Raw genomic sequence first — 144,179 nt, 5'->3', positions numbered from 1 at the left:
GCTCCCCAGCTCCCATCTAGTCCCTGGAGCATGCCAAGAGTGATCCTTGAGCTCAGAGCCAGGAGCAAGCCCTGAGCACCGTCGGGTGTGCCTTCCCCTCGACAAAAAAGAAGGGAATTGGTCCAATCAATAAATTTATTGATGAAACCAGGTTTAGTTCCCTTGGATTGTTCCAGCACCCCAGGCTACAGAGACCCAAAATATGCACTTTGAGAAATATGCAAGCACCGGCTGGGATATGAAGCAAAGTAAGTCAGAAGCAGAAAGACAAATCCCAAGGTTGGAGCAATAACATAGCAGGTAGGGTGTTTGCCTTGCACCTGGCCAACCTGGGTTCGATTCCCAGCATCCCATATGGTCCCCGGAGCACTGCCAGGAGTAATTGCTGATTGCAAAGCCAGGAGTAGTCCCTGTGCATTGCCAGATGTGACCCAAAAGGAAAAAAAAAAAAGACAAATCCCACTGACCTTGCTCAGATGAGGCATATAAAGAAGCAAAGGACTCGCAAGTCTTACCCCTGGCCTAGATCCAGCGCTCAAAGGAGCCACAAGTCCAGGAGGGGATAAGAGGAAAACTCGCAGAAGGGACAGTCTGAGCTATCCTGAGAATCCCAGGCCTGCAGGAGGGCGAGTGAACAGTTTACCATGACATGAGTTGCCTATTTCCCAGGTCTGAAGAAGAACAAGGGACCAAACATAAAATCCGCCCCTTGGAGCACACCAAGAGGGATGTCGAAGCTCCCACCTCACCGCTTAGATGGGCCAATCATCATCTCTCCGTGTTCTGGATGAAACTTTCTTAACCTTCAGAGGGCCAGGGAGATAATAATGGGGACAGGGCTGGGGGACGCACAAGGCTTGCAAACGTCTGGTCCGATTCAGTCTCGGCAGCACCCTCTAGCATTGCTCGGGGCAGCCTGGAGCCTGCCTCTAGGCCCTGGACCCCGCTTTGAACCAGTGTGCTGGTTGGCTAAAATCAGCTGGAGTGGTGGGGGAAAACATAAGCAAAAGGACTGGACTCTCACAACTGAAATGAGTCTTTTCCAAGTGGGGGTGAGGAGAGAGAAAGGAGGTTGGGGAAGGATGGGAGCAGATATAGCACCTCAGTGGGGGTGTGGTATAATGACGTCATCTACCTTGCACATGCGTATTCCTGAGCGCCTACTGTGGACCACGTGACCTCAAACAGCAACAAAAAGCCCAGGGTTCTGCGCCTTTCGTTGCTCGTGGACTTCAGTGGGGGAAGTTTTTACTGCAAAGTGCTAGTGGACGAAGAGTTCCACCCTCCACACTCACACAACGTCCCACCTCCCACGGTCACATCCCCCCAGAGCCTCATGGTGCTCCAGCCACTGACCCTACAATGATGCGTCATCATCAGCCCACGTCCACGTCTACTCACAGTGTTTGCTCTAGTGTGGCATGTTCTGTGGCTTTGGACAAAAGTATGATGACACGGTGGAGAGAGCTTAGCAGGCCGGCTCAGGCTCCTGCATGCAGGAGGCCCAGGTTTGATGCCCAGCCCTGCGTGGGCCCCTGGTAACCCCTGGTCACTAAGCCTAGAGCATCACCGGAGCACCTCCAGGTATGCCCAGGAGCACCCCCCAAAAGTATCCTGGCATCTCTCATGGCAGTATCACAAGAAGGCGTCACTGTCTCTGGTGTCCCCTCCCAGAATGCCGTCCCCGGGGCTTGGAGCCTCAGCCCAGCTCCCCTGCCACCCTGCAGAGAGCCTTAACCACATGCAGCACTCACATTAGTCTTCCTAACGCCCATTAGAAGGCTGTAATATAGCCCCTAAGCACCACGGGGTGTGGCACCGCTCCCCACACTACCCCCCCCCCACCTCAGGAAAATACAGATTCTCAGTTTGCATGCCTGGCCCTCCAGGGAACTGTGTTTTCCTCCAGTGTTGGCGCGCACGACTCCTGGCAGGGACGGATAGCGGGGCCACATGGACGCCTGGTTTGACCGTTTGGACTCTTGCTTCCTCCTCTCTGGGAAATCTTCTGAAACCGCGGCTCGTTCGGCCGGGTTCCGCCTTGAGTGAAGCGAAGGGCTGGCTCTGGCAGACCCACATTTTCTTCCAGAAGAAAGAGCACCACAGGGTCGGAGCAAATGTGCTCTTGCCTTGCATGCGGGAGACCCGGGTTCCATCCCCTGTTCCCATATGCCAGGAGTAACCCCTGAGCGTCGCCGATCGTGGCTCCCCAATAAAGATAGAGCACCAGCAGAGGATCACAAGGAAAAAAGACCCTCGAATATCAGAGATTAATATATGTATATTAGACTCTTAAATCTGAGTTTTATTTTAAACTCCCCAATTTTGAAGCCCTTCTCTTGCATTGATCTTATCTTACGTGTAACTTAGGGCAATCTGCCTTTTATTTCTCATCCTCTGCTGATGAGGATTTACAGCACCAACATAACAGATACTGAAGAGGCGAGCAGACTGAAAAAAATAATCATGCACATATTCCCACGCTTTTTTTGGGGGGGTCACACCCGGCGATGCACAGGGGTTACTCCTGGCTTTGCACTCAGGAATTACTCCTGGCGGTGCTCAGGGGACCATATGGGATGCTGGGAATTGAACACGTGCAAGGCAAACGCCCTACCCGCTATGCTATCGCTCCAGCCCCTCCCACGCTTTTAAAAATTTCAAAATACTTTAATTTTAAAGCAGATGAGTTCTCTAAGCTTTAGTCCTCCAATCTGCCAATGCCCAAGCTACAAATGCTAATGCCCAGCAGCTGAGGGGGCACACCCTTGAGTTGTATGTACATAAAAGTGAATACCAATTTGTATAAAACAAGTATTCAAATAGTTTCCACAGGAACACAGGTAAGTATGACCCATCTCAAAGTCTTCATAGTGTGTCTTACAATCTTTTTAACGGCACTAATCATTTGTGCCCCTAGATGGCAGACTTTTGGCCTAAAATGACTCAAATTCTGAAGTCTTAACCATTTCTTGGACTCTCTCCGTGGCCTCTTATGTGCGAAAAGTAATACTAACATATTTGCCTATTATTCAAGTGATGACAAAGGCGAATAGGTATGCGGCTGAGAGCTCTAAGGCAGGACGTGTCAAAGCCAGCCTCGGGGAGTGCTCAGCTCATGTGCTTAAGAGCAGAGGTGCAGGCAGCTGGGGTATTGAGCCATTAAGTTGCTATTTATCTTATTCTGTTCTCATCATTAACTGGGCAATGTTGATTTTGTGTTTGAGAGCTAGACGCACGTGCAGCGATATATTCTTCAAAATTATTTTGCTGTAGAATTTGCTTGCGGGTCATAGATCACTCACAGATCTTTCTCAAGAATCCCAAACCATGTTGGGTCAGAGTGATAGTAGGGTAGGGAGGGCACTTGCCTGGCATGCGGCCAGCCTCGGTTCGGTCCCCGGCACCCCATTTGGTTCTCCATGCACTTTGAGGAAGTAGTTTCTGAGCACAGAGGCAGGAGTGACCTCCGAGGATCAAAGGGTGGGGGCAAACAACAAACAATAATAATAATAATAATTCCAAACTATATCAAACTTTTGCAGGAAAATTAAGATGCACATTTAGGCCATTTTTCTAAATTCTAAACAATAGCTGAATATATCAATAAGCCACTTACTATGTATCCATTATATAATTGTGCTGAAGTTCTTTAAAATAATTTAATGATAAGTTGGTGGCATTACTTTTTTCAAGTTCATTTTATTCCAAACTTGCAAAGCTGGTCCAACATCTAAAACACTAGTGTGATTTTCTAAGATAACCCAGAGTGCAAAGAATTTCTATTATTTTTTTTATAATCTTGCCAGTGTGTGTGTGTGTGTGTGTGTGTGTGTGTGTGTGTGTGTGTGTGTGTGTGTAACTGAAAATTGCTCTGGCACTAGAGCTCACAGCCAGTCTCTCAGGATCAGCCTCAGCTCATGAGGGCACCGGGGTTTGAACTCAGGACCCTTGCTGCAATGTCCATGTTCTAAACCTGCAGTATTCCTCTGGGCCCTACTTCATTCTTCTGTATGTGCGCAGCCACTGCCTGGAACAATATATTGAAAAGCCCATTCTTTTTCTGCTGGTTTTGGTATTCTCATTAGAAGTCATGAAATGAAACACGGGGGGGCTCATTTCTGAACTCGGTATTCTGTGTCCATGCTCCATGTGTAAGTAAGTGCCATGCTGGGTTTCCTTTTTTTTTTTTTTCATTTTTTTGTATTGAGTCCCTGTGAGAATGATCCCTAGAAAGCTGTTTATGATTAGGTTTCCATCGTACAGTGTTCCAACACCCATCCCTCCACCAGTGTACATTTCCCAGCAGTCATGCTGTTTTGGATACTGTGACTCTGCATTAAATTTGAAATCAGAGAGTGTGAGAGTTACAACTTTTTCTCTGGGCAAAAAAGTCCTTAGGGGTGGAAATTGTCTCACTTTTCTTTACCAGAAGTCTCGTCTGAAAGCCAGTGCAATGCGATTTCATCACTTATTACTGTTTGGTTAGTGCATCAGGAAGAATTTTAAATTTGACAGTGGTCTCTTATGCAAAAGTGGCTTTTAGCAGCAGTGGACAGTATGTGGGCACCGTGCTGATGAGGATTTTTTGACTCACTAACAAGAAACTATTTCTGCTCATCTGTGACCAGCTTCTTTCCATCAAACCAAGGGGATGAAGTGCAGACGTTTATTAGTTTGTTATTAAAAGTTTAGAGTTTGTTGTTAGTCTTTCTTTTTTCTATCTAATGGACCAGAACAGAATTTAAATCAATGAATTATTTTCACTAGAACTCTAGGAGGTAGATGTTATCTTCATTTTACAGCTAAGGAAATTCTTTTTTTTTTCTGCTTCAAAATTGTCTTCATCTTTGCAGAGTGTTCAACATATATACAAAGAATGCTTGTTGTTTTATTTAGTTTTGGTTTGGGGGTGTGCCCAGCTGTGCTGAGGGCTTCACCTGGCTCTGTGTTCTGGGATCTCTCCTGACAATTGCTCATGGCATCCTATTTTGTGCCAGAGATCAAACTTGGATCAAGGCAAGCTTTAACCCCTGTGCTGTTTCTCCAGCCCCAACCTCGCAGTTTGAGTATAATGCATTTTACTCAAGAGTTTTTCTTTTTGGCTTGTTCTTATGCCACACCCAAACCATTCTTTTGAATTAATTGCCAGAAAACTGATAAATCACAACTTTTTTTTTTCAATAGGGGCTATGCCCATCAGGATTGAAGGACTCGGCCTGTGGGGATAGTGGTTCAGGTGTGGGCTGGTGGGGTGGATCCTGGTTTCTTTGAAGTTGGTTATGGGGAAATTAGTGTTCTTCGGGTGGCACTTTATTTCCCTGATATTCACGATCCTTGACACTTTGTGTTACCAGCTTTGTCTTCGGAGAGGCGGGTGCTGCCTTCAGCCTTTCTCTATTGACTCTGGTTCTGAGACTTCCTAGGCTGTTACTGAAGGATATCACAGCCGGGCGCCACATGTCCGTTCCCTCCTGGACAGGGATTCTTCAGCCCACAGGCACTCTCTCAACCTTACCATCAGGTGGCAATTAAGAGTCTAGTTCGTTGTTTTCCCTCGGGTGTGCCCCCAAACACTCAGGTTTGTACCTCTGCCCCACCATGAGGGCATGAGAGACTTCTGCTCCTGAAACCGACTGAATGGTGGGATGTCTCTAGGGGGGCCCAGCAATTTCCAGTCCTCCCAGAGCACCGGCAAGTTTGAGAATTGTTGCTTTTTTTTTCCCAGTAGTTTTTTTTTTTTTTTTTCCCAGCATGGCTCGGATCTAAGGTTCTAGGTGCCGCTGGGAAAGCTGCTTCTACCCCTCTCCCCGCTCTCCCTGTGTAAGGGCAAGACAAGGCTTTGTCATTGTTGAGAGCAGAAAACTCAGAGTTGTGAGTCCGTAGCATCCCATCAGCACAAAAGGCAGAAAAAGGAACCAAGAGGTGGGTCACTGGGGCTGGAGGACAGCGGGTAGGGCATTTGCCTGCGACCAACCCAGGTTGATCCTTGGCATCCCATATGGTTCTCCCCCCCCCCCCCCCCCAAGCAACGCCAGGAGTAATTCCTGAGTGCAGAGCCAGGAGGAAACCCTGAGCATGACTGGACGTGACCCAAAAACAAACTAATTAATTAATTAAAAATAAAAAAGAGGTGGGTCATTGCCTGAAACCTCCCAATGCCCGGTCCAAAGAGAGGCTCGTTTGCACGGGGCCACACCAGTGCGCACAGGGATGCACCGGCCACCACAGGTCCTGTCCATCCAGATCCAGTCTGGCCGCATCCAGGCACTCACTGACTTCATCTTTCCCTTCCCTCCCGCAGCGAGGATGCTTATAACGTTTGCCTCTCTGGACTGACGAGTATCAGGAGCTAAATTTTCCTTCGAAACGTGACCTCGGTGGCACGCGCACCGTCCAGGACGCAGCTGTCCTCTATTTATGTCCCAGCGAGGAGAAAGCGCGTCTTATCTTCCTCGTCCCGCAGAAACGCAAAGGCGCTGGAACAGCTGCCACGCGTTGGCTTTGAATAGTGGAAGGAGCGGAACAGCTGTGGGCTCTCAAACCCAACCCACTCGTGTCCCGCTTCTCCATCCACGGGATGAGAGTGGAGACAGAAAGGCTGCACGAGGAGGTGCAGGAAGGAAGAGGGGCTGAGGAAAAGGTTGGAAACTTTGCAAAGAAAACCCATGTCAAACCTTTATTTACCAATAGGTCAGAACTGTGTACCCAGACAGCACTTCTTCAACTTTAATGTGCACTGCGGAGCTTGTTTGTTCAAATTCAGATTCTGGTTCTGTGGGTTTCAGGGCAACCCCAGAGTCCGCATTTCTAATAAGTGCCCTGATGCGATTGATGGAAGTAGTTGATTCCAGTCTCCGCTTGGAGCGCCGGGACTGGAGCAATGTCAGATGGCTGGGATTAGATCGCCCTCTAGTGGTGACTTTGCGGAAGTTTAAGGCGTTTCTACTTCAACAGAAACTAATTATAATTGACAAAAAGGAAAATCAACATCACTAATACCAGATTTCGTTTTAAATGTTTATGACTCTTAGAATAAGACTTAATATTTATCAATATTAAAATTAATAGAATATAAACTTTCTATGTTAATTCAAAATCTTCCTTGCCATATATAATTGGAGAATCTTTTATCCTGATGGATGCTTTCCAAAGACCTTATTCAATTCATTGATTCACAAGGGAGTCAAGAAGTGTTCATGCTGTCTCAGAGGTGTTTCCCCTGCAAAGTAGAGAGCTTATGGGCATTGTAACAAACAATTGTTAATATCAGTTTTCTAGGTTAAATGAAAACTTTTGTAGTGCCCGGACTGGAGTTGCAAATAAACCGCAACTTTTAGGGTCATCTTCTCCAGCAGTTTGCTTGCACGTCCACCAGACCGGTTTAGGTTAACCTGTAAAGAGTTATAAACTAGTTAAATCAATAGCAAATAAGTTAAAGGGGACACAAAGACTCAAGAATCTCTCTGGCCTATTCCCAGGTTTGTATAATTACTCTGTTGCCCTCACCTGTGATCAAAAATAATCTCCAAAGATTATTTTCAATCTAAAAAGTCCTGTCAAATAAGATTTGCTTAGCTTTATTGTATTGGCATAGTAAGAGTGCTAATTATTAAATCAATTTGAGTTTGCCCTGCAAACCTACAGCCATATAATATGGTGCAACTACTGATTTCAGAGCCTCCAATTCAACAGACCTCCCCTGCAGTATTTATTTGACTTGACTAAACAAGAATTATTCTCAAATACACTTCCAGTATGGTCTTGATTGTGCAGTTCATTTCCCATTATTTTCTGGTCAAAAGCAGGACAGATTAGGGGCCAAGAGATCATACAGCGGGTTGGGCATTTGTCTTACACATGCTGACCCGGTTTGATCCCTGGCATTCCATGTGGTCCTCCGAGCACCACAGGAGTAATTCGTGATCAAAGTCAGGAGTAATCAATGGAACGTGGCCAGTTGTGTTCCACCCCCAACACCACCACCTCATGGAAAAAAATCAGCAGGACAGATTATTTTTATGCTTACCAAATAACTATGTTATTGTGCAAAGCAAGGAGATTCAATAAAAGTGTTTTCTGACTTTCCGGCCCCGCGCGAGATCGACCCCGGAGGCAACTGAACCACTTTGGACACGAGCGGCGCCCCCAAAATGCCTCCAAACTGTGTGCTCGGAGCTTCTGGCCCAGGCGCTGCCAGCGAATGATGCAATTACCAAAAGAATTTTCCCTGGACTTCATATAGAAATCCAAAACCGATAGCAGCCGCGCAACCTAATATCTCTTGATTGTCAGCAACGTGTAAATGTTCCTTTTTGGCAGGGCTTACCGTGGGGGGAAACTCCAAACAATAGTACTGAGTTTTTTGTTGAAGGGTAAAAGATTGTAGCGATAGAATTTTAGGCAGAATTTTCCCTGGACTTTATATAGAAACCCAAAACCACGCGGCCGTGGCAGCCTAATGTCATCTAATCATCAGCAATATGAAATGGTTCCTTTGTAATGGGTTGGACTTTGGGGGGACCATAATAGGGTTAAAGTTTGTAGCGACGTGTAATTTCTGGCTGTACTTTCCCTGGACTTTATACAGAAATTCAAAGCCGCGAGGTCGCTGCCATGGCCGCGCAACCTATTGTCATTTAATCATCACCAATATGAAATGGTTCCTTTTTAACGGGTCGGACTTTGGTGGGAAATCTTAACAAGAATAGTACATCTTTTGCTGAAATATTGAAGGCTACCAAAGTGGTAGCCATCTCTATAGACTGAACTAAGCCATATCCCCACGCCGGCTGAGAAGAAATATCCTTCTTTCTCAGGAAGAAACGCGGCGTGGCGTTAACCATAGTATGATGTCCATTAAGCTGACATGGACCTGGTGGCGTGGGAATGGGATACAAGGGAATAAATTATGATGTACTTGGAACAGCGGGACACTGGTGGAATCTCGAGCCGGGGCCGATACCAGCGTATTACTTTTGGTTCCAGAAACTGCTTGCAGGCATTCTACAAGAGTATCAACTAAGCCAGAGCCCCACGCCGGCTGATGATGGGAAATAACCATCTTTTTTGGTTTGTTTTCCCTTTGTCAGGCAGCGTGGTGATTACTAAACAGGCGTGATCTCGGTGGCGCGGGACGAGGGGGGAAAAAAATAGAAAAGTTATGTAACAAACAGCGGGACTTAATATCTCTACATTCTCAGCAATGGAGAGCCATCAAATGCTTCCTTGACAGTGGGACTGTCTTCTCTTTTTTGGGGGGAAACCCTAGCAACAATAGTGAGTTATGTGTTGAAACATGGACTGTAACCAAGATAAAGCGTAAACGAAGTGAAACTTATCACTTACAAGGGCGAGGACTGGGGGGGCGGGAGGGGGTGGGAGGTATAATGGGGTGGTTGGTGATGGAATATAGGCACGGGTGAAGGGAAGGGTGTTTGAGTATTGTATAACTGACATAATCCTGAGAACTATGTAACCCTCCACATGGTGATACAATAAAATTTAAATTAAAAAAAAGTGTTTTCTGAATTTGAAGCTGTTAGTGAGAATCAGGTATCACTAAAAAATGTTTTCTTGCAGTTTAGAAAAACATAGATTACTAAATTCAGAGCTTTAAGAGATGAGAAATTCCTTCCATTTCTATAAAAAATGAGAATACCAACAGTATTGCAAAAAAATGGAATTTCTCTAGGTTTAATCCTAAAGAATTGGTTCTCTTTTTTGAATTTTAATCTTTGGACCACACTTGGCTGTGCTTAGGGCTTCCTGCTGGCTCTATGCTGAGTACCACCAGCTATAGCCCCACTTCACCCCCAAAAAAATACGGACAGAAAAGAAAAGGAAGAAAACAATAGTATCTGAAGGGTGGAAGTGAAAACTACTGGGATCATCACATAACTATATCATAAAGAGTTCATTTATATTCCCCTGAACGTGTGACGGTATTAGAGGCAGTAAGCGTGTGTAACTCTCTAGTACATTCCCATAAAGCCAACACATTTGAAAAATTGATCTGAACCACATTTTACCAATATAAACTTAACCTAGATGAGGCTGAGTGTTACTTCTAATTTAACTGGTTTTTCTCCCCCAGGCAACTTTTATAGAACTGTTGAGCTAATAGAGAAATGGAACAAAACTGGAACATACCGAATAAAGTAAATAATTCCTTGCCTTTCTCCTGTTATGATGTGAAAGAAATAGAACTTTGTGGCTTCCTAAGGTCCCTTTGGGAAAATTTCAAAAGTATTTTAGGGGTGAAAGACAGGCCCATTTAAACAACAATTTTAAGATTTGATTTGAGGAAGACTAAAATGGGAAGAGTAATAGTTGGATATTTGGATTCTTGATTTAAAAATATGCTGATGGGAGCCCCCAAATCACTAGTTGGTTACTTAATTCATGTGAAAATAGTTTTATATAAATGAAGAAGAAAATGGAAGTACTACAGGGAAATTTAGCTCTTTCACAAACAAAGTATACTTTGTTTTGAATAATCAGAGGCACTAGTCTGGTAACCTATGGGAGCTCTGCTCTGTAGGTACAGAACAACGTTTTAGCTCCCTTTTATAGAAACTCTAGACTGAGCTGTCATATAATAATAGGGTGACAAGTGTGTTCTGACTTTGCACTAACGCAGTACATGGAGGTAAATATTCTGATAATTCCTTAGTAAGTCATCAAAACTGGAGGATTTTGTAAAAATTTAGCTGTGTCTTCCTTTCAGACTCAGGTCACACAAACTAAGGCAAATCAAACCTCCCTTCCTCCACTCTCAACAGCTTGCTATTCACTTAGTTTATCCTTTATTATAATCTTGCATATTCTGAGTAACTATAATATTTAATGATAAAAGTGCTTTTGGATGGGGGTGGGGGCACACCTGGTTGTGCTCAAGGCTTACTCCTGGCTCTCCCCTCTGAGATTACTACTCACAGGGCTCAGGGAATAATATGGGGTACAGAATGTTGAACCAGGGTCAGCCTTGTGCAGGGCAAGAAACCTACCCACTGTCCTTTCTCTCCTGACCCAAGAGTACTCTTTTTTTTCTTGAAAACAGAAATTTATCCCATCTTTTTGCATAGAGAGTTGTACTTTTTGTTCACTGTTGCTACTAGTATAATCTTTTTTTTTTATTTTTTGGTCACACCCGACGATGCACAAGAGTTACTCCTGGGTCTACACTCAGGAATTACTCCTGGCAGTGCTCAGGGGACCATATGGGATGCTGGGAATCGAACCCAGGTCGGCTGTGTGCAAGGCAAACGCCCTACCCGCTGTGCTATCGCTCCAGCCCCACTACTAGTATAGTCTTAATCATGCATATTAGTAAAAAACTGTGAGGTAGTTATTAAGAACTGTTTAGTTCATATAAGCATTTCATCAGACTTACAAAATCCAGGGACACACATAATATTACCTTTTTACTCGCTCTCCCTCCCTCCCTGCTTTGCTCTCTCTTGCTCTCTCTCTCAACACAAACACAAAACACACACACACACACACACACACACACCATATATTTCTTCTGCAAGTGGTAAAATGAACGCTTTCCTTAATATTACCTAAAGATACTCAACCTAGAAAAACATGATAGAGCTAATATAAATTAATAAATGTTTGCATGACTTTTTTTATTTGTAAGTTAGGGAGTGTGAACAAAGCTGTCAGATGAAATTGTGTTGAAGAAGCTTTCAGTTATCATAATTAGTTTGGCTTTTGGGATCACACCGGGTGATGCTCAGGGGATCACATGGGATGCTAGGGATTGAACCTTGATCGGCCAAATGCAAGGCAAACACCATACCCACCGTACTCTGTCTCTAGAAACTTTTAAAGGACAAAAGTAAATGAAAAGGATTGGTTTAGGACACAAGATGGAGTCAGATAAGTCTACCCAACAATCTTTTCATAGAGATGATCACTATTGTGATTAAATATAAGATATATAAGCAGCCCCCCTAACCTGTTATCATGCTTAGTAATTAGTGTTCAGGCTTACTTAGAAATTATTCATATATTAAAAGATAATTTTAAAATTAAATTGAGCTTACCATCAGCCTTAGTTACTTAAGGATTTTTGAAATTATACTTAAGCATAAAAACATTAATTGAGCATGTGATTGAACTTAGTTGCCTACACATACATATGTGAATATTCATAAGTGCTGTACAGGAGTCATGTTAGATAAGTAACCAGTATAAATAAAACAAAGAAGTGATCTAATTTCCTGTGAAAAGTCCAGCAATAGATGAAGGAAAGCAGTAATCAGTCAAACTATTGTGCACCCATGACAGTTTGTGAACCGGAAGTGCTCAAACCAAAACATGGAATGAGGCTGAAGGGTGTTTATTATGAAGCAGCTATTAGGGAGGGAAGTAGGGGCTGCTTGTTCTTCAGGGTGACTGACTCTACCATTAGACTTTTCTTATGCAGCCGGGAATTTGTCAGTAAACAGGGAAACAGCTTAAAAGTTGTGCTTATGATTTCCAGAGGCATAAAGAAGTGAGCTGGGTAAGATTTATTTGGTGAAAAAAGTTCATTAAGCTTTGTTTGTATAAATAAGACAGTTGTGTCTGCCCAGGAATTCTAAAGCATGGTCTTTGCTTTTTATTATAAAATTTATAGTGAAAAAATAGACCTAAATCTTAAGAAAAAATATATGTTTATAGCACTGTCGTCCCATTGTTCATCGATTTGCTTGAGTGGGCACCAGTACTGTCTCCATTGTGAGACTTGTAGCTACTGTTTTTGGCATATGGAATACGACACGGGTAACTTGCTAGGTTCTGCATGTGGGCAGGATACTCTTGGTAGCTTACTGGGCTCTCCGAGAGGGACGGAGGAATCTAACCCAGGTCGGCCTCATGCAAGGTAAACGCCCTACCCGCTGTGCTATGCTCTATGCTTATAGTTTGCTAAATATTGATAAACAGAAGGAAAAACACAAAGCTCTTTCTTTCTTAAAGATTGTCAAGCCATGAGTTGAAGAGAGAGTATAGTGGATAGGGGCCTTGCCTTACACACAACCAACCTGAGTTTTATTCCTGGCACCCTAGATGGTCCCCAAAGCACCGCAAGGAGTAATTCCTGAATGCTGAACTGGGAGTAACCCTTGAGCATCGCTGGGAGTAGCCCAGTTTGTTTGTTTGTCCATTTATTTATTTATTTATTTACTTTGCTTTTTGGGTCACACCTGGTGATGCTCAAGGGTTACTCCTGGCTCTGCATTCAAGAATCACTCCTGGCAGTGCTCGGGAGACACTATCGGGTGCCGGGTATCAAACTTGGGTCGGCCATGTGCAAGGCAAATGTCTACCCACTGTAATATCGCTCCGGCCCCTATTTTCCTTAACTCTTGAGAATATTTTATTTGTTTTGCTACTTATTTCTCTCTGTAGACAATGGAATGTGTGGCCTTACACAGCTAGGCATGCGCTGTGGTCCTTGGAACTATTACCCTGGACCTATTTGTACATTCTTCATGAACAGCTTTTGACATGTTGCATCACTATTGTTATTTCTTTAGTAATTGCTTAACATTTTTTAAAGTAATGATTGCATATCCTTGACTTGTGGTTTTATTTTTGACCTGTACAAAATATATTCCATTCTGCAGTCTTAACTGTTTTTTTAAAAATCCCAACATCTTAGAATGGATACAATCTTTAGTGTCTCCACTCACATGTTAACTTCTTTTTCCCAGCTGGGTGTGCAACTGCTTTACAGACTTCTCTGTTGTAATTTCTCAACCCACTGGCAAGTGTGCAGTCAGTGAAATAAGTGTTTTCCAATTGATATCTTGGTGCCTTGTTAATTGATCATTAAGATCAGATCATTCTTTATATTCCCCTTTGTTTTATAGGGGCCTCCCTGGCCAGGAGGGGTAGGGGACAGGCCCAGGAACCTTCAGCCCAGTTTCATGAGTTAGAGCTTGGACTGGGAAATGCAGTGCCTCTTGGACCATATGGTACTGGGGACTGAACTCAGGCCTCCCCCACGCAGGTATGTGTGTTCGATCCCTTGATTTATCTCTGCGACCCAAGAGTCAAATTTGTATTCTGATCTTAAAGAAACTTTTATTTATGTCACACTCATTTCCATTTAAATTCTCAAAATGTACTTTTTTGAATTCAAAAATTTGTGAATAGATGATTGTTTTAAGACCACACCGTAATAACCCCCCACCACACACACAGACACACACAGACACAGACACACACGCATGCACGCCCGCATGCACACACACGGGTGCGCATGCGCGTCCAAGAAACATCTGTGGTGCTGGAATTCGAACCTGAACCAATGGGAACTGAGCAAGCATCTTAACCTCTTGTGCTGTATCATTGCCCCTGTGATGAGATTTGCCTAAAATGTTTCTCTTCTTTTATTTTTATTTTTTAGGGCCACGACTGGCAGTGCTCAGGGTTTACTACCAGCTATGTACCCAACCATCACTCCTGGTAATACTCGGGAGGAGGGGGCACCATTTGGGGTCTCGGGGATTGAATATAAGTAGACTGCATGCAAGGCAACTTCCTACCCACTGTGGTCTCCCTCCAGCCGTTTCTACATATTTTAATCATGACGACCTTGAACAAGACCCAAAGGAATTAAGCACCGCACTCAACATTAAGACCAACAAACTCCAGAGGCTGGAGCGATAATACAGCAGGGAGGATGATTGCCTTGTGTACGGCAAACCCAGGTTCCATCTCTGACATCCCATATGGTCCCCCGAGCACCACCAGGAGTAGTTCCTGAGTTCAGAGCTAGGAGTAATCCCTGAGCAATGCCAAGTGTGATCCCAGAAGTCAAAAAATTAAGGTCAACAAACTCCTCTGGGCCTGGGTCATTGAGACTATATAGAATGTTTCCCTAGTGTGTTCCTTCACAGGCTGATACAAGGAAGACAGCATGGAAGCTAAACTCTTTTGCAACTCAGCAAAACATCAGCCCACAGGAAATGGCGTGATTCTGGTGCCCAGCAGTTTGCAACCTGCCTTTTCTAAAACTATAAGCTTTCCAGTCCTTTTTCTATACAAACTGCTTATAAGCATGCAGGCAAGATGGGTCGGTAGGACAGAGCCTCTTTTTCCCAGCTACCCAGGATGAGGCTAATACAGTTCTCTCTTCCTCTCCCTACTCTCTCTCTCTTCCCTTCTTGCTTGCTTGCTTTCTCTGGCTGTGCTCAGGGCTCAGAGCTTACTCCTGGTTGTGTGCTCAGGGATCACATATGCTCAAGATACCATATGTGGTGCTGGCGATTGAACCCAGGTAGACTGCATGCAAGATAAGTGCTTTAACCATTATACTATCTCTTTGGCCCCTAAGCTCTTTCTTGAGGAACCAGAACATCAATAGTACAGTTATTAAGAGGATAACAAATGGATTCTATAAATATCTTGTGCTCAGTAGTTTAAAACATACTCATGTATCGAGATAGTTTTCAAAAACACATAGAAATGAGATCATCTAAAAGTGTCTGAAACTCCATAGAAAATCACCAATACTTTATTATTTTAATGTTTTCTTTTTCTTGAGATTCTGTAGTTTACTATACTATTAATAATGGTTTTTCATGCACATAATTCCAACACCACACCCATCAACTTCCCTCTCCCAAGGACCCCTAACAATCCTCCCTTCCAGCCCCCAGACCCCAACTCAATTGTGTGGAACAGTTCTTCCATTATATTGCCTCTGGCCCTTTATTGCTACCTTGCTGTGTATTGTTAAGTCCTACACATGAGCGAGATCATTCTGTATCTATCCTTTCCCTTCTGGCTGACTTGACTCCATGTGGGAGACTATCCTTAAGATAAAACTAAGGTCTGACTCTAGACCCAGGGTTCTCCACATGCCTTCTCCTGAGCAGAGGTGTAGAGTGAAGGATTTCAGATTCCCATCTGTAAACCCGAACCCTGCGCCTTCCTAGCTGTCTCATTTTAATTGGATTAGTGAATGTCTCTGTGCCCTAGCTTTCTTGTCTAAAGCATTGAATAACATTAGCTTTTGCACCTTAAGATTTTCAAGAGTATTGAGTGAACTGGAGAGATAGCACAGCGGGTAGGGCGTTTGCCTTGCACGCAGCCGGCCCAGGTTCGATTCCTCCATTCCTCTTAGAGAGCCCGGGAAGCTACCAAGAGTATCCCACCCACACAGCAGAGCCTGGAAGCTACCCGTGGCATATTCAAGATGCCAAAAACAGTAAAAACAAGTCTCATGACGGAGACGTTACTGGTGCCCGCTCAAGCAAATCGATGAACAATGGGATGGCAGTGCTATAGTACTAATTGAATGAATCTATGTGAAGTTCTTAGACCACGGAGTTCTTGGTAATTGCTCAAAAATGTTATCAACACGATTATCACTGTTATTATTAAAGGATTATCGAAACTTGAGGGAGGATAGAGAAAATGGAGAAAAACTATAGCGATGAGAAGACTGTACAACTTGACTGACGTAAGTAGATTTGTGTTGAGTATTTGATGCTGTAAATCTACAGACACTGCAACCAAGTTGTTGAAAACCATTTCTAGAAAGCTTGAGTAGGATCTTTGTGTGGGGTGTGTGTGTGTGTGTGTGTGTGTGTGTGTGGTCTTTATTGCTGTTGCCACAAGCAGTGAATTTTCAGTTTACAATGTGAATTAAATAAACATTTCTTACTTTATTTTGTGCAATCAACTTAAAACAAAAAAGATTTGGCCACGTGTTCCAAGAAGAAAACCTGATTTTGCACTGCATGTGCAGAAGCGCTGTCGCAGTCTCTGGTTCCGCCAATGTTTATTGTGCATTATGCTTTGCTTCAATTGGCATAATTTCATGCTGCATTAGCCATACAAGGAGCATTTATGGCAAATGACATCTAGCAGTTTCACTTAGCAAAGATGCCAGGTGTGTGGTGTTGGAAAATTGTAATGGGAAGATTCTAACCTTGTTCACAGAGCATCCTAGTTACCCAAAACATTATTTTAACATCTGTTGGAGTCACATTCATTAGCAGGCATTTGCAGCATTGTGAATGGAATACTGATTTCCAAAGACAAGGCAATCAACAGTTGCTTGATTTGGAAACCAAATGGTTCCTGTTATTTTGCATGACAGTCTCCGAATGTGGTTGCAGAGAATGCTGTTCTGGTTTGACTAAGAGACAGTGGAACTAACTGCAGGACTGTCTAGAAATCTGGGCGATAGTGGGCAAGAGCAAGCTGGAAGATCTACCTCTCCCATCCCGCTCCTCTTCATCACCAAGCCCGGCCTCCACTAGAACCTGCCGGTCCTCTCTCTAGAATCAGCGCCAGGCTCTAGGTACTGGTGCCACACTTGGGCATCTCGCCTCTCTGCGCCAGTGATTTCTTCACATTGCATCTGCTTGAATGATTTTCATGCTACTCTTCCCAGAGCAAAGTGGATTGGGTCCTGTGAGCCTCATGCACTGAAGTTGGCACTTGGCACATAGAGTAAGATCCTCGGGCTGCTTCCAGTTACCATCAGCCTTGTCACCCCTCTTCCCTGCTTTAAGATTCAACTTCATTTTTCTAATTAATTGTTTTCTTTCTTTTTGGGGGTTGGGGGGGTGGGGAACACATCTGGCGCTCGGGGCTTACTCCGGGCTCTGAGCTCTGGCATCACATCTGGCAGAACTCGGGGAACCACATGGAGAGCCGGGAATCAAACCTGGGTCTGCCACATGCAAGGCAAACACCTCACTATCTGTACTAGCTCTCTGTATCTCCAGTTTTCTTCTGTAAAAAATTCCCTGATTGTTATGAAGCCCTGGATTCTATCCCTGAGAGTACCCCCCGCCGAGAGAGAGAGAGAGAGAGAGAGAGAGAGAGAGAGAGAGAGAGACAGAGAGAGAGAGAGAGAGAGGGAGGGGGGAAGGGAAGGAGGGAGGGAGGGAGGGAGGGAGGAAGGGAGGGAGGAAAGAGAGAGAAAATTCCCTGACTTAAGATATAGGTCTATGCCCACACACCTGAACACCATCAGAATTCACACACAACTCCATAATAAGAAACAAAAAAATTTATTTTTGTTCAAGCTGTTTAATTTATTTTCTGCCATTAAAACGATAAATCCTTGGAACTGGAGCGATAGTACAGCAAGTAGGGCGTTTGCCTTGCACATGGCTGACCCGAGTTCGATTCCCAGCATCCCATATGGTCCCCAAGCACTGCCAGGAGTAATTATTCCTGAGTGCAAAGCCAGGAGTAACCCCTGAGCATCACCCTGTGTGACTCAAAAATAAGCAAAATAAATAAAATAATAAGTCCTTGAAAGCAGGGGTTATATCCTTCTCATCTTTGAATTTCCAAGACCTTCCTTGGTATGGGTAAGATATATCTTTTTGTTGAATAAAGTATAAGTGAAATAATTAAATATAGATAATCATATCACTGAAAAATTTTTTCTGAGTAGTAGCTAGCTTTGGGGTAGTTACTAATAGCTAAATACTTGGCAATTTTTTATTGATTATGTTCGAACGAACCTCACACATAAAGAAACTGTCAGAGGAACCCAGGTTTGCGGGACCCAGGGCTGAGATATCCAAGCCTGCTCAGATTGGGACTGGGCCTCCTCCACCCAGATCCCACATTTTCCAGTAGCTAGGCAGTCACACCCACAAACTGGCCCCCACCCCCTCCCCTTACACCATGTAATCCCATCAACGGCCAAGATCCAGAGAGTATAAAACAACACTCCCAGAAGAGAGCTACGCAGTCTCTTGCCCCTGCGCCTGGCTGTCTTCACCAGGACCCCTCAAAGCGGGGCGTGTTGAGTTTCTCTCCCTGCCCTGAGCAGAGCCCCAGCAGCCGAAGACCTCCAGAACCCAGCCACAGCCATGCTCAAGGTCCCTCTCCACATGAGCCTCATGCAAGAGGGAACCGGCAGAGGAACCCAGGTGTGTGGGACCCTGGGCTGAGATCACCAAGCCTGTTTGGATGGGGACTGGACCTCCTCCACCCAGACCCCCATTTTCCAGTAGCTTTCCAGCCACACCCACAAACTGCCCCGGCGCCATGTTATCCCATCAACGGCCAAGATCCAGAGACTATAAAACAATGCTCCCGGAAGCACAGTACTGAGAGCATCCTGCCCGCACAGCAGAACCTGACAAGCTCTCCATGGCGTATTCGATATGCCAAATACAGTAACAATGATGGGTCTCATTCCCCTGACCCTTTTAGAGACTCCAATGCAGCACCACTGGGAAGAATGAGTAAAGAGAGGCTGCTAAAATCTCAGGGGTAGGACGAATGGAGACGTTACTGGTGCCTGCTCGAGAAAATCGATGATGAAGGGGATGACAGTGATACAGTGATACAGTGATTATCCTGTGAATATCTAGATGTTTGTGATTCTCCAATTGCAAATTATTATGCACTCTTCACTCTTAATTTGATTTCTTCCACTACTTTCCAACTTCTTATAGTTTGACCTCTTATAACCTAGTTTTCCCCCTCAGAGAAGCTGGCAAGGTACCGAGAGCATCCTGCCTGCATGGCAGAGCCTGGCAAGCTCTCTGTGGCGTATTCGATATGCCAAATACAGTAACAATGATGGGTCTCATTCCCCTGATCCTGAAAGAGGCTCCAATGCAGCACCAAGGACGAGTAAAGAGAGGGTGCTAAAATCTCAGGGCTAGGACGAATGGAGATGTGCCCGCTTGAGCAAATCAACGGATCAACGGGATGACAGTGATACAGTGATATGTTGGCACTTCCCAAATCAGTGTATACCAGTGTATACTATCATGTAATGTCAGCAATAGCACTGTAGCACTGTATTCTGGTTGTTCATTGATTTGCTTGAGTGGGCACCAGTAACGTCTCCATTGTGAGACTTGTTGTTACTGTTTTTGGCATATCGAATTTGCTATAGGTAGCTTGCCAGGCTTTGCCATGCAGACGGGATACTCTCTGTAGCTTGCTGAGATCTCCAAGAGGGACGGAGTAATCGAACCCAGGTCGGCCGCATGCAAGGCAAATGCCCTACCCTCTGTGCTATCGCGCCAGCCCAGTGTCAGCAGTAGAGTATTTAATCAAATTTAATCAAATTTCTAACAAAATATTCTCTAATGAGAAGAAAATAAGTGTTTAAGATCAGTCAAGACATATATTCAGCTAAATTTCACATAGCTTTAAAAAATGAGGATTCAGCTGCATTAATGAGAATATTTTAGTTTTCATGTAAACTTGCACCAAAAATTCTAATTCACGTGAATTTGTAGTTTGAGAGTGATTATGCATAATTTACTTTTTTGACAGGTCCTAACAAAAATTATGTAAACGATTTTTGTTCAGCACATTTTAGTTAAAAGAAGCCATCTGAATAAATTACTAGAATTTTTACTCATGTCAAGTTATTTGATAATGACACCTAAATGATGGGGGAAACAAGCATTTCTTATTCACAGGAGACTGCCAAACGGGACTGGAAAAGCACTTAAAAGCCTTTTTTTTTGGCCCATACCATCAATGCTTAGGAATTACTCCTGAATCTTCACTCAGGAATTACCTCTGATGGTGCTCAGGGGACCATATGGGATGCCAGAGATAGATCCAGATTAGCTGCATGCAAGGCAAGATCCCTACCTACTGTACTATCGCTCCAGCCCACAAGCATTTTTTTAAAATTAGGTTGTTGGAATCTGTTTTCAGTTTGGCATTGCCCTCACAGTATCTTTGACTGAGTTCAAAATCAAGTTGATCAACCAGCATAAGGAATCACACACACAGTGACCAAAGAGTGTCACCTCTGCAACATCACTTGATGGCATCTGGTACCCTTTGTAGCACCTGCTATTCAGAGGAACAAGTGTATCTGCAAGTTATGTGAATCGGAAGTCATCAGGAAGAGAGCTAAGATGATGAAAGACTGGGCAATAAAAGATGGGATTTTTGTCTTGACCAAAGAATTTTTGATTCCCAATTATTACTCATTATTATTATTAAGCTTTGCAAAATTTAAGGTCCTGGTTTGTGAAATGAGGATCTTTGCACTGGAAACATTGACCCAAGGATGTAGCTCATTAACAGAACACAGAATGCAGGCATTAGGCCCTGGGTCCAGTTCCTAGAAGTTAAAAAAGAAAAGAGAAGGAAGGAGGAAAGGAAGGAAGGAAGAAATTAATTCAACCCTGGGTCTAGGAAGGAAGGAAGGAAGGAAGGAAGGAAGGAAGGAAGGAAGGAAGGAAGGAAGGAAGGAAGGAAGGAAGGAAGGAAGGAAGGAAGGAAGGAAGGGAGGAAGGGAGGAAGGGAGGGAGGAAGGGAGGAAGGGAGGAAGGGAGGAAGGAAGGGAGGGAGGAAGGGAGGAAGGGAGGAAGGGAGGAAGGGAGGAAGGAAGGAAGGAAGGAAGGAAGGAAGGAAGGAAGGAAGGAAGGAAGGAAGGAAGGAAGGAAGGAAGGAAGGAAGGAAGGGAGGGAGGGAGGGAGGGAGGGAGGGAGGAAGGGAGGAAGGGAGGAAGGGAGGGAGGGAGGGAGGAATGAAGGAAGGGAAAAGGGAGGGTGGAAGGAAGGAAGGAAGGAAGGAAGGAAGGAAGGGAGGGAGGGAGGGAGGGAGGGAGGGAGGGAGGGAGGGAGGAAGGAAGGGAGAAAGGGAGGGAGGAAGGGAGGGAGGAAGGGAGAAAGGAAGGAAGGGAGGGAGGGAAGAAGGAAGGGAGGAAGGGAGGAAGGGAGGGAGGGAGGGAGGAATGAAGGAAGGGAAAAGGGAGGGTGGAAGGAAGGAAGGAAGGAAGGAAGGAAGGAAGGAAGGAAGGAAGGAAGGAAGGAAGGAAGGAAGGAAGGAAGGAAGGGAGGGAGGGAGGGAGGGAGGAAGGGAGGAAGGGAGGAAGGGAGGGAGGGAGGGAGGAATGAAGGAAGGGAAAAGGGAGGGTGGAAGGAAGGAAGGAAGGAAGGAAGGAAGGAAGGAAGGAAGGAAGGAAGGAAGGAAGGAAGGAAGGAAGGAAGGATGGAAGGAAGGGAGGGAGGGAGGGAGGAAGGGAGAAAGGGAGGGAGGAAGGGAGGGAGGAAGGGAGAAAGGGAGGGAGGAAGGAAAGAAAGAAGGAAGGAAGGAAGGAAGGAAGGAAGGAAGGAAGGAAGGAAGGAAGGAAGGAAGGAAGGAAGGAAGGAAGGAAGGAAGGAAGGAAGGAAGGAAGGAAGGAAGGAAGGAAGGAGCAAGTTTAGAATGTCTTCAGTGTTCAGGCCAGCAGAAGTTAGCTTATGTGCCCAAAGAGAGCAGACTCCCGCTGCCCAGAGACTTTGTGAAGGTCTCACTCAAACAATGATGCAAGTCCTAGAAATCTGCCTTGTTTATCCTCATTGCATCAAGATCAAGAACTAGATTTCATCTCAAGACAGCCTAAGCAGGGAAGTGCTGGCCCTCCAGAGAAAGGAAATGCGTTATTTCTTCCTTTTCCCCAAACCTGTAGAACTTGGGGAATATCTACCAGCAGGAACCAGAAGAGCAAGTATGGAAATGAATATGCAATGTATTGTTTGAAGTGCCTAAGAACGTGAACATATATCTTGATAGGGATGTTTTATTATTTGTGTTGGTTGGTTGGTGGTTTGGATCACATCCGACAATACTCAGGAGCTATTCCTGGCTCTAAGCACATGCATAACCCTGGATGATGCTTAGGTACCACATGTGGCACTTAGGATCAAAGTGGGTTTGACCGGATGCAAGACAAGTGCTTTAATCCCTGTACTATCTCTCTGGCCCAAAGGGCCAGTTTTGTTTTGTTTTTTTTAATTTATAACATCTGAGTCAATTTTATTTTCTGTAACTTTCAGGGGCTGGAGGAAAGTTGCTATTTAGAGATAAAACTTGCATTAGCATCATATCTCTACTAGAAATCGAATATATGAATAACAGTTCTGATACATCAAACCAGGGTCAGAAGAATTTTCTTAGTGTTAAGTACTTCTGTACTGTTCTTTTTTTTTAATTCTTTTTTTTTTTTTGGTTTTTGGGTCACACCTGGCGATGCACAGGGGTTACTCCTGGTTCTGCACTCAGGAATTACTCCTGGCGGTGCTCAGGGGACCATATGGGATGCTGGGATTTGAACCCGGGTCGGCCGCGTGCAAGGCAAACGCCTTACCCGCTGTGCTATTACTCCAATCCCATTTTAATTCTTTTTTTTAAATTGAATCACCATGTGGAAAGTTACAAAGCTTTCAGGCTTAAGTCTCAGTTACACAATGCTTGAACACCCATCCCTTCACCAGTGCACATATTCCACCATCAAGAACCACAGTAAACCTCCCTCCCCACCCCCCAATCCCCTCAGCCCCCCACCCCGCCTGTGTAGCTGATCAATTTCACTTTACTTTCTCTTTACTTTGATTACATTCAATATTTCAACAAAAAACTCACTATTATTATTTGGAGATTCCCCCTTCCCCCAAAGTTGGACCTGCTGGAAAGGAAGCATTTGATAATTTGTTTTCCATTTCTGAGAGTGAAGAGATATGAGGTCGTGTGGCCACAATAGCGGCCACGAGGTTTTGGATTTCTGTATTTTAGTATTTTAGTAACTAAGTCCAGAGAAATTTCTGCAGAAGTTGCATCATTGCTAGTTCGTATCTCTCTGCTACTTTATATTCCACATATGAGTGCAATCTTTCTATGTCTGTCTCTTTCTTTCTGACTCATTTCACTTAACATGATACTTTCTATGTTGATCCACTTATATGCAAATTTCATGACTTCATCTTTTCTAACAGCTACATAGTATTCCATTGTGTAGATGTACCAAAGTTTCTTTAACCAGTCATCTGTTTTTGGGCACTCCGGTTTTTTCCAGATTGTGGCTATTGTAAACAGTGCTGCAATGAACATAGAAATGCAAATGTCATTTCTACTATACCTTTTTGTCTCTCCGGGATATATTCCTAGGAGTGGTATTGCTGGGTCAAATGGGAGCTCAACTTCTAATTTGAGAATCGTCCATATTGTTTTCCAAAAGGGCTGAACCAGTTGGCATTCCCACCAGCAGTGAAGAAGAGTCCCTTTCTCCCCACATCCGCGCCAACACCGCTTGCTTTTGTTTTTTTGGATGTGGGCCAGTCTCTGTGGTGTGAGATGGTATCTCATTGTTGTTTTGATCTGCATCTCCCTGATGATTAGTGATGTCAAGCATTTTCTCATGTACCTCTCAGCCATTCGGATTTCTTCTTTGGGGAAGTTTCTGTTCATTTCATCATCCTATTTTTTTGATCGGGCTGGCAGTTTTCTTCTTGTGGAGTTCAACCAGTGCCTTGTATATCCTTGATATCAACCCCCAAAGGGCCAGTTTATTGATGAGGAATTTACATCAGCATGAGGTTTCCCGTGATTCAGGAGTTAACTGAATTTTGGATTCCCGTGATTCAGGACTTAACATTTTGGCAAAGATGCCCCTGGTCAGTCCTAAGGCACTACTTGAATGGCCCTTTGAAACTTGGAGATAATAATGACCCCAATAAATGAAATAAAGTTGCTCAAAGAGAACATCAGAAAGAGTTCAAAGAGTTCAGAGAACAGGTCATTCCAGAATGTTTCATCCTGTAGAACCAGAAAACCCACCAGCATTATGTTCCCTGGGACTAATAAAAAGGATTAAGTGTTTTGCACACACTGACCACTCCTATTATCAGTAAGAGGATGGAGATTAAAGCTTCAATAAGACATAGGTTTGCATTCATAAAAAGTTTACCCCTTCCATCCCACAGGTGACTTCTTGTCAACTTTCCTGAGAACTTCACAAAGGATCGTAGAGCCGCTCTTGTGATTGGACCACTTTTGCAGAACATCCTTTCTCACTTAAAAATGTTTTGTCAGATGGAGTAATGCTTCTACTCTCCAACCCAGCAAGTCCAAGCTCTTCTAGATTACTCTGCTTTTGAACACAATTTAACTCATTTCGTACATTATTGTTCATGTAGAAGAAACTATTGCCAGGCTCTGAGCTGCCACAGAATGTGGCTCATTTTTTTTCTTGCTATTCTATAGCTGTTTTCTTGTTGCTTCTTCATCTTCTATTAATAGTTTGCTTGCCATTTTAAGGTGCATTAAGAGTTTCCTTGATGTATTTTTAGCTTTTGCTCACTGCCCTGCCCCAATGCCAACACCACATGCTTTTGTTAGAAAAACAGATACCTCTGGTACCAGTTTCTCCATCTGTCATTCACACTCCATAGAAAACACTCTCAGACCTAGAGCCTTTAAATAGCAACCTTTATTCAGCTCACAGTTCTGCGGGTCAACACTGGAACTGAGTGGTCTTTCTAGTCTGGGACAGACCCTAAGCTGGTCTTACTCGTTTGTCTGGGTCTTAACTGTGATGCCTGAAATGACTTGGTTATCTGGATCGGATCGCTCTAAGGCTTTTGTTCACACAATCTTTCATCTTCCAACAGGCTAGTCCACACTTGCAGTAGAAATATAACCAAGAGCAAGAAAGCAAGAGAGCAACTGCCAAATACACCAACTTACCTCTACTTCAATGACATGCTGTTACCATTAAGCAAAAGCAAGTCACAAGGTCATAGGAATTGAATACAAAAAAAGGGGGGTTATAGCAGTCTTGTCTAGAAAACTAAAAGAAATGTTTTTCTTTTTCTATTTAGGTATTATCTTCCTGGTGATTCTTTGAAAGGTTGTGAGTCCTGTTTTTCAACTTTTTTGCCTGCTGGTAATCCTGCACTATGCTGAGCGATAAAGTGATAAGTTTTAAATTAAATTTAATTTTTTTTACATTTGTTATCTGGCATACAAGAAAGAGGGACTTTTCTTTTTTTCTTCTTTTCTATTAAACTTTTTTTTGCGTGTGTGACTATAGATTCATAGATTTTTAAAGTTCAATGAACTATCACCTGTAACATTTTATGTTTTCTTAAATTATCTCATTTTGGATATCTTTCAAACTGAGGTTTATGTCCTTTGCTCTTTACTTCCTTCATTCTGGGCTCTTTGTGAAACAGACATGGTCTGTTTCATGCTTGACTTGTACTTTCTCTGCCAGAACTAAAAAACATCACATCACACACACACACACACACACACACACACATACACACACACACACATACACACACACATACACACACACACATACACACACACGTATTTATTCCATCCATTAACTCTGAGAGACAGATTTCTCCTTCACTTTCCTCTATTTGCTTAGGGAAGAATTTAGTTTTGGATTTAAAGCATACTTTTAATCAGTTAAGGAAAATATAGTTGATTCAATACATTGCTTTTGGTCACATGAGATCCAGTGCATTTAAGGTGGTGTGGCCTTAGCCGATATGTTGTTTTTGGAGGACTATTTAGTTATCAATTTTAAAACAAACTCCTGCTTTATACTTCACAAAAATTCCAGAAGAGTTGGAAAAACCAGTTTGAAAGTATTTTAAAAATTTATTACGTAGATTGGGCTGGAGCAGTAGCACAGCGGTAGGGCATTTGCCTTGCACGCGGCCGACCTGTGTTCGATTTCTGTGCCCCTCTCGGAGAGCCCGGCAAGCTACTGAGAGTATCGAGCCCACACGGCAGAGTCTGGCAAGCTACCTGTGGTGTATTCAATATGCCCAAAACAGTAACAAGTCTCAAAAAAAAAAAATGGAGATGTTACTGGTATCTGCTCGAGCAAATTGATGAGCAATGGGATGACAGTGACAGTGACAGATTATATAGATTTAAAAATGCATTTTGTGGGGAGGGATAGCCTGCTTAAAAAAAATAAATAAAGCCCAGAGATCATATAGGAAAGTACGACCAGTTTAAGGATAAATAAATAATCTGCATAATATTCTTACAAGTACAAGAAGAGATTTTTCTGGGCCACACACTGCTTTTGAGCTTCCAATTTTGAGAGACATTGGAAGTTCATCTAAGTAGAAAGTGCCTGTTTAAATGGAAAATAACCCCAGATCAATAGCTGCTCTGCGGGGGCCATACGGAAATGTCAGCCGCCACAGGCTAGAGTCCAAATAAGTACTTTGAACGGCAGCAGAGCCAGATCCTCAGACCTGCAGGAGGACAACGTCCCACAGAAACCAGTGACTGCCCTGTGGCACATCTGGAACCACACAGCTCTTTCATCCCCCTACTCTGGCCTCAGCAATAGGATTTTTCCTCGCTGAACCTGCATTAGGGGGACTTTGGGGGAGATAAGAAACTACTTAGTGAAGGGACCAGGAAGGACTGAGATGCAGAAAACATTGCCGAGATCCCTCTGTACCAGATCAGCCTCAGCGGGAAGTGACACAAAGGAGCTGTGGAACCTTGTCTAAGTGTGTCGATAGCTCCAGAGTCTAAGAGATGTGTGGTGATTCCTTGGAAGATGAAATGCAAAGTTGCCACTGGAATCAGCAATTCTTTGTCTTCGTAGAGAACTATACGCAGAGATTCGGACCAACATCCGAACACCAGCATTCACGGCAGCTTAATCGTGACAGCCAAAAGGTGGAGAAAGCGGGGGTGTGGCTCAGCAATTAAACACCTGCCCTGCTTCTGTGAGGTCCTGGGTTAGTTCCCCAACACCTCAACCACAAGAGAAGAAGAGGAAGAAGAGAAGAAAACAGAAAAATACCAGCTTTCTTCAATGGATGAATGTATGTGCAAAATGTGGTATATATCTACAATGAAATGTTATTTGGAGTGAAGTGGAATAAAATTCTGACAATATAAATAAACCTTGAAGATAGTATAGAGCATGATATAAGCCAGAAACAAAGGTCCTATAGTGTCTGGTTCATTTTATTTCTTCTTCTTCTTCTTCTTCTTCTTTATTTTTTTAATAATGTAGGAGTACTGGTATTTGTTTAGCCATTGATTAAGCTGATTGAATTGGACATGAACTCCACATTACTTTTTTATCTTTTTGTATCACTGTGAGATAGTTACAAAGTTTTCATGTCTGAGATTCAGCCATGAAATAGTGGCTCCACCAGTGCACATTTTCCACGACCCACATCCCAGTCCTCACCCTGCCTCTATGGCAGACAATTTCCCCAATATTCTTTCTCTAATTTTGGGCATTATGTTTTGCTCAAAATTTCCCACCACCATTCAAGCTTACCTGCCGGGGTAGATGCTAGATAATTTATTTTCCATTGCTCATTTTGAATATCTCGAGAGCTCGCACGGCCACAATTATAAATGTAAATTTCTAGATTGTAAATCGTTGGGTTCCAGAAATATCTCTGTATGGCACTAATTCACTTTGGGATTCAATTGGGAGTCTCTGGGCCAGGGCTGTTGGTGCGCTAAGATAGTGCCCAGAGGCAAATTGTGGTCATGACAGCCAGTCTGCTGGGTGGGCAGGGATCTGGGAGGAGGGACAGCCCGAGTCCTCTGCAGCCATGCGGCCAGGAGATTCAGTCCTGTAACCCGCATACCTGGGCCTTGCTTGTGGAAGCTCTTGGTCACCGGGATTCCATCTGGAGTAGGTAGGGAGAGCACACCTGCTCCATCTGGGGTGCCTGGTGAAATTGGCTCGGTATGGGGTCCAGAGAGATCTCCAATGTTGTAGTGTCTTTCAGGTGTCTTTTGCTGCTGTGTCTGTCTCTGGGTCAGGGATGTTGGTGTGCTAAGATACTCATTACAAAATTTTCAGCAGATTATATCTTGGTAAGGTGCATCCTGAGACGGTGGAGTCAGGCTAGGGGTATGCGGCGATTTTGGATTGTGGAAGCAAGTGGCTGTCGGGGGCTTTGCTTGGGCAGACACAGGTCAACCCACCCCCCTCCAATTTACCCCTGTCTGTTCAGCCATCCATGGGTCCAGCTTTTCTGTGGCTTTTGATCTCTTTCAAGATTTATTTAGGGGTCTCTGAAGCAAGGCCAGCAATAGAGCTTACAGGGTGGTGCTGGAGTTGGTTCGTGGGGGTGACTGCCAGTGCTTCCATGTGTATTGGAAAGTGGGGAGAGGTAGCCTACCCCAACTCTGAGAAAGCCTGGAGATTTCAGTCACAAAACCCGCATACCAGAATTTTCAGCAGATTATATCTTGGTGAGGTCCATCCCGAGGCGGTGGAGTCAGGTCAGGGATATGACGACAGTTTTGGATTGTGGAAGCAAGTGGCTGCCGGGGGCTCTGCTTGGGCACGCACAGTCCAACCTGCTCCCCCTCAAATATACCCCAGTTTGTTCAGTCATGTGAGGGTCCGAGATTAACTGTGGTTTTTGATCTCTTGCGAGATTTATCTATGGGTCTCTGAAATAAGGCCAATAAATGAGCTTGTGTAGCTGAGCTGGAGGTGGTTTGTAGGTGTGGCTCCCACATACCTAAATTATGGCCATTTAATTTATTGGAAAGCTTGGTTCCAAGTTGTTGGGGTCTGGCCATAGGCACAGCAGCAATTTTGGAGTGTCAGGAAACCTGAAAACACCATCAGGCTTCTGATGCACTCGCCCCACAGGTACAGGTTGACCTGCTGGCAGCCGCATACCCCTCTTGTTCATTTTCTTTTTGTTTTCGGACCATTTCAGACAAGGCTTGAAGAATCATATGGGGTATCGGGGACCAAAACGGTGCTGGCCATGTGCAAGATGGGCACTTTACCCCTGGACTAACTCTCCGAGTTCTGGTTCCTCTTTCATGATGCTGTGAGGCTGAATTTGAAGTCACAATTTGAAGTTCCCCTCTAACTTCCAATGTGATCATAAGTGAAGACAGGACTGCAGGAATATAATTAAACAACCATCAGGGTGGGGCACTGATCCAATAAAGATGAGTATCCTTATAAAATAAGACCCCCCAAAGAGTTCTCCTTTCCTCTCTACCCACCCACCCCCACATGAGGACACAGTGAGAAGGTGGCATCTGTCTGTACCCCCTGCCCCCAGAAAGGGAGGGGGGTTCTTAATGAATCTGGACCTCCCCTGTGCAATGTTCAGCCTTCAATCTTTTCTGCCTAGGAAACAAAATTTTTGAAGTTTGAATCAGGGTCCGAGAAACAGTACCGCAGGAAGGGCACTTGCCTTGCACACAGCTGGAGCAAAGTTGATCCCCAGCACCACATACAATCCCTTGAGCACTGCCAGAAGTGATCCCTGAGCACAGAGCTAGGAGTCACCCCTGAGTGTGCCCACAAACAAACAAAAAGTTTGAATCAGATGAAAATGCTGGCTTCCTCTCCCAGCCCGTGTTCTCTCTTGAATATGTCTACTTGCTTGCCTCTATTTCTTGGCTCGCCTACTTCTACTCTGGAGAAGCCTGTGATCTCTCTTGAACACATGCTTCTCCCCCTGTCTCCCCTCACATCTTTCTAAATAGGTTTCAATAAAAGCCTCTTGCTTCACCAGAAAAAGAAAAAGAGAGAAAGAGGGTCTCACTCAGCCATGCCGACACCCTTTCCTCCAATTTCCAGGCTCCAGGCTGTGAGAAAGCAAATGTCTGTTGCAAACCACCAAGCATGTGGGGCTCGGTGATACAGCCAGAGCAAATAAAGATGTCGAGGTAGCTGGAGGCATGGGATTCAGAAAGCCGGAGGGTAGAGCTGTGACTCCCAGGGCTGGGGCATGAAGAAGCTCTTGTTGGCTTGGTGCAGTTTCATTTTCAGAGGATGAAAAAGTTCTGGAGTTGGAAAGTGGTGTTGGTGCAGAACTAAGTGAATGTCCCTGGCACTGCCTGGTCCCCTGTACACGGCTGGGAATGGACCCCCGAGGAGCCAAGAGGAACCCTACCCCACCCCATGCTGGAAGCAACCCAAACACAATCTAAATGTGCTGGTGCCACTGAACTGTACACTTGGAAATGACTGAAATGGAGTTTAAAGGGCTAGTAGAGGAGATAAGTCACTTTCCCTGCTTAGAGATGCCCCAGCACCCCACACGTTGGTCCGAGCACTGCCAGGCGTCGCTCCTGAGGACAGAGCCAGGAATAACCCCGGAACACCACTGGGTATGATTGAAAACAAAACAAAGAAAAAAAAAAGGACTAAAATGGTACATTTTGAGGTTATATTTACTTGACCCAATCTTTATAGCCACTCAATAGAATGCCTCCCTCTGGCAAACAGGAAGCCACCAGGAGATAATGCAGCCTTCCTGAAGCTCTGGCTTCTGAAGACTACCAGAGGCCATGCCCTCCCTAGGACACGCTCTTCGGCAATGCTGTCAGTGCCTTTAAATGTCTTTCTCTTCCCCCCTTCCCCAAGAAGGAAAGAAAAATTAAGAAGAAAATATGTTTGCAGCTGGAGCCTGAATTAGCAGTTTTGTCTCCAAAGACCGGAAAACACCTGGTCCCCACAGCCTTCCCTTTGAATTTGATGTGGCTTTCAAAAATAGATGAATTCTTAGCTGACTGGCAAGACTTAGTTCTGTTTGGTTGTCTCACATGATTTTATCTAAGCCGAAGCAATCACGCAGCATTTTATTTATTTTTACCCCTCCCACAGGGAAAAGAATATACAAGATGACTGTCACGTCTTTCCTACAGGGAGCACTGGCCTGGCCCACTTGGAAGCTTCTAATGGAGCCAAGCACGTGTTACGAGAGACCAGAATGCATGAATGAGGGGGACTTGGGTCTGGGAAGCCCTATGGCCTTTAGCACATCCTCGGGAATTTTTAGAAATGGGGTGTCTTCAGCCTCGCCCCAGCCCCACTGAAACAGAACCTGTATTTTACCAAAACCCCTCGGAATGCACACTCAAGTTTAATAAGCACTCCGGATCCGGCATTGTGTCCCGAAGGAGGCCCTTATACTCCTTGCGCAGGATTGCCCGGAAATGCTTTAAGATGTATAATCCTGAGGGGCCAAAGAGATAGTCCAGCAAGTCAGGTGCTTGCCTTGCATTCAGCCAACCCTGCCTCTAACCCAGGCACTGCAGAGGATCCCCCAAGTCCTGCCAGGAGGGGTCCCTGAGCACAGAGCCAGGCGTAAGCCCTGAGCACTGTCAGGTGTGACTCGCAAACCAAACAAAATGATAAAGAAAATAAATGCAGATTCCAGGGCCTGCTCAAGACCTAGTAAGTTTACTTCATGGGACTCAGATGAACGAGGTTGAGAATTATTTCTGTCTTATGTAAAGAAAGAAAGGACAATGAAAGAAAAGGAGAGAATAGAAAAGAAAAGGGGTTAAAAAGCTACCACCCACGGGGCCGGAGCGATAGCACAGCGGGTAGGGCGTTAGGGCGTTTGCCTTGCACGCGGCCGACCCGGGTTTGATCCCCGGCATCCCATATGGTCCCCCAAGCACTGCCAGGAGTAATTCCTGAGTGCAAAGCCAGGAGTAACCCCTGAGCATCGCTGGGTGTGATCCAAAAAAGCAAAAAAAAAAAAAAAAAAGCTACCACCCAGGGCTGGAAGAATAGTACAATGGGTAGGGCCTTGCATGCAGCCGACTCGGATTTGATCCCTGGCATCCCATGGTACCCCAAGCCCACCAGGCATGATTCCTGAGTGCAGAGCCAGGAGTAAGCCCTGAGCACCGTTGGGTTTGGCCCCCCAACAAAAACAAACAAAAGGCTACTCCTGGGGACCAGGGAGCTACAGCAGCTGCCTTGCACACAGGTGGGTTCTCCACACACTTCGGGGAGTAACCCTTAGACCAACAAAACAAAAATCGAAATCCAACACAAGGACCTAGATCTCTGGGGGCTGGAGAGTTAGTGTAGCACGTAGGGCCCTGGCTTGGTCATGACTGACCTAGGTTGATGCCCAGCACCCCATAAGGTCCCTGAAGTCCTCCAGGAGTGATCCCTGACAGCAGAGTCCAGAGAAAGCCCTGAGTTAGGCCAGATATGTCCCTAACCAATAGACAAGCTGCTCTGGTGGCCATTACTCTCCCACACACCACAGGCCTTTCCTGGGGACAGCGCTGAGACGGAGACGGAGAGTGGGGGAAGCAGAGCTCTGGAGGTGAGTGCCTCGGACTCTGGAAGTGTCCTGAAAATTAGAACTCTGGCGGGGTTACCAGGAAGTGAGCACCGTGCTCTCCTACCCAGTTCGAATGGATTTGTAATGACATTCCAATCATTCTCATTTCTCTCTCTCTCTTCTCTCTCGCTCTCTCTCGCTCTGTCTCTCTCTCTCTCTGTCTCTCTCTCTGTCTCTGTCTCTCTGTCTCACACACACACACACACACACACGCACACACACACGCAGGTAGAGAGGAGAGACAAGGGAGAGTGTTCAGGGGAAGGTAGCCTTTGCACACCAGTGTTTTGCCTCTCAGAGGTATCAGTTTACCTCTGATTTCTCAGAGCAGCCGCCCGATGTGTCAAGCGTCCGAGGCTATAACCGCTTTACTGCTTGCCCTTATGCAATAGTGCCGGCTACTGCCCCAAGGGCTGCCTTTGGGTGAAGAGATGCGCCTATTAGGGACCTGGTAGATTCTCTCAGCCTCTATCTGTCACCTGGAGCCACTGGGGTCCCTGTCCATCACTGGCCCCTTCTCTAAGCCTTAAGTTGTGTCTTCCCAGATCTTCCTGCCCCAGGTCCCTTGTGGAGAAAAATTATCTTCCCGTACGGGGGCTGGGAGGTAAAGACCACTGGCCTGGGGGTGTCCTTCCCCCCACTTTGGGAAGGACACGGATGAGTGAGGCCACTTGCTTCATGGGTTTGAAGACCACCAACTGTGGCTGGCTTAGGTGGAAGTACAGGCAGAAGAACCGCTTCTCACCCCTTCCTCCCCTGCCAGCCGGGGGGGCGTGGGTGGCGTTTAGCTGTCTGCTCGGTGGGCAGGAGCAGATGGCAGAGGGCTGCCTGCTCTTTCAGTCTGCAAGTGAGGCTCCTGGCACCCGGAGAGGCCCAGGGAACCCCAGTGAACAGCCGGATGCTGCAATCAGGGGAAGCTTGTGAGCAGGTGTGACATAAAGTGCTTCCTTGAGCACATCTTTCTGCTGACACATGAGAAGACAGAAAAAACAGGGCCTCTAAGAGCAGGGCCCCGCCTTGTGTGCCATCATAGGTTCCAGATCAGATGCTGGTCGGCATAAGAACTAAGAATGGGCTTAGTTTTTGAGCCCATGTCACATGGCCTTGGGCTTAAATTAGGCCTTAACGTCTCCCTCCGGCCATAAGATAGGGAGAGCTGAGTTGTGGATTCAGCCCCCTCATCAGTAGTGGCCATAATACCCTCTGGATTGAATGATGCCGTGAGCAAAGTTTGGTGTTTCTCAATGTTGAATGAGCTGCTGTGAGTTACCTAGAATCCTATTCAACTGCAGATTCTGGCTCAAAATCTTCTTCATTTTTTTTTTCTTTTTGGGTCACACCCAGCGATGCACAGGGGTTACTCCTGGCTTTGCACTCATGAATTACTTCTGGCGGTGCTCAGGGGACCATATGGGATGCTGGGATTCGAACCCGGGTTGGCCACGTGCAAGGCAAATGCCCTACCCACTATGCTATCGCTCCAGCCCCTATTTTTTGGCTATTTTTTCTTTTTGCTGGCTCAAAATCTTCTTAGGGGTTGCTGAGACTCTGCATTTTTAAGATCCTCAGGTGCTAACGGTGACCTTGATTCACAGACTACACTTCCAAGAGCAAGAAGGCAAAGTTGTTACCTAATCAGAGACTTAAAGTTCTTTTTGAAATTTGTAACTGAAATGTTAGCAGTCCCAGGTATTGAACGTGTCTCCCGCCTGCAAAGAATGTGCTTTGCCACTTAACACATCTCTGCTGTAACTTCAAATTTTGAAATGATATTGTGTACACACACACGCACACACACATACACACAGGGACACTGGTAGAGAGAAGGTGACATTGGTAATGGGAGTGGTGTTGGAATATTGTAGGACTGAAACACAACTATGAACAGCTTTATAAATTGTGGAAATTAATTTCTTTTAAAAAAACATTGCATTCACATGCCGACATTTCTAGGAATGGTGAGAACTGCTTCCCTCTCCCTGCCGGCTTTCAAAACACAAGGCATGTCCTGGCTTTCATAACACATGCTATGTCCCGTTTTGCATCCTGCCATATTATTCCACATGCCCTTCCATTTCTCACATTTTTCATAGTTTGGGGTTCACTCCTCAAAGTCTGCCACAAGGGGGCACCCGTGACTTCCAGGCCAGTTAGTGCCAACAACTGGCCTGAAGAGCAAGTCCTTAGCAAGAGTTTGAGCAGTGGTAGGACCACTATCAGGCCGACTCAACCACTGATGGCCTCAAAAACCTTCACATCATTTCGCCCTTTTGTCAAATTTCGATGATTCAGAAAACTGCTGACTTTGGGTCGTGTCGTCATTGCCTGACCGAGAGATTTATGCGCCTGGAGATGCAGGGAACACAGGTTTTAATGGGGCTTAGGGACTTGTGCCTATAAGGACAGAAGTTGTCCAAGGAAGAAAGAACACTTAAATACCTCAGCGGTTGTGCTGAGGTTCAAACTTCCCCACATCAGGCTCAGAGTTCTACATTCCTTTCCTCTGGAGTCAATGAAGAGAAACGACACTTCATGTGAACCTCAATTCCCAGCCTCCTTATCCTTTCGCACCCTCAGAGGAGCTTAGAGAGGGTCCCTCTGTCTCTGATAGTTCCTTGGTCAGTGGCCTCATCAAACTTTACATTTGTGCTAGGCCTTGTGGCATATTAGTGAATGTTCAAGAACAACCAGCTCTCCAAAAAGCAACCAGTTAATTTTCGGTATTTGCTAATTTCCACGGACATCATCATGGTTAATTTCAAGCTATGGACACCGTGTCATTGAGTGTGAATCTGGGAAGAAGGCCAGTCGGTCTGTGAAAGAAATACAGTGGATGTGATCTTAAGATGCTCGTTATACTAGTAAAATAATCAAGGAGAGCTATTTTGCCGCCGGACTTCTGGGTGTGTGTGGTGCTATGGATTGACCTCAAGGCCTCTTCACTCAAGGTATGACCTGATACCACTGATCCACACCCTCAGAGTAAGTGATGAGTTAAGCAACCATTATCTTATTATCTTTGTTGCTTTAAAGTATGGTAAAATATAACATAAAATTTTACCATTTTAGCCTACTGTAAATGTATACTCCAATAGTATTAAGTATATTCACATTGTTGTGCAAGTTCCAGAACTCTTTTTTTTTTTTTTGCGGGGGGTTAGGGGGAGGTTGGGGGCACACACCAGGCTATGCTCACGGCTTACTCAGGCTCTGAACTCAGGGTCATCACTCCACAAGGGACTTGGGAGTCCAATTGGGCATCAGGGATTGAATCCAGGTCAGCCACATGCAAGGCAAGTGCCCTACCCACTGTATTATCTCTCTGGCCCCCAAAACCTTTTTATCATATACCGCTCATTTCAATATTCATTAAACAATTCCCCACCCCCACCCCGACCCTGGGAAACTTCATTCTATTTTTCTTTCCTATGATTTTGACTACTTGAAGTACTTTGTCTGAGGAGCATTGTATATTCTGTCTTTTTGTGAAGAGTTTATTGCATTTATCATAATGTCCTCATACATGTGACAAAATTTCATTTTTTTTTGCATTTAAAAAAAATTTTTATTAGTGAATCACCGTGAGGTACAGTTGCAAACTTATGAACTTTCATGTTTGCATTTCATTTACATCCCTCCACCAGTGCCCATTCCCCTCCACCAATGTTCCCAGTATTCCTCCCACCACCCCCACCCCAACCCCCACCACCCCACCCCTGCCTCTGCAGCAGGGCATTCCCTTTTGTTCTCTCTCCTGTTGTATGTTGTAATTTGCAATAGAGGTATTGAGTGGCCATCATGTTCGGTCTATAGTCTACTTTTGGTACACAGCTTTCAACCTGAGTGGGTCCTCCCAACGTTCTCTACTAGGTGTTCCCTTCTCTATCTCAGCTGCCTTTTCCCCCAGCATGTGAGGCCAGTTTCCAAGCTGTGGGGCAGACCTCCTGGTTCTTATCTTTACTACTCTTAGGTGTTAGTGTCCCATTCTGCTACTTTATATCCCACAGATAAGTGCAATCATTACATAAAGAATTTCATTTTTAAAGACCATCTCTTTTTTTTTAGCTTGACATCTGTTCATGGAGTATAATTGCTTTTACCGCTCACTAGTCTGTTTTAGTTTTTGATTCGTGGTTTTGGGGACACACCTGGCTGTGCTCAGGGATCACTCCTGGTGAGACCTGGGCGGCCATATGTAGTGCCAGGGATTGAACTGGTGTTACTCACACGCAAGGTAAATACCCCCTGTACTATCTCTCTGCTCCACCCTCACTATTGTGAATAATGCTGATATGAAACTTTGCTTTCAGTTTTGCTTTTTAACATATATGCACCCAGTTATTGAATTGCAGGGTTATAAGGAAATTCTATTTTGAATTTTTGAAAAATTGCTGTACTATTTGCTCTAGTGGATGTACCATGTTACCATCAACAGCTGCAAAGGGCTGTAGTTTCCTGAGCTGTTGACAATCCTGTCAGTATGTTTCTTTCTCTGTGCATGTGTTTTGTTTCATTTTATTTTTTTTTTATTGAATCACCACGAGGTAGTTACAAAGCTTTCATGTTTTAGTTTCAGTCATACAATGATTGAATACCCATCCCTCCACCAGTGTACATTTTCCACCACCAATGTCCCCGGTATCCCTCCATCCCCATCTCAACCCTCCCCCTGCCTCTATAGCAGACAATTTATTCCATACTCTATTTTGGGCATTATGGTTTGCAATATAGATATTGAGATGCTATCATGTTTGGTCCTTAATCTACTTTCAGCATACATCTCCCATCCCAAATGATCCCTCCAACCATCATTGACAGTGATCCCTTCTCTATTCCAGCTGCCTTTCCCCCCAGCTCATGAGACAGGCTTCCAACTATGGAGAAGTATTCCTGACCTTTGTGTCTACTGTCCTTGGGTATCAGTCTCATATTACGTATTTTATATTCCAAAAATGAGTGCACTCATTCTGTCTGTCCCTCTGTTTCTGACTCATTTCACTTAGCATGGTACCTTCCATGACCATCCACTTAGAAGCAAATTTCATGACTTCATCTCCTAACAGTTGCATAGTATCCCATTGTGTAAATGTACCAAGTTTCTTTAACCAGTCGTCTTGTTCTTGGGCACTCGGGTTGTTTCAAGATTCTGCCTATTGTGAACGGTGCTTGGGCATGCATTTTAAAAAGTAATGGGTATGAGGTGGAACAGACCCTTCACCCTGTTTCTTGTGGGTCACAGTATTTCAGAGGCAGCTGACCCTTCCTTTCCCTGCTCCTCGGGATCTCTCGAGAAGCAGAAATCAGCCCTGACCACCCCTCGATGTGCACAGGAGATAGTGCCTCAGCTCCGCAGGACTTCTGGGCAGGCACCCGCAGCCGGAGACCCTTGTTGCTGTAGGGGAGGGCGCTGTCCCCCTGGTGCCAGTGTCCCCCTGGTGCCAGGTCCACAGGCAGGTTAACCCAAGTGGGCTCTGTGAAAGGCTGGTCAGCCTTCCGGTCACTACCACCGAGTCTTAACTCTCAGGATGTCTGGATCTGATTAAGTGAAGGTCCCAGGAGGGAAGTGACCAGCCATACAAGTGGTTCTTATGGCCGCCTCAGACCTCATGGATGCCAGTTGGGTTGTCAGGGGCAACAGTGAGGGGAGCTGTTGGCAGAAGCTTTTAGCGAGTTTTCAAATCTCATGTGAAAATGATCCCCTGCACTGAGAGATGGAATAAGGCTTTAGGCACTTGCCTAGCACCTGGCGGATGCCAGTTCTATCTCCAGCACCACTCAGGGTCCTGTACATCTTACCCGGAGTGATCCCTGAGCACAGAGCAAGGAGTGAGTCATGAGCACAGTCCAATGTGGTACAAACAAAAGACAGCAGCAACAAAAGCCCACAAAACCCAACGTGGGGATGTACACACATGCCATCTTCTTCCCTTGTCTGGTACTGCTCCAACTTGGAAGTCAAGGTCGGTTCCTCCTAGAGGGCCCCTGGTGCAGAAATCTGAGTCCGCCCTTGTCCTTCACTGGCAGGACGTTTCCCTTCCAGCTAGTAACACTGGCTAAAGCAGAGAAGGTCCTCCTATGTTTTCACACAATCAACTTTCGGCAACTGATCTTTTAACAGTCTAGTAGCCGGTTCATACCATTTCCTGGTGCTCATGTGTCAGTGGGAGCTGATTCCCGCCTATCACTGGGTAGATTTCTTCTTTTCCCTTTTTCAGTTTGGGTCACAGTGAATTGAGTCACCGAGTGTTGATAACAAGAGCAGGAAATAATGCAGGGGCACCTGAGAGTGTCACATTATTTGGCAAACACCACACTGGCGCAGAGTTAGCTATGAATGGTTTCCCTGTCCCCACCTGTGTCTTTTTACCATGAAAGCTCTTCCTTGTAAGCAGTGGCCTGCAGATAAACTTGCATGTTTTCACTTGATTCTCAAAATGTAGGTACTATTATCTCCCTTGCTTTAGAAATAGATACTGAAATTTTTCATCTTTGTGGGAGCTATACCTGGCTCAGGGTAATTCCTATTTCTGTCCTCAGGGGTCTCTCCTGGATTTGCTCAGGGGACCTCATATGTAGCGCTGGGGATTGAAGTGGGGTTGACTTTGCAAGCAAGGCAAGAGCCATAATCTCTGACTTTATCTCCACCCCCTAGTTCACCTATTTTAACCTCTTAGCTTTAGACTTACAGGGGTTTCTTGTAGGCAGGGTACAAATGGGGCTTTTTCCTTTTTTCCCAATGACAATTTATGCATTGTAGTTGACTTGTTGAGACCACCAGCTTTTAAAATTTATTACTACTATTTTAAGACAATATTTTGGTTTACAAAAGCATGAACGTTTAAGGGCACAAAGCTGCCGCAGCTGTCCCCACAGTACTGTTACTCTCCAGTCTCAGTTCATTTCCTCTCCCCTCCACCCGGTCACCCCCTGGTCACCTCAGTTCTGTGGGCAGAGTCCCAGGGTTTGTTTTCATTGGACATGCTCTATTTCCTTGTTTTGTTTCTTTATATAACACAACTGAATGAGATCATCTGGTATTTGAAACGACCAGCAGTTAATAGTGTGTGGGTTTAACTCTGCCGTCTTCATATTTGTTTCCTATATACTCTAAGGTTTTATTTTTCTTGTTTTGGGATAAGACAATATTGGGTATAATTTTGCTTTATCTTTTTAATAGCTGTACTCATTACTGAAATCATTATTATAGGACTTACAGTACACAGCTTTGACTTATTGGAGCCTACCTTCAAGGGACATTATACCTGCTTTTTGTTTTGGGGCCACACCTGATTCTGTCAGGGATCTCTCCTAACAGGGGTCAAAGGATCATGTGGTGCTGGGGACTGAAGTCATCAGTCACGTGAAAGACAAGCACCCTACCCACTGTACTGTCCCTCTGACCCTATTGTACAATTTTTTGGGCCCAGTGAAGCTCAGGGGTCACTCCTGGCGCTGCACTCAGGAATCATTTTTTTCTTTTTTGGGCCACTCCTGGCTCTGCACTCAGGAATTTCCCCTGGTGGTGCTCAGGGGACCATATGGGATGCTGGGAATTGAACCTGGGTCGGTCACGTGCAAGGCAAAAGCCCTACCCGCTGTGCTATTGCTCCAGCCCCTCAGGAATCATTCTTGGCAGGTTTGGGGGACCATATGGAGTGCCTGTGCTCAAACTCAGGTCAGCTGTGTCATACTCAAGGTCAAATTCAAGGCTAGAGCCCTAACTATTGTACCATTTTAAAGATAAATTTAAAAAGCTTACAAAAGCCTTCTTTCCTTTCACAACAGACTGGAGTGAATGCTATGCATGCAGAAGGCTCAGGTTTGATGCCCAGCATCATCCAGTGTTCTGAGCACTGTGAGCACCTGAGCACGGCAACTCGCCCCAGAGCACCACGGGTGCAGCCTCCAAACAGTACAGTGTTAATTCCTTGAACCTGCATTGCCAGTAGGGAAAGCACATCATTGAAGACTTACAAAAAGATTTACCCTGGACTATTTGTGTGGACCTAAGATACATTCATGTGTCTTTATACAAGAAAGGCAGAAGGAAATTCACTCAGAAAAGGTCATGTCAAGGCCAAGAGTTTGGAGTGATTTGTCTTATGTCATGCATAAAATTGAAGCTAAAGAGGCAAGAAAGATTCTCCCCTCAAGTCAAGTCTCTTTAAAGCACAACCTTGATTTCTGCTTAGTGAAGCCAATTTGGGGCTCCTGACCTTCAAAAAAAGAATACAAATTCTGTTGTTCAAAGCCACCATTTATGGGAATTTATTATTGCACTCACAGAAAACGAGCACTCGTGGCCAGGAAGGTATCTGTAAAGACAAACTACACCTCTACTTACAGCTACAAACTCCACAAACTCGCCTTTTCTCATTTCATATACTACAGGAGCACAGTAGTTTCTAAGACTGGGTTCTCTCTCAAAATGTACCTTTTACATTTGGCTTTCACCTGATTTGCTCGGCATGTGTTGATGAGAAAATACTGGAATTAACTGGTTCTTTCAGTAATATAGTCCCGTAGAAAGTTTCCAAAGCAAGTTGTATTTTAAAAACCAGAAACAACAAAACTCTTCAGTGGGGCTGGCGTCGAGGGAATGTGGCCAACAATGACCCAACCCCTGGCGGTCTGGAGGCCCCGAGCACTGCTGGGGTGGCCTGGGTACAGGGTGCCAGGAGCACTGAATCTTGGGCAGTCAAGGGGGTGTGGTGGGGGGTCCTGAGCACTTGGGAGACATATTCCCCACCCTCGCCCCAAATCTCCAGTTGACTTCATTGGACTGTCACTATCATCGATCTGCTCGAGCGGGCACCAATAACGTCTCCATTGTGAGACTTGTTGTTACTGTTTTTGGCATATCGAATACACCACGGGTAGCTTGCCAGGCTGTCGTGTGGGCGAGATACTCTCAGTACCTTGCTGGACTCTCCAATAGGGGTGGAGAAATCGAACCCCGGTCAGCCACGAGTAAGACAAACGCCCTGCCGCTGTGCTATCACTCCAGCCCAACTTCATTGGACATGTTAGTTTTAATGTAAATGTTTAATTTTGCTTAACCTATCGTTCAATGCGTATCTAACTAGAGTAACAGCTACATGAAAGGAAAACAATGGAATGTGGCCCCAACTTCTACACCAAAGCGTGTTATAGTTTAAATGTTTGAATTAATACTGTTAAAAAAAAGAACCTTTCTACAGCTCAATATACAAATGTGTGAAATGCTAACATATTATACAATAAGATTGTAGCATATTGTAGTTAGGAAAATTGTTTAAATATTTTCATAAATTTTCTATTCGTAAAAATGTTTGGAGCTCAAATACTTCTTGAAAAACACATTTGTATCTAGTGCAGAAAGCCATTTGGTTATGCTTCTAAGGTAAAATGCATAGCAACTAGAATAAGCGAATCATGGTAGCGATTTCTTTAGAAACAACAGGAATAAAGCTTACTAAGAAAACTGATCAAATCAAGGCGTTTCCAGGCTATTTTTCAGTCGTGGGGGCAAACAGCAACTGTTTTGAGTGGAGCAGATGAATTCAAATCCTGGTTTGTCAATCACTGTCTAACCTTAAGCAATCTACTATCTACCTGAACGGTTTTATTGTAAGGACTGAATGATAATTACTAGCTGTAAGATGTAAATATTCAGTAAGTTATTAACCAGATGTCAAGGTTCTCTTGATGGTTTTTCTTTCCCCAAGATCCTTGTGATTCAGTTGCTTTTGTGTTAAATAGTCACAAACATGGAGCAGTGGGATCTGGAGAGATTGCGTGAAATCCAGAGGCTGACTCTTTTTTTTTTTTTAAAGTGAATGTCCTTATTTAAAAATGTGAACACTTAATTTGAACTTTTGCTCTCTAAATCCTAGATTTGGTGTGGCCAAGTAAGAGAGCTACATGGGTATGGACTGCTGCCCACCAGTGATTCAACTCCAGTACAAGGTTCCACCTGGAATCCTGACTGGGAGTGCGTGGCGAGGCTCTGTTCATATTTCTCAGCCTACTTCTAGCCCTGCTTGTGGGCAGCGGGCGTAACAGATGCCGCAAGCTGAAGGCCTCATTTTGTCTTTCTAGTCAGCTGTGTGCAAGAAAGCATGCTACCCGATGGACCACCTCTTCAACCCAAATCGTGGCTTTTGTCTAGAAAAATGACTCAAAAATTTCTCGGGCGGGGGGGGTGTGGAAAGAAATGCCTGCCACAGAGGCAGGCAGGGGGTGGGGGGCTATGGGAAGGAACCTGGGGACACTGGTGCTGGGGAATGTGCACTGGTGGAGGGGTGGGTGTTGGAACACTATGACTGAAATCCAATCACAAACAACTCTGTAATGGTCTAACAGTGATTCAATAAAAAAGTTTAAAAAAATTTGCTCTCCAGTCCAGTGTTTTCTTTCCTTTTTATTTTGGCGGGGGGTGGTGGTGGTAGTGGTGTTGGGGGCCGGGACACTCACACTCAGCAGTGCTCGGGGTTAATCAGGGATCATTACTGGGGTTCAGGAGACCATATGTGGTGCCAGGGATATAACTGGGCTGGCTATGTGCAAAACAACGCCCTACCGTCTTACGGTTGTGGCCCCTAGACATTCTAATTTTAGTTTTGAGTACATTTCAACTAATAGCTTAAATGATCAATCATCGTTGAAACTAAGAGGACTGCCTCTTTGTCATTTTTTTCTTAAAGAAATTTAAAACAGAATCAACAAAAATAGCTATCCGAATGGTTTTTGAAAGAGAATTCCCCCAAAAGGAAAAAGTGGCATGAAACACTAAATCCAATGTTATCTGTTATACCAAGACTTGATCTCATGCTTGGGCTGGAGTGATAGCACACCGTTGGGCTTTCGCCTTTCACGCGGCCGACCCGAGTTCCATTCCTCCACCCCTCTCAGAGAGCCCGGAAAGCTAGAGTATCGAGCCTGCGTGGCAGAGCCTGGCAAGCTACCCGTGTGTATTGGATATGCCCAAAACAGTAACAAGTCTCTCAATGAGAGACGTTACTGGTGCCCGCTTGAACAAATTGATGAGCAACGGGATGACAGTGACAGTGATCTCATGCTTGGTGATTTCACACAAAATTCAAAGCTTTGTTTGGGTCAGTTGTGGCTTTTGGGCCACACCTGTATTCATGGATTACTCCTGGGGGGTTGGGGCCATTCGAGTGCTGGGGATCGAAACCGGGTCAGCTGTGTGCAAGAAAAGCATGCTACCCAATGTACGATCTCTTCAACCCCAACTTCATGATTTTTGTCTAGAAATAAGACTCAAAATTTTTTTGCTCTCCAGCCCAGTCTTTTCCAAATTCCTGTCTTATATACAACCCACTACTTGATAATTTGGAGGATGAACACAGCCCCAAATCCAACTTCCTCCTAGATCCACTCCTCCCACAGTAATCAACTACTAATATTACTGTGGGGTCAGGCCACCAAATAACTTGGGAATTCATCTTAATTTCTCCTTTCCTATTATTTACCTAACATCTAGTGAGCAAAGTTTACTAGGCTGGACTCCAATAAAGCAGAGAATTCAACTTCTCACTATCCTCCTGGTTGTTACCTTTCCTGAATTAGGAGATTTGCCCCTTAATGTCACTTTTGGGGTGGAGGAAGGAGCTCCTTAGACAGTGCTCTAGGGACAGTGAGGTGCATGGCAGCAAAACCTGGACCAAGTCAGCCAGCTGGTTCAAGACCCTCCAATGTGGTGCTGCTCAGGCCTGGTAGTGCTGGGGGTCTCCAGGACACCGAGTGGGGCCTGGAGCTGCAGAGATCCAACTCAGATCCAGGCCCACGCCAGGTCATTACCACCCCTCCTTACTCCGGCTGCTCTCCACCCCTCTCTGCCTCAGACGTAATGCAGTTCTGTGAGCAAACCAGACACCCCCCACCTCTAGATCTTTGAACTCACTCTACCTGACACACTTTCTTTCCAGGTAGAGTCAGACTGAAATGTAGCCACCTTGACAAGCCCACTAAACCTACAACAAGCCTCACCTATCCAGGCAATGTTTCTTGTGCCTTCTCCCCCACTTCCCACATACTTACCATGACACAAATTTGACTATTTTTTTTCAATCATCCATGAGGTGACTATAAACTCCTTGAGAACAGCTATTTTTTCCAAGGATGCAGTAACACAGCCTCAGAGTTATCCCTTCACCACATAACGGTCGGACAGAAGCACCTCTATCATCCCACATGCCCCCTGTACTGGAAGATTCTGATTAAAGTCACACAAAAGTTCTTGGGTTGAAAATAAAAGCAAAAGACCACTACACATTAGTTTGTCAACATGTAATGCCCTGGGTTTATTTTGTGAGAATTCTATCACAATTTTTCCAGGTGGGATTAAAAACCTTAAGGATAATGTATGCCATTGGACTGGGCATTCAGACTTCGGTACTGACAAAGCACTAGTAGTAGTCTGTTAAGTACCATTCTCTTCACAGAAGAGAAGTCAAATATTTCCAAAGGAAGGCACCCGATATTTGTGGTTCTGGCCTTGCAGCCTTCTGGAGAATCTTAAAAGGAAAAAAGCTGGCTGGCTGTTTTTAGAAACTGGAATGATGATACACGTACAGCAATTACTGCATTCTTCTCCCTTATATCCTTTTTGTAAGAACAAGTAAAGAATGAAGTCTTTTAAACAATTCGACAATAAAAAAGTACATTTTTTTTTGTGCTAAAAAAAGGGCAAGACAACATAAACTCCAGTTGTAAGGACTCCATTTGCATACTTGATTTAACACTTTTTGGTGTGGAAGGGAATGGGACTACCGGCTGTTTGTAGAGCAGCAACATAACATTAGTGCTTTAAGTACCAGAAATGACCCACAGTTTTGTGGGCAAGTGGGGATGGGAAGATTCAAGAGACTTCATTTTTAGCTTGTTACTTGTCCTAATGATAGTAGACCAGGAAGATCCCCATTTAACAGTACATTCCCCATTTAAAAAAAACTGATGCCTTTTTTTTTTTTTTGTAAAATTCTGTATGTATGTCACCATTTTTTTTTTCACATGATACACAGAAAACTCAGGGACCCAGAGGGGAACCAAGTTATGTTATACCATTTACAAAATACCAAGGAGTCCACAGCTACCTAACACATTTACTACAGCACAGGAACCAATGAAGGTACAGTGTACAAAAAACTGTAAACACGGCACAATAAATAGATAAAACAGCAGGTTCCGCACCATGCACATGATGTGATGACACTTCATCTCTATACAATCTCACATCTCACACTCTTTGTTGCAATTTATTTCCCTCCCACCCCCCGCCCCCAAGTGCAAAGCATCACAAATGAACATTTCTGTATTCAAGTAACATATATACAAGGGTATTACAAATATGCAGTACTGTACAGATAATTGCTGTATTCTTAATTTACAGATGTTGATTTTTTTCCTATTAACAGTAAGAAAAGAAAAATTGAAGCATGAGAGATGAGCATTGCTGTCAAGTCCCCACAGCTGCCACAGAAACGCATGTGTTGCATTCCACCATCCCTTGCATTCAAAATGCTACTGATGCATAGCACCTAATCAAAGTCCCCAGGCTGCAGATCCACTCCCGAGGAAGCTACGTCACCTCCATCGCTACTGTATTGTCTGCTATGTTGTTTAGTGCTGGCTTTTCTGACTCATGATTTTCCCTGTGGGGGAAAAATAAAGTTTAATATATTACTCACATAAAACATACTTTTTTTCCTTAATACTAGAAAAAAATGGACTCTGGGGAGAAAACAGCAAGCAGAGGAACACGAACTTTTATGGCCACTATGAATTCCACAGTCACTCTATTACCAACAAAATAGGGGCAGCACTGAAGCAGCCTGAGTCCCAAGGTCTGGTTTATATTTTGCATTTTTTTTTTTAACTCTCATAACAGTTTTTAAAAAGAAGCACAAGTGACTGAATTTCACTTAGGACTTCAATTTAGGGTTCTATCAATAAAAGTGAGTAGGAGGGGCTCTGAAGTAATGATCAGAAGACAAAGATTTCTCTCTCTTTTAACAGGTGGTAAGTACCAAACCGAGGGATTACACTAGAAACCTATGGGTGTGATTTCTGGGTGTTTTTAGTCCTTTTGAAGGGCCGGAGGAAGGGGAGGGGAACCCTAACTGGACCATATGGTACCAGGACTAAACCTGCATAGGTGTCTGTAGAGAAAACATGAGACCGGCCCATTGAATTATCTCTCTGGACCCCCAAAGAAAAAAATTCCAATTTTCTGGCATCTACACTGCTGAGTGTGTTTGTAGCTCTGATCTTAGTTCCCATACCTTTAGAAAAACTGGATAAAGGGACACAAAACGTTTCACATAGGGGTTGGAGAGACAGTGCAGTGGGTAAGGCGCTTGCCTTGTATGCAGGCGGCCAGGTGAGATTCCCGGCATTACATATAGTACCCAGAGCACTGTCAGGAGTAATTAGTGAGTGCAGAGCCAGGAGAAACCCCTGAGCATGGTGGCTGTGGCCCCCAAACCAAGTTCCATATATTGTTAAGTGTTTTGGGCTTAATATAATTTCAGTTATGAAAATCACGCATCATATATTTAAATATATATTAATGGTGTCTGAGTCACACCCAGTGGTCCCAAGGGCTAACTTTTGGTTCTGTGCTCAGGGAATCACTCCTGGCGAGACTTGGGGGAACCAGAGGGGTGTTGGGGAGCAAACCTTGGTGTGACTGCATGCAAAGTAAGCACCCTACTCAATGTATTATCTCTCTTGACTTAAGTTACATTTAAGGCTAGAGCAAAAGCACAGGGGGTAGGGCATTTGCACCCGGCCAACCTGGGTTTGATTTCCAGCATCCTATATGGTCCCCCGAGCACTGCCAGGAGTAACTCCTGAGTGCAGGAGCCAGGAGTAACCCCTGCGCATTGCTGGGTGTGACCCAAAAAGAAAAAAAAAGTTACATTTAAGTTGAGGAATCTTCTGATCACCCAGAGGCCATCAAAGGTGTTCCAAAGCCCGCTTTCTTCCTACCATTCTTACTTCAACTACTAACCTTCCCAAACCTCGAGCCAACTAGTTTAGTTGATAGGGTTTTCTTCTGTAACTCTATCTCCCTCTCGTCTGCAAAACCAAATACAACCCTGGATCAAATATGATCTCATTTTTTAGATTATAGAATACATCAGATGTGAAGGCTTTTTCTTATATTGAAATTAGAGCTGCAATATATACAATTTTACAAACCTATAAATCTTTGTAATCTTTTAGAATGATTTTCAATGAATCTTACACAATGAAACATTAACTTTTCTTAATTATGTACCCAATATTCACAACACTTAGACTAAAATTTCAATACCACTAATTACATTCATCTGTTTACTGCTTAGTGGAAATCAATCTCAAAAAAGTATAGTGTAATTTCCAAGAAGTCAAGATAAATCTCGTATCTCCAAACACTTTCGGCTTAAACATTTAACTAGTCATATACTACTAACCTTGGAACTGAATCTACAGAGGATGAAGATGGAACCTTGGAAACTTGACAGTTTGCTGCAGCAGCCAGCTTTAAGGCAGACGATGGAACAGCACTTAAAGTCCTAGGTATATGTCGTGCATTTATGGGGGTTATAGAGTTTACAGTGGCAACTGATGAAGGTACAGTTAATCGAATGTTGTTCCCAATCAGAACCTGAGTTGTTGCAGAATTGGCAGCAGTTACTTGATGACTCAGAGCACTGTGGGAAGTTGAAGTCTGTGTCATGTTAGAAGGTTGTAACAAAGTTGAACCTGCCGTTGATGGACTTGTATGTACAAGTGCTGTTGGTGTAGTACTACTGAGGTGTAAGCCCTTGTATACTCCTAGAGGAAAAGAAAGAAGCATTTAAATAATATGTAAATTGTCAATTTGTATGGCAGATACACATTACAAATATTGTAAAATTTCTTTTTTGGGGGGTGGGGGTGGGGTGGTGTGCCACCCCACCTGGAGATACTCAGGGGACCGTATGAGACCATATGGGATGCCGGAGATCAAACCTGGGTTGGCTACATGCAAGGCAAGTGCCCTACTTACTGAATGTGCCCCTCCCTCCGACCAAAGAAATTTCTTTATCCTTACCTGAGGCCGGAAGGACACCATTCACCCCAATTCCAAGCACCACATCATCCTTCATCTTGAATCCCATCAGTTGTTCTGATGTCACCAAAGCAGAAGCAGCAAATTGAGCACTAGCAGAATCCAAAGTCTTGGAAACAAAACCCTAAAAAGCAAATACAAATCTAATCAGTGTCACCGAGTCTTAGATTAATATTAATACCAAAATCTTGAGAAGACAAGTGGCAAAGCACTGAAATATTTTTTAATAGTCACGAACACGAGAAAGTTATACTCAAGGGTAATGAACTGAGGAGCCTCATACCTCAAGATTTTCATGTGAAAATATTTAACAAGCCAATTAACAAATCTTCTATAATGCTCTAATAGGAAACCTCCAATACAAAGTCTTAGACAATAAGTATACTAGTTAAACTATTTCAGTGATTTGCAAATATGTAACTTATTTTCCCATAACTCACAAATATATATGTATATACAAAACCAAAGGCACCTTCAGGACAGAAGAGAAATATTCCATTTGGGATTAGCAAAATATCACATCATAACGTAGCCTAGAAATTACGAAGCCCCTTTAATTTTTTTCCTTGAAGCTGCTTAGGCTCAAATTTCATCCTTCAAGCACAAAATAGGTTTAAACGGCAAACATTTATCATGCTTTTGTTTTAAAAGCAAGTTCTGCTTAATGGTAAAAGAGGTCACTCAATTTAAATTTTAATAGCTTTTCAAACACTTTAAATTTTAAAATATTTTAATAGCAATTAAACCCTAACATCTAGCAGGGTTGTTATTTTAAAGAGACATCTTTATAGCCTCTAGTCAGAGCTGAACATAGGGTCTTCATGCTATTTGGTTTTTAGTTTTTTACTTTTTAAAGTAGGGAGCAGAGTCAACAGCTTCCATACTCACCTGTAAGGTTCTTTCTAAACCCTGTATAGAATGGCTATGATGGAGATTCAGGCGAAAGCCACTTTTCTGCTGGTTAGATGCAAGGTTCTATGACAACAGTTGGTAATTAGAGATGAACTCTGGTGGGAAACAATGAGGGATAATCATAAGACAGACAAATCCCTCACCTGTGCAGTGTTGGTGGAGGAATTACTATTTGCTTGCTGTTGCTGAATTTGTGCAAGCTGCTGTTTCTGCATTAGTGCCAGTTGCTGTTGATGTTGCTGGTATTGTTCGGCTGTAAATGCTGAACATAAAATAAAGAAACACTTTACAAAAACGCACAGGTATCACATGCATCTTCTACCAAATTTCAGCATGAGAAATGGTACAACGGTGTGTGATCCTGCTAACGATCACCTCCAAATGAAAATTTCACATTTTCACAACCACATTTTCACAAGAGTGGTTTGAGTTTCAAGTAAGACAAAATTAAAGATCCTGAGTTAAAGAAAAAAAAGAGAACAGCTGAGTTCCCAATTTTCAAACCACGTTTTTTACAATTTTTGTAAAGCTGTGACAACTTATGTTGAACAGTGTAAAAAGGTAAGACCAGCTTTTTAAATCCACATTATTTGGAATTCAGCTTTGCAGTGAGTTTGAGAAGAAATCTGACAATTATCCCCTTAGCTTCTAATTTACTTATATTATTTTCACAATGCATTTGATGATCCCTAGTAGTTCTGTGCATAAATAGGAACTGTTTTACAATAGACTTTCTAATTTTGGTCAATTCAAATACTTCCTCTGTATGAAATACAAGGTTGTTAATTTTTTTGAACCTTTAATAATTTTATTTTATTTTATTTTTTTTAAAACCCATCCTTTAAAGTTTAACAGGAAGAAAAGAGGTGCCAAATATTAAGGTTAATTAATTTTCCCCACCCAATTAACCCACCTGGAAAAAATCCAGTCAATAAGAACGGAGATGTTTATGTTGATTTACTGTACAGAATGATGTCTGAGGTAAGACACTGTGTTATGCTACTTATGTTTGTCTATGGAGAGCTCAGTTCTAAAAAAAACAAACAAAAAAATGTTCATTTATTACTTCCAAAGTGTGTGCAGTTTAAAAAAAGGAAATCTTTTTCTTTTCAGCCAATTAAAAAAAAAGGGGGGTGGGAAGCACATATAGTTATATCATCTGACTTTAAAGGCATCTTTAAGAAGCCAGTGATTTTTTGGTAATAATTATTTCAAAGGGCAGAAAAGGGTTACCATGCATCCCTGGGTGACAGGGAATCTGTAAATCATGCACATTTTCTCAATCTGAATATTAAAAATTTTAATATTTAAAAAATACTGTCATCTAATTTACAACTTGCTGTCTTTAACTGCATTCTTGATAATTTAGTTAGAATATTACTTCAGAATATAATTTCACTTAAAATTCAAGAGGAACTTTTATTTCCAACGATATAGTATCTGCCTAGTACAGCTACTAAAGGATTAAGGAGAGCTTCTATACAGTCTTGAAAGGATCAGAAAATCATGAAATCATGTTTGAGGAAACCTAAGTTATCAGCGTCAATATGGCCTCTTACACTGGAGTTAAGCTCTTGGGCTACAAGGGTTAAAAAAAAAAAAGCAATCTGTTGGAAAAATTCTACTGCTGACTTTCTTACTTTGTGTTGCTATGAATCTGTTGACACCTAGCTTTTGATGAGTTCTCTTCCCCTGCTATATTTATCCTCCTCAGATTTGAATTTTAAAGGGAAGTCTTTTAAAAACAGGGTAATCCCTAAGAATCAAAGCAAAAGTAACTGTCAACATAATCATTTCCATGTAAGTATTGTTTCAGAACTTGAAGAAATTCTACAAAAATTAATGTTCAATGTAATATTCACCTTTGGTTATGAAAAAAATCAAGCAGTTGTTTAAAATGGAAAAATTCTAAATTTAACAAGATACACTGCTAACATTTTTTACGATTTTATTTTCTAAATTTGAGTAACCTAAATCAATTTTTCTAGTAGGAAATTTTACTAATTTACTAAGAAATTTTTCTTAGTAAAATTTTTAAGGATCATTTCTAGATCAGGTCACTATGTATCAATAAAAGCAATACTTAACATGTACTGAAGATTCTACCTACAAAACTTCACTTATCTAAATGAAAAAAATTCTTTTGCACTTAGTTTTCAGGAGTGTGTTTTAATCAAAACCCTAGCTGGAGCGATATCACAGCGATATCACAGCAGGACGTTTGCTTTGCACAAGGCTAACTTGGGTTCAATTCCCAGCATCCATATGGCTCCCCGAGCACTGCCAGGAGTAATTCCTGAGTGCAAAGCCAGGCTTACCAAAGACATTTTGCTAATATATCTGTGCATCACTGGGTGTGACCCAAAAAGCAAAGACAAAAAAAAAACCCTCGCAACAAATTTAAATAGTCTTGTCCTATTTAAATAAACATTTTATTCCTTGCCCGCTCAGGGTCTTGTAACTTTGCTTTTAACTACTTCTTCCTAATATAGATTTAGAAATAAAAATGCAATATAAAACTTTATATGACCAGTTTTCATTTGGAGCCATTTTTATTAGTCCAAATCTTAAGACACCTCTTATACTCAAGAGCCTAGTTATAAAATTATCCCTGGAAAATTTTGGCAAGTGACTTGAAATGAATAAGCCACATATAAATCAAAAGTCTAGGAGCCAAGAGAGCTGGGTTTTTCTTTTCATTTTCACCTGTTTTAATAAGCTGAATCTACCTGGAACAAGTTACTTACCCTTTTGAGATCACTATGCTCATATAAAATATGAAAGTGATTAATTTAGATCCTTTTCAGCTATGAGGCACTAAAATTTTATATAAAATCCCAATACGTAAGTTTATATGATTGGGTAGGAAGCTCTGAATAAAGGTACGGTAGTAGAAGGACAAATATAAGTCTGATCTGGGTTTTATACTATGTGGAGAGGACCTCAGAAGCTATTATTATTTAAGCCAGATGTTAGAAACAAAACTGACTACAATTTTCTAAATCTCTGCCAAGGTAGAATATTTTTTCAGATTGTATCTGCCTCCAGATAGGGTAGGGTGAGGAAGTTTGCAATTCAAAGAAAAATTGGAAGTTTTGTGACCAAATCTAGGATCCGAATAATTTCTGAGAAGAAAAAAACTTTTAGATCAGGAAGTATCCTAAGTCACTTCTTCCTATAACCTTGTAACTCAGAAATCTTTCACCTGGGGTCATAAAGGTATGTAGCAGTAGGAAGTGTGGGAAAATAATACAACTATATACCACATATATACCAACTCACATATATACCAACAATGTGAGCCATGTTTTTAAAGTATCTTGAGAGTATTTGACCAAAAAAGGAGCAAGGCAGGGGAAAGAGTCATATGAGGGCATGAACAAAAACCTGAGAAAGCAGCATGGCAGTACTTTAAATATATGAGTGATGCTGATGATACTGGAAAGCATCAAGTTCAATAACTCCCAAGGACAAAAAGGCACTATGGAGATTAAAATGGAAGGGGGCAGCATTTGGGCTCAATATACGGGCATATTTTCCAAACAAGTCTCAAATGTTGAATGCCTTGATGTAAAAAGTTGTTGAATTTGTCCTCAAAGCAAGTACTTAGGCAGAGACAGAAGCTGGTGGCAGCTGCTGTGGGGTAAGAATTTAAGTAAAATAAGATTTTATAAATCTACTTTTACATCTGAGCTTATAATAGACATTTTGCTCCAAAGAGCCCAAATCGGAAGTCAAAATATCCATGAACAGATGAATTTATACCTACTACATGGTTTAACACTTGGCAGAGAGTCTGAGGCCACTAAGGTAAAGGAATCAAACACAGTTCATTCCATTTGAATTCACTTACATAAAAGTTCTAGAACCCGCAAAACTAAGTTACACCGACAAAATGGTTACCTGGGGCTGAGACAGAATTAAACAGGCAAAGGTCTAAAGGGATTATTTTGAATAGATGGTATTCTGAATAAAGACAGATGGTACTTTTTTGGATTGCTATGGTGGCTGCATAGATTTGTACATACAAGCCAGCACTAAGGTACTATGGGAAATGGTCTACAAATAGTCTGATATTATCTTCCATGGAATTCCAAACACCGTACAGTGGTGGTGTTTTTCTTTTTCTTTGTGAGGGCTGAGGAGAATGGGGGGGGGGGGAGTCCACATCCAGTGGTGTGCAGGGCTTACTCCTGAATCTTGTGCACTACCAGGTTCACTCCTGGCAGTGCTTAGGGAACCATATGGGACACCTGGATTGAACCTGGGTAGCCCCCATGCAAGGCAAGCACCCTGCCCTCTGTATGGTCTCTCTGGCCCCCCACTGGTGAGTGTTTTAGAACATGAAATACTATGGTAGGTCTTTATGTATGATCCCACTTTTAACATAAGAAAACGATCCTTCGGCACACCAGTATCTGGAATAGCCTATAGCTCAAGATGCTGTCAAGTTGTATTTCCATAATTGAACAAGATCAACTGAAAAGGTAAAGGGCGTAGGCGTGGGGAAGGTGACAGGAACATAAGAAAAAATGAACTATTAAAAAAAAAATCTCAGGTTAAGAAAACAGATTCTAAGGTGACCAAAATGCTTATTGTTCATTTGTTACAAAATCAACTAACCCAAACAGCAATTTTAAAAGGAGGCTCTTAATTAAAGATTTCTTTAAACAGTATATAGGTAGAAAATTATTTTAATATGAAAAAAAACTAAAGAAATGTAACATAAAATTACTATTTCCAGATAGTTATTTAAAAGCACAACTCCCTAACCAGTAAGGTTGAATTAATCTGAGGTTTATAAGTACAAGCTATCTAGAAATCCAATATGAGAACAGGCTTGCTGTCATTAATATGGTGGCACATATTTAAGTACACATGTGTTGGTAAGCTCTTAAGGACTTGAAGGTGAGACCATCTGCAGTCCAATATTCTACTCAGTATGATTTGGGGGATGGAGGGCAATGCAGGGGACTGAACCAAGGGTCCCATCCATGCCACGGAGGGGCTCTACAGCTGAGCTTTTTACTAGAACACTGTTTAACAATTAATGCAATTCACAAGGGGGGACACTTCAGACTGCTGAAGACCTACTTGAATTCTGAAACACACTTGGATAAGGCTTAAAGTCTTGAAATTTACAAAGTAAGAAAGTATCATTGTTCAAACTTCTTTACAGTTCTAGTTACTTTATAGTAAATTTAAAATCTGAAGTTATAAATTGAATTGTACACCTAGAGATATCATAGACTAAGAATGTATCATCCTAGCTACAGATTATTACTTGCTTATAGGCATCAGATCTTTAGTACAGATATGAGCTTAAAAAAAAACTTAAGATGATGATAAAAATTCACCAAGAATTAGAAATTCAAATCCTGAATGCGTACTGTTTAAAATACACCTCGTTTTCAGTTTTTTTGATTAGAGTTCTAATTATGGGGGGTTAGGGGAAGTATTAATTCCACCATCTGCTATCCCCAAACACATGTAAATGCAGTTACAAAAAATTAGAAAACTATTTGGAAAACAACCAAACCATGTAACACTTATAATTATTAAAAATACACAATTTATTCTTGAAAGGAACTGGAGTAACGGTGTATCGGGTATAGCACTTGCCTGGCACACAGCCAATGGGTTCAGTCCTTGATACCCCGTAAGTCCGTAGCTCAGCCATAAGTGATCCCTGAGCACAGATGTAGTAGAGTAAGCCCTGAGCTCCGTTGGGTGTATCCCGAAAACAAAAACATTTATCCCTGAATGCTAAAAAAATACTAATTCTAGTTCTCAACACAATATATAGCAAGTCTTTCTAAATTCTTCAACATGGTATTATTCTCTTACATAAAATCCAGAGAACAAAGCACTCCAGCCCTTGCCTGTCTAACCAGCTTTCCCACTTGGCCACAGAACTATGTATAATGGCCAAGACTGGTAGGTAAGCAAAAAACAAAACAAAACAAAACAAAAAACACACACACACACAAAAAAGTTTTGAGTAGAAAACAGGATGATGTATTAAATAAATTGTATGCCCTTTTCTAAAAGTAGTGGGTTTCTGAGAGCCATTTACAATTTCCAACTTAAAAAGTATAGGGATTTCCAAAAGGGAACATGAGATGAGAAGGTATGCATAAATATCAACTTTTAAAACAACAGTGATTAAATCAAAGCTCACATACTGAGCTTAAGCAGCACAAATAATTGTTAAAAGTTTGAAAATCAGTATAATTGACTTTATCTATTTGAAAAGCCTCAGAAACTTCTAAGAAACAAAAGCAACCTAAGATAGCCTTTGTTAGCATGTGCTGCAGCAATGATCCCTTCTCTTTCAGAAGCCTTCACAGCAGGTTTGAACTTTGGCATTAGCCTAGACCAGAGTTTCTGTGGTTGAGAGTGAGGTGGACAGTTTGGTTTGCATCTGGGGTTCTTGCTGTACTGAAAACAATAGCAAAAAATCCTGCAAACTCTCTTTAAAACACAATTATACTGATGAGGGTCAGATTCTTTTTATTTGTTTAGTTTTTGGTTTGGGGACCACACAGGGCAATATTCAGGGGTTACTCCTGGCTTTGCATTCAGGATCACTCCTGGCCATGCTAAGGGAACACCTGGGAAGCCGGAGATTGAACCCAAGTCGTCTGTGTGCAAGGCAAACACCTTACCCACTGTACTGTCCCTCCAGCCCCGAAAGTAAGATTCCTAACATACGGATTAAGCAGCAATGCAGACACTGATAATGTTAGAGGAACAGTATTAATTTCTCCCTCTCCTCATTAAGTATGGACAAGATATTCTTTTGAGCTGGATTTAGAATCTGAGATTTCTGAGTCACAAGGAAGATTATAGTGTTTCCCTAATCTGTAGGAATCTATTCTCTAAGTACACAGAAAGAGCTAGTAAAATTTAAAGGAAAATTGAAAGCAGAAAAAAACCTGGTTGAACCCATTCTTTCAAAGATGTGCCATATACAGGAGAAGAAAATAATTTAAAAAAGAAAATTACACATTTTACACAATTACTAAGCACTGTTTTCAGATAAACTTATTTTCGGGGGGTGAGGGTGGGTGGAACGGGGCCCACAATGGGCAGTGCTCAGGACTTACTCCTGGCTGCGTGCTCAGTGATCACTCTTGGAGATGCTCAGGGATGTTGGGGATCAAGCCTGGGTCGGCCATATACAAGGTACTTAACCCACGGTATTATTGCTCGGTCCCATCTATATGAACTTTTGATAATTTTTATGTTTACCTTTTAACATTCATGGTAAACATAAAGTAAGTTTACTGCATCAATGCTAACTTAAGTACTATAGTACAATAATTTACACTTAAACCGTAGCAGGACCAGAAAAAAACTCAAAAGGGCTGGAGCATCATCCTGGCACTACCCCGGGTGCACTAGTGGGTGTAGGCCTGGTGACCCTCAGCACTGCTCTGCAGCTGAAGACCCGGTAACCAGCTGAGTATGGCTTATTGGTCCCCACCTCCAAATCATGAAGCGTCTTTATCTACTCTATTTTGAAAGGGTAGCTTTTAAGATTAGGGATCAATATGAGGTCTGAGGGCCTGGGGAGATAGTACAGCAGTTAAGGTACTTGCCTACCAAGCAGCTGACCCACTGTTTTAGCCCCAGCACATGGTCAGTGCCCTGGGTACCACCAGGGCTCATTTCTGAGCACAGAGTCAGGAATAGTCCCTAAGCACCACTGAGTGTGCCCCATCTACCCCACCCCCACACCAACACAAAGGAATGACATAACATCAACTGTCCATAGTTTCAAAGAAATCTGTTTAATCATAACAATAAAAAATACCAGAAAAGACATTACAAATTCATATCTTTAAATTTCCTACTACTATAAATTACCCTTCATACTAATAGAGTCTTAGTTTTGATTTTAGAGAAAGATTATTGTATTTCACCAAATAATTTTATGCCAAAATTTTTTTGGAAAGTGGAGCGTCTCGATTATGTGAAAATGAAGAAAAAAAAAAAAAGTCTGTGCCAGTATTAAATAGGGTGCAATGATTATAACGTTGCAACGATTATGTGATAAAATGCAGTATTTATAGCACAGTGGGTAGGGCGTGTGCCTTGCACACAGCCTACCCAGGTTCGATTCCTCTGTCCCTCTTGGAGAGCCCGGCAAGCTACCTGTGGCGTATTCGATATGCCAAAAATAGTAACAAGTCTCACAATGCAGACGTTACTGGTGCCTGCTCGAGCAAATAGATGAACAACGGGATGACAGTGCTACAGACTGAATTTAATAGGATTATATAGATAATCCATTAGGCTACAGAATAATTCAGACCACATTTCTGAAATGTGGTTACTTTTCTTATGAAAGATTTCCATTTCATAAAAGCGAATTTTTTCTAGTCATGAATTAAATTGGTGATGGAACGTTTTAAGAAGCAGAGGCACATTTTCGTAATTATATTACATGGTTTAATTGTAATTTCTAAGTAATTAGAGAGACAAAAATGACTATAGAATGTTAAAAAAACCTGTATTTAAATTATCTCTAAAAAAATCTTAGTAAAATAGTTTTTGGGGTGTTGAAGAGATAGTACAGAGGGTAGGGCATTTCCTTCCATGTGGCCAATGAGTCACCCAGGAGTAATGGCTGAGCACTGCTCAATGTGGCCCAAATAAAAAGGTCTTTGTTTCCCCTTTCTTTTCCAGTTGGGGCCCCACCCAGCAGTCTCTATGCCCAAGTAGTGCTGGGGGCCACTGGGGTTACATCTGCTGCTGAGAGGACCAGACGCTGCTGGCGATTCAACTCAAGGCTTTCAAGCCAGGAGCGCGCTCTACTGCTTCAGCCATGCCTTGAGTCCCAGTAACGATTTTTTTGAGGAACCTCTCCAGTGGTGCCCAGAGGGCATGGAGGTGACTCCTGGTGATGCCCACACAGGGCCTGAGGATGTGAAGCTCCTTGGGCTAACAGTGCTCAGGGTGGTGCCGAGTTTGAACTCTGCCCCAGGTACACACAAAGCATGAGCCCTGACTGCTGAGCGTCCCCTCGCCCCTACAGAGTTCCTAAGTGAATGCGACAATCTACACACCTCAAACAGCAGATTTTAAAATGGAGCTTAAGTTTGAGTTTTTAAATCAAGCACACTACTATAGACACACTAATATGACACATAATACAGTCATAGAACAGACACTACCCGAGAGTACTGCTAAAATTATTACTGTTTTAGGTTAAGTGTCATTCTCTGAAAAATTAGTTCCTCTCATAAAATACTTTGAATTACTCTCCACAAATAGGGCTTTGTACACTGGCTGTTCTGCTTTCAAGCAGTTGAAGCAACAGAGTAGACACGTGTCCGTCCAAGCATAGAACAGTTAACAACTCATGGTCCGTTTATGGTTCATGAAGTGCATTCAGAAAACAAATGTCATACATTAACTGCTCACAAAACACCTCTGTAAATGGGTATTATTTTGATAAAGATGTATATACAAAAAAACTATAGCAACAGGATTTAAATAAACTTCCAAATTTAAGTCTTCACAAAACGATTTGGAGAAAAGCCTTCTAGCCATAAATGCAACAGACCACATGTTCGAAGAACAGACGACCCTAGCATTTTTGGAGAAACGTGTATCGTAACAAACAAACATACCAAAGTGTGCTGAGCCACTGCTGCTTTTACTTTGTGTAGAGGTACTGCATGTCGGGGTCCCGGGTTGTGCTGTTCCTGTTCGAGTTATACTTCTATACACTTTCCTACAGGAGAGTTCATCATTGTCACTGTCATGTAGGGGTGGTGTCCGAGGCCTAAAATGCCGCCATCGACATGATTTGATATTGACTAGTATCTGACTGAGGTCTTTAGAGAAAGATTTGTCCGAGGTATTTGTTTCTGAGGTATTGGCAAACTGATTGACTGGAGAATGTTGTGGTAAGGAAAGCGTTTCCAAGTCCAGATGGCGAAACATACTGTCATAGTTTGAGTGAGCTCTGTCCAGTAAGACCCTATTGAAAATAAGGTAGAAAACAGATTTGTAAAATTAGCTATTCAGAATAGTACACAAAAAAAGTTTTTCTCCCTCTCCCCCGAATTCTAGTAGTTGAATACTGAATACCTAAGAGGTATAAATAGTTTTATAGTATTTGTCTTTGCCAGTTAAATCTTAATTTCTGAGTCTTTTACTTTATAATGGTCCTACTGAAGAAGAGAATATACCTTAAAACAAGATCTATGATGCACTATTCATTTATCAATGCCAAGTCTTCTAACAATTCTATAGGATGGTCTAACCTGACAACAAATATTACTTTTCAATAAAAAAATAATTTTTCTTTTATTTCAAAACACCGAAACACTCCACTAAATGCTGCTAACATCTTTCTTTTTAAGTTACAGTTTTTTTTTTGGGGGGATGGGGTGGGGGGTGAGACCAAGGTGAAAAGAGCTTTGTCAAAGATGTATAACCCTTAGAATTCCTTGTGTGTGTGTGTGTGTGAAGCAAGATAGCTTTTTTTTTTTTTTTTGCGTCACACCTGGCGATGCACAGGGGTTACTCCTGGCTCTGCACTCAGGAATCACCCCTGGCCATGCTCAGGGGACCATATGGGATGCTGGGATTCGAACCCGGGTCGGCCGCGTGCAAGGCAAACGCCCTACCCGCTGTGAGATAGCTTTTTTTTAATTGGGCAAAATTTACTTAGAGAATATGGGTTTCTCTAGAATGGAAAAAGCAAGCAAGCAAGCAAATAGATGTGGTCAGAAGAACACACGCTTGAGTGGCAAGCCCCTTGTATTTTGAGATCTGCTATAGTGTAGACAATATTATTTACATAAATTTTATAGATGACTAACTTAAAATACTAACAATTCAATATAAATATGGAATATATTAGCCAATATAACCAGTAACAGAGAGAATTTTCACAATTTATGTCTATGTGGGGCTGGAGCGATAGCACAACGGGTAGGGTGTTTGCCTTGCATGCAGCCAACCTGGGTTCGATTCTTCTGCCCCTCTCGGAGAGACTGGCAAGCTACCGAGAGTATCCTGCCCGCACGGCAGAGCCTGGCAAGCTACCTGCGGCGTATTCGATATGCCAAAAACAGTGGCAGACAGAGACGTTACTGGTGCCTGCTCGAGCAAATTGACGAGCATTGGGATGACAGTGACACAGTGATGTCTATGGGATGAGGAAAGGCCCTAAATAATATTTCAGTGCTCAGATAATTCTAATATTTAAATGATGAGAAGCCATATTTAGACTCAAAAAATTGAAATACATGCATAAGCCTTTAATTTATCAAAAACTAGGGTTTCCCCAAAAGCTTGGTATTGTGACTTATTTTAAATTTATGTTCACATTATATATGGACATCTTTTTCTGTAATTCCTTCCCTACCCCCAAACAACTTCCCATATAAAGACATCTGAAATATGTAGGACTTCTATAAATTCCAAACAAAGAAGAGCGATTAGGTCCTGAGAAATTAAAATGCAAAGGCCAGGCCATCCATGGGCCGTTCTGCCCTTTCAAACTGAGAGGTCAAATAAATCACTGTTAACTGTTAGGTGACACTTTTTAGTCTACTTTAGCACTTTCTTCCAATACGCCCCAGAACTCATGAAATCTCTAGCTTAATTCATTTCTGCAATCATGATTTACAGTTTTCACATAAGCTGTCTTTTCTCAGAACTCTATCTCTGAGATTAGCCCTGAGGTTTTTAATTTTAGGAAGAAAGTCGTATCCATTAAGAACTCCAAAGTGATACATGAAAAGTAGTGGTCCATAGAAGAACCAGGTTCACAAAGTAGTAAAGATATTTCTTTTTTTTTTTTTTAAGTAAACATCAAATGGAAACAAATGAGTTATTCAGAAAGACGACTTTAACTTCAGATTAGTTATCATACAGTCTAAAACATTCCATGCCAAGCATATGGAAACACTTTACCTTCCACCACGCCCAACCCGTCTTCGTGCAAATCCAATACAGCTTTGGGGTACGGTGAGGGTAGTTAAGCAGTATCTGTATCGAACATCTCCTAATCCTCCATCTTTAGGACTAGTCCAAGGCCAATTGCCAGTTTGGTCTAGGTGAGGCTTAAAAAAAAAAAAATCAGATTTTGTTAGTTAAAAGTAACCAAGCTGGGGCTGAAGAGACAGTGCAGTAATAGCACCTGCCTTGCACACAGAAGACCCAAGCCCAGTTCCCAGTAATACACACCCGTCAAGTGTAGCTCAACCTGCCCCCTGCCCCTCCCTCCACTCCCACCTCCTGGCCCCAGCCATGGGGGAGGGGGGGTTGGAAGGAAGTAAGACAACCAGGCTGGACCTAAAACTTACAGCATAGTACTGACAGCCTGCTTTCCTACGAAAAGCGAAGGGGCCATCGGGATCATTCTCTTCCTCAGCTTCCGAAGAGCCAGACAAAACCTTTAAGTAAAATACAGTGAGTTAGAACAAATAGCTTTCCCTCTGCTCCTCCTGTACGTCCAGAAAAACCCTCCCCAATCACCTGGGAGAGAGGCTCTTCGTCGGAGCTGGGAAAGTCATACTGATTCAGGTCTTTAGCGTTAAAGACGGGCAGTGCGGCAGGACTCGTCTGCTGAGGAGCAGCAGCAGACGACGGTAAGACTTTGGGCTTCTTCTCATATTTACGTTTAGGTCGGATAAGATCGGCTTTATCTTGCTGCAACAAAACCATGAATAAATTAAACAGCAGAAACCATCTTTAGTAAACCTGGTGGAGTGGGGAGGTCTACTTCTATAAATGAAGGTATACGTATTCATGAAAGATATATTAATTATATTTTATCATTTTATATTACTTGTATCTTAGACAATTTTCTGTGAGACCATAAATATGTTCTTACAACCTACATATAGTCTCATTTATGTTTCAACTAAAGTCTAAGTTACCCAGCTTTTGAAATCCTGGGGCTGTGTACTGCTAGGTCCCATATCTTTTGAAACATGAGACTTCTGGGACAGAATAAAATAAAGGACGGCAAGTCTTTATGGCTAAAGATTTAGCAAAGCATCATATGGGAAAATCAAAATGTGAACAGTTTTACAGAAACAGAAAACAAATGACAGAAATTGTCAACATAGTGGAAAATACAACTATGCTACCAAAGAGTTATGAAAATAACCAAGTTAAAGGTTTTCTAATGGAACTATGAAAGATTTCTAGAGTAGTGAATTTTGAGCAGTTTTAGAGAGTAAAATATGAAATCACTGGAATAAAGACAAGATAAAACAGCAAAAGTGAATGAATGGAATATAGCACAGAGGAGAAATATGTACAAGTAATGGCAAAGGCTAGAGGACATAAAGGCTTGATGTGCACGAAAAGGCAAGAATCTGTTAGCTGTGAATAAACCCATTAAGGCAAGTATCAAGATTACGTAAAATACCAGGGCCAGATGAAATAAAATACAACGATCATACAAAAATGCAATGGACTGAGTATATGATTAACAAGCAGGAGGCCTGGGCCTGATCCCTGGTACCGTATGACACACCAGCGATGCAGGGCATGTCTACAACCCCGCCCCCACCCTACCCCACAACAGACTGTATACAGTATATAGCACTATGGTTTTTGGGGAAAGTTCATCAAACAGTTCATTTACAAAGTATGAAGGCCTCTCTTGCTATAATTTCTAGTGAGAGGCTAGTGCCGAACCACAAGTTGTCTTTGGCAATGCAAAACTCTATTTTAAAGGTAGTATCGACTATTAGCTAGGACAAATGGTGCGCTACCATCCACTTTTATAACGCAAAAAATTGTATTCAATTAAGCTTGGAAATGTCAATACTTAACTACAAGCAAATCTGTCAAAACAGTAATTCCTTTAATAACTTTTAATTTGGAGCAACTTAAAGTAAAGCCCTTTCAGGGGACTCCCATTTCTGAAATATAGAGAAGAAAACACGAAACAGGAGAGGGGCTCTGAGACAGTCCAGGAGGTTAAGGCATTTATCTGACATGTGTCTGCGCTGCCGCAGCTATGACCTGGTTCAAATTGCTGGCACCACATAATCCCTGAGCACAGAGCCACGAATAGCCGTAGATTACTGCCAGGTGTGGCCCTAAAATCCAAACCTTAAACACCACCCCTGCCCAAAGGAGACAATTTAGACTTACTGTGAAGCCTTTTCTTAAGAGCTAATCTGCCAAAAGTTTTTATTCCTAAACTATTCCTTCCACTAGAATATTGATATATTAAAAAAGATAAACTCATAAGGAACAAAATAAGGAATAATCTACAATCCTTTCCCCAAACCTCCATATTAAAAACAAAAAAACTCCAAACACTTCATAACCCTATAACTAATATAATATTCTTCACCGTAACAAAACCTTACCCTATTAATTAAAAAAACTAAGAAAAAGAAAGATTTCATTGCAAATTTGCTTTTCTTTGTAAAATGCCACCACCATCATTTTAAAACCACTTCTTTTCCTTTTTTTCACTAACCCTAAAATACCATTTTTAGCTATGATTAAAGAACTTTTCATCACCTTGTTAACTTTGAATTCCTTCACATCCATTGCTTCCTGATGTTTATACTGGCTGCTGTTAGTAACGGGGATGATGGGAATGGCGTAAGTAGGTTTCATTGGCTGTCTCTGTGCCATGACCTCAGATAGGACCTCTCCATTGTAGTCACCCAAATTATACCTGAAAGCATCAACAAAGAGGGTTATGACTATTAATAACAGAGACAAATACTCAAACTGAATATTATAGTACAACTTTGGTTACTTGCCGAATGCTTATTTAAATAAAAAGACTGTAAAACCTTTTGTTTATCCCCTGTACCTCTTGGTTTGCAGTTTTACCTGGGCACTGTAAACATAGTTGTGGGGAGAGACAAAGACTTGAATTTTGATCGAGTTTCTGGTAACAGACTTGGGAGAGATATTGAAATCCATGTCTGACATGGTGCTGAGGAAATTTCTGCTAATCTGAATTACCTAAGCTATAAAAAATAATTTTCTGAAACAAATCTTAACGAACTTAATACCAGTTTTCTTGAGAGAGGGATAAGAAATCAAGAACATGAGGCTTTAAGTTTTGACTACTCTGATGAATGGTTGAGTGTTAAGATTATGAGTCCCCTCTCTCTTTCGTGCAGTTCTATTAAAAACTGCAGTATGTGCTTAAGAAAATCAGCACTATCTAGGGAATAAATATGAAAGCTCTTTAATAAGCTTGTGACCAAAAAAAAAAAAAAAAAAGATTCCTAAGTGCAGAGCCAGGAGTGACCCCTGAGCTTCACTGGGTGTGGCCCAAAAAATAAAATAAAATTGTACAATAGGGTCAGAGGGACAGTACAGTGGGTAGGGTGCTTGTCTTACACGTGACTGACGGCTTCAATCCCCAGCTTCAATTCCCAGGTTCTATTCCCAGCATCCCATATGGTCCCCTGAGCACTGCCAGGGGTAATTCCTGAGTACAGAGCCAGGAGTGACCCCTGGGCATCGCCGGGTGTGACCCAAAAAGCAAAAAATAATAACAATAAATAAAAAAGATGAAATGATATTTTTGTTATTACATAACTGTATGTTGTATAATCTCTGGGGCGGCCAGGGGAGGCCCTGATGAATGGCTCTCTCCCTCGCTGTCCAGTTGGGGTGTTCTTGGGCCACTCCCCCAGCCAGGGTGGCCCAGGCCATGGGGCAGATGGAGGAGGAAACAAGGGCCAAGCCGGTTGACTGATCAGTTGCCATTTATTCCATTCTCCCCACGCACCTGTTCCAGTCTCTCTGAGCCCTCCATTCTAGTCTCACGCTGCCCCTCATTCCCGTCTCCTCCTGTCTCTCCCGTTCATCTCTCCACGCTCCATCTTGCTTCCTGCTTTCTCTCCCAACTCCTCCAACTCTCTCCCTTTGAGGGTAGATGCTATGACCAGTCCAGCATCAAAATCAACATAAGATAGTCCTTCCTGACTGCCTATCAGGCTCAAGGGCAGAAACACATCCAGAGGTGTTCCTCTTTTCCTTAGTCCAATAACTTGATTAACATCTTAATTAACACCTTAGTATTAGTTATTTTTGTATGGACACAGTAAGAGATACATTGAGGCTTGTAGGGCAACTCTCCTGGGAACATCTTGCTGCAAACTCAGACTACAGTGCTCAGGATTAATCATTCCTAACTCTAGTAGGGTCCGAATCTAATTATTATTTTTGGATCATGACAGAATTTGTCCATGACCATGCTCTTAACTTATAGTTAAGCATTATGGCATTTTGGCCAGCCCCATTTCAACACCAGGGTAGCACATAGATCACCGCTTGCCCTGGGTCCATCCAGTCCCTTGTCGGGACCCTGCTTTTGGGGGTGCTAGGAAGTAAGGGCAACTGAGGCTTAAGTCGAGGGAACAGATGCCTACGAGGTAAATATCACTGAGAGTCCATTAACTCCCAAGTTACAAAAGCATAGCAATAATTCTCTTCTTATGCCCATACGACAAGGACATTGCTCTGAATTAATTATGCAAAGGACTTAAGGAGAAGAGAAAAATAATATTTACAAGTTAACAGAGCACAAAGAAAGAAGTTACAAATAAACACAGAGGAATGGGAGCCCTGTGATGGGAGTAACCCAATAAGCCTAAGCTCCCTGCAGCAAGGCAGAAAGGACAAACCAATGTTATCCTACAGTGTATGAAAAAAATTAACATGGCAACAAAATGCTAACAGTACGTTTAGTTCTTAATGTTATTAAAATAACTTTACCTCTTTTCCATAATTTCCAGTGTTAAGTGCAATAGCTCTCTTTTACTCTTTTCTCTTCTTTTTATCATCTCCAGAATAGTAACAGCCCGGCTTAGATCTCTACGAAGCTTAAGCATTTTTTCATAAGAGGCTTCATCATTTTTGCGATTCTGCAAATACAAAGTTGTTTAATGTCAAAAAGCATTTCTAACTAGTGACATTCTAATGATGTATAAAATATGAATTTGAAGGGCTAGATCAGAAATTAACATATTGATGCTGGCACTACAATTTGTGTTTCTCATCATCTGGTGGCTTCAAAGTGTTCTGCTTTGTCAGATGGTGCCAAACTGAAGTTTAATATGAAATTTTGGCAATAGTAACCATTTCTGTTGGTACAATCTGTCTGATGTAGAATCCAAGTATAAATCACTGCTGGTATGCACCAGCATAAATGACACCAACAGGGCGCATTCATCACTAGTAAGTCAGTTTTGTAGATGATATTTAAATTAATATTAAAAAGATATCCAGAACAGCTCCAAAATGAATCTTAAGACTCTTCAAAAATAAATAATTCCCTTTTTACATTGTATAGGAAGACCAGCTATATAAATCAAACCAGCTACTGATATTCCTATCTATATTTCTTCCTTAAAACTTTCCAGATTTCACTTACCTTTCGAGTTTGCATCTTTTCAGTCCGCCTTCTAAAAGCCACATAAGGATCATTTGTGCTGGAGCCATCCCGCTTCTCTTGTTTTACTGATGGAATAAGAGATGGCCCTCGACAGTTTTTTCTCTTTTTAATCCAGTATTCATAAACTTCTCTAATTAACTCATCATCTTCTTTTAGTAGTAGTTTGGCTTCCTGCAGACTGACTGGCTAAATGTAAAATCATTATGTCATTTTTCACGATACACAAGGGGTCAAAGAACTTCTAATTTTAAGTGACAATCAAAATTATGTGACCGAGCTAGAAGTCTTATGTACATTACTTTATTTTTCACAATAATCTCAAGAGATGGTAAGTGTTTTATACGTGAGGAAACTGGGGCAGAGAAAAACTTAAACATATTACCTGAGAGGCAAGTGACTTTATTTTCTTCATAATCAAGCCAGTCCCATTGCAGTTTATTTATATTTTATTTCTCATAGAGCAAAATACTTTTTACTGAACAAAAACTTACTTAGAAAGATGTGAGTGGGCATAGAAGGAAAGAAATAGTGTTTGAGAGAGAATATTTGAAAGAGCTTGAAAGAGCAAGCAAGCAAGAACAGACACAGGAACAAAAGTCTGATCAGGTTTTCTCAAGTGACTAATGCCAACGTGAACGGCCAAAGCAGCAATTTTGCCAAAGATTGTTATCTGCAGGTTGCAAAAGAATTAACTTTCCTTATGAGTTAATTTCCAATTCGTTGTCATTAAGCCTGTTCATCTGACTTCATTCATTTAAGGGCTCTCCTTAATGCTGTAAGAGATGAGTACTATGTGCTTAGAAGTTCTGTGCAGAACTACCATTTATTGAGAAAAAAAAACAAGGGAAAGTGGTATCTTGACATCTTATTTTTATGTCTCAAGTACCAGGTTCAACACTTAATAGAGGACGTGTGCTAATTTTGTGTCTTCATTAAAGTCTTTCCTAAGAAAGACTTCTGGGATGCTAATACTGTTCTACCTAATCTGGTCAGAACTCATATGTGGAACTTTAAAGACACATGGTAAGGTAGCAAGAGATGGAGGGGCCTTGGGATCTTTGGGGGAGGGGTGTAGGTACAACTGGTGATAGATGTATTAGAATCCTATGCATGAGAAACCGCTATTAACAGTATTGTAAACCACAGAATCTCAATTAATAAAGTTTTAAAAAATAATAATCTGGTACTAATTGTGTGGGCATGATACTGAATTCATAAAAATCCTCCAAGCTCTTAAGTTTTGGTGTATCCAATAAAAAGCTCAAGAATTTATACTGCTTAAGATTATACAGGTTAGAAATGGGCAAAAAGGAGTTAAGAATTCATACTTACCTTTCCATCAACTCTCCTCTCATCTCTCCTCCCTCTCCCCACCCTTGATCTCTTCCCCTCCCAAATATATACTCGGTGAAGCTGTACCTGCTGACCACTGCCTTTTTCTAGACGGTCAATCATCTCTTCAAACTGTAATGGGCAGATGTCCATTTTCTTTTTCAGTTTATTCACAAATACTTCATCTTCTGAATCCAAATCATAATCAGGCTGTTCAGCATCCAAACTAAAAGCTGACAGAAGAAACCACAAGCAATCATTTACTGTGTGAATACACTGACAAAATCTCTCACAGATGTTTAGATAAAAACAAGACTTAGATTTTCTAAAGATCTAGGAAAAACTTTTTTGGGCTTTGTTTTCTGACTCACAGTCTAAGCTTATGGTTATTTTACCCACGCTTAAAGTTTACAGAGATCACATGTACTGTTATCAAGTGAAAAAAGACAAACTGTGATCCATATTCAAAAGCAAGGGAGTCTATTACAAACGGAGTATATAGTAGTTTTGTGGCTCAAAAATGCTAACAGGGCCAGGAAAATAGTGGAGTGGGTAGGATACAGTCTGATCCCTGAGCACAAACCCAGAAGTAAACCCTGAGCACTGTTTAGTGTGACACACCCCCAACCAAAAAAAAAAAAAAAGAACATAATAGCAATTTCACTTTTTGTTTAACATAAAAGGATGAGGTCTTTAAGATTGGTTCTAGACTAATTCCTATTCTAGATTAAATTACTTAACCAAAAAGCACAGCTAATATTTAATGCTTAAGTGTTATAAATCATTGCCCCCAAAGCAGGAAGAACTGAATGCACTGGTGAAGGCATTCCTTTAAAGGAGCTTCCTGCCCCTTTCTCCTGTAGCCCTCACTGTCTAGGTGATGAAACTGGGATAGACCTTAGCTGTCAATTGTCAAAGACTGGAGGGGGGGGGGGAGTAAAAAACCACTGTTCTATACTACATTATTAAAAGTCATTCAATTACCCACATTAAACTAGGTAGCCAATACAAGCAAAGTACTAAATAGATTGATATCAAATTGTCTTTTCATTTTCTCCTAAGCATCATCTTAAAATCATTAGAATAGCATGTGGCCCTTTTTGAAGTGGCCCCCACCTGCCTCATATATTTTATGAATTATTAATATCAAATTTCATATAGCACGTTGCTTTCATGTCTTCATATTTTTTGCCTGTTTACCTAGCAAATCATTTAATTTTTTCAAAACTCACTAAGTCTTATCCACAGAATGGGAAAGGATATTTACACAATACCCATCAGATAAGGGGTTGATATCAATGGTATATAAAGCACTGGTTGAACTCTACAAGAAGAAAACATCCAACCCCATCAAAAAATGGGGCGAAGAAATGAACAGAAGCTTTACCAAGGAAGAAATACGAATGGCCAAAAGGCACATGAAAAAGTGCTCTGCATCACTAATCATCAGAGAGATGCAGATCAAAACAACCATGAGATACCACCTCACACCACAGAGACTGGCACACATCCAAAAGAACAAAAGCAACCGCTGTTGGAGAGGATGTGGGGAGAAAGGGACCCTTCTACACTGCTGGTGGGAATGCCGGCTAGTTCAGCCCTTTTGGAAAACAGTATGGACGATTCTCAGAAAACTAGAGGTTGAGCTCCCATTTGACCCAGCAATACCACTGCTGGGAATATATCCCAGAGAATCAAAAAAGTACAATCGAAACAACATCTGCACATGTATGTTCATCGCAGCACTGTTTACAATAGCCAGAATCTGGAAAAAACCCGAATGCCCCAAAACGGATGACTGGAATACTATGCAGCTGTTAGAAAAAAGGAAGTCAAGAATTTTGTAGTTAAGTGGATGGGCATGAAAAGTTTCATGCTGAGTGAAATGAGTCAGAAAGAGAGAGACAGACATAGAAAGACTGCACTCATCTATGGTATATAGAATATCAGAGTGGGAGACTAATACCCAAGAACCGTAGAAATAAGTACCAGGAGGTTGACCCCATGGCTTCGCGACTGGCCTCACGTTCCGGGGAAAGGGCAACTCAGAGAAGCGATCACCAACTACATTGTAGTTGAAGGCCATGTGGGGGAAGGGAGTTGCGGGCTGAATGAGGGCTAGAGACTGAGCACAGCGGCCACTCAACACCTTTATTGCAAACCACAACAGCTAATTAGAGAGAGAGAACAGAAGGGAATGCCCTGCCACAGTGGCAGGGTGGGGTGGGGCGGAGATGGGAGTGGGGAGGGTGGGAGGGACGCCGGGTTTACGGGTGGTGGAGAATGGGCACTGGTGAAGGGATGGGTTCCCGAACTTTGTATGAGGGAAGTATAAGCACAAAAGTGTATAAATTTGTAACTGTACCCTCACGGTGATTCTCTAATTAAAAATAAATAAATTATAAAAAAAAAAACTCACTAAGTCTTAACTCCTGTGGAATTCTTTCTTTACTGTTTCTATATGCAGCAGTTTCTAACCACTCTTGGCTCTATCTTTTGCACATACTTTTTTTTTTTTTCTGCTTTTTGGGTCACACCCAGCGATGCTCGGGGGTTACTCCTGGCTCTGACTCAGGAATTACTCCTGGCAGTGCTTGGGGACCATATGGGATGCTGGGGATCGAACCCAGGTCGGCCACGTGCAAGGCAAACGCCCTACCCGCTGTGCTATCACTCCGGCCCCTGCACATACTTTCTAATTTACTGTTTCTGATCGTGAGTATATGATCAAGCTCCTTGAAGGAAGAGTCATGTTTTATTTCTCTCTTCAGAGACAGCAACATGTTCCATCTTGTACACCAACCCTGCTTGCTTTATTGAAGTGTTACAATATAGTCTTTACTCAGGGTGGGGAAGACCTGAAAAACCCTGTTGAAATATACCTGACTGGAAAGAGGTCACTAATATTCCCATTAGTGATATCTGCGACAAATTTAAGAGGCAACCATCTGGATGCCAGAAATCTACCCTCCCTGCTTCAAGTTTAACAACAGAGGAATCCAAGAAATATTTATTCCATTTAACTATGCCATACTTTTATAACATTCCTAAATAAATATTCAATACCTTCACAAAAACCTCTGCATGCTAATATCTCTGCACCATGTTTTCTCCAACAGGCAACCAACCAACCAGAAGCCTACCAATGATTTTTCATGAGTCAACTTATTTATAAGGGGTTAATTTATTTGATTTATTTAAGATCACAGAAACGGGTGCAGATCAGAAGACAGTACAGCAAGGCACTTGTCTTGTGACCTGCATTTGATCTCCATCGCCACCTATGGTCGTCGATAGTGATCCCTGAGCACCACTCAGTATGGCCAGGAAAGAGGAAAAGGAATACGTTCATTTTCTGGCCTTTGTTCTGCATTCATTCAGAGCAGAAAGCATCTATTTGTTTTGGGCAACACCCAACATTGCTCAGACTGACTGGGATCATTCTGACTCGGAACTCAGGGATCACTCCTGGTGGGACTTGGGACACCATATGATGTGCCTAGGATGGAACCCAAGTTGGTTGGATGCCAGACAAGAGCCCTGTCTTGTATAGTACAACCATTGTACTATCTCTCTGGTACCAGTAAGCAGAGACTAACCTAAAGAAAAATGGCTCACCTCTTCTAAGCAAAACCTAGCCAGCAACCCCAGATTCTCTATGGTGGGAGCTATGCTAGAAATCATCAGGAATAGTTCCTGAGCATCCTGGGTATAGACCATCATCAAATGATTTGTAAATTCATGGGAGTGAATTATTCCCCTCTGAGATTGGGAAAAAGCCAAAGATACTGTTTCACTCTAGTTAGTATAGTACTTTAGTTATTATACTAAGAAACAAATCCATTTCTTTTCTTGTAGAGTACGAGATAATTTTCTACAAATAAAATACCAAGCGACTCGGGGGCCAGAAAGAGCATAGCCCTAAGGCTTAAGCCTTAAGACCTGGTCAACCCAGGTTCATCCCTGGCAGCCCATTTGGTCCCCTGAGCACCTCCAGGAGTGATTCCTGAGTGCAGAGCCAGGAGTAACCCCTGAGCATGGCCAGGTATCTCCCCCTCACTAATATATGGACATTTCCTGGAACAAATAAATAATTCACCTTATAAGTATTTAAGATTGACAGAATTCTACTGCATTTCAATATGTTTACAATGAGCAAGTGGAAATTAACAACAAAACCAACACCATTTTCTTTTTTTTGTTTTGTTTTTTTTTTTAATTTTTAATTTTAATTTTTATTCTTTATTTATTTTTAATTAGTGAGTCACCGTGAGGGTACAGTTACAGATTTATACATTTTTGTGCTCATGTTTCCCCCATACAGATTTCGAGAGCCCATCCCTTCACCAGTGCCCATTCTCCACTACCAGTAAACCCAGCATCCCTCCCACCCTCCCCAGTCCCGTCTCCCCCCACCCCACAATGCCACTATGGCAGGGTATTCCCTTTTGTTCTCTCTCTCTGATTAGGTGTTGTGGTTTGCAATAAAGGTGTTGAGTGGCCATTGTGTTCAGTCTCTAGTCTACATTCGGCACGCGTCACCCTTCCCCCGAATGAGCCCTGACCACATTTTACTTGGTGTTCCATTCTCTGAGTTGCCCAGAATGAGAGACCAGCCTCCAAGCCATGGAGTCAACCTCCTGGTACTTATTTCTACTATTCTTGGATGTTAGTTTCCTAGTCTATTATTCTATATTCCACAGATGAGTGCAATCTTTCTATGCCTGCCTCTCTCTTTCTGACTCATTTCACTTAGCATGATACTTTCCATGCTGATCCACTTATATGCAAACTTCATGACCTCATTTTTTCTAACAGCTGCATAGTATTCCATTGTATAGATGTACCAAAGTTTCTTCAGCCAGTCATCTGTTCTAGGGCACTTGGGTTTTTTCCAGATTCTGGCTATTGTAAACAGTGCTGCGATGAACATATAAGTACAGATGTCATTTCTACTATACATTTTTGCTTCTCTGGGATATATTCCCAGCAGTGGTATTGCTGGGTCAAATGGGACCTCAACCTCTAGTTTCTTGAGAATCGTCCTTATTGTTTTCCAAAAGGGCTGAACTAGTCGGCATTCCCACCAGCAGTGTAGAAGGGTCCCTTTCTCCTCACATCCTCTCCAACAGTGGTTGCTTTTGTTCTTTTGGATGTGTGTCAGTCTCTGTGGTGTGAGGTGGTATCTCATGGTTGTTTTGATCTGCATCTCCCTGATGATTTGTGATGTAGAGCACTTTTTCAATGACTCTTTAAGAAAACATGTAGTACAGCCTAATAAAACAAGTACAGATACTGTATCACTGTCATCCCATTGCTCATCCATTTACTCGAGCGAGCACCAGTAACGTCTCCATTGTGAGATTTGTTGTTACTGTTTTTGGCATATTGAATATGCCACGAGTAGCTTGCCAGGCTCTGCCATGTGGGTGAGATTTTCTCGGTAGCTTGCCGGGCTCTCTGAGAGGGGTAGAGGAATCGAACCCAGGTTAGCCTCGTGCAAGGCGAACGCCCTACTCATTACACTATCACTCCAGCCCACAAATACTGTATGATGAAAATTATAAAGTATCAAATGAAAGAAATCTATGATCTCATACTTGGGAGGATTACACCGTGTCTCTGAACAGTAAAGATGGGAATTATTCCTAAAATGATCTATAGGCCTAGTAAATCCCCTTTAAAGTTTCTCTGGAAATAGAGACAAGCTTAGTATACTATTTATTTGGAAGGACTTCAAAACTCAAAACAAAGAAACAACCTAAATGTTCAAGAATAGATGAATGGATAGGGAAACTGTGTCACATATACACAGTGGAGTACTACACTTAGTAATAAGAAAAGACAAAAATCATGCAATTTTTCTGCTATGTGGAAGGCCCTGGAGAGTTAATATGCTTAGTGAAGTTAGTCAGAAGGAGAGGGACAGACAAAGAATGATCTCCATATGTGGGCACAAAGAAATACAGTAGGGAGGGATGTGTGTGTGTGGGGAGGGAAAGGGATGAGAAGTCAACACAGCTAGGAAACAACAAATACCCAATGGTAATGGAAACTGACAAAATACAGGCAGTCATTTCATTAAAGATGATGTACAGATGGCAAACACATAAGAAGATATGTACATGTTAGTCATTTAGAGAAATGAAAATTCAAAATACAATGAGATGTTACTACACAGCCGATGAGAATGGCAAAAATAAAAATTTGTGATAACCCCAAACACTTGAACTAATACAAGTTGACCTTATAAACATTGCCAGTGATAATGTGAAATGGTTTAGTTGTTCTGGGAAAGAGTGTGACAATCTATCAGGCTTTAAAAATGGATGGCCCTTTTACTACAACAGATCTTTATCACAGAGAAAACTTGTATCACAAAAAAACTAGTGCATAATACTCACAGCTATTTCATCTGTAATAGCTGAAAACTAAGGAAATGTCTTCCAATGGACAAAAGCTCAAGCTGTGTCACATAAACAGTAAGACATTAAGTACTATGAAATAGTCTCAGCAACACGAGGAAATATACTACTGATACAGAAAACCATTTGGATGAACTTCAAAGATATTCTGCAAAGTAAAAAACTCAATCTTAAGGGGCTGGAGTGATAGCGAGTGGGTAGAGCATTTGCTTTCCACACGGCTGACCGGGGTTTGATTCCCAGCATCCCATATAGTGCCCTGAGTACTGCCAGGAGTAATTCCTGAGTGCATGAGTCAGAAGTAACCCCTGCACATCGCCCGGTGTGACCCAAAAAGAAAAAAAAAAGTCAACCTTAAAACTCTATCTACTTTCATGATTCCACTTTTGTTACACACTAAGAACCAACATAATGATATAGCTAGAAAACAGGGGTGCTGTCGTAGATGCGAGTGATAAATCTGGCCTATAACAAAACAGCGTTTGTGGTGACAGTGTAATTGAATACCTTGACTGAGGTGATAATAAGGTTACACATATCCTTCTGTGAATTTGTTCAAAAGTTAAAATAAATTCAGTGGAAATTAACACTGAGATGACTATCTTTACTATTATTTCCATTTGTCTTCCCAAAGAGAACATACCTCAAATTTATAACAGAAAATTTCCAATCCAAATAAGCTAGAAATAATTTTGTTGCCACATTTTTACTATCATACATTGAGCAGATTTTTATTATCAGTAAACAGACTTTATAGAAAAGCATTTTTTTATCCTTCATAATAATACCAATGTAAGTGGACTGATGAAATTCTCATCGATCCTGTTTTAACATAAAAAAAATAAAATAAACATTCTCCAATTACTGTATTTTATGGCCATAGGCTAGTGTGGTTCCAGTGAGCCTATGTAAGTGCCAGGTGCGTAATTTCCACAGACATGCTTTTCTAGAGAACTATTTTTAGGTTCTAATAGCTATCAGCCTTGTTTAGAATTCTGGTTGAGTTTTTATGTAATTAAATATTTTAACCGGCAGAAATACAAACAATATTTTCTTTACACAGTTCACACTTCAAAGCAACCTACAGTAATCTGGCAAAATAAAATCTTTTTTCACTCCTAAAGAAAAATTAGTAGAGGATAAATTGAGAGTAAAGAATTTAAAATCAAATAAGTAACAAATGCTGGGGCCAGGAAGACAGCTCCAAGGTTGGTGAACATAACTTGAACAGAGGAGGCCCAGATCCCTAGGATGGACCTGTGAACACCATTGGGAGTGGCCCCAAAACACACAATAGAAAACGAAAGCTAATACAGGCAGTATATTTACCTGGCTTTTATATATAAGAAACAGTAAACTATCTAGGATCAATGACAGGCAAAACTGGATCAAATTTTAAAACATAAAACATAACATCCCGTTGCTCATCGATTTATTCGAGCGGGCACCAGTAACGTCTCTCACTGAGAGACTTATTGTTACTGTTTTTGGCATATCCAATATGCACGGGTAGCTTGCCAGGCTCTGCCGTGCGGGCTCCATACACTCGGTAGTTTGCCGGGCTCTCCGAGAGGGGCGGAGGAATTGAAATCGAGTCGACTGTGTGAAAGGCGAAAGCCCAACCGCTGTGCTATCGCTCCAACCCAAAACATAACATAATGCAGGTTAAATGAGTGAGAAAGTACTCAATGATTGAGAAACAAAGTACTTTTTCTATGTCCTTACAAAGAACAAAACAGATTTGTATTGTCTTGAAAATCATTTAGACAGACCCTTGGAGATAAAAAAACATTTTTGGCCAGTGATTTTGGGGGCTTCTCCCAGTTCTGTGCCTGGTGTCTGCTCCAGGCAGTGCTCTGGAAGACAATGTGCCACCAGGGGTTGAACCCGGGACTTCCGTATGCAAAACATGTATACACTCAGCCTTTCTGTTGCACTACAAGCCTCTTAATCATGAAGTTCAAAACAAGAAAAGCTGCAATAATTTTACCTTAGTCACCTTTCATCCACTCCTGGGGGACTTGGGTGAGTGAAACATTCTCTTAAATATTAAAGCTCTCAGATGCTCATCATCCAGTGTAACACTATCATTCTAATGAGGATCTTTTCCAAAATGGACCACCACTACCAAATGCAACAAGTGACCACCACCAAAACCGCACTTTAAAACATGGTCTTTCTGAAACAGATCTGAGTTGAACTCTAGTTCCATCACTTGCATCTGCTTCTGCCAGTGAAGTTTTACTGAAACACAGCCATGCCCATCTGTTTGTCGCAGAACACAGAGCTGAACAGTTATGACAAAAACTAAATGGACCACAAAGCCTAAAATATCTACTACCTATTTTCAAGAGTATCACTATTTCTGACGGTAAGAAAATGACATCTACATTTGAGTCATATTCTCTATTCCATGTTTGGAGTGGCAAGAGATCACACACTGAGGTGGAAAGGCCATCTTTACTTTGCCAGGCAAAAATATAAAGCACTACTGGGGGGAGGGGTAGGGGGTAGGCAGGAGCAGGGAGTAGTTGGTGCTCTGAAAACCCTGGGGCAGTGCTGCTAGGGTCCTGCGGTGCTGGGAACCACCAGAGCCATGCTGTGGTGCTACAGACCTTCCAGGGCTGAACCCAGCAATGCCTGGTGGCATGTGGTACTGGGGACTGAATTTATGTGCCTTAAAGCCCTATACCAAATTCCTGGCTCTTCGAGCATTGTATTACTTCTTAAATTGTAAATAGTTTTGTTTTGTGGCCAACCCAGCAATGCTCAGGGTTTACTCCTGGCTTCGCACTCAGGAAATTACTCCTGGCGATGCCCAGGGTACTCTATGGGAAGCTGGGGATCAAAACCAGTCAACTGCATGCAGGCAAGTGCCCTACCTGCTGTACTACTGCTCTGGCCCCAGAAGCACTAGCTGGCCCACATGAACACATACCGAAAACGGGATGTAGTAACATTCAAATCAATGCTGGTCAATGAAATGGGTACTAAAATAGCTTGAAAAGTTAAAAATCTGTCGAGTTACATAATAGAACAAAATACAGAAAACGTAACTATAAAAAGAATAATTACTTACGCTGTATGTGAATGAGCTGCTTTGGCATCTTAAATTCCCCCGGATATATAGACTCATAGTAAGCAATGTTACTTTCTGCCTCTGGGACTGGTATAACCATATTATCCCTCTTCTCGCCATACACCTGCTGTGCTGAAATAGCCCGCTGAAGATGGTGTTCCTAAAGAGAAAGAAAAAAAGGTTAAATTTATGTAGCACAAATAATAGTAATAGTCTTATGAAGAGACTTATTCAAAGGACGTGACTAACAATAGTTAGAACATTTTAGGGAGAAATGAGATTTGGCTGGGCACTCTGCATGTAACCTCAAAAAATAGTCCTACACTAAAACTGAGCTATAATTACATACAATTCCCCAAACTTGACAAAATGTAAATTATGTGCCTTATAGATGAGATTGAGCCACAACATCTGAACTCACTGTATAAAGCATAAAGTTGTTATTTCTTAGCTCCTATTCATAAATTTATAAATAACTTTCTGGCGAATCAAATAATATAATCATTTCTAAGAGTAGAAATTCTTAAATCCCTATTTTAGTTAATAAAATGGACAGCATCGGGGCTGAAGCAATAGCACGTTTGCTCCAGGGCGTTTGCCTTGCACACAGCCGACCTGAGTTCAACTCCCAGCATCCTATAAGGTCCCCTGAGCACCGCCAGGGGTAATTCCTGAATGCAGAGCCAGTAGTAACCCCTGTGCATCGTGGGGTGTGACCCAAAAAGCAAAATAAAGAAATAAAATGGACAGCATCAAATCTGGTCTTCGTTTCTTCTGAATTTCCAGAATCCTTTTTAAATAGTGTCTTTTGTATGCTTAGTTACTATTTATATTCACTCTCGTGTGATCAATACACTATAGCTTTTCTCTAACATTTATAGCCATCTTTGTAACTGTGAAATCAAATTTTTTATTTTGGGGGAGTGTGGACCAGAGCCAGTGGTGCTCACAGCACCCTATGCAATGCCAGGGGTTCGCATGTGCCCATAACCCTTGAACTATCTCTGGTCCAAAAAAATAAAACAGGGTTGATTTTAAAAATGGTGTGGATTTTTAAAAAATGAAGTATTTCTTCAATTTTTACAATTTTTTTTTTTACTACTTACAAAACTTCACAAAACCCCTTGCATCAAGAGTCAAGAAAGTTATTAACCTTTAACACGGTATTTATGGGTGAAGTGTTACGGTACTTCTGCAATATATATTCAAGTGATTCAATCAAGTAAACAAGATTTAGTAAGAAAAAAATACCGCATAGGGGCTGGAGTCATAGCACAACGGGTAGGGCATTTGCCTTGCAGGTGGCTGACCCCGGTTCGATTCCCAGCACCCCACATGGTCCCTTGAGCACCGCCAGGAGTAATTTCTGAGTTTAGTTAAGCCAGGAGTAACCCCTGCGCATAGCCAGGTGTGACCCAAAAAGCAAAAACAATGCACAATGATAATTTCAGACTCTAGATTGAGACAATAAAGTTGGTTTACTGTATTATTCTCAGCATTTCTGTGTCTGCATGATTTTATTATAATAAAAAGATGAATGAAAAAAAAAAAGATGAAGAACCAGGTGATCCATACTAAAGGAATACTGGCATTCTGGTGGTGGCCATGGTTTCCATAAACTTCTAAAACATGTATGTAGTCTTATTAAAAGTCCTAATATAAAACAGTGGAATAGGGTGCAAGCACTAAGGATGTTTTAATACTAATAAATATGGGCTAAATTATTTTAAATCTTTAAAAATCATATCCTTAATGTAATAAAGTCTTTAAAAGGTTCAGCACAGTATTTAAAAATATGAAAAACCATCATTAAGTAAAAAAGGAAATCTGCAAATTTTGTATTTTGAGTATTTGCATTTTCTTTTTACAAGACACATACAGGGCCTAGAGTGACAGTACAGCGGAAAGGACATTTATCTAGCATGCAACCAACCCAGGGTTCAATCCATGACATTCCATGTGGTCCTTCAAGTCCACTAACTGGGGCCGGAGCAATAGCACAGCGGGCAGGGAGTTTGCCTTGCACATGGCCGACCCGGGTTCGATCCCCAGCATCCCATATGGTCCCCCAAGCACCGCCAGGAGTAATTCCTGAGTGCAAAGCTAGGAGTAACCCCTGAGCATCGCTGGGTGTGACCCAAAAAGAAAAAAAAAAAACAAGTCCACTAACTGTCATCCCTGAGCTCAGAGTCATGAGTAAGCCCTAAGCACTGCCAGGTGTGGCCCCCAAACAAAAAGACATATATATGCATATAGAAAAATTCTAAAATGACACGAACACAAACACATGAATATGTACATGCAGAGGGGTCATTCTCAAAGTGGAGCAACAGAATAGTGGGTAAGGTGCCGCATATGCTTCTCCAAGCCCTGCTAAGAGTAAGTCCTGACCAAAAAGTCAAAAATAAGCCCTGGGTATAGCTGGGTGTACCCCGAAAATGAAAAACGAAATAGATCACTGCATTCTCCTTTTTCCTTCCCTCTTTTATGCAGAGCTCAGGATCTACCCCAGGCTCTTATACATGCAAAATTCTCTTACGATTATCAGTATTATTATTACTATCATGCACTTGTCCTGAGAGTGATACACTTGGTTCACTGTTACCCTTTCCTCACCAAGAATCACTCCACTAACTCTACGCATCATGACTACAGGAATTTTTGTCTTTCTTTTGTTGTTGTTCACTGCCAAATAGCCAACTAAAAAGTGGATGAGCACAAAGAAGAGCTCTGAATAGTCACTGAGTAAATGAATGTGTAGTGTGTATACATATACATATGCATGTTTGCACATGCATACATAAATGTTCAAAGTATATCCATCAAAAGTTTACAGATGAACATCTTAGGTTATACAATTCCAAAACACTTCTATAATTTTATTTCCTGTACTTTAATCTGATGGAGAAAAGGTAAGAATATTTTACTAAAAGACTGTCAAAATGGCAATTTCTAAAACAATATATTTCATTCAGCTAATCTTTAGCATTCATGTCAGCTTGCTTTGAGGTTACTTGCATACAACCAACCTGGGTTCCATCCCTGGGTACCACATACAGTGGTACCCTGAACAAACTGAAGCCTAACCGAAAACCCAAGCACTGCAGTATAGAGAAAAATTAGTCTTATTTGCAGATGAGTACGGAGGATAAAACTGAGGAATGAGGGGCTAGAGACAGTACAGCAGGTAAGGCACATGCCTTAACGAGGCCAACCTAGGTTCAATCCCCAGAGCCAACCCATATAGAGTATTATCCTGAGCATTGCTGGTGTGGTCCAAAAGCAGTGGGTGGGTAGGGGGAATGAGGAGGCAGGTACAGAGAAACAGTATCCAAATTATTAGCTCTTACTCTTGGGTGCCAGTCCCCAATTCTGTCACGAGTGACTTCTGAACACAGAGTCAGGAGTAAGCCCTAAGCACACCTTTGGAGTGCTCACTCTCCAACTCCCATGTCCCCATAAAGCTAACAAGATTTTGCTTCAGGTAGAAACATAAAATGGTGATGCCAAGTAACAAATCCAATAAATAATTCCAGAATGTCTTGACTACTTTAAATACTTTTTCTGGGGGGGAGGGGAGCGGAGGAGGAGGTCACAACCAGCAATGCTGAGGTTACTCCTGGTTCTGCACTCAGGAATCACTCCTGGCAGTGCTCGGGGGACCATATGGGATGCCAGGGATCAAACCCGGATCAATCACACACAAGGCAAATACCCTCCCCAATATATCATTTTTCTGGCCCCTTGACTAAATACTTTAGATGAACCAATTCTAAATCTTTTTTTTTTTTTTTTTTTTTTTTTTTGCTTTTTGGGTCACACCTGGCGATGCACAGGGGTTACTCCTGGCTTTGCACTCAGGAATTACCCCTGGCCGTGCTCAGGGGACCATATGGGATGCTGGGATTTGAACCCGGGTCGGCCGCGTGCAAGGCAAACGCCCTACCCGCTGTGCTATCTCTCCAGCCCCCTAACCAATTCTAAATCTTAACGGCATAAAAAGTGTGAGGTTCCATGAAAAAATTTAAAATAAATCTACTCATAGTATTGAGAACTGTATTCCTAAACTAGATCCACTGAAACATTAATTTTAAGTTATCAAGAGATGGTTTAATAAAAAGGTCAAAGTTAAAAAAAAGTGTAGAGAAAACTGATTTTGAAACTTCAGTTTTCCTACTTTAGTATTTCTGAGGATTTTTCAATTTGTAAATTTAAATTATGGAGAGGATATCGTCATTTTAAACCAGTGACCACACTACCATAAAGAACTTTTGTTTAATACAGTTTGGGGAATGCTGGAATAAAACAAAAAAACAGAGAAACAAGAGCAAAGCATTTAGACTTAAACCTGCTCATTAATTTAGTCTACGCTAGCACAGCAGTAGGGCATTCGCCTTGCACGCGGCTGACCCGTGTTCAATTCCTCCATCCCCCTTGGAGAGCCCGGCAAGCTACCGAGAATATTGAGCCCACACTGCAGAGCCTGGCAAGCTACCCGTGGCGTATTGGATGTGCCAAAAACAGTAACAATAAGTCTCACAATGAGAGACATTACTGGTGCCCGCTCAAACAAATCGATGAGCAACGGGATGACAGTGACAGTGAAGTTTACTGAGTGCCAACTAAGTCACTGGAACTTGGATTACAACAGTGAATATTAGATACTAATAAAACCGTCCTAAAATAAAAATAAAGTGTGAACCATGCAATGAAATAAATAATATATTATGGAAAATATAAATAGAAAAGGGCAAGTATCACTTTCATTAGTGCAATATGACGTGAAATTGAAGATCTGCCAAAATGAAGGCTGGTTAAAAGATGATTTCAAAGGCAATAGTTATGCTTGTAGAAAGCTTCAAACACAGTTCACAACACTTTATATGGGTAAAGTTCCTTTATAAGATAGAATATTTTCTTTAAAAAATTTTTTCTTTTTGGGAGCAACACTTGGTGGTGCTCAGGGAATACTACTGGCTGCACACTTAGGAACTACTTCCGGCAGTCCACGGGGGACCAGATGGGATATAGAACTGGGGTTGATCTCAATCAAGGCAAACGCCCTCCCCACTGTACTATCACCCCAACCCCCTATAACATATTAGAATGTTTTAAAGTAGGTTCAATTCAAATTTAATCACCAAACACCTAATTTCAATTCTTTACTAAGAAAAGGAAAAACTCTAAAATAAAAGTGATCTATAGGGAACAAAGAAAAGAATAAAGAAAAAAAATTCTTTCGTGCTGAATTTTACATAAAATGAAATTAGATTAACCACAATGGAAAAGGACAGACTTTAGGCACAGAGACTCAAGCATGAACCCAAACCTCATTAGGTCTCAAACCTAACGAAGCTTTAGTCACTCTGCTACCTATTTTTATCACAACATATTTAGTTTCTGTTTTTGATAAACATTCTGTTTAGGGCTCTGTACTTTTGCTCACATGGATGTACATCAATGTTTGCATTACCATTCGCAATGTCACATATACCACTGTGGAAAATTCCCATTTGTTCTTCAGATTTCAAATGGCCTTTACCCTACCCAGAAAGGATTCCTCATTTGTGCTCCTAGAACATAACATTCTATGCTTAGAAACTGTGCTCTAACTATTTACTTGTTTACATACTTATCTTCAAAATGTGAATTTTTTTTCAGATTAAACACTATGTCTAATTGGTCTCTTTGTATACTTTCCTTTAAAAGTGTGTTCTCTTGAAGTCTATAGGAATCTATATTAAGGAGAACTAAAGATTATTTTTGTTCTAGTTGGCATTTTTTTTCTAGAAAATCCAAGGGCATAGCAAGAAAATTATAAATATAATAAAATGTGAGAAAAAAATGGAAAGATAGTTTTTATTTCTTGTATGCATTCTAATACTAAACATCCAAAAAAGGTTATAGTGTAGAGATTTTTTTTTTTCTTTTTGGGTCACACCCAGTGATGCTCAGGGGTCACTCCTGGCTTTGCACTCAGGAATTACTCCTGGCGGTGCTTGGGGGACCATATGGGATGCCGGGGATCAAACCCGGGTCGGCCGCATGCAAGGCAAAAACCCTACCCGCTGTGCTATCACTCTGGCCCCGTGTAGAGATTTCTTAATAAAGATTATATTTCTTACTCATTGCTGTAATAGCTACTTTCAGATATCTTTGGTTAATGAATTAAATATAGGTTATTAAAATCAACAATAATGTATAAAATTCATTATAGGAAAGCAAATGACTAAATTCTTAAAACACTTTAAGTTGACATTTAAGTTGCTTATTTATGTAGAGCTAGACCCCACCACCACTTGAACAAAAGGGCTGAAGTGAATTACTTGTCTCCTATTTTTGAAAGGCATTTTAAGAGCCGTAACACTCATGTCTATTCAGAAGCATTGCTCTAGCAAATACTCAAGATTTTCTACACCCAAACATACAACAGTTGCTCAGCTCATAGCCTTCTAACTTGTTTTTCCCTGCTCCCATTTTAGTCTGTTCTTCACAGAAGAGTCAAAAGTAATCCTGTGAATAAACAAGCCAGATCATGCGATTCTTTCACTGAAAGCATTTTAGTTATTTCCCATCTCACCTCCATCCGCCCCCGCCTGCCCTCCATCCCTCCCTCCCTCCCTTTCTCCTTTTCTCCCTTCCCCCCAGAATAGCATGATCTGACTGTGTGTGTATTTTTGCGTTTTTTTTTTTTAAACCCTGGTCTAGAATTGTGCCCAACACAGCCACATATCCAATAAACATCTGTTGAATAAATAAGCCATAAACTTAAATCAGTTAAGATCTACTCACAGTTCTGATATAGTAAGCATCATTAAAAAAATTAAATCCCATTATGACTAAGAAAAAAAACTACCAGATTCTGCTTTTGTAATTAAAAAACTCAAGATGAACTGCTGTAGTAGAAGAATGGAATATATGGTTAAGAAAAACAACAATACTTATCTTTTCCACAAGGAAGTAAATTGCAAAAGATTCTAAGATTATTATTTCATTCCCTACCCAAAGCATTTTTATTTGTACAGTATAAAACAGAAAACAAAGACTTTTACTTAATAAACATATTTGTTAATAAATATTGTTTTTTAGTGTAAAATATTTGCCAATTTACAACCTATTCATGATTTAAAGTAACATGGTCAAAGGCAGGAGCAGGAAAAGTAAACTGACTTTTGATCCTTGCCTTCTCGAGTCTCATTTGTAGACAGAGGTTGCCTATACTTTTTCCAACACAAGGAAGAAGGAACTAAAATATTCCTAAACTGTCTATCAAAATAGCTCATCTAAAAGTTTTCTTTAAAACTTTCCTCAGATTTAAAAATCAAATTAAAAAGGCTCAATGAACTTTTGTTTATATCTTTTTGTAGGGTTGGGTGGGTGGGAGCTCCCAAGTAAGGCTCAGGTGCCATAGGTCCTTCCCAGCAATACTTGACTAGAGAGGTCAGATTGGCCAATGGCGGGTCCCTGCACTGTGACAATGCCAGGGATTAAATTAGTGCCGGGGATTAAACCAGCAGTGCCTCTGACTCCTGAGTTATCTCCCTGCCCCAATCTTTCTGCACTTCAAATGTACCCCTGAATTAGTTAATTATCTTTCAACTCATGCAGTCACATACATTAGAAATGGTGCTTCTCATTTTCAAGGGTCAACCCCTAAAACAAAGCAGCATCACATGAACTGGTCATCTGATTTAAAGCAGTCTGAAATAAAACATGTTTATATAACCTCGTATAGAAACAACGCTATACAGAAACTATTCACTATTAATGCAGCCCTGGGACACAATCTTCTTTTTAAAATAATATCTATCAAGGCTTTAGCTATCACTTTTATACTTATAACAAAATTTGAAATCTTAATTTCTTATCTAGACTTCTGAATTCTAGACACATAAAGACAATTTTCTAGGTGCTCCATACAAATCTAACCCAGTATTGACATCCGCCATCCAGTAACTCTTCAAACCTTTCTACCTGTATTAACCTATTTCAATGAACTAGTCACCTGATTTCTGCAGCTCTGAGCTTTACCTCCAAATCGGACACCAGGTCCTTTAAGTCTCATACTGTATGTCTAGAAATTGTGTCCTTTCATCCCACTGCTACAGAACTGTGAAAGCAATGAGCATTCTTACCTCTAACATCTCACTATTCTCTAATTTCCTTCCATAACAAGTATCACATTTAATCTTTGGCTCTGTTTTGCCTTTTAAAAATTAATTTTCTGGTGGGGAGAAAGCTGTTTCCCAAGCGGGCCTCTCCTGGTGATTCTGAGCCAAGCCAGTCTACCATGTCAGGGGTTCAATGTACTGTATGTATATGGGTTCGAGGATGTGGTGTTGCTTGAGTCCTGCAGTGCTAGAGATGGTCTGGGCTGCCCTGGAAGTGCTTGGGCTCGTGAGGGCCATACCCTATGATGATTCCAGGGCTAAACCTGGGCCTGCTGCCTGAAAGGCAAGTGCTTCAACCCCTGTAGTCTCTCTTCTATTGCTCTACTGCATTATTGATTAAACCCAAACTTTGAGGTATGGGAAAAAAAAAAAACCCTTTCATAGTTTTTTGGGAGGCCACACTGGACAGTACCCGGGGCTTACTCTAGTGGGGCTTGTGAAACCATCTGGAATGTTGGGCCAAATCCAGATCGGCCACTTGCAAGGCAAGCCCCCACTATACTATTTCTCTGTGCCTGGATCCTTCATAATTTACATATAGCTAGCTCATCCTTCCAGTCCAATGCCTAACTATTTTCTATCCTAAATTTCATAATTTCTCTTTAAATATACATGCGTGCTTATGTATAATCTAAAAGAACTTTCCAGTTCTATAGTGGCACTTAAAGTAACCCTTACATTGTTCTCTGGTTTTAAATCCATCTAGACCTTTCTCTGTCTTTATAATTCTATTACAATGTCTATCTTGGACCTCTTTCAGCAAGTCTTCAAAAGCCATGTAACATCCTACCACTGATATCATAAACTTATTAGAAATGTACACTGATGGGGGGATGGGAAGTAGGGTGTTTGCCCGGCATATGGTCAACTTGGGTTCAAACCCTGGCATCCCATATGCTCCTCCGAACCTGCCAGGAGTGATCCCTGAGTGGAGCCAGAAGTAAGCCCTGAGCACCACTGAGTATGGCCCAAACACCACCCTTCCCAAAAGGCATATTTAATGAAGATTTGGTATCTTTATAAACTAGAAAACTGAACAAGTTTTAAAATCCAATTTCACATCCCTAAATAGCTTGCAACAACAATACATAAGCGGTATAGGGAAGAACACCAAGAGAAGAACATCTTAAGAACTTATCTTGGGATATCTATAAATCAACTTGGTAGGAATGACCTGTGAAGTCCTTATATGCTTTGGGCTCTAGGGGCCAGAGAGATAGTAGAATGGTATATAGTCAACTCAAGTTCAATCCCTAACACCTATATCACTGATTCCCCAGGAGTGTTCCCTGAACAGAGTCAGGAGTCAGTTCTAAGCACAGCCGGGTTTGGGATCCCCTTCCCCCATAGTTTTGGGTTACAGCGTCTTAGGCTTCATTACCATCCCATTAATAAATCTATTTTCACAGAATAAAAAAATCTTAGCTATATATAATGAACATTTCTTACATATAGGCGTGAGCTTGTTCGCATCTTATTTCTTTGAAAGTTCATGAAAAAATACAAATATAGCAAAGAGATAGCAACCATCATCCCTCTTTCACAGGTCGGTAAACCTGCCAACATGCACACACTAAACCTATAAACCAACCCAGCTGTGAGTGTGAGTTCTAACATCTTCACTACATTAACCATCAAAGGAATGCAGATGCCCACATATTGCTCATTAACGCAAGGAAAGAACTAGTAACTAGAAAACAGAGGAACTCAATTGCATAGATAACTAAAATTAACATTACCAATAAAAGGAAAATGGACTTTATGTGGTCCTTGATATGATGACATGAGAAACAACATTTATTTGATATTCTAGTTGGGAATGCAAAAACCTGAATTTAACTGAGAAAACACCAAACCCCAAGTTAGATCAATTTGGTTTTCTTTTAAAGGAAAGGGATTTTAATCTTTAAAAAGTCTACATGGTAAAAGAGCTGAACTATATGGAGAGAGTAAAGAGCCATGGAGCGACACAGGTAACTTTCTCAAACGGTCTGGGGTGCGGAGGGGTGTATGGAACAAAATGTTAAAACAACACATACATGGTCATTCTATTTATCTTGAAATTATTCCCAAATTATAGTTGTTTCTGAGAAAGGCTAAAGTAAATGGGATTACAGAAATTTTTTTTTTAAGTTTTTTTTTTTGGGGGGGGTCACACCCGGCGATGCATAGGGGTTACTCCTGGCTCTTCACTCAGGAATTACCCCTGGCGGTGCTCAGGGGACCATAGGAATGCTGGGATTAGAACCCCGGGTCGGCCAAGTGCAAGGCAAACGCCCTACCCGCTGTGCTATCGCTCCAGCCCGGGATTACAGAAATTTTAAGCAAACTCTTGAAGCAGAGAAAAATTAAACAGCTAGTGTACATTCTTCATAGGCCAAGCATTGCTGGAAGTGAGCCCAGGTACTGAGCTGGAAGTAACCCCTGAACACCAATGAGTGCAGCCCCAAATTCAAAGCAAACCTGATCAAACCTACCACCACTGCCACCACCCAAAAAATACCCAGGGGGCTTGAGAAGACAGAACTGAGATCAAACTCTGGCACTACATATCAACCCCCGCCTGCCTCCAGCACTGCTCCGTCAAGCCAAATACTACCAGGAGTGGGGGGTCCCCCAAGCATGCTTGGGAGGCACCCCTCCCCCCACAAAAGATAAACTTTCTAAGCAAAACAAAAGTAGAAACTGCTGCCCAAGCTTTTCTTGATTCTTACCTTCACAGTAACCGTGAAAACCCACCTGACCAGGACACACTGAAAAATTTCTTAAGTTTATTTTTAAAAAGATAGCTGAATTTTAATTTTGAAATCTCCAAAACTAACAGAAAAAAAATCAACAAAACTTCCTCTTGTGGACTGTAAATACAAACAAATTAGGGGTTGCACAACCTGGGGGCAAATCTGGCTCACCACATTTTGGTGAACACTTTTATCAGAACACGGCCAAACATATTTGCTGACATTGTCCAGGGCTGCTTCTGTCTTACAACAGTAGATTTGACGCCTGAAAGACTACCTGACTCTACAGGAACTTTGCAGACTCCTACTATTTGTTGTTTCATTTTTGAGATTTAACAGAATAGTTGTAGTAAGGTGACGGGGTGGCAGACACAGAAACAGGCTCTACTATTCATGTGGTGAAAATCATGAGAGGGAAGTGGAGCTTTTGTTCTGGGGGAAGGGATAAATCATAGTATCAACAGTACTCAGGGGTCACTCCTGGAGGAACTGGGGGACCATGTGCAGAAATCAAACCCCAGTCATCTTGCACAAGCACCTTAACTCTTGTACCATCTCTCTGGAGCCAGGAAGTGGAACTTTAGTATATAAATACATAAATCAACATTATATATACATATGGGGGGGGCCCATCCAGTAGTGCTAGAGGACCATGTGGTACAGGGGATTATTTGAACCAGCAATTATTTGGAGGTATGCAAGGCAAGTATCATAACCTCTGAACTATCTCTCTAGCCCCCAAAATAGAGCTATTTAAATTAAAAAAATTATCACTATATTCAGAACCTAGGTAAAACAATTAACTCTTCAATCTGAAGATGTATTATACCCATTGTATATGGAAAGTGAACTCGGTAAGGTTGTCACATGCCCGAAGTGATGGAAGTAGGATTTGGATTGAGGTCTGACTCCAGAACCCTATGGCCTCTCTACTATAGTTTAATTCCTCCTTCTTGCCTTTTTTTCCTTCCCCATCCATGGCTGAGTTCAGGATGGTACTCAGGGGAGGACTCAGAATGCTAAGAGAAAAGCAGAAAGGACTTGAAACAGCTGATGAGATGAGTAAGAGAGTCATGGCTACAAGGATCACCGGGAAGCTAACAACCAGGTAAATTAAAGATATACCAGCATATTTGCTCATTTCTCTTCAGGATTCTCTAGAATGCTTTGCTAGATAAATGTTCACAAAGTTTAACAGCCGACACTATCCATATGCTCTGGATATGAAGGAGGAAGCTTAATAAAGTTAAGTTACAGTGAAGACCAGGATCAAACACTTTTGTGTTTAACTTCTCTTAACTGCCTCCTGTTATCATCCTAACAGGTAAATACATATCACAGGAAAGGGTAGAAAGAATGATTTACTTTCTCATAAACACATTTTCTTGTGGAACAGACAACAGAAACACGAAACTGTGACTTCTTCCCAGATTAAAAATGTTTTCAATATATTTTGACACATTTACCATATGTTGTAAACAAAATAGTATTTTTATCAAACAACTAGAAATGAGTTCCTTCAAGGAAGGGAATCAGTTACTCTCAATTTTTGGAGCCACACCTGCCTATGCTCCGGGATAACTCCTGGAATCAGAGCTCGAGAGCAAATGTGATGCTGAAGAAAGAACTGGCACAGCGGTGATGAAGGCAAGCATCACTTCACCCACTGTAGTCTCTGGCCCGGGAATCAACTATTAATTTAAAATATATGAGAAAGAGATTAATTTGTCTTTATAAGTTCTTTAGGACAAGAGTGACAGTACAGCAGTTAGGGACTTTGCCCTGCATGCAACAGACCCAGGTTTGATCCTTGTCGCCCATATGGTCCCCAGAGCCTGCAGGAGTGATCCCTGAGTGCAGCGCCTGGAGAAATCTCTGAGCACTGCCGGTGTTGCCCAAAAACCAAAATCTAAGTTATTTATTTAAGTAGCATAAAAATAAGTCAGAGGACACTAGCTTACTATCCAGAGGGATATAGACAGATGTGATGAACAATGAATGCTTGAAACAAAGTAGTTAGACTAAATTTTAATCTATCAAAAATGACAGATTTCAGCTATTGTACTTTCCTGTCAATATAACAACCAAAAGTTAGCTGTTTCACTGCTTTTATTAATATTGTTTTATCCACCTAAACAGTGTTGCTCCACTTTTTTCTGACCACAGCTCCCCTGCAATTTTGTTTCCTTTCTGTGGGACCCCTATTCTACAGGCTGTACCCCTAGTTTTGTGTAGAATTAAATGAAGCCATGCACACACAATCCCTGGGCATTACTGTATTAGGCAAATACCCTCGTTACCAGAAATGGCTGTATTAAAGTTACAGATAATTAATAAATAATAGATCAATTTCAAAACGACCTTGTGTTTCCTTGACAGATATTCTTTCTCCTTCTAATCCTACAAAAGAAGACATTTTAAATCTCCAATTATTATTATTTTTTTTGCTTTTTCGGTCACACCCTGTGATGCACAGGGGTCACTCCTGGCTCTACACTCAGGAATTACCCCTGGCGGTGCTCAGGGGACCATATGGGATGCTGGGAATCAAACCCGGGTTGGCCGCGTGCAAGGCAAACGTCCTACCCGCTGTGCTATCGCTCCAGCCCCCTAATTTTTATGGTAGACTTTCACTATAAATAAAATAATCCTAATGTTGGAAGACAAGCAATGTAGAATTAAAAAATATTACATGATAAATTCTACCACCAAACCACAGTGATACTATTCCACTTTTTATGAGAATAAGATCTCTGTGTACTTAATGTGTATAAGAAAATAGAAAATAATCTAGTACATCACATTTGTTAAGGAAGCTAAAAGTATAAAGACAAAACTATTAATAGAAAACAAAATTTGTTGCTTAAATCAGGTTTTATTGATTAGCTATTGGTTTACAGTAATATAAATTTTTAAGTACAGCTGCTTCTACTGCACCTACCACCAAATAAGTGATGTAATTTCAAAATGAATCTCCTGTGCTTTCCTTTTCCTCTGGAAATTACTAGTCCAAGAGTTATTTTACAACCTAAGATAGTTACTTTTGTTATGACAAAAAGTATCTTTATGGTGTCCTAAAGTTATCTTTGTTTTGTTTGGGGCCACACCCAGTGATGCTCAGGAATCGCTCCTGTCTCTGTGCTCAGGGATCACTCCTGGTAGTTCGCAGGGGACCACAAGATGCCTGGGATCAAACATGGCTGCATGCAAGGCAAGAACCTTACCCACTATACTATTTCACCCTCCCCACCAACGTATCTTAAATGTACTCACAACTAAGCTGTAAAAAGAACAGTAAGCACACAGTTAAAATTTTAAAAATTTAAAAAATAAGTAGTTGTAGGATTTCATGTAATAGATGTCTCTTCTTCATTTTATCCTTCCCTACTACACAAATGAATAAACCGCAACCGTCCTTATTCCTGTGCATCACATTAATTCTGGCTGCTTTCCAGGCACAAAGACCTGTTGTTGATAGAGCCAGATAACTGATTTTGACCAGTAAGTTGAGTTAAAAGTGACCTTATTACTTATGGGCCGGAGTATTTACTGCCAAAATGTTTCCAAGTACTCCTTCCATCTGTTCTCATTTTTGAGATATTCACTGCTCCCCATCACCATGATTCCCCAGCTGATCAATGATACAATGTGAGCAAGAAAGAAATGCTTGAGGTTTATTCTCAGATCATAATCTAGTCCTCACTAACAACTGCTGCTGAAGGTAGAAAACTATTATAATAAAAAGAATAAAACTATAATCTATTAGTTTGGTAGGGGAAAGAAAAGTTCTTGGAGACTGCTACAAACTTAACAATCAAGTATGCCTTTGAGGGGCCAAAGCAATAGTATAGCTGGTAGGGTGCTTGCCTGAGTCCAATCCTGGGCAGCCCATCTGTTTCTCCAAACCAAATGCCACGATACTGTTAAAACATTGTAATAAATGAGCAAAATTTCAAAGGCATCCTACAATATCCATCCAAAGAACTCAACATGCTTAAAAACCATGTACAGAAAAATTCAGACCAAAAAAAAGGACACCGCCCTTTCTTTTTTTTGGTAACAAGCACTTTACCTGCTATTATATCTTTCCAGCCCCAATGAATATATTTTTTATGAAGCTGATTCTATGCTGTTTCCTAATACCAGGAAAGACTGTACTTTTATTTTAAAGTAAAAATTTACTGAGAAAAAATTTCAAACAATTCTCAGGTTAAATAAGAATAAACACAAATTTATAGATAAAAATAAACTTAAAGGTGATAATTATTAATACTTTTAGAGCAGAGAAGGAATTTTAGTGAGAGAACTTGAATGAAAATTATAATTTTGGGGGCTGGAGCGATAGCACAGCAGGTAGGGCGTTTGCCTTGCACGCGGCCGACCTGGGTTCGATCCCCAGCATCCCATATGGTCCCCCAAGCACTGCCAGGAGCAATTCCTGAGTGCAAAAGCCAGGAGTAAATCCTGAGCATCGCTGGGTGTGACCCAAAAAGAAAAAAAAATGTATTTTGATCTTACATTATACTTCTATTTACGTCAAAGGTGGGGGAATACTTGAAACTGGCTTACAGGGTTTTATTAAACTGAGTGGCAACAATTAAGTTACCAAAATACAAACATTTCATCTCATGACTATGACTTAAAAAAGTTGTCATGACTTAAAAAAAAGGTACAACTTTAAAAAGTTGTACTTCACAACAGTACAGCAGGTAAGACATTTGGCTGGCCTAGGTTGATCCCCAGCACCCTAGTAACCCAAGCATCACTGGGTGTGATCCCAAAACAAAAACTGTCTCAGGGGTCAGGAGATACAATATGGTCAGGGTGCCATGCTTTGTATGAGCAGAAGCCCCATGTGACTTGACACTGCATGCTATCCCCTCCAAACCGCACTGCCAGATGCAGCCCTAGATGTCCCTGGCCCTGCAGGGACCAAGCGGCATCAAATCCTTGGGACCCAGCCTTTAACCACCCAGCCTGGGAGATCAAATATGACCAGTGTGACCTCTGGATTTTCGAGCACTACATGGGAGCCCCACCCCGCAAAAAAGGTGTTTATATTTATAATACAAATTACAAGTCCCTTGAAGGAACTATGCATGCAGACCTTATAATAATATAGTATTATGCTTTTAACCCTTTTTGCTGGTGGGAGGGGTTCCTCAGGTCACAAGCAGCAGTACCCAGGGCTTCCTCCTGGCTCGACACTCAGAGATCACTTCTGGCAATGCTGAGAGGACCACATGTGGTGCCTGGGATGTAACCGGGGTCAGGCATGTGCAAGGCAAGGGCCAATCAGCTGTGCTTTTAAACTTTTGGGGTCTTTCTTCTTTCTTTTTTTCGGGGGGGGGGGTGTTCTTTTTTTATTTTATTTTATTTTTTTTTTTAGGCCATACCTGGAGGTGTCAAAGGCTTACTTCCAGTTTTGTGGTCAGGGCCCATTCCTGGCAGGAAGAATGCTGCTGCACTATCCCACCGGCACTTAGGCTTTACACTGTTAGTGCCAACCTGCAAGTCCAAAGGCTGTTGTAACGTAACAGGCCTCTGATTACCATTTTTAGAACATCAATAATATCAAGGCTCTAATTTTTCTAGAACTATTTAATTCAAGAAACAAAAGTAAAGGGGCTGGAGAGATAGCACAGTGGGTAGGGCATTTGCCTTGCATGCGGACAACCTGGGTTCGATTTCCAGCATCCCATGTGGTCCCCTGAGCACCACCAGGGGTAATTCCTGAGTGCAGAGCCAGGAGTGACCCCTGTGCAACACCAGGTGTGACCCAAAAAGCAAAAAAAAAAAAAAAAAAAAGAAAGAAACAAAAGTAAAACCAAGAAATGTCTACATACTTTCTGCTTTCAAATGTTGTACATTCAACCATACAGATGAATGCATATTCATCTGTTTTCTAAAAATTAATGCGATCTGATAGGACTTGGAAAGTCAGTAAGAACTTCACAGAAGTTGAAACAAGGAGTTTGTTGAGTGAACATGAGGCAAGACATTTGGCACTGTAAGCTAAGGCAAAGGGATGAAAAGATTAAGTACCAAAAGTAGCTTAGACTTGTGGGAGCCAGACTCCCAAGTCCCCAGAGTTCCCTTCCTTGGGTAAAGCCATGTACCAGAGTTGATATCTCTGGCCAGCTGCAAATAAATGGCTTAAGTGATGCCATGTCCTTTCTAAGATGACATTATCTCAAAGACCAAAACTTTTGTTTAGGAACCCTCTTACTCACTTGCATGTGCTTTTTTAGGGTCATTAGTTCTGGGAAAGCCAAATTAGGCTGTAAGAATTCGGAGTAAGTGAAGAGGCATATGGAAAGAGAAGCATCTTGCTAGCAATATCAGCAAGCCCAGAAGCAGACCTTACAGTTGAAGTAAGAACCCTAAATAACTTCTCCATGCACTGGAGCCAAAACTGCTTAGTGAAGTCATTCCCTGATTCTTTATACCCAGAAACAGTGAAATTCAAGTTTGCTGCTTTAAGTAAGAAATTTTGAATACAGATTTACACAGCAACATATACGTGTCAGCACCCAGAACACCCCACTGCATAACAAAAGTCTAAGTACTGGAATGGTTTTGAAACTAAGGCCCAGGTCTCTGAGGACAGTATTATCAAAGAAGCTGTGAATAAAATCTCCAAGGTATTTTACAGGCTGCAGGTGAGAGCAGAAAACTTTAAGTTTGAATACTGGTGGAAGTAGAAAGTTTAACCAATGAGCTGTGCGATTTGGGCTAAGGAGATTTTTCAAACAGAGCTGAAAGTGCTGCCTTGTTGTTCTGCTATATATGGTTTAAAAAAGAGAACAAACAAATAAAATGAAGAACTGTCAAAGAGGAGCCAGGGTCTGACGGTTCTGAAAATTAGTACTTTCTCCAGATTGCAAATAACACTAAAACTTAGAACAGGCTCTTGGGCCAAGATCAAATCCACGGTGCTGCCAAGAAAATACAGTTTAAAAATGAAAAGAGAGGGAGTGAGTATAAATCTTTTGAGACAGTAGAAACAGATCAAAGATAGTGCTTCAGAGAGCCAGTCAGTTTTACAAACGGCTTGCTAATGAGAAAGAAATGCTTCAAAAATTCTCTCCAACAATAAGATTGTTCTCTCTCAGCAGAACCCGAGTAGGTCCATCTCAAAGAGACTTGAGATGAGACTTGTGGTTTTCCGTAAAGGCAATGGATCCCAATAAAATTCATAGAAGACTCGCAAAGTTTCTGGGCTAATTACACATTCAGAAATGCTGCCAGCTTCACTTAAGAGACAATAAAAAAATGAAAGGGAGCCGAAAATTTTAGAAGGAAGGGAAGAAAATTGAGAAAATAGTAAACATGTGTTACTTTTCATGAAAAAGAAACGTCGAGGGGGCTGGAGTGATAGCACAGCGGGTAGGGCATTTGCCTTGCACACGGCCGACCTGGGTTCTAATCCCAGCATCCCATATGGTCCCCTGAGCACCGCCAGGGGTAATTCCTGAGTGAAGAGCCAGGAGTAACCCCTGTGCATCGCCGGGTGTGACCCAAAAACCAAAAAAAAAAAAAGAAATGTCGACAGTTTTGGGTGGATTTTATTTAGGATAAATGACACTCACCCGAGCAACACTGCCATGGACCAGAGATGCCCTTGTACTTTCCCTCACCTTCCATTTCCCTTACATCTTACAGCAGATACCCTAAATCTCACCCAATACTGTATGCTGGAAATGGGTGAAGTGGGGGTGAGAAGGATGTTGAGCAGATATCTCTTTAACTTCGTAAGTCGAGAGGATTTTGTATTTCAGAAGCTGTACTTAGTATCTGGGATATTTCAACTGCAACTGAGACAAATTTTGTTGAGATTCTGGATCTATACTATGCTAGAGACAGTATAGTCTATATACTCTGTGGGGTAGTCTGTGGGAAACTACAAAAGGAGATGGCACAAGGTGGGTGGGGAGGGTGTACCTGAATAGGGATAAGAATATGTTGGATGTGGAGAATGTGGTAGATTGTCCCCAGTGGTTCCCATTATCTGGCATGCAGAACTTACACTTGTGTGGGTCCCCTACCTTCCACCAGGGTTGGTTAATACCATCAATAGCATGACAGAAATGATGGCTTGCAGCTTCTAAATGAGGCCAGGAAAGTGATGGTTTCTAATTTGTAAGCTCTCTTCTTTGTGCTCTCTTATATGGGACCAAGGGAAGGAAGCCTACTGTCATTCATTGTAAGGGCACAGAGCAACACAGATCATGAATAAAGGCCACAGGCCTGGTCGGCGGTGACATTCTGGAGACAGCGAAGCCTACAGAACACCGCAGACCTTAACTGTGTTGTCTCCAAAGTGCATGAGTTAGTATTATCCAGACAAGCTGTTCTGAGACTGTGAAATTACACTTGTTAGTTATAACAGTTGTTTTAAGATACTGTTTAGGAGTAATTATGTAGTGAAACATAACTTAAGAGGATAGGGAAAAGACTGGAAATGGGGTTAGAGGTCAGATCATGCAAGAAAGGGTCCTGTAAGCCCTACTAAGGAGCCAGTACAATTTATTCTAGCAGAAAAGGAAAAATTTAAGAGTTTTAAATCAATGTTTTTCCCACCAGGGGCCTTATGGTCCTTTGTAGACCCCTAGCATATTTCAAGAGGACACAGGTGAAAAGCAGATCAATGAACAAAACATGGTGGTAGGAAGGGGGACCACAATAGGAAAAATGTTGAGAAACACTGAGATGTCAAAGAAGCAAACATCTACATTTTCACAAGATTATCCAGAAGTAGAGAGATCCGTTAAGAAACAGCTCTAAATCAATGCGAACAAAAAAACTCCCTAATCTTTTAACAGGAGCTCATATACACCAAATGCACTGATTGAAGTGAAACAGCTTTGTGAACGAAGATTCTCACACCAGATTTCATTCCTTAGCACCACCAGGAGTGATCCCTGAGCACCAACTGGATATGATATCAAAACAAAAACAAACAAAAGGAACTAAGACTCACCAAAATGTATCCAACCAATTAGAATGTTCAAAAAGATTTTTCATCTCACAAATTCTTCAATACAAGTTTCATACAAAGTAATTTATGTTATGCATCCACTGAGAAACATATAACCCATAGAAGTGTTTGAAAATGAAAAAATAACCCATTTGTGTTGCCTTCCTTGTCTAAGGTCTTAATACTTCACACTGTATCATAAGTGAAACATGAATATAAATCAGTAACCACTATCAAAACATTTGCTTTATCTGTTTACTTATTTATTTTTTTAAGCCTAAAACACATTCCTGTCATACAAAGGCAAAAAAGAAAAACTTAACTACAGGTTAAAATCAGAGCTATCTTATAATTCTTACAATCTATGTAACAATACTGGATTTTAACTACAACTTTAACTGAAACTTAACCCCACAGAATCAGAACTCAGTTCTTTTACACCATGATCAGATCCAAAATGCTTTCTTTCCACTTCATTATTTCACTGACATGTTCTTGAAATAAGCCAAGAACTAAATTGTACTACAAAACACAAAGGAATATAATTTATGATAAGTATTTCAGAATGTAAATACTGGGTAAACTCAGGAAAACTAAATAACCATAGATGCTACAGAATAATCATGATCTACAGAAAATCACTGAGAATATAAGAGCTAAGAAACTAGACTTTTATGCAGCAATGTCTACTCTTGACTCAAATATCAAAACTGCTGTTCAAGGAATTACTTCCAAAATGGTAATATCTCTAACATCTCCTGCAAAAGTTCTAAACAAAATTAAACATAATATCTCCTTACTTTATATAGTAGTTGCAACCCCCCCCCCCCAATTTAGTATGCATCAAACTACCAAAACATAAACTGGAACTGGGCACTAGACTCAGCTAATTTATAAGTAGAAATTTTACCTATTGGGATGGTCTGTGGGATAATCGAAAGTTGTAAGCCATTTCTTTGGTTTCCAAGATAATAGTTTTAACGGTAGAACTTATGCAATTTCTGCATGACCTCTTATTAGCATCTCCTAGTACAAATGCCATTAGCATCTTGGTGACAATCAAAAAAGCTTCCCCATAACTTTTTATAATGCCCTTAAGGTTAAGAAAATGGAACAGATGCTTCCTACTGAGAAGCATCACAGAGGAGGGAGAGTTCTCTAGTGTTCAATAACTTTCATGGTCCAATTACTGGATCCCGAAGCAATTTTTATACAAATATGTTTTGGTGAAGATCTTTATACAACTGTATAGAAATTGTGATAAGGACACTCTGAACAAGATCTGAGGGTCAAAAGTAGGTAAGGGATATTCTTGATGGGGGCTGGGGGGAGGGAGAGGGAGACGGAAAAGGGTGGGGAGAGAGAGAGACAGACAGACAGACAGACAGACAGAGACAGAGAGACAGAGAGACAGAGAGAGACACAGAGAGGGGAAGAGGGAGAGGGAGAGAAACAGAAGCAAAGCAGGGGGTGGGGAGTGATGGGAGGGAATCTGGGGACACTGGTGGAGGGACAGGTGTTAGAATACCATGTGACTGAAATCCAATCATGAACAACTCTGTAATGGTCTATCTCACAGTGATTCAATAAAAAAGGTAAAAAGAGAGAGAGATTAAAAAAAAAAGACACACACACAGAAAAAGACATCTCGGAGTCACTGAGCCACCTGTTTCTGACTAGTGGGACTGTCCTTCCTTCAGGCTATCACACCATCTCTAGCTGTGGGAATGATCCCACACCAGTGCAGAATACCATGGTTATCTTGAAATGTTCACTCATCTGCTGCTGGCTGGATATATCTCATTTTTTTGCGTATTATCCAGTTCAAGACTTTTAACAGAATCACCTTGGTTCTAATCACAAGTCATCTAAAGACTTCAATTTCCCCTAAACTAGCATTATCTTTAATCCTCACTTACCCAAACTCTTCTAACTCCATTCTCTCAAGACCAGTAAAATTCTATTAGTTCTAACTTCTTGCAGTGTTCTCTTTTTTTTTTGGCGGGGGGGGGGGGGGGGTTGGGTGGCATGGAGGGCAGTTCTTGGCCACATCCAGCAATGCTCAAGTGACCACATGGGGTGTCAAGAAATCAAACCCAAGTTCACTGAATGCCAGGCAAGGGCCTCTGGCCACTCTCAACTTCTTGCCCCTGACCAGGCTGACAGCATCTTCCAAAACAGTATTCCCTCTTTCCCGCCTTTCACATTAAAGCTGCTCATTTTCCTATGTCCACATACTGACAAGATGGAGCAGTCAATCTTTCAGTTCCACTGCTAGTCCTATATACCACACATCAGGAAATATACAATTTCCTCTTGTTTTTTTTTAAATGTCAAAATTCATTTAAAGTTTCTACTGTTTCCCAAAGCTGTCAGGCCCCTAGTCAAAGTCAAATGTTCGATTTTCTTCTCAACTATTACACTTCTGGTATCTTAGTGATAGCATCTACAAAGAAGAGAACTCTAACTCCATGACTTCTCACCCACACAGAGGTCTTCCTCTACTCCATCTCAGCCACCATTCCTGTAGTTACACTGCAAAGCTTGCTTTCACTGATAATTGTGCCACTTGTAAAATCTAAATTCACTATTAACAACCCCCACCACCACCATCCTGACTTGACTTCACCAATTCCAATCACACCCACTCCAAAACATTTTATTCCAGAGCCTTCAATTAGACTGTGTCCTACCACTTTCCCTTTACTCATCAACTCTTGATATCTTCTTTCCCCACTTACACACTTTAGATCCCATGTCTATCTGGATAGTCTACCTCATACTTCTAATCCCTTCATTTCTTTCTCCTTTGAACTTGCTGGGCAAACCTCAACCCTAGAAAAACCCAAGTGTACATCTAGCCTTGCACACTCAAACTTAATTCTCACTGGTCTTAATTTCTAGACTACAATACTAAACCCTTGAGTTAGTCCATCACCCCAACCACAATCATCTGCTAGAACAGCATTCTCACACACACCTTCGTCTCTCTTAAGGGTCCCTCTCAGGTGATGATGACCTCACCTCATACTTCATAAAGAAAATAGAATCAAGAGATAACTGCCTCACAACCCTGCTGCCAGGCGCTACCAACTGACTGCACCTTCCCTCACTACCAGCCTTCCTTTCTCTGAACTGATCTAGGAAAGAGAGAGGAAGTAGTTTTAGAAGCAAAGTTCCTGAATAGAAAAAAGAATATAACTGAATTTATTCTAGTACCATCAGTCCAGCTACTATATTAGTTCTAGGACTTATCTTTATTTCCAGTTGCTGTTTAAACATACCCACTATTTGTATCTGTTGATCATTTCCTTATATTTTATACCTTCTTTGCATGCCTTACAAATTTTCATAGGATGCCAAAACAGCTATCTACTGTAAGATCTTTCAGTATCCCTTTAAACATTTGGGGATTTTGTTTTGGGCATAGTTACTTAAAACTGTCCTGTGGACCATAAATTATGGGCCATAAGTATAATTCACTACATTCTCTTAATATAAATTTTTTGTTGTTAGCGGGAGCCCAGAACATTTAGTCAAGAACTGGACTCCACACTGTGAAAAATAACACTTCTTCGAACTCTTGTCTGAAACCCCGCATGTGTCTCCATGGCAGGCTATCAAGAGGACCTAATATACTGTCCTGAGAGTGTAAGCTCTCAGAGCTGCTCCTCCTACCCCTTCTGTTTGCTCCCGAGCCACACCTGCTGGGAAAGCGTTAAGTGCTGGAGCCCTACAAGCATAGTATGCCATCCAGTGAGCTGAGCCCCTCTAGCCCATCCTCCCTCTTTCCAGGGCAGCTTTCCTCCCTGACTCAGATTCCGAAGACTGCTCAGATCAGTTTTCAGACTCCAGGTCCTTGGTAAATCTGTCCTGAAGCCACTTCAAGCGGCCCCAAATCTGAACTGTCTCTTCAAGGAGGCCATGGAAGAGGCCGTCTGAGTCCATCTGGGTTGTCCTCTATAACATAGCCAGGAATTCTCGAAGGCAATGACTGAGATAATCTAGGGCTCAGCTGCGCTTCTTTTGTTAACGGCTGCTGAAAATTTGTAGTTCACTTCAAAAAGAATCATGTGTTGATCCCCAGCCCCCAGTAGTACTGCCTCCTTTGTTCTTTTGCCGGAGAACTATTTAAAATACTGTCTATAAATGTTGGTAATAACCCTTCTATCATAGTCTTTTATTTCAATGGGTTTTCCTCCCCTCCACTCTCCCCTAAGTGGGCCAAGAGCCCACATCAAATCAAATTAGTCATTTTTATCTCTTGCTCAATGGACACAACCAAGAGCTGAAGGTACTTTTATCCTCATTTTAAAAACTTATGTGTCAAATAGTGCCTCCTTTACCTGAGTCCCAGGTAAAGGAGTTCAAAAAATGAATGCCAAATACTTTTATTTTTAGCACCAATTCATAAATTCTGAAGTTTATACCTCTAGTGCAAATTGCTCTAATTCACTACATTCTCTTGTACTCATTTAAAATTAGGTAAGAGAACCTCCAAATGAATGAGTACATCCTTTCTATAATCTCCTCCCCATTTTCCCAGTCTCAGAGAATGATCTTATCTGTCAAGGTAAAACACATTTCTACATATAGTTTTTGAGTATCAACAAAAAGCAAGACCATGCCAAACATTCCATTATTAGTTGATAATAATGAATTTCATCTATACATGCTTTCTACATACTGTTATAGTCACTCTTCAGAGCTACTTTCTTCTAAGACAACGCACGAAAAATGTAGCTCATTAGATGTAGTGACTTTTGAATATCACAAAATGCCCAAGTACATTTTCTCAAGGGATATGAAACTGCCACATGATTATAAAATTATCAAAAAAAAAATCAATGGCATGATAATGATCAGAAGCCACATTAAGTCATCCGTAAGAGCTGGATTCACAGAGGGCAAGACACAACATTCAACCCCAGTTCAATCCCTACACCACATATGGTCTCCTAAAGCACCACCACCAAGGGCAAAAAAATGAGAAAAAGAAAAAACAACGAAAATAACACATTTAAAGCACAGGCTCTTTGCCCACAATTCATTCTAAGGTCATGTTCTATTTCTTTACCCTGTGCTTGCTATACTCAGAAAACCTCAGCTGAAATGATTAGTTTTAATAATCTCCCGCAAAGTTCAGCCAATTATGTCAGCGTATCCAGACCTGAACCAAACTTTAAAGATAAATTCCACAAGGAATAATTGAAGTCTTGCAGTTTATACAAATGAATATATTTTCACTGACCAAAGCTAAAATGCAAACAATGTACCATCAGTTTTTAACTACAATGTTTTTTCTTCTTTTTTTTTTCATTTCTACTATCAGTGGGGCTGGTGATGAAATTTACTTCATATATTTAACAATACAGAGCATCGTAGTAAGATGAAAGTACTGTCAATTTCTACTTCAATCAGAGGCTTCAACTTAACACTCTTGATCAAGATCTGCACAATCACAATCCATAAACTGTGAGGACAACAGCTAATGGCTTTAAATAATCAACTAAAAGTAGTTCAAAAGCCCTACCCTAGTGCTGAAGAGAAAGTACACAGAGGTCATCACACTTGCCTTGCATCCAGCAGGCCCTGGTGACATTCTCCACAGTGCATATGATCCCTAAGAACCTACTCATTTAGAGTATCTGCTTCTTATTTTCATACCCTTTCTGCACTTAGAAGCTTGCAATTCATTTTATACCCAAATTACAATGTAAAACTCATTTCTTGTAGGTTAACTTCTTATAACAATTAGTCAAACTAGTTATTATTGCTCCTTTTAAAATGCTACCCTTTGCTTTAAAATTACTGTTACAACCAACCGCTGATAACTAGCACCTGCAAGTTTGCAGAAAAATTTAGAATTCAATTCTCTACGTACACAAACAAAACTTTTACTGTGATGAATGGACAAATACACATTCCACACCATTCTCACCACTAAACACTACAATGCAGTAGAATGCAAAATTCAAAGTTGAAACCCAATCCACCTTAAATATTAGGAGTGGTTGATTTGGCATTTAATCTTAGTTACAAATTTATAAACCTATAGGGGATTTTACAGCTCTAAGGGGATGCTGGGAATCGAACCTGGGTCTCCCACATGCAAGGCAAACACTCTACCCGCTGTGCTACTGCTCCGGCCCCCCTAAAATCTTTCTTAAAACTTGAAAGAAAAAACATTCTTGGTTCACTTAAAATATGAAAAATCACTTTTAGAGTTATTTAAAGTTAAACTTTTTAAAACTAAAAAATTCTAATTTTATTAAGTTTTTTAAAGATAGTGCTTATCTTTTTTTCCGCTAGAGAAACATGCGCATTTTCTTCATAATAAAACCTACCCTACTTATAACTGTTAATCTGATAACTATATACTGATCAATAATAAAGCACGCAGTGTAAAGAGAAAAAAAATGTAGTAAATGGAAGCAGATTTTGCCTAGAATTCCATTAAAACAAGGTGTTCGATCATGACTAGACCATACTGCAAGTCTCAAAATTAGTGTGATATTAACATCCTAATTACATAAAATCACTGTATCACTGTCACCCCATCACTCATGTCGCTCATCAATTTGCTAGATCGGGCACCAGTAACATCTCCATGTGAGACTTGTTGTATCCTACTTAAACCAGTCTAGGTACCATATAGTGAAGTTGCTATATTGTAATAAATGGAACCACAGCCTCATCTCAATGAAAATAATTAAATTAAGGAACCACAAAATTATCACTGAACTAAGTAGCACTTAAAATCCAACTTCGGGGTCCTAATAGTGCGAAGTTACTGGAAGGAAGAATCATTTTAAATGATTCATGTTAGTAAAGATCCAATTTAAATCAAAGCTTGCCAATTGTAATAAAATCCTTCATACTGCTATCTTGAAAAAACTATCCTTTAAATCACAAAGAGGTGAGGGGTTGTACTAATTTTAACAACCACAATTTTAAGATTACAACAAAGATTATTATCTTAAAATTTTTTAAATGTTTACTGATGAAACGTGTTTCTAGTTTAGATTCCTTTTTCTAAATTGTCTCTTCCTGGTCCCACAAAATGCCCTCACTTATCTCATATTTAAAGCTGATAGTCTAGAGGCTGGAGTGATATGATAGCCCAGGGGGTAGGGTGTTTGCCTTGCATGCGGCCAACCTGAGTTTGATTCTCAGAATCCCATATGGTTCCCTGAGCACTGCCAGGAGTAATTCCTGAGTGCAAAGCCAGGAGTAACTCCTGTGCGTCGCCAGATGTGACCCAAAAAGCAAAATAAATAAAGCTGATAAGTCTATCCATTTCTTTTAATTTGCAGGGGAAAAAACCCTTCCACATTTTGTATTGCCACACCTGACTGTGCTTGGATTCCGTAGGATTATTTTCCAGTGTGCTCGGGAGACCAGGGAGCGAATCCAGGGTCTAGCATAAACCTGGCACCTACCTCACCACTTTGAGGAACCTCCCTGGCCCAGAAAAATACTTCTGTAGCTCTTTAAGCTTGAAGCAATAGCTACTTCTTGATTTAGCAAGTTACAATGTATTACATTCTATTAACTAGTATGTTTTTTAGGCCCCTAACATCTAGGAATCAAATTCTTCACTACAGGGGCTGGAGAGATGGCACAGTGGGTGGGGCGTTTGCCTTGCACGCGGCCGACCCCGGTTCAAATCCCAGCATCCCATATGGTCCCCTGAGCATGGCCAGGGGTGATTCCTGAGTGCAGAGCCAGGAGTAACCCCTGTGCATCGCCAGGTGTGACCCAAAAAGCCAAAAAAAAAAAAAAAAAAACAAACCAACAAATTCTTCACTACAATCTGGAGTTTTCAATGAGAGGGGGAGGGGTGTGTGGGTGAGAGGGAGTAATTGCAGTAAAAATCTTACAGATCTCCCAGCAGGGGCTTCTACTTAAAACTTGTTACTTAATAATTAAGAGACATAACTAGTTCAGTATTCAACCAAATAGTAATAAAATTGGTTAAATGGGACTACATTAACAAAATGTTATTTTCCTAGTGTTAAGATCTAGACTCTGATTTAAAGAAAAATTCTTTTTAGAAAAAGCCCCAAGTTACAGGAACCAATCATCAGGTATGGGTCAAAAAAACAAAAAACAAACGAAAAAAAACAACCACCCACCAAGTATGGCTCATAGCAATTTTGCAGATACATTTGAGCTATAAAATGCTATCTTTTTTTCAGGGGTGCTCAGGGGGTTACTCCAGGCTCTGCACTCGGAAATTACTCCTGGTGGTGCTTGGGGACCATATGGGATGCAGAAGACTGAACCCCAGTTGGCTGTGAACAAGGCAGGCACCCTCCCCGCTCTACTGTCACACTGGCCCACAAAATGCCTTCTTAGGCTGTATATACACAGCAACGCTCGTCTTAATTTTCTTCACCTTCATGATGAACATAGGGTCCTACTTTTTATAATCCAAAAATCATTTCAGGCTCATTATTTCAACTTGCGACAAAGTAACATGGCAAATCAAAGTTTACTGCCATCAACTTTGGAAAATCAAAATCAGAAAAGTTTAACTCTTCTAAGTTGCTGTGATCGGCAAATCACCAAGTTGCTTTTTCTATTGTTAACTCAGAATTGAGTCATTTACTCTCCTTTTTCAATACTGTGGTTCCTATGACTGATTACTCCTACCAGCATTAAGACACAGGCCCATGGGGCAGCAGTTTACTGGCATGACTTATATTCTTTCATTAGGTCCAGGATCTGTAATACATTAAGTCTATGCCTTCTGATCATACTTTGGTTGAACATAAAGAGGAAAAATCCTAAACAGATGATGGGGAAAGACAGTATGAAGAGAAAGAAAAAAAAATCTCATATTTCTCCTCCAAAATATTACCTCCACATGTTACAAATTATAACCATCACATTGTAGAATGTAAAAATATGATTCCTGTAAACAAAACTACCTGTCAAATGTTAACACTGATACTTTATAAGTATACTAATATATTTAGTAGATCCTGTTTTAAGGAAATTCCATAAACTTTGTAAAACATAGCACTGATACTTTAAGTTGAGCTCAACTCTACATTTTAGGTTGCAGCTCTTGGGACTGTCCAAAGTATTCAAAGAAGCCTGACTTAATTTCAAAACTGTACTGAAGCACTACCTTGCTGTAATAAATGCACGCCTTCCTTGCTGCAAAGCAAGAACTACAAATTAATTTCCAGGGGAGTGTAACACCAACTTCTCACCTTACAGTATCATCTGTAAAACTTATACACAAAAACAAAAATAAAACCAATAGACAAGATTCCGCAGTAACAAGTACTTTAATTTTTAAAAACAAATCACTTAAATCAACAAATGGCACCATTCTACTCTAAAGAGAGGGGGATACAGTTAGGAGAGAAGTTCTGTCCCACAAGTGCTGAGAGCCAGCATCTACACTAGACAATCTCAACTACTACATACACTTATCACTTGGTTTATCTGTGACATTCGGGTGGCAGACAACTCTCGAAGTTAACAGGGAACTGTCAGCTACTTAACTGTCAGAGGTTAAACGCCCCCGCCCCACCCACAAACAGTGTAAACAGCTTTATTTTTCAAAATCAACATTACAGAGCACAATTTCTACATTTGAAATTCTTACAATACTAAATGGGCATTACAGTACAATTTTCCACAACAAAACTGTAGGACACAAATCCAGCGACTCCTCGACTTCCTTGAACTGTCTGTCAATACACTGCACCCTGCTTAAAGGGCTGTACCTGGAAACCAAGGCAATGCAAATCCTTAGGATTAGAAATCAAGAAACCGTACGGGGAAGGATGGGGGTGCGGGGTCGGGGGGCAAGTGAGAGGAAGATTCTGTTATCCTCCCGTCTGAACCCAACTTCCACAACCACTGCCATGGCAATGAGAAAAATGCATTTTTAAGTGCAAACCTGGAAAATTCTTAAGCCCACCCCAAATGTCGATACCCTGAGATCTTTCTTGAGGCCGCGGGCCGCAAAGGACCTCCTGGTTGCCCCTCGAATGGGAGCATCACCATACACTGGGTCTTGGGAGGCAAAAGGGGGGCGGGGGGTCCTCGCCCGACTTGAGGAACTATAAGGCTGACCAACTTAATGAGAAAAAAAAGCGCCACCGGACAATAATAAAGTCAAAGGCTTTTTAGAAAAGCCACGAACTGCAAAAGCAAAATAAAACAAAACAAAAAAATTTAAAAATCAGACACCAGCCCCTTTCCAAAATCCTTAACTGATTCGCCAGGATCAGAAGGAAAAATAAAAAAGAAAAAGTCAGGGCTAGTAGCTGGTCCTCCTCCAACTAAGGAGCACGGGGAAGCAATGCACGCGCAAGTCCGAGACGCACCGAGCGGAGAAGTCTCGCAACCAAGTCGGCCTCCCCGGCCGACACACACCGAGCGCCCCGGGACCCGTCGCCGCGGGGAGGGGTTGGACAGGCAGCCCCGCGCGCGCGGCCGGCAGCGGCTCCGCCGGGGCGCTGCAAAGAGCCGCGCCGGCCGGCCCCGCCGCCGGGAAGCGCGACGGTCCCCGAGCGCACCGACGCGGCCGGCGCTCCCCGGCGGCGCCCGCCGCGCGCCGAGGCCCAGGCGGCCCCAGAGCGCCACCCAGCGGCCCGCGGGGCGGCCTGCAGGCGGCTCCTCCGCGGCTCCCCGCTCGCCGCACCCCCCACCGCCACCCAGCCCGTTCCCCTCTCCGGATGCACAAGGCCCAGCCCAAGCACTAAGACCACAAAATGGCTGCCGGCAGCGCCGTCACGTGACCCCTTTGTGCCTTTCGGGCTCCCGAACTCCGGGGGAGCCGGGGACCAGTGGCAGGGGGTCGGCGGGGGGCCTTCGAGGGGGCCCCGCTGGGCCGCGGCGGCCGCGGCTCGGGGCCGGGGCGGCGGCGGGGAGGCCCGGCCCGGCGGCCGCGGGTCGGCGGCGAGGAGAAGATGGCGGCCATTTTGTGTGGGTCGGCTGCTCCGCCGCCGCCGCGGGCAGCAGAGGGGCCTGGCGCCGGGTCGGACAGGGGAGTTAACACGTACCGACTCCTCTTCCTTCTCCATTCCGGTGGGCATCTGCGGCACGGCCCGGTTTATCGAGGCGTATTCGTGCAGGTCGGGCAGATCCTCACAGCGGAACACCGGCAGCGGCTTCGAGGCGTCTAGCGCCCGCGCCCGAAACGACAGTTTACTCATCTCAGGCGCAGCAGATACCTCTCCGCTCTGGGGAAACGGCCCCGGCCAGCGGGATCATGGAGAACCGGGGGTTCGGTCCCCCACGCGCCCGCCGCTGCCGGGGACCTGAGGGGCGGAGCGCAGAGCCCGCCGTCCGGGCACGACCAGCGGCCGCGAGGGTGGGAGGCTGCGCCGCTCCGCTCCGCTCCCGCTCGCTCTCCTCAATACGCCATGGCCAACATGGCGGACATTAAAACTCCACTGTGCGCTCTTCAGCCAACCCCAGCCATTCCCCACACTGCATCGCGCAGCGGCGCGGGCACGCGGCGGCGGGGGGGGGAGGAGAGCGCGGGCTCGAGGCCGGGCGCCGGCACGGAGCGCGCGTCCCGCCAACCCCCGGCGCCCGGCGGCCTCGCTCCCCGCGCCCGGCGGCTGGCGGCCCCCGCCCTCGGCCGGCCCGCGGGGGCGCCCCGACCGCCCGCGCCCGCGCCGGGGGGCCTGGGCGCGCCGCCCCGCGCACCCGCTCACTTTCTCACGCTCGCTCGCTCGCTCCCGGCGCCGTTTTCTGACAGCACAAGGTGCCGCGGGAAGGGGGGAAGGAAAAAAAAAAGTCTCCGCGCCCCGCGCGCGCGCCGGCGCTCCGAGAGGCAACGGCGGGAGAATTGTGCGTGGCGGGGCCGCTGCCCGGGAGCGGGTCCACGCCGCGGGGGGAGGGGGCGCGACCCCGGGCGGAGGGTCCCCAGAAGCGCAGCGCCCCGCCGGGGAGTGCATTCAGGGGGTGGATGCCAAGCGCGGCGGCGGGTTTTTTTGGCTTTTTTTTTTTTTTCAAAACAAATCAAGACATTGGAGGCAAATGCTACTTAAGGATGAACTTTTATCGGGCTCCTTTTGGCGTCTCCTGAAATTCCGGCTTCTAATGCGGGAGACGCTGCACGTCAAACAGGCGATCGCTTTCCCACCCCCTGGGAAATTGACAGCAGGCGCTGCACCCGGCTCCAGAGCCCGGTGTTGGGACTTGGAGTCCGGGCGAGGGTGGTTTGAGGGTGTTGTTTTGCGGCTCCAGGGATCTAACCCGGGGCCTTGCTCGTCCTGCAAGGCAAGTGCATGCTATGCTTTAAACTGCATACATTCCCTGAAGCGGGGCTTCTTGTTGTTTTAATCTGAAATTTACCTACCAGTATTTCACTTTTGTTGTAATTAATTAAGGGAAGGGAATAATTAACATCGGATACTAATCCGGGGTTGGGGGCAAAGCTAAAAACCTAGTTTTGAAACGGTAAAGCCAAAAAATAAAATAAATAAAATTGTAAAGTCCGTTCTTGAGATGTAGCTCATTTTAGTTTTGCAACCCAGAGAAAATGCTGTTTGAACATACATATGGGTTCACACTTATTTTGTTCATAATTATAAAGTTGAGTCACATAAAGATCTTTAGTACCCTGCCAAATAGAAAAAAAAAAGGGAGTTGTGGAAGGAAAATTATCAGAAGACATTTAGAAGGACGTGATAGATTAACATTCGAAATCTGTCACCCAAAGGAAATGAGTATTCAGCAGGCTCTCTGCAGAGGAGTATTTTAAACATCAGAAACGGGGTAAGTTTCATAAGTTTGACAGCAAAATATCAAATGATCATTGAGATACGAAAAATGTTTAAGTCTGCTTTTCTCCCTGGGAGCTATATAATAGAAATAACCCCCAGACTTAAATGCTGGCTTGGAAAGGAACTGTTATTAGCTGAAGGCTCACAGGCAGACTGTTCTCTTGCAGGTTGCTTCTGCTCCCCTCCACCAGTGGGAAGACAAGGCGAGCACAGACTGCAGTTTTCCAAAATTACCCCCAAACTCTAATATTGGCAACTCACCTCTCATCTAAATTTTCTATACTAAGGTGCACTTATTTACTCAGTGAACAAACATCGATTGAGCCCTCCCTGGCTTCCGTGCATGCTGCTGACTGCTTGGCACCCACGGGGCTGCTGGAGGAGCTTACACAAGCGGGAGAAGGACCTTGGCGGCAATGGCCACACCTGAGCTAAGTGTTATGATGAAAGCTCAGGTTAGTGTGGGAACAGGCAGGAGTGGCACCCAGTCCACAGGGGAGTGGCCCTAATGAAAGCGTTCAGGGAAGGCTTTTCAGAGATGTTATCTGAGCAAACATGATAGAGAATAAGCCTCGGTTTATGGGATAACCTTGCAAAAAATGCAGAGAAGGGGAGCTAGAGAGACAGCATAGCAGCTGAGGCCCTTATACCCAGCCCATCTGAGTTTATTTCCCAGCACCACATATGATCCCCCAAGTCCTGCCAGGAAGGATCCCGAAGCATGGAACCAGTAGTCAGCCCTGCAAAGAGTCAGATGCGACCCTAACAACACAGGCATCACAAATGCCGAGAAGGTATGTCAGGTAAGGGAAGCAGGTCTTCACCAATCTGTAATACTAAGTTTATGCAAATTCTGTAAGTAGAATTTGGTTGAAGAATCTAAAATTATTTAGAACAGAATAAGGTCTAAGTCCTGAGTGAACCACCAAGGAAATATATATATGCATATTCATATTCATAGATTCATTCACATTCACATGTTTTTAATATATATTCTTATTGAATCACTAGCCTGTGGATAACTTTCCCCACTTCCCTGTAATAATGGGCCCTGTACAAATAAGGATCTTGTTCTTTAGAAATTCTGGAACCGCTTTCCACAGCAATTTTAGAGTTACGCAGATAAATTAAACTTACCCCCTCATAGATAATGTGCTGCTAAGAAACACTGTTTTTACATAAGCTCTATTCTGCTCAGTACCCTGGATTTCTCCCAGGCCCTACTGACTTCCCAAGAACCCCAAGGCTGGAGTCCCAAGTGCCACACTCAGTGCAGTTCTCTAGCCTAAGAGTTAGGCATGCAGCAGTAAAGGTTCAAATTGTAAGTTTTCCTTAGCTCCCTTTAGCCAATCAAGATTCCTTGCAAAAAAAAAAAAAAATGGCTAATCCTACACTTTTGCTTTGGCTTCTATTCTTAAATTAAAGTTCCCTCCTTTCTCTGACAATTGTAATACACATTTCTCAGTGTCGTAAAAGGTATATACTAGTGTGCATATATAATAATTAGAGGGAAACGGGAAGATATCTTAAGTACTTGAAATAGTTTTTTAATTCATGCCTCAGTATTTATTGAATAACTAGACAACACACCAAGTACCATCATGGTCAGGAATATAACAAGATAGTAATAAAGGGAGGTCCAGTGAATTAATTGACCAATTTGAACTTCCAAGCATGGAAGTTCGGAAGAAAGCAGTCACAGGGGGCTGAACAGACATCAAGACAATATGATTTGGTTCTTCTGAAAGACAGCAAACATTCTTCTGAAAGACAGTAATGGGAATGAATGTTAGAAGAAAAGGGTCTTCCTGAGCAAAAGCAACTGCATGAGTAAACGTATGGGAGGAAGCAACCGCCAGTTGTATTGAAAGATGACAAGGTTTACTTGGCCAGAGTTCAACAGAAGACTTAACAACGAGCAGGTTTAAGGTAAAACCAGTAAGGACTTAGCGGAAGTAGGAGTAGAAAAGTAAAGAGACATTAAGTTTTATAGTAAGAAGAATGATAATATCCTCACCTTAAAACAGTACTCATTTCAATTTGATTCAAATGCAGAACTTGTGCTTCAAGCAACAACAAAAATGGATCAAATACAATTGCTTTGATACTGCAATTTTCTGAATGTAATAAATTGGAAATATGGCTTTGAATACTTCTTGATATCGACTATGTGCTTAAACCCTAGAGCTTCCTTGAAATTGTTTCTAAAATCTGCCTTATTTCTACCCCATTCTCTTAACCATAGTTCCAACTCGCATCACTTCATATCTATAAAAAACTCCCAATCTAATTCATCTTTATCCATTAATTTCAACAAACCTTTATTAGGTCCCTATGTTAGAACAGGAAACTCTCCTTAGAAATAGCAAAGTAATGGGTTGAAGCTGTTGGTGCCTGAGGACATGAGCACCATAGGACTAAGTCCTTCATGGTATCACCATGCATGACATCAAATCATTGTGCCTAGGACCACACATTTACTCAATTTCCTCCCTAACCCCAGTCATTTATTTAAAATTGCTTTTTATTTTGCTCATTAGACACAGCCAAAACTTTCTGGCATAACTGTCAAGGCCTCCTAATTTTGCCTCACTCTATCCGGCAACCTCTTATTATTGCCTCAGACAAGCTGTTCACTCTGCCGAGTTTAAGTCTTGTCACCAGCATCAGAAATTGGCAAGTCTTTTTAGCTTCCGATTTTTATTCATTTCCTTGTGAATTCTCCCTATCCAGCTTCAGACGAACCATCTAACTACTAGCTATTGAAATGCTAATTCATAGGGATGTTGCTTAAGTAAAACAATTCACATAAAGCACCAAGAGTAGCCTATGGCCCATAATAAACATTCAATAGATGCAAATTGACAAATAAAAGCCAACTAACAAAACTTGGACTACATAACATCTGGTCTGGGGTCTGCTTACCTCCAGTGAAGAATAAATGAAGGCTGGGTGAATTGAAAATGATTCTTAAGCCTGTATCTCTAAAACCCATACTTGCAATCAGAATAATAACACCATTTATTGAATTTGTTGTGTGTTAAACAATGCGGAAGTACATTTCAAATATATTATTTTCATGACAGACCAATGAGGTATGTCCTGTAGAGAGGTTGCGACACCTGCTCTGTGTCACATAACCAGGGAGAGGAAATAGTGATTGGAATTTCTGTGTCTGATTCCAGAGTGAAGCCTCAAAAACCAGATTATGAGGTGAAGTGAGGAATGAACTAGAGGAAAGAGTTGTCATCTATTCTCTAGAGACCTGGCAACGAGAGGAGGAGAAAGGCAAAGTTGGAGCAATTCAGATGGTAGGTTTTGTCATTCTGAGGATGAGAAACGCAGTCACGTTTGTATACTCATAAAAAAGAATCACGTATATGGTTTAACTTTTGGACCCTCTACCTCTGAGGTAGGCAGACAGGAGGACAAGAAAGGATAACAATCTAAAGTGGATGGTAAGGTTCTTAAAAACAATACTAGTTCTGGTAACAAGAATCCAAAATCTTTCTCTCTTCAAGTATTCAACAAATATTCACTGGATGTTTACTAGGCATAGCAGTTTGTGCTGAACAACAATGATAAATAAGAGATGATCCACACAAATTCACAGAGCTGAGAATGAAGATTCTGCATTTATACCTAATTGGGAAATTAGGAACTTTAACGTGCGTGACTGCACAATGATCTCGGCATTAAAAAGTGACACAGTCTATCAAAGCATTGTGCGAAAGTACTAATTTTTGCTTGAGGCAATCTCTTTTCAGGCTGCTGTTTATTTTCATAATATTGATGTACATAAATAAATGGTAGTAGCAAATAATTTTTCCAACATAATATTCAGGACACTGAAGATTGGATGGAAGCAATTATGATGTGTCTCTACCTCCAAGGAACTGCTGGAAAGTAAATATTGCAATTGCATTGTAATATATTTAATAGGGTACTACACATACTATATGGACTTCTATCTTCTCTACAGAGCAATATTTATGACGAAACTCTGTAGATATTTTAGAATGGTCTGAGATAAACTAGTTCTAACTAAAAAGAATCAAGAGGAAACAATTTAAGTCTAGTAAATTTTAGCAGGGTAGAAAATTATTAATCCAAGTAAACTGTGGCAGGATGAGGAGTCAATTGTTTTCAACATAATTTTATCTACAACATGAACTTTTACCAAAAAAAAAATTAAAAATACAGGCAAATTGTATGTGTTACAGAATGATTTGGAACTTAAAAACAAACCCACAAAACGGAGTATTTGGATTAAAAGTAATAATGACATAAAACTTATCTTGTGGCATAAAATAAAATCTAAATGTATAAACGTGTACTCCAAGCACAGCCAGGATTTTGCTAATATTTGTGCCCCTCTGTCAAAAAAAGGTGATTAGGTGAGTTTGACTATTTTTATGTGTTATTTTCCTTAATGATTGGGTCCCATTTGATCTTTTCCTTGCTATCATAGTAGGCAGTTGAGGTGACCCTGTGATATTATTTCAAGGAGGATCATACTAGGGCAGCTGGAAGAGCAGTGAGAGGCATATGTAGAAAAATCATTTGGGTTTGGAAAATAATTTAACATTTTATAAGGAATAGCATGCATTCCAACAACTAAATTGTCAGAAGATTACATTTGTCTTAGAAAATAAGACAAATTTAACCTAAATCACATAAATGAAATCTTGTATTCATCCTAACTGGGTCCATTAGGCCATTTAACCCAACGATTGGTACTTGCTGACAGACTTGTGTAACCCAGGTTTCAATGCAAAGAAGGATGGGTAGAAGAATTTAAAAAAGAGGCATGAAGAGGTGAAAAGGGGAGAGAAGGAAAGGAAAAGAAACAATACAATCTTCAACAGGTATTGCATGCTACTTGAGCATGAGTTTTACTAAGGTCACATGCAAATTTCATGGAATAAATGAAGTAAATAGACATAAGAGGTAAAGGGATGAAACTTACAGGAACAAATAAAAGCAGTTAGTGAAGTCAAGGGCTGGAGCTATAGCACAGTGGGTAGGGTGTTTGTCTTGCACGAGGCCGACAGGCGTTCGATTCCTCTGCCCCTCTCAAAGAGCCCGGCAAGCTACTAAGAATATGCCGCCCACACAGTAGAGCCTGGCAAGCTATCCATGGCATGTTTAATATGCCAAAAACAATAACGACAAATCTCACAATGGAGATGTTACTGGTACCCGCTCAAGCAAATCAATGAACAACGGGATAACAGTGAAGTCAAAATTTATGTTGGAGGTATAAAGAACCGAGAGAGCTCAACAGGCTGAGTGCATGCTTTGCACGAAGGAAGTTCAGGTTCAGTCCCTGGCACTGCATGGTTCCTTGAGCAGCCCTGGGAGCAACTCCTAGAAGTGGCCCCAGACTATCACTAAGCACAATCCCAAAACCAAAATAAAAATAATTATTAGTGTGTGGGGGACAAGATAGACAGGGAAGACATCCTTCAAGAGAGAGGAAGTATTAGTTAATGTTTTTTTTTTTTTGGCAGGTGGGGCACTCCTGGTTCTGTGCTTGAAGACTGCTCAAGGAAGTATGTGATGCCAGGGGTTGAACTGGGGTCATCAACATCTAAGGCTTAACCTTAACCCCTAAGCTATCTCTGGAACCAAGAGAGGAAGTGTTATAAACTATTACTTCTGATTCAAGGAAGGGCATTTTTTCCTTCTGAAACTTAAGACCAGATTTCTCTTTATCATCATCTAATAAATTAATGTGAGTGAAATAAAAGCTTCTCTTTTACTATATTCTCCTTAATGATGCCTTGAGTAACAGCATACCAATTGCTCAGACACTTCATACAGTTCCTCCTTTTAGAGTGAGGGAGGGAAAGTGAGTGATTAGAAGCCTTGGAGTGAGATTATAGGTGTTAAGGATGACTCAGGATCTAGGGGAGAAAGGCAGGGAGTACAGTGCCCTGGGGAATAAGTTCTAGGGCCCAGCAGTGGGAGAATCAGGAAAGGAATAAAGAAGGAAAGGCTAAAAGAAGGTCAGAAAAAAAACAGGTGTGATCAAAATATCAAGGAGGTGGTCCAAGAAGGAACAAAGAGAATGAAGTCACTGGAGACTATTACAAACCCAATTTCCACAGGATGCCAGGAGGTGGAAAATACATGCTTTGGGGGTTCAGGCATGAAATGGAGGAGTCACAGACTGAGTGATGCCTGAAGCATGTTTATTAATCATTTACCAGGCAGGCCAAAGCCAAAGGTTTTGAAGTGATTTCCCAGTGTACCTATGAAACGTTTCTGGTGTTTGCTCACCACACTGAGCAATGTGAAACAAAAAATGAACTTATTTTAGGATGCAGCCAGGGACACAGAGAGGTACCTCCCTTATCAGACATCCATTATTTCACAAGACTTCACAAAATCCAGGTGAAAGTATTCTTTTAAACTTGCAGGAACTAGTAAACAAACAAACAAAAATCATCCCGACTTAGCAGCATGAATTACTGACAAGAGGAACAATCACATCCATATCTTAAGATTTCTTCTGAATTAAGTTTCCCAAATACTAAACTCAGGCCAAAAAAATAATACACAAGTTCATTGTGGTAGTACATGTATTTGGGGTTTAATTATATACTCCCCAAAGTTTGATATTGTAGTATCTTCATTTCTCCCAGTCATCCCTGTTTGTTGAAACAAATGAATATGACTATATCTATTTTTGAAGTCCTTCTCACTTAATTTCAAAATGTTCTGCCTTATGATGGCAAGAATATTTCTGACAGTGATGTTATCCATTTACATATTAAAATGTAGTTATATAGAAAACAATATGCTTAAACAATTTTCTTACCCTCTTAAGGAACATTTAGAATATATTTGAGAATATATTCATCTTTCTTTGTTCTAAAGAACACATATAATCTTCAATAGGATATTGAAAATCCGTTTCACTTTTCCTGGCTTAAAACACAGACTACAGGGATGCTGCTCTTTGAGTAACCATAGTGCCAAAAATACACATGGAAAGAATTGGAGTTTGTGGGTTGGAGAGATAGCTCAATGGATGAGCATCTGCTTGGCGTGGGAGGTTGGGGTTTAAGATCCAGTACTGCATGGTTTTCCAGCACTGCTGGAAGTGAACCCCAGCACAGAGCCAGGAGTAGATCCTGAGCACTGTGACCAAAGTGTGACCAAAACAAGAATAACAACAAAGGTCTACATAAACTTTTCATTTCAGTTGATGGTAAAACAGTCTTAAAAATAACATTATTAGAGAGCAGTACTTCGTCTTGAATATTAGTTTGGTACTTTTCAGAGGTATGTTCCATCAAACCCTAATCCTAGATGTGTGAACTTCTGAGATGAGTCACATAAAAGGCTGTGCATAAAATTCAATAAGGAAAATAGTGTCAAACATAGCTTTTTAAAATATTTAGAGACTTCTAATGTACCAGCTCAGGAAAATTGCATAGAAAATAAATACATGTATTAAAAATTCACTATCACTGTCACTGTCATCCCGTTGTTCATCAATTGCTCAAGTGAGCACCAGTAATGTCTCCATCGTGAGACTTGTTACTGTTTTTGGCATATCGAATACTCCACGAGTAGCTTGCCAGAGTACCTCGTGCATGTGAGGTACTCTCAGTAGCTCTCCGAGAGGGATGGAGGAATTGAACGTGCACGGCAAACACACTACCTGCTGTGCTATCTCTCCAGCATAGCAGCATATTTTCCATATGCATCCTGTGGAACTCTTTATCATATATTACAAATTGTTTAGTTCTTGAAGAATTCACTTGGGGGACTGAAGAGATAATACAGAGGTTAAGGCATTTGCCTCGCTTACTGCCAACTCTGGCTGAATCCCCGGCACCACATATGGTACCCGGCTAGGAGTGATCCCTGAGCAGAAAGTCAAAAATAAGGACTAAGCATCACTGGCTTCAGTCAATTGCCCTCCTTCCCTAAGTCTAGTTTGAAAAATTCTATTCTAGGCAATTCAAGAGCAAAAAGGTTGCTTTTTTTTTCCTCATTAAGTTATCTGCTTACTTAAGTGTGACATGTAAATCTTGAAAAAGCATAAGTACAAATGTAAAGTACCATATTGCCAATTCTTAGGACTTTTTATCTTGCTAAGAATAGTGTAAAGTAAGCTGTTAAAATATAAAACTGAACAGAATTCTAAAAGATACTAGAAATATGCAGACTGTTATACTTTGGCAATATGTTTGATTTTTAATACCAAATTAACTAAATACGTTTAGCTACATCTTTCCAAAAATTTCATGCTAAAAAAGAACATGTTGAACTTTTTCTTTGATGCAGAAATTTTCTCTCAAACTCTTTTCAGAAAAAATTTTTTTAATTAAATTACCGCCAGCTAGTTACAAAACTTCTATGTTTGAGTTTCAATTATATAATGATCGAACACTCATCCCTCCACCAGTGTATATTTTCCACTATCAATGTCCCTAGTATCCCTCCCCAAAACCCTGTCCCTTCCTTCCCCTCCCCCTGTCTCTATGACAGACAATTTCCCTCTTATTCTCCCTCTACTCATGGGTATTATGGTTTGCAATACTCATCCACAGATGTTATGATGAGAGGCCATCATGTTTGGTCCTTTATCTACTTTCAGCACACATCTCCCATCCTGAGCGATCCCTCCAACCATCATTGACTTAATGATCCCTTCTCTATCCCAGCTGCCTTCTCTCCCAGCTCATAAGCCAGGCATCCAACCATGGAGGAATCTTCCTGGACCTTGTCTCTACTGTCCTTAGGAGTTAGTCTCATATTATCACTGTCACTGTATCACTGTCATCCCGTTGCTCATCGATTTGCTCGAGCGGGGATCAATAACGTCTCCATTGTGAGACTTGTTGTTACTGTTTTTGGCATTTCGAATACGCCACAGGTACCTTGCCAGGCTCTGCCATGCCGACAGAAAACTCTTGGTAGCTTGCCAGTCTCATATTATGATATTTTATATATTTTATGTAAAATATATATTTTATATTTCACAAATGATTGCAGCCATTCTATGTCTGTCTCTCTCTTTCTGACTCATTTAACTTAGCATGATATTCTCCATGACCCTCCACTTAGAAGTAAATTTCATGACTTCATCTTACCAGCTGCATAGTATTCCATTGTGTAAATGTTTCAAAGTTTCTTTAACCAGTCATCTGTTCTCAGGCACTCAGGTTGTTTCCAGATTCTGGCTATTGTGAAGAGTGCTGCAATAAATGTACAGGTGTAGATGTCATTTCTACTGTACATTTTTGCACCCTCAGGATATATTTTCAGAAGTTGTATCGCTGGGTCAAATGGGAGCTCAATTTCTAGTTTTTTGACAAATATCCATATTGTTTTTCAAAAAGGCCGGACCTATTGGCATTCCCACTAGCAATAAAGGAGAGTCCCTTTCTCCCCACATCCATACCAACACTGGTTGCTTTTGTTCTTTTGTATGTGTGCCAGTCTCTGTGGTGTGAGACGGTATCTCACTGTTGTTTTGATCTGCATCTCCCTAATGATTAGTGATGCAGAGCATTTTTTCGTGTGCCTTTTGGCCATTTGGATTTCTTCTTTGAGAAAGTTTCTGTTCATTTCATCGCCCCATTTTCTGATAAGATTGGGTTTTCTTCTTGTAGAGTTGAACCAGTGCCTTCTATATCTTTGATATTAATCCCTTATCAGAAGGGTATTGGGTGAATATCCTTTCCTATTCTGTAGGCTGTTTTTGTGTCCTGGTCACTGTTTCTTTTGTCACTCAAACTCTTAAAGCTACAGTTTTCCCATCATGAAATAGGATCTAACATAATCTATAAAAGAATCTAACACTTAAATTATTTCCTTAATTTAATGAATCATTAATGCAATGAACTCAACTGGCCTCATTACTGAAACAAAATCACTCAATAAATCAGAACTACTCAGAGAGATAGTTTTATTCTATTCCTTTGAATAGATAGCTTTATTCTGAGCTCTATTTTTTGGTATGTAAAACAACACTGACTCTAAAGGTTTCAAAGTTATTAGCTAAGGAAGCAAAAGCATGAAAAAACTCTGAAATCTTCAACTGACAGAAAAGAGCAACAAGACAACTATGAAACTGCACTGCACTGTAGCACTGTCGTCCCATTGTTCATCGATTTGATCGAGTGGGCACCAGTAACATCTCCATTGTGAGACTTGATTTTGGCATATCAAATACGCCCCGGGTAGCTTGCCAGGCTCTCCCATGTGGGCAGGATACTCTCGGTAGCTTGCTGGACTATCCGAGAGGGACAGAGGAATCGAACCCAGGTTGGCCGTGTGCAAGACAAAGCCCTACCTGCTGTGCTATCGCTCTAGTCCAACTATGAAACTATCTCTCCAACCCTCATGCATTTCTTTTTTTAAGGAAACAAAATATTTTAGAAGATGAGGTTTATATTTTATGAAACTAACTTCAATAAAATATAAACCTCATATTCTAAAATATTTTGTTTCCTTAAAAAATGAAATGCATGAGGCTTGGAGAGATGGTACAGTGGGGAGGGTTGTCACCTTCCACACGGCTGACTCTGGTTTGATCTCTAGCATCCTATATGGTCCCTGAGTACCACTAAGAGTGATTTCTGAGTGCAGAGCCAGAAATAAGCCCTGAGCAACATCCAGGGAGGAGGAGGAGGAGGAGGAGGAGGTAAGAGGAGGAGGAGGAGAAGGAGGAAGGAAGAGGAGAAGGAGGAGGAGGAGGAGGAAGAGGAGGAGGAGGAGGAGGAGAAGGAGGAGGAGGAGGAGGAGGAGGAAGAAAGGGGAGGTAGAGTAGGAAGAGAAGGAGGAGGAGGAGAAGAAATGCATGAGCATTATATTTTTTACTAACATAATGTTCCCCTGAAGTGTCTCTTAGTCATCATGCTCCTTAGAACAAAAAAACCAACAACAAAAAAATGTTTCTCTCTAAATTTTTCCTGTTCACAATTCTAATCCTCCCCTATTTTTGTGTAGTGTTAAGGATCAAACTCAGGACCTCACATACAAAAAATTCCTACCAAGAGGCTAAGTTCACAATCCTCTCCCCATTTTGGAAGTAACATTCAAGGTGCTAACAGACGATAAACAGGAGCTTTTAAAAAAAAAAATCTAATCACTAAAAATTAGTGTGACAGTGTTTAAAGGCACTAGATGTAAAATATGTAAAAACAAAAGTGCCAACTGATAAAGAGATAAAGACAGTTTATAAATACAAAGAAATACTATGCAGCCCTAAAATACAAAGAAATACCATGCAGCAGGAAATAATGAAATCCTGTCATTCGTGACATCATAGATCCTGAGGATATTATGGTAAGTGAAATGTCAGAGAAAGACAAATACTGAATGATCTCACTTAATTGTGGAATCGAAGAAGCAAAACCAGTAAGACAAAACTCATACAGAGGAGATGGGGCTGCCGGTCAGAGATTGGGTGAAGGAATCAAAAATACAAAGTGCCAATTTATTTGTAAAATAGACATGTCTTGGAGAGGTAGAAAACAACAAAGAGTCCATAGGCTATCAAGACTGTATTGCAAACTTCAATAATTGCTAAGAATAAAAGGGCAACGGTACTCTTGTGATCACTTCCCACTGAACACAAATGTCGAATTAATATTTGCATACATAAAACAGAATCTTGTGTATTAGTTATACTTCAACAACACCAAAAATGTTGGCTCCAGACTAAGACCTGACATGGGTGTGAACTTTAGTTCTTGTCTTCTCTTGTCTATAAAAAAGAATTTAAAAACTTTTGTTTGTTTTGGTTTTGGTCCACAATTGGTGCTCAGAGGTTGCTCCTGACTGTAACTGGAGTGAAGAACACAGGAGGCATTGAGCCCAGGCTTCCCCAATGCAAATCATTTTAGCTACTCCCCAAGCCCTTGAATAAAGTTCGTGACTTCCATGAGCCTTTTCTCTCTCTCCTGTAGCATGGTAGCATAATACTCCTAGCTAACGTTTGGTTAGAAACAAACTAATATGAGCATTTAAACAACTCATTTTTGCTTTTATTTAGTCACCATGAAATAACATCTACAAGGGGTGCTTTTTTTTGGTATACTCTTTGTGCACTGTGCTTTTTTGTGTAGATTGTTGCAGTTGGCTGTTGCTGATAGGGTTTCCTACAAAATTCTTTAACCACCTTTCAGCACCATGGACTCTCCAGCGTGAATTTTTGTTTTGGTTTGTGCACTTTCCCTGCTTTAACTCTTTAGATGCCTACACAATCTTACAAGATAGCTTTGTGTCTTTTATCACAGTTAAGATTTCAACAAGTATTAGCTCTCCTACTAGATAATTAAGCATTTTTTTCTTAAAGATTAAGGAATAGTTTCTGAAGTAGATGGCAGGAGATACAGTTTGCCTTCATTTAAACTTGCATATTAAATATTATATTACTATTGATAGTAACTAGTTAGTACTTCTTCCCTTCTGTGGGCAAAACCACTCAAACCTCAAATTTTCCAAAGAAAGAAATGCTGATTAAAAACTGTTCCTTCTTGGAGAATTGTTCAAACCCTATTCTTTCTCCCTCCATTTACAAAAATGCCAGTTTGTACTCTCTCTCTCTCTCTCTCTCTCTCTCTCTCTCTCTCTCTCTCTCTCTCTCTCTCTCTCCTTACAGCATGCTTGTAAGGGACACTGTTGTCTATTCTATTTAGTATCTAGATTTCCTTCTTTCATCATAACAATTCTTTACCTTTAATTTCTAGAACCGTTCCCTACCATACATCAATTAGATTTTTTTCTCTGGAGAAGATCGTGGGGTCTGGGCCACACCTGGAGAAGCTTGGGAGCTACTCCTGGTTCTGTGCTATAGGACTGCTCTCACTGATGCTCAGGGACCCATGCGGTGTCAGGTATCAAACTAGGGATTGGCCATAAGCAAGACGTGCACCTTTTGGAGGCGGGGCATACCCAACAATGCTCATTGGTTACTCTTGTTTCCATACACCTTAATTACTCCTCGCAGTGCTTGGGGGACCAGATGGAGGATTGAATCTGGGTTGGTCACATGTAAAGCAAGTGCTTTACCTGCTGTACTAATCTTTCAAGCCCCAAGACATACACCTTAACTCCTGTACCATCTCTTTAGCCCCATTAATTTTTTCAGGTAACTATACTTACATGTCTGCTAGAAAAACAATGGTATTTTAGCATTCATTTTGTACTATATTCTGTTCTTTCTTGCAATTCTCTTATCAGTTAAAATTTTAAGAAAGCAATTTCTAAGTCTAGGAAGAGTCCCATTTTTATAATGGTATAGCTCCTGTCTCCTATCCCTTTTTTAGACAACTTTTTACAAGTGAAAAGGTTAAGCCACATTATGTTTTCACTAATAAGCCATCAATTAAAAATAATCCTATTTTCTTAAAATTGGGGAATGTGGCAGAACACATCATTCTCTGTGTGCATGAAAGCCCTAGGTTTGATCCCGTAAGCCAAAGCAAAACCAAAAATTTTCTATATCCTCCTTTCAAATGTTCAGAGGCTTTCTCTAAGACACCCAGAGCTGTTTTTTTTTCCAGTATATGGCATCTTGGTGCATGGAAGTGACTTCGATCAAGATCCAATGGGCCACAAGAAAAAGTGGTTACTGGGGGTATGGTGCCGCCAGCAGGTGAACCTGTACCTGTGGGGCGAGTGCATCAGCATCCTGATGGTGTCTTCAGACTTCCACATACCCCCAAACTGCTGCTGCTGTGCCTTTTGCCAGACCCCAACAACTTTGGGCCAAGTTTGCCAAGAAATTAAATGGCCAAAAGTTAGGTATGTGGGAGACACACCCACAAACCACCTCTGAAATAAGGCCAATAAATGAGCTCAGCTATATAAACTCATTTATTTGCCTTATTTCAGAGACCCATAAATCTCGAAAGAGATCAAAAGACACAGTTAGGACCTGTAGTGTGGAGGTAGGCAGGAACCCATGACTGAGATCTCCAGGCCCACTTGGATTGGGACTGGGCCTCCTCCCTCCAGGTCCCCAGTTTTCCAGAAGCTTGGCAGTCACACCCACAAACTGCCCCTGGTGTCATGTAATCTCATCAATGGCCAAGGCCCAGAGACTATAAACTAAAGCTCCCAGAAGAGAATGACACAGAATTTCCTGGACATTATATTCTATCCATAACAAGCAATACAAAACAAATCATCTAGCATTGCCTTTTCAGCAGGTTTGAGTGATGGTGGGACTGGTGTCAAAATATTGAATGTAACCAAAATAGAGAGAGAGTCTGGGGGAAATTTTCTGCCACACAGGGGTTGGAAGGGGGGTGGGGGGGAAAACTGCAGATTTTGGTGGTTGAATATGTGCACTAGTGAAGGGATGGGTGTTTGATGATTGTATGATGGAAGCCCAAACATGAAAGCTTTGTAACTACCCCATAGTGAATCTAAAAAAGGGGAGGAATAATAATAAGATAATAAAAATAAATTAAAAAAAGAAAATGGTTACTATAACCTTAAAGAATGAAGATTAGATAAATTTAGGAACATATCCAGAATTAACCTTGTCTACTAGAGGAAAAATATCTAAAGGCAGGGCAAACATTGAGATATCTTGTCACATGAAGTCATTCCATACTTGTCATATAAGAATTCCCCCCACTCCCCACCTCCTCAATGTCCCAGGTCCAATCCCATTTCTTAGCACAAGACATAAATCCCCACCCGGTCCCATTTACTTTGGAATTCACAGTAATAAATTCTCTATATGTATGTTATTAAATTTGGATGATGGGTAGTCTTGGCCCACATTCATGGTACTCAGTGGCTATTCCTAGCTTTGTGCCTAGGGGTTACTCCTGGAGGTGCTCTGGGACCCAAAGTAATCCAAGGCTTGAACTCCGATCAGCCACATGCAAGGCTGTTATTGAATTTTGTCTTTTTTCTTAATTATCCACCCGACATCAATGTTTTACTCATCTATCTTGAAAAGAGTCCAAAGAGGTGGGAGAATTTCCCCTTGTACCCCAACATATGTAAACACATTTTTGAGACATTAATGAAACATTTAGTAAGTAAAGGGTGTTAACCTTGGGAGCAAGGAGATGGCTCAAAGAGCTGTGTGCCTGACACGCAGAGGCCCTGAATTCAAACCTTGGCAAAGGATGATCCTAGCCCTCTGGCTACCCAGCACCCAAGCATGCTTGGAGACCATCCTCTCAAAAAAAAAAAAATGGGGGCTTGGGGACAGAGCAATATCACAGTGAGTAGGACATATGCCTGGAACACAGCTGGCCTGGGTTTGATCCCTGGTACCTCATATGGTCCCCCAAGAGCTGCCAGCAGTGATCCCTGAGCCCAAAGCTAGGAGAAAGCCCTGAGGACGCAGGGTGTAGCCCAAAATTAAAACAAAAGATACTTTGTGTTTTCTTAGAATTATACCAATTCTTTGTAAGTGAAACGAAAATAATACAAAATCAGTCCTGATTCTCTTCATCCTCTTCTCACTTCTTGTTTTCAATATTGGAGAAAAAAACCTTTCTAAATTGTATGCATGTCAATAAGTGTGTAAGAATAAAAAAAAATCCACGCTTAATGATCTCTTCTCATTAGCTAAGTTTCACTGTATCACTGTCATCCCGTTGATAAACGATTTGTTCGAGCGGGCCCAGTAACGTCTATGCACTTTATTTTAAAAGTTGTAGGTTCCAATTTTGATTCTGCCACCAACTAGTTATATGATTTTGTATTAATCTGGGTCTCATTCTTTGTCTCTCCAAAAGCAACAGTCACTCCCAACATTTTGAACTCCAATTTCCAATTTTATAATAACCTCCCTTTGGTAGACAACTGGGAATATATGGAAAACGTTCAATGTAAAGAGCTAAGAAAACATAATTTGAGAATAATTTGAGACATGTGGTTTCTAAATAAGCAATGCCTTTAGAACCTCACAAATATATGCTTTATAGCAGAGCAAATCGAGTCCCAGGAGAATAATTCAGTAAATGGGCTAAAGATGTGAAATTCTGTTAGTTGACAATTAGTAATCTTTCATAATTAAGCAAAATTCTTACATTGCTTACAAGAGTTTCTATCAGTGTGAGAAAATATGAACTGAGGAATTCATGCAGCAAACAAAACTATCATGAAAACCAGAAAACAAAAATTTTAAATTCTCATGAAAAGATAGCAACTTCAAAATAAAGAGGCAAAAATAAGAAAAATAGTCATGGCAGTGGTGGTTCAGTGTTCTCACCTGCCAAAAATAATAAAAATAATTCAATCTGGTAATAAAAGATATGCAAGTAGTCTGATATTGTCACTAGAAAGGCCGAGAGAATTTCTATGTAGTAAATTAAGAAGATAATTAACACAATAATATTGATATTGAGAACAATAACCCAAGAGCCACAACAAAAATAGCAATAATTTACCTGTAACAATTTTTGAGAAGTCTGATAGTATAAAGAGCATAGTACAATCTTACTTTTAAAAACTAGATTATGTTTCCTAACACATCAGTTAAGTTTTCCTAATTTTATCAGGCCTCCCCCTGTTCAAACTGTTATGAATCATGAGAGTTGGAAAAGAAGTGAATGTTCTTAATGAATTTAGGTTTTTCAGAAAAGAAAAAAAAAAGCATTTAAAGTCAACTGATAATTTTTTTTTATCTCCTCAGGTCTACAAATGATTAAAATAAATGTTCAGAGGCCAGAGACAGTCGGGCAATCAGGGCGATGTTCTCCTAATGCACTGAGACCAGGCTGAAGCCCCCATACCACACAGGCACTTAACCCCTGGTCGGGCCTGTGCTAATAAGCTTCACATCCTTTGTCTTGGCATGAAAACAGCTGGACTTTTTGCACCTTCAAGTATTTAAGATAACTTGAATAAAACCAATGAATAAACTATAATGCAACCCTTAATAATAATAATAATAATAATAATAATAATAGTAATAAAACTGGATTGAGGATTGAGAATGGTCCCAAGTCTCCCTGTGAACTGCCTGGGGGTTACATTACCTGCCTCCTCCATCCCCAACAAATTAAATTAAAATTAAGGAAATGTTTGATAACTGGACTTTCATTTCATTTGATTTACATTTAAGAACTAATTTCCAGCTCTCAATCTTATTCGAAAAACTCAATCATCTTAGCATTTCCTTAATCAAAGCAGAAACAGTCAATCATCATTGACACGTTCTCCTCAATGGGCGGGGTCATGTCAAGTGACAAAGAGAAGGTGTTGTGTTGGTGCGTCGAAAGACACATGAACATTAAGATGACACAGAGAATGCAAAAGAGCAGACAGGGGACCCGCCCAGGGATCCCAACCCCGGCATGTGATGGACACTGGGCGAATCCTGGCAAAACAGGAAGAGGGAACAAAGTCTGGAATGGATTTTCCGGTGGGTACATGTATGTTCCCACGTTCCACTCAAAACCATGCAGTCTTAAAAAAAAAAAAAGAGGCAAATCTCACCAGAAAATTTTCATGAAAGTTAAGGTGGTCTTGAATGTCATTTATTTTTTTGATTTGGGACCAGAAATTGCAGTGTCCAGGGGCTACTCCTGGCTCAGTGCTCAGGGGGCACTTCTAGAGATTCCCAGAGGATCCTGAGAAACTGGGGATCAAATCTAGTCCTCCTACAGGCAAAAGCATACACAAAAGCAAATGAAGCTGATTCTGGTTCTAGTGCTAAACTTTTAATATATTATTTCTTCACTAAAAAGCCCAACCTTTTCATAATCGAAACCTTTTCAAATCAAAAATGAAAACATCACATACTTGATATGGAACATAGAATATGTATTAAAATTCTGACCTGTTCTTAGACTAACATTATTTCCCCTTTCAAGCTAGTTCCAATAATGTAGTTGAGCTAAAGCAGCATACTTCAAAAAGTAAAATTTTGATCGGTCCTATAAAGGTGGATTTTTCCAGCAGAAACTGATGGATTTTAGAATGCATAAGAAATTTAGAGCTTCTACTCATGTAAAAGGAAATAACAGACACCTATACCCAGGTTCATAAAAAGGCACTTATTTTGCCAGCAGTCGACTTGCTTTTTCTCCTCTGATTTCTGCTCATCATGGAGAAGACACTGTTAGTACAAGTAGGCTAATTTGTAGAACCTCAGCACTGACTAGAAATAACAAGCAAATCCCCTATGCACGCGCTCGGCTTTCCCGCGCCCTCATGCTGCCCCCTGCTGCCTACAGTCCACATTTACTGAGAAAAGTCCCAACCTAGCCTAGCTTCCGGCTGACCTGCTCCTCCGTACTATTCCAGCCCAAACTGCTGTCCTCTGAAATCCACACCACTGGCATTTCCCTCTACATGTTAATGGACAAACAGGTTGACTGACTAAAGAGACAGCGCTTTCTTTTCTATGGGTCCCATCACCATGTTTTTGCCAGTTACAAGCATCTGAACAGGAGGTATTTTGTGGACAACGACCAACCACCAGATCCCCTGGTTTAAGCGAGCAGGTTTACCATCACGAGTCTCTCTGTCTCTCTGTCTCTGTCTCTCCCTACTCACCCCGCCCCCCTCATTTCTGCACATTAGAGCTAACTTTGCAGACCAACGGGCATTTTGACTGGCATTTAGATGTCATGTTTCCTCGCTCCTTCTCAAACTCAGGTTTTGATTTGGAATGTCTTCTTTCGATTCTTATGTTGAAGGCTTACCCATCTTTCAAAACTCCCACCAAAAGTCGCTTCCTCATTAACTTTACCTTAATACTGCAAAGCTTCTCTAAACCTCTAGCTTGGCACAATCTTTTCTTTCTTCTTCTTTTTTTTTAATGTAGTAGACAATATTTACTTAGTGAGTGAAGAGCAGATAACAAAGAACCCTTCTTTTAAAGGTTATCTGATTAATTTTTTAAATTATCTTTGGGTCTGGGATCATACCTGTTGGTGCAAAAAGGCTCTTTTCTCAGTGCTCAGGGGTCACTCCTCGCAGTAGACCATGCAATTCTGGGACTGAAGGTGGACCTCTCACACGCAAAGCAAGTGCTCCAGCCCTTTAAGCTATGTCTCTGGCCCAATAGACAGATTTTTACTGGATACCTAGATAGGATCATAGGAACCTCTCTTAGGCATATTGAATGGGGTGACCTCTTTAATACTCTGTAAGACCTAAGTTGATCTGTGAAATCAGGATGTCTGTCCAAAAAATGAGGTTAACAGCATATACTGAATGCTAAGACATATCATATCACACATTAGTCTAAGAACTTTAAAGACATCAACTCATTTTATTCTCATGTCAGTCGGGTGAAGTAAGTAATGTATGTTACCTTGTTTTATAGATGGGGATACTGAGGGTCTGGCCCGGTTAAGTAATTAGTCCCAGTTTATAGACATAATAAAGGGTAGATAAATCAAACACATGAGACTAAAAAATGGTCTTCAATAGAAATGTACAGAGGCCTTCTAGTTACCTATTCTGAAAGTTAAAAAACCAGGTTAATAGAATTACTTTGGAAATTGTGACCACATAGTCAGTGATTACAAACAGTGTCATAATTATATGTTAATTTCTGTAAGTCTTTTGTCCTGTAAGACAAAATATGAAGGAAGGTAAGATTCTGCCAAGTCCAAAGGTTTCTAGATATAAAGGACACTGTTATATTTTAGAAGAATAAGAACTACAAAATATAAATACATCAGTGTAACTGCTGGTGTCTCTTTTGGGGGGGAAGTTTAGGGGGCATAGCATTGACTTTTTATAGCCCACAGGCTTGCAGAACCACTTCCTGGGAGGCACTGATCACATAAACGCCAAGATAGGTGACAGATGAAATACTATAAAACCAAGACACAATGTGATTTTTGTTCTCCATAGTTTGGTACAAAGCAGGTGTGACTTGGCTCTGAAGTAGACAATTATGGTAATGTGAATTTGCTTTCAAGTTTTCCAGTGCAGGGGAAGTTGTCCAACTGGCCACCTAGTGGGGAATATATTAGTACACACGTAGCTCCCATCTACAAGTAGCAGTACTGCTGAATGCCAATTGTCCTCAGATGAACAAAACGACACAGACAAAAGATATTGCCAGCTACAGGTGTCCAAGTGACCAGGGTCCATTTTAAGGGTAGCAAGTAATTTATAACTTACAAACACCTATTGGGTTTTCTTTTCCAGCTCAAGCTGGTGTATACTAGGCAATTAAGTTAATGTATCACACAACCAAACTGGTTTGATGTCATTATTCTATCCATGTGAACCTTCTTCATTCACTAGGAGATAGATTATAGCTTTTCAAGATCGAAAAATAGCAGCTCTTGTCTACTGACCTCCCAAATTTTGGCTTAAAATTTTAGTTCCATAGTGTAACAACAATTCTCACCCCTGCTGCATATTAGCATCCCACTGATTACTTAAAAAGAAAAACAGCGGGTAGGAGTGATAGTACAGCAAGTAGGGTACTTGCCTTGCACAAGCCAACCTGGACTCGATCCTCAGCATCTCATATGGTCCCCGGAGCATTGCCAGGACAGAGTCAGGAGTAAGCCCTGAACATCACCGGGTATGACCCAGAAACTAAAAAATAAAAATAAAACCAAAATGAAACTCACTTCTCTATTCCACCTAGATGAATCAGAACTTCTGAGCGTAAGGTTCAGGCTTTGTTTAGGGGTGATTCTAAGCCCTATGTCTGAAGTTCTCAGGCACATTCTAGAACAATGCTGTCTGAAAGAACTTTCCAGAATTATGGACATTGCCACAGATTTCATGTGGATACTCCCAGCCCCCACCCCAACCCCCAATCCACTAAAATCCTTACCCCTAATGTGATGGCTATCTGTCTGGGAGGCCTTTGGGAGATGATTTGGTGAGGAGCACAGACTTTCCTGAGTAGGATTAGTGGTGCCCTTTCTTACTAAAGAGACTCCAGAGAGTTCCCCGACCCCTATTACCACATGAGGCCACGTGAAAATAACTGTGAACCAAGAAACAGGCCTGTGCCCAGCACAAAATCTGTCATGAAGGTGACCTTGCCCTCTCAAACTGTGAGAAATATGGGGGTTGAGGGCTGGTTTGTCTTTTACAGTTTTTGTTTTTGAGTCATGCAAGGCTATGCTCAGGGCTTACTCCTGGCTCTGTGCTCAGGGATCAGGCCTGGTTTGGCTCAGGGACCATATGAAATGTTGGGAATTGAACCTGGGCACACATGTGTGTATGGCAAGCACACTACCTGCTATCTCTCCAGGCCCAAGAGAAATTGGTTTTAATAGCATAGACAAAGATGGAAATATTCTATACGCCGAGTTCTAATATAGTACACTTCTAGTCAGTTGTGCTAGTTTTTAATTTAATTTGTATTTGAATCTACGCAGCCACATATGACTAGTGTGTGTTGTATTGGAGAGCATACTTCCAGATGTTTAGCGCCATCCTGAGTGATGTGAGTCTGTTATTATACAGGTAAAGAATTTTTTTGATAGAAAAGTTTAAATTTGCTTTTTATTGGGTATTATTAGTTTGATGACTGTAACTACTCATGTTTTAAGGGTAGATTATTGTACCACATCTACTACCAGAATCCCACTATCCCTCCCCTACAACCCATATTAACTTTTTTAGCCCACTCCCCATTTCTCCCTTGGTAAAAATGACTCTTTGATCCTGGATCACACCAGCCAAAAGGTCTCTTTGGCCTTCCTACAAGGCCTCTAATGATATGGACAGAAAGCTCAAAGTTTATGTTGGCTTCTAGGAATGTTACGACATTTACCTACTGTCCCATCATTCTGGCCCCTGAGTTTATTTTTTACTCATTGATACTGGCAGTTTGGTTTTTGGATTTTGAACTTTAATGAAAATATAAGCAAAGGCCTTCAAATGAAAATATCTTAAGTACCAAAGCAGTGAAGCAATTAAAGCTCTTGGAAAAGGTCTTCTTCGCTCCTTGGCACATCGTGGTGTTTTCCAACTGTGACCTTTGTCTTAGAGCATGGAGAGTTTCCAGTAGACTGGGGCAGCGGCCTGAGCTTCAGAGCTAAATATAGGTCATTAACATGCCAGCTTCTCTTTTTCAGTCTCATTGAAACCACGTCCTACTAATGAATGTGGGGCATTAGGGGTTGTTGGGATAAAGTCTTGAGACAACCCAGCAAATGCCACAGACACACAAGTCCTTTTCAAATGTCACTTGCTACTGGGCAAAACTGGTGTGTGTGTGTGTGTGTGTGTGTGTGTGTGTGTGTGTGTGTGTGTGTTTATGGCTTTGAAAAGTAATTCGTAAATTTTGAATTTCTATTTTAAAATGCTTAAAAAAGCACCGAGATATGAATTTTTGGCAAATAAATCTTAAAGGTGACATTAGAGCTGAGGCATAAATCAAATTCTCCCTCAAGGCCTTGTTCAACTTTGGAACCATTTCTCAAAGGGTACCTTGAGCACCCTACATAATATTACAAGATGCATTTATTCACACTTATGGCAAATATTAAAAGTCACCCTTTAAAATGTGACATTTTAAAGGCAAAATATTTATCACAACAGCTACCATCTGATTCTTGGAGTAATTTCTCAAGAGAAATTATATCAGCAGTGGTCTCAGCTCTTACTAGAAACACAACTTTCCCAGACCAACTTAACCAGGAAATTTTAGGGATGGAGTCTAGCAATCAGTATTTCAGATAATTCTAGCTTCATGCTGTTTGAGCTCCACTGACAGAGTACATCCAATCTCTGGGAGGTTCCAGGGTTGAAGAGATAGTGCAGGGAGGGGTTAAGGAGCCTGCTTTGTATGTAGTCACCCCAGGCTCAATCCCCAGCACCTCAGCTCCAGTTTCTTTGGGGTCCCTGATACCACCCTTGAGCACAGAGCTGGAAGAAGCCTCAGCAACACTGAGGGTGTGTGGCCCAACCCCTGACTCTCCCTGAGCACCCCCAAAAATGTCCCAGAGAAGGAAACTTTCATATACTCTGAAGTTGATAGACGGAAACCTTAAAAAATTATTCTTATAAGTTGTGAAATGAAAGCTAATTACTCATTTGGGTCTAGTTATGAATCATGAATTTACTTCAACAAGTCTCATAGCCTAACCTTTCGCTTTCTTTTCTTAAAAAATTTAATTACTGAAAGTATTTCATGACCTGTGCCCGAGGAGATGAGAAAGAGTACAGATGAGCCATCGCAAATTCAACACACGACAAGTCTTGATCCCTACAGCTGATGAATGAACATGTCCTCCTACAGATGTGGCCCTGACCGGTGAGACGTGAACTGTGTACCACTGAGAGAAGAGTTTCTTCCTACACACAAAAATATGCATAAGAGAAATTCTCCCCCCTTTGGAAACTGTATCATAGATATGTAGTTTTTTGAAAGCCCAAATTATATCACTTTTTTTTTTTTTAACCAAAGATCTACATCAGTACCTGTTCTCACTAACCAGAAGGAAACTGAAGAGGTTTTTCTGCTTTCGTGACAAAATATGAAAAATGACATCCAGCATTTATTTTACAGCAGCCATTCTAGAGGAAGCACACACTGCAAGTAGTGAGATCATGCCACCAAACTCTTTCCTCTAGAATTAATGCAGCTTCAAGGCACCATATGAAATTCAATCACATTCAACTTCAAGCTATGAATTGCACCTGTGAGTAGCTATGCATTATCTTGATTTATTTTGTTCATCCGTCAGCAAGATGTGTTCTGAGATACCAGAAAAGCCAAAGAGAACTTGTAAAGGTATTCTACTTTGTGGAAATACTGTAGGTAATTAAGCATTTGGGCACTGGTGAGCAGTTGCCACGCCAAGCCCCCAGACTTGGTTTAACACACCATCATCACACTACAGCCCAGCCTCCAGCACGCCCAGTCTTCTGACTCTGGGGAACAAAATTACTTGGTCCATATATTACGTCTACTTTATACGGGTGGTTCATTAATCGTACCATTCCTGCTTTTATTGCATATTAGTGCTATTTCAATTTATGTGTCATTTGGTATGATGGCAGGTTGTTACTTTGTTCTTTTTTGTTATGGGGTCACATCTCGTGGTGCCGAGGGGCTACTCCTGGCTCTGCTGGGGCAACAGGAGGTTGCTCCCAACAGTGCTCAGGGGATCACATGTGGTGGCGGGGATCAGAACCAGGCCTCCTGCATATAAAGCATATGCTTAGCCCACTGAGCAGTCTCTCCAGCCTCAGGTAGGTGATTTTTGAAACCTGAGAACAGTCAACAGTTTCCCATGTAAATTAATGGTAGTAGCTTCTTTGCTTTATGCCATTTGACTTAAGAAATGTTTCCTACTAATACTTGGCTTTCAGACAGCAGGAGAAAGCGGGATCAGGTTGTGATGCTTTAAGCTGCAGCAGCCATCTTGTAATGAATAGGAAGGATATCACTGACATCATGGCAATATAAAAGAATGGAATCTACCAAGGAACTTGATGATATTGTAGAGCTCTTGAGCTGAAACTAGAACCACCTTGTCTCATGAGTCCTAATTTTGTTGAAATAATACACGTCCTTATTTTTTTTCCTTAATTTTTTAAAAAAATACCACCATCAGTAATTACAAACTGAGATCATTCATCTACTACGATGGGCTAACTGACTCTATGACAAAGTAATCTGCTGACTTTATTCTTGAGATTACTTTAAACCACACATGGGGAATCTTTTATAAATAGTTCCTACTTTTCTAATTTATCTACCTATAGCAGCAGCCTTACTTTCCTGCTCCATATCTGATACACTTAACTAACCAAGCACTAATATATAATTCTATTATCTTCATAAAGTATTTTAAAAGGTCTATGAAATGTCATTAAATAATTATATATTTTGAATAACAATATTTTAATTCTAATATAAATCCTTAACATTTTAATTATATTTCTTCACATCATTCATGTCATGACAATGTGGGCTAAATGCTCAAAATCAACCATTTGGGGGCTGGAGTGATAGCACACTGGGTAGGGCGTTTTCCTTTCATGCAGCCAACCTGAGTTTGATTCCCAGCATCCCATATGGTCCCCCAAGCACCGCCAGGAGTAATTCCTGAGTGTTGAGCCAGGAGTGACCCCTGTGCATCGATGGGTGTGACCCAAAAAGAAAAAAAAAATCAATCATTTTATTAATTTTAAGATAAACACAAAGCAAGTGTGCTTTATTTATTTGCTATGCCAAGGATCAAACCCAGGGTCTCACACAAGCAAGCCAAATGCTCAGTGACTGAACTACATCCTTGGTGCCTTTAAACACATTTATAAAAAAATTTTCAGCAAATGAATCTTACAAGGTCACACCCAAAATTCTTATTACCAGTGATTCTTTTTTTCTTTTCAAGCAATTGTGTTAATGTTTTATTTCTTTGAAATAGAAATCTGTACTATGTAGCCAGTTATTTATGAAGCATATGTTTGGGTTATATTTACCAGATTGGTTCCATTTTTGCCTTAACGTGTGAATATTTGGTGTTGAAACAATGGCCCTTTGATAAAAGGACACTTGTTAAATCCTACATAATTGTATTTAAATAACAGAACAAATACAAAAATCTTACTAGCTTCCTTCCCTAATGGGAACCTCCCACATCTAAGACCTTAGATTTTAAATATCTTTAGAAGTTTGAGCCTCACTATACTTTAAACTCCTAGGTTCCTTTTCTTAATGATGTATCCAGTATCTATTAGCACTTAGAAGAAAAATCTAGAGCAAACCAACCTCAAATTTTGTTGAAGTAAAAAAAAAAAAAAAAAGACAAGTTAAAAAATGCACTTTTTCCCCCATAAAGAAATAATTATTTTTGTTTTACTTTGATTTTAGATACCCCCATTTCAGGATCCTTTTAAAAAGATAAAACCAAAGTCATAACTTAAACACCCATTTTGTATATCACTTTTCTGTTCCTTTGCAAAATCATACTGAGGATAAAACAACTCTTGGAGAATTTAATGATAATGCATGATATGTCCAAGAAAGAGTAGAAGTAAATAACTATGCCTAAGAAAAATATCTTAAGATCTGTACTGATCTTGATTTTCAGAGGGCAAAATTTTAGCTATTTTTCTCCCTAAAAAAGTTCATATCAAGGTATTAATCCTGGCCAATATTTTCAGGGTTGTTTGTTGTCACCTTAATATCTCTGTAAATATTTTACCTTTGTTATCTTTTCTAATAACGTTGACTAACCTGAAATTTTCTTAACTTTAGCAATATTATTGAACCATAAATGGACAAATCAGGAAATCATATTGGTTTACTATATCAAAAAATAAAATTTTCAGTTTGTCATTGACCAGTTTCCATAATTTCAAGTTTATTTTTCTGAGGTTTATTGCATGGATCTTGATACACAGATCCTCCATGTACTGACATCACTTATTTCTTCATTCTGCAACCTGTTTTTTTTTTTTGAACATCATTTCACTACTCATTGACCCCTCCCCTCCTTCCATCAGAGGGATGGGCAGAATAAAAAAAATATATCTTAATAGAGATAATTTTGCTCTCTGTTGCTGTCTCTGACAAAATGATATGAAAGAAAGAAACAAGTAATTGTTGATTAAAATGACACTTCAGGGTTAAACACATAGATTTTTTTTTATTGTTCTTGATCTGCAACTATTTCTATCAAAAACTGAGTTGTCTATAAAAATGATACTATCTAGTTCATATTTTATATGAAAATCATTATAATTTAAACCAAAAGCCCCCCCAAGTTACGAACTAAATGCTCACCAAAATGCTGTCAGTTAAAATAAAAACGAATGTCCACAGACTCAAGAGCTACAATGAAGCAGTAGGAGGGTTTAAAAATGGAGAATAATATAAAATAAGAAAATTCTTGCCTAGTAGATTTAAACCTTCTCACTTACAAAGTGATGTAAGAGTCACATCTACAGGAAAAAATTTAATGTAAATATCAACAGAGGCTTTTAAAAAGTAAAGATCCAACTATTATGGTTACTTCATAATCAATGATGTAATAGTCAATGATGCCGGAGAACAAAGAGCATTGCATAGCTACATATAGACTTCAGAGCAGCACTTTCTGTTTTAAACGGGGGCTATGTTATAGAAACATTTTTTTAGTTTCCACAAATTAAAATGCAAAATACCCCCAACTGAATGCTAGAATATCTTAGCAGCCAACATTTTGGGAGATATATTTTATTTGATTGATCAACTTTAGAGAACTAAGCTCCCCAATGCAACCAGAGGTTTGGAGAATATATTTACAACTGCAACATTGATGTTTAGAAATAATAATCTATTGTTAGAAGTTGTCTCGAGGAAGGCCTTTAACTTTTACAGAAAATGATAGTGGTTATTTAAAAAAATTTTATAGGTTAGTGTAAAATAGAGGCAAAATACCCAATTCTTGAAGTTCTAGGAAAGGTTCTTCTACAGAGTTTGTAGGAACACAAAAATCAAAAATATGATTCCTACTCAAGTTCAAATACTCTTTTGTCTTAGACATTTGAATGATTCAACAGTAAAATAAAAAAATAAACATGTACATATTTCAAAGTGAATACAAACACTAGTAATAACTCCTAGATGTTCACTTGAGACACTGAGAAAGATAATCTACTCAATTATATGAAAAGGTGGTCTGTGTAGGATACTATTTCCAATTTTTAAAATTTTATTTGGCAAATAATTTTTTAAGGTGCAACTCATTCCTTCCACTTCCTTTTTGAATGGATAACATACTATCTTCACAAGCAACTGAAAGGTTCAGAGAACAGTAAAACCTATGTCACACTGTAATACATTTCTGTTCTTGAGAGGCTTTGGGCCTAAATCCCATATTCTCTAATCAGATAGCTCCCAATCATAATAGGGGTGGTATATATATCCCACATTTAGATACACAAATACCAATATTTTAAAAGTTAAAGGCAGCTTGCATTCATTTCTTCAAAAATTATTTTATCTAAAATGTTTGTTCACTATAACACCAGGATAAGACATAAACTCATTGTAAATGTCATTTCAAAATAAAACCATTATATGTAGCCATGATGATACATAAGCCTACTAGAAATTTCCCAGGGGAAACTTATAAATAGTTGTTTAAGAAATTCTTAGGTACAAAATGAAATTCAACTTTTACCATGTTCAGTGAACTCAAACATTTTGTTAAATTGAAGCCACTAACATGAATGATACTGCAGCATATTAGGAAAATGCAAAATATTACTGAGGAGAGAGAGGGTAAACCAACAGCGTATTACTGAAGAATTCTGAAGTAGCGATAATCAGATCAGATAAAACACAGCTGCAAACTGCATACTTGTCCCTGATGTTCCCTGTACTGCTTGTGACGGCAGGTCTGCTACCCCCCATAGTTCATGGTTCACCAAAAACATTTAAATAATACAAGTGAATAATTTCTTGAACAAAACCGAACTTTCTTAAAGGAAATAAATAAGATAATAGATCATGTCTTGCCCCACCTCTTTTTTTCCTCCTTTTTTCTTTTAGTGAAACTGACATAAATTGTTGAGGAGCACTACAGCGCCACCAACACAGATCAATGCAAAACAAAAAAAGATTTCCCACCGTGTGCAAAAAAAAAAAAGAAAAAAATTAGAAAAATGCCCAAAATTACAAAATGTCTCCCAAATGTACCTTTTTGGAGAAAACCATGATAGATTTGCAAAGATTATCTACGAACAACTCCAAAGAATTAATATCGGGGGATACAAGTTTAGATCCAATCAACAAATAAAGATCCACTATTTAGCAACAGCCATAACTTAATATAAACCCGGTTATGTCAATCTCCACCTTCATTATACCAAGGGCAGCTTTTCTGTAGTTTCTATTTAAGTAATCCATCAAGAAAAACCACAATAGGCCTTATGCAGAAAACACACACATACAAAAACAAACTACATCCATAGTTTGCCTGCTGATCATTTAGCCTTGAACAAATTAGGTAATACATAATTTTTATAAAGAGGATATGCACATATTTGGCATTACCCACATTGCAGGCACAAAACAAGTCCATCTTGAAATAGCTGAGTTCTCCTGTAGTTCACAGCAATTAAAGTATAATTTATATTACCAATATTTAGCTTAAATAATGGGGAAAGAACTATATTTTGTTTGTTTGTTTCTCTGGGTAAAAATTAACCAAACGAGATTAAGAGGAATGTGTAGAGATCAAAGCTAATGAAAAAGAAGAAGAAGAAGAAGAAGAAGAAGCAGCAACCCCACAAAGATTGGTATGGTTAGAAGAAACACAATGAAAATCCTTTTTATCCGATGGCTCATTCAAAGATTCAATGACAGAAATGTTTAAAATGACCAACTTACCATTAGTGTAGGCAAAGCAGGAGCCAGTTCTTGAAAAATGATTGTAACAATATAGGCTGGTGACTTGTGTCCCTAGAAACAACAGCCTCCAGGCAGCATATGGGTCTTCAAACATCTTTGAAATATTTGGTAAATAAAAAGTAATACTTTCTTCCATGATCGGTGGCTGAATGGGGTGGCTTCCCACAGGATCTGTGGGCGTTGGGGGAAAATCGGAGAAATATCCACGGAAGATTAAAAGCAGAGGAGGCAAGCAGCAGCCACAAGACTCTGGGGTTAACAACTTTGCGATGGCAAGCAGGCGTCCTCTGATTGGTTAGGAGGGCAGTGTCCCTACGGTCTGCACTATCCCCCGCTCCCCCCGCCTCCTGCAGCTTGGAAAAAAATGCAGTGTGTGTGCCATTTTACACTGGGCTTTTAAAAGCACAGCCACCCGAATGACAAAAGTCTAGGCTCGCTATTAAGTGACACTGCAAAACAATAGCACCCACGACGGCCTGTTAGCGCAGGAAAATGCCCTTTGCATGTCTTCGGGAACACTCTGGTTTCTTGCATGATTTTTTTTTCTCTTTCTTTTTTTCTTTCTTTTCTTTCTTTCTTTCTTTTTTTTTTTTTTAGGACTCCCAAGCAAACTGCATTGCTTCTCAAACGTCGATGTATAATTGGGATATAAATCCGGCCATCTGAGAACGATTTCCGCCAAAGCGTTTTTAATCTGACATCAGTTCAGGTACCCAAAGAAGCCTGTCGTCCTTGCACAAAATTCGCGACTCCTGTAGCTCTGAGAGCTTTAATTACTTACGAAGGAGAGAAAAAAAAAAAAAAGAAAGGAAAAAAATCCGAATTTTTTAGCCTCAGTAACTACCCTCTATGTAAAAATAAAATAATAAAATGATTTTTTGAGTGGATGGTTATAAGCAATAGATGTACTTTTTTTAGGAAAAGATTTTGTTTCAAAAATCTTTACTGGCAGCCAGAATTCTACCACACTGCCTTACAAACAAAATGGCTGGTTCGGAGTTTTTTTGGATCCTCCCACTGTGCCTCCTCCTGGCCTCCAGGAAGTGATAAAAATCCAAATGAAATACAGTACGAAAAGTACAATGTCCAGAATGAAGTCGCCCGAAACCTTAGGAAAGGGGGGATTTAAAAGGCGCTGCTTTTATGAGTTTTTTTCTTTTTAATTGTTTTGAAAAGAACATCAATCACTCGAGATTTACTTGACTGTAATTTGAACTTCCTGCTTTACATATTTATAAGGTCTTTCACCTAACTTGGCAGGTTTTCAAATTAAGTGGGCTGGGAAATTTGATGCTCTGTTTCTAGTTGTGAGCTGAGTCAGGTATTTGGTGGTTGCAACTGGACTTTTAAATAAAAAAATGAAGCCTAAAATGTAAAAAGAGAGACGAGACAGAGGGACAGAGAGAGAGAGAGAGACAGACAGAGAGAAAGTTAAACACATGATGCACTATGATTGCAAATATAAAGTCATACAACTCAGGAAATTTCAAAAATTGTCAAATACTGCATACATGATCATTGGCCATGGTTAATATACATATATATATGTATATATATACATATATGTTCCAGTTAAATTTCTAACTAACTAAAGATAGGTTTGAAGGAGTCGGATGAAGGCAAGACTAGAGATTTGGCTATATATTCTTAAAAGTTTTTTATACATTTATTTTGGTTGTGAGCTACATCCGGCAATGCTCAGGGATCAGTGCTCACTTCTGGCAGTCTAGGGAACTATATGGGATACTGGGAATCGAACCTGGCTTAGCTGTGTGCAAAGAAAGCATCCTACCCACTGTATATTTCTCCAGTCCCATGTGCCTGTATTCTTCAGGACCCCTCCCACAGTCTCACTTCCAAAAAGAGAAGTAAAGGAAAAGAAAATCCCCTTATACACTTGGTCTAATATTCTATCCTTTTCCTTCATTTTCCATACCTATTCTGGCATTTAATTGGTGTAACATTACCTTAGAGAGCTATAGCTAAATTTACTTATATTTATTATAAGTCTATTATACTATAGTATATATTAGTATATTAATATATAAAATATATATTATACATATAATATAATATATTATAGACTTATTAAAGTCTATATATTGTATTGATATATTATAATATATTATAGACTTATAAAAAGTCTAAACCAGGACTTTTTTGGAGTGAAAGGGGATGTATTATTATTATTTATAAAGCAACTGAATAAAGGGGAACTTTTCTTGGTAAACTAGGAGGTAGAGTTCAGCAGCTATTTAGATATTTCCTTGAACCATTGCTGAACAGATAGGTCACCTACAGCCCAGGGTCTTAGGCCAACTGAGAGAATCTGCGCTAGACCCGCTTCTGGGCTGTATCTACCGCCCTGGTTCTGCTGCCAACTGCAGTGGCAGAGAAAGACTTGTTTTTAATATACTTAAGGAACACTCATGGTTAGAAAAATATTCATAATGCCATCAAAATTGACCCGGTGAGAGTAAATCACAATGATGTTTATATTATAATCAGGAAAAGGTCCTTCAGATGTCACCTAATTAAGAAAGTTAACTGAGGCAGGGGGAGGGATACTGGGGACGTTGGTGTGGAAAATGTACACAGGTGAAGGGACAGGTGTCCAATCATTGTATGACTGAAACTCAACCATGAAATTCTCTAACTGCAAAAAAATAAATAAAAATTCTTTTTTTCTTTAAAAAAAAAAGTTAACTGAAATTCGTGTGTTTGGGGCCACCCCCTGCAGTGTTTAGGGATCCCTCCTAAGGTGGCTGCAGGGCCCCTGGTGCCGAGGAGCAAGCCTAGGTGAGCCTGTGGCGGCAAGCACCTTCCCGTGCTACCATCCCTCTGGCCTCAGAACTGAGAACTTGTAGAGCAGTTTTTCTTCCACTAGACAAAATTCTCTAGAGATCATTTTTACTGTATACTTTTGTTTTTCAGGAATCTTAGTATTTTTCTTTTCTATCTCATAAACATGCACAACCACATACATGCGTAGAACTTTCATAAAATTATATGAAGATACTTGGATATGCACATGTATATGTGCACAGGTATATACTTTCAGTACCTATAGTTAGATTTTTCTGTGTATGTTTCACATATGGGATATGCTGTACGATGGAAGAATTTTCTTAAGTGATTTTGAGAAAATATTCATATTTTACGCAATTTGATTATCTTTTATGGTAAAGATTTAGTGATGGATGATGAGATGATTTGAAAAAGTTATTATTGAAAGATATGGAATAAATTATTTTCATATTATTAATTCATATGGTCTGAGACCTTAGAAAATATCACACATGATGCTTGGTATACTTACATAGATGGACAGACATTGTAGCCTCTAGTTTATGAAGTCTAGTCTAGTGGAGACTCAGGTAAACATGCAAACATAATAGCAAATTACAATAAACATCAGTAGAAAAAAAGAGGGAAATCTAAGAGAATAAAAGGGAGTGAGACATATATTAGGAGGCAAGGAAAAACTGTTTCTGAGTAGGTGAGACTTGAAGCTTCTCAAGAACAAGGAAGAGTCAAACCTGAAAAATACACGAGAAATAACAGATCACAGATAGGTGCAGCACGTACTAAGGCCCAGGGGTAGGATGCAGCATGGAATGTTCCAGAAAATGAAGACAATGTCTGCATGGCATGTTGAAAGAGAGAGAAAATGATGTCAAATAATGTCACAGATGCAGTGCTTATCAGCAGAGGGTTTTTTTTGTTTTGTTTTGTTTTGTTTGGGTCACACCCGGCAATGCACAGGGATTACTCCTGGTTCATGCACTCAGGAATTACTCCTGGTGGTGTTCGAGGGACCATATGGGAAGCTGGGAATCGAACCTGAATAGGCCTCATGCAAGGCAAATGCCCTACTCGCTGTGCTATCGCTCCAGCCCCTGCAGAGGGTTTTGAGTCATTGAAAATTCCTTATCTAGGCAAGTGAATTGTATTCTGACTAAAATGCTGGAATTTAAAATTTTAGAAATTTTAGTGATGATAAAATCCAGAGAAGCTGTGGAGAAGGGGGCAAAAATACCACATGCTAATTTTCCTTTTTTTGAGGGGGTCACAGCTGGCACTGTTCTGGGCTTATTCCT

General features: G+C 41.2%; 1 protein-coding gene and 1 long non-coding RNA gene across 6 annotated transcripts; one reads left to right on the top strand and one right to left on the bottom strand.

The window, feature by feature from the left end:
- Positions 1–45,147: 45,147 nt before the first annotated feature.
- On the bottom strand, positions 45,148–140,980 carry EPC1 (enhancer of polycomb homolog 1). Of its 4 annotated transcripts, none has more exons than XM_055147033.1 (15): positions 140,059–140,980; positions 78,137–78,296; positions 68,720–68,865; positions 67,280–67,486; positions 66,622–66,770; positions 64,399–64,558; positions 62,386–62,559; positions 62,214–62,303; positions 61,822–61,970; positions 59,523–59,875; positions 50,025–50,143; positions 49,858–49,944; positions 48,952–49,093; positions 48,329–48,692; positions 45,148–46,522 (listed from the first exon to the last, which is right to left on the bottom strand). In XM_055147033.1, exons 1-15 carry the CDS (start codon positions 140,059–140,061, stop codon positions 46,450–46,452), a joined length of 2,376 nt encoding a protein of 791 aa, XP_055003008.1. In that variant the 5' UTR covers positions 140,062–140,980; the 3' UTR covers positions 45,148–46,449. The 4 variants fall into 4 exon arrangements, 3 of the variants coding, with proteins under 3 accessions (XP_055003008.1, XP_055003006.1, XP_055003007.1); XM_055147031.1 differs by lacking the exon at positions 140,059–140,980 and adding an exon at positions 109,056–109,611; XM_055147032.1 differs by lacking the exons at positions 49,858–49,944; positions 140,059–140,980 and adding an exon at positions 109,056–109,611.
- LOC129407001 (uncharacterized) lies at positions 109,628–116,535 on the top strand. 2 transcript variants are annotated; one of them, XR_008631419.1, is made up of 3 exons: positions 109,628–109,765; positions 113,975–114,100; positions 116,303–116,535. It is a non-coding gene; the product is annotated as an uncharacterized LOC129407001 (long non-coding RNA). The 2 variants fall into 2 exon arrangements; XR_008631418.1 differs by lacking the exon at positions 109,628–109,765 and adding an exon at positions 109,784–110,781.
- Positions 140,981–144,179: the final 3,199 nt, after the last annotated feature.

This window comes from Sorex araneus, chromosome 9 (genome assembly GCF_027595985.1).
Source record: "Sorex araneus isolate mSorAra2 chromosome 9, mSorAra2.pri, whole genome shotgun sequence".
Classification (NCBI taxonomy): Eukaryota; Metazoa; Chordata; class Mammalia; order Eulipotyphla; family Soricidae; genus Sorex; species Sorex araneus.
The sequence above is the reverse complement of the archived record's forward strand: the minus strand, read 5'-3'. Positions and strand labels throughout refer to the sequence as shown.

Excerpts from the sequence above, each read along its gene's own strand:
- EPC1 (XM_055147031.1), bottom strand. The coding sequence starts at position 109,208 with ATGAGTAAACTGTCGTTTCGGGCGCGGGCGCTAGACGCCTCGAAGCCG. Across the intron at positions 78,297-109,055 it reads TGGAGAAGGAAGAGGAGTCG|GAACACCATCTTCAGCGGGC; the intron begins GTACGTGTTAAC and ends CTTTCTCTTTAG. Across the intron at positions 59,876-61,821 it reads CGGGTTGGGCGTGGTGGAAG|GGTCTTACTGGACAGAGCTC; the intron begins GTAAAGTGTTTC and ends TATTTTCAATAG.